This window comes from Camelus ferus, chromosome 2, assembly GCF_009834535.1.
Source record: "Camelus ferus isolate YT-003-E chromosome 2, BCGSAC_Cfer_1.0, whole genome shotgun sequence".
NCBI classification, from domain to species: Eukaryota; Metazoa; Chordata; class Mammalia; order Artiodactyla; family Camelidae; genus Camelus; species Camelus ferus.
In genome coordinates this window covers 27,507,882-27,652,060 of record NC_045697.1, presented here as the reverse complement: position 1 = coordinate 27,652,060, position 144,179 = coordinate 27,507,882, and the positions used below count along the sequence as shown (strand labels likewise).

Genomic DNA, 144,179 nt, shown 5'->3' with positions numbered 1-144,179 from the left:
TGCAGAGGTTTTAAAGGCTGAGTTCTCTGTAACTGCTTCATTAATCAAGTTATTCCTTCAAAGGGAACCAAAGTTAAATGTGGTGTGTGCACAGTGAAGATGGTGCTGGGGGGATAAAAATGCTTAATGTGTGGTGTTCAGAGCTTATCCTCTCTCCCTGGCCTTGTTGAGTTTCCTGCCCTGCCCCCTTCTCTAAGGAAAGGGAAAGCTTTGCAGGCGGACTCACCAAAGAAACCTGACTGGGAAGTAGAGGCAGGTTCCCCAGAAGGTGAGGGTGGTGGGAGTGGATCTCGCCTGGGACTGTGTTTGGGGAATTGAGCTCCACATTGACCGGCAAGAAGAAAGAGAAAGTGAAGAAAACAGAAGGCAGGTAGATAAAAGTCTGCAGGGGGTGGCTAGGAACTGGGCGGGGGAAGCTAGGGTAAGGCAGGGGATTTTAGTAACAGTTGCTCTAAACTGTGTATTTGGATGCTCATAAATGTTAGAGGGAATTGTTCATGAAGACTAGAGTTCCTACTCAGGCTGGGCTTATTGACGTGTTTTATCACTGACCCCCTGAAAGCATGTGTTATGACATGTAAGCGTGTATTAGTATGACCTCCCCAACCCCCAGCGTGGGTTTCCCACAGCGGCCATAACAAAACACCAAACTAGGTGGCTTAAAACCACAGTAATGTGTTAATTCACAGTTCTTGAGGCTAGAAGTCCAAAAGTGAGGTGTCAGCAGGGCCATGCTCCCTCTGAAACCTATAAAAGAATCTTCCCTTGCCTCTTCCTAGCTTCCGGTGGCTGCTGGAAATCTTTGGCATCTCTTGGCTTGCAGATACATCATCCCATGCTCTGCCTCTGTCACCACACATATTCTGTGTGTGTGTGTGTGTGTGTGTCCTCTGTGCATTATCTCCTCTTATTATAAGGACACCAGTCATCTTGATTTAGGCAGCATTAGCCCAGTATGAGCTCATCTTAGCTAATTACACCTGCAAAGACCCTATTTCCAAATAAGAGCACTTTCTGAGGTTTTGGGTGAACACGAGTTTTGGCAGGGGAACGCTATTCAACCCAAGACAAAACAGAACATAGAGAAACACACACACACACATACACACACATACAGCTGCTAGCCAATTAAATTTAGTCTTTATGCTCTAATGAATTAGTCCGGAAACAAAGCCAGTAATACTCTGCTTGGGGAAGGAATTGATCTGAAAATGTCAAATTCCTTAATCTTTTTCTAGCCAGCAGATCTCTTTTTGCTGACCCTGTTCTCCAAACCATCTCTTTCTTAAACATCCTATACACACCACCACCACTAGCAGAAGGGAGACCTTGGTGGTTCCCTACACCTGCCACCTCCAGTACCTGCAGATAAAGCACTTTGCTTTCCCTTTTTTGGAGAAGCCCCATTGGTGTCCAGCATCACACAGAGGTGGGGTCTCTGCAATGCACATATCTCAGAATCGACGAGAAGGAGCGCTGGGAGGACTGGAAAACCAGGGGCCACACGGATATCTTGTTATGTGGGCACAGGAATATGGGAAGGGTATGGTGACGTTGGGCTGCTGCTCCAGTAGATGACTCCCCACATCCTAGCTAAGCAAGTCATACAAGAATCTCATTCCCCAAGTGCTGAAAAATGTCTGGGGCCATATTTTGCCCAAGCAAGTGGTCTGTATGATTCAGGACAGATAAAGCCCAGTCTCAGACTTAGTCATACCAGGCTCAGGTGTGCAAAGAGAATATAGATTCTTAACTTTCTAGAACTGTCCCAATTATCCTTAAGTGTCCCCTGACCTCCATGCCACTGACTGGTGAGTGGTACGAGTGGGACTGGATTGCAGTCCAGTGTGGTAGACTCAGGCTGTTCCAGTAAGCAGTCTCTTTTGAGTGAGTCAGTGTTTCCCAGTCATGTCACCCTCCCTGTTCCTCTCCAGGATGGTATCTGGGCATGTGGGAAGCTCAGAGACTTTGGGCGAGAGGGTTGGGGAGAGGGAGGCCTACACTGTAGCTATGAGCTCGTGGATGCCTGCAGGGCTGATGGGTCACTGTTTGCCCAGGCTGTTCAGAAGCAGTTCACTGCTGAAGGGTGTGGCCGGGCCCTCGTGGTCTGGTCCCTCCCTGCTTGGACAAGGCTCAAGGTCCTCTCTGCTGATTCAGCCCTGCCACAGCCCTCATGGCACTCTAACTGGGACCCCCTCTAGAGCCCCAGCATGGCAGAGGGCCCCACCACGTGTCCCAGTATGGCTACTGTCCCCTCTAGGGCCAGAGCACAGCTACTGAGGGGCCCTCAAGAAGACAGAGCTTCATGGCCCTGGTTGTCCCATTCTGGGCAACTGCACTTGTCCTTAATCATCCTCAGCTACCTTCTCTGCCCAGAAACAGGGCAGGAGCCTGAGAATGACGTAAAGGAGATTCTGCATAGTCATACTGCCCTGGCTAGCTCAAGTCTCTGAACCATGGCGAGGCGGGGCCAGGGCAGGGGTGGGGCGGCAAAGACTGGTGATGGAGTAAAAGCTTAAATGTAAAAAGAAGACAGCGAGAGTCTTGAGAGAAAGCCACCATGCTCCTAACCCAACCCCAGCATTTCTGCTGGAAGAGGTAGTCCACAAGATCCAGAGTGAGTGCAAAGGGTAACGCTGAAAAGACAAACCAGAAATCAAGCATTAGCTCTAGGCCAGTGCTACCCAAGAGGACTTTCTGTAAGGATGGACATATTCTGCTTCAGTACCATCCACTATGGTAGCCACTAGCCACATGTGGCTCCGGAGCATTTGGAATGTGGGTGATGCCACTAAGAACCTTCATTTTTAATTTAATTTTATGTTTCACTAATTTAAAGTTAAATTTAAATTACTTATACTTTAACCTATATGTGTCCCAAACCCCTTTGTTATTCTGGTGAAATCCTCCTCAGACTAAAGTATAAAATAAATGGGATTATAATGTAAACCAATTATATTTATATTTATATTGTTATTTAATTTTAAATAATAATTTTTAATTATTTTATTTTTGAAAAGTTTGGTAATATAGTACTCCATATACTTCTTTATTAATGGATTAAATATCAATCTAGCTGTGATCCAATTACCATAATTTTGAAGTAGTGATGGGCACAAGTAATATTCTGAGATACCTAATGCAACGTCATGTGATATGCAAATATCTGTGGTTTATATAGGTGATTAAGTCACATACATTACTAACACTACTATGGTTTGGGTTCAGTTAGGAGTTAGTGGGAAAAAAAAAACATGTAAAACTTTTTCCCATCCAAGTTTACATAACTCTCTGAGTTCTCGTCACAGATCTGTTGAGGATACAGGGACCCAGGATAAAAATCCCTGCTCTGGACTTACATAAACAAGATGGATTGATGAGTAAGGTTAATAAATTCAAGAAATACTTATGCAATGCCTCCGATATGCCAGGTACTGTTCTAGATGCCTGGGTTGTAGTTGTGAGCAAGACAGACAAAGTTAGAATTTTTCTGCAAGTTTTTAACAAGTTTGTATGTCAGTGGAGGGGAAAGATAATGCATCAATGATGAGATTGTTTCAGGGGACAGTAAATGCTATGAAGAAAATGAAACAGAGTAATCTAATAGAAAGCAACTCGGAGGGAGAGTGGCTATTTCAGATTGGGTGATCAGCAAGTTCTCTAGAAAAAGTGACATTGGAGCTGAGGTTTGAATGAAAGGACCCAGCCATGCAACATCTACAGCCAGCACCTTCCAAGCTTGGGGACAGTACATAGAAAGGCCCTAGAGCTAAAAAGGATTAGGGTGATTGGAGCAGCATCAGGTGATGGTGGCTGGTGACCACGAAAGTCATCATGCCAACAGAGAGAAGTGGATGAATTTAGGACATATTTCCAGGTCGAGCTGACAAACGACAGTTGGAGCATGAAGGAAAGAAAACAGTCCCAGAGTGACTCAGGGCAGCGTGATTTATGGAGCTGGAAGAGTTGGGGGGGAGGTGGATTTGGCACAGAATCAAGACATATTTTAGTTGTATTAATGCCTTTTAGGTGTTGAAGTAGAGGTGTTTGCATACATGAATCTGAAGCTCAGCGAAGAAGTCGAGGTTAGTGCCATAAAGACTCGATGCATCATCACAGGGATGGTATTTAAGTGAGATCAAACAAGAACAGGGTTTGTACAGAAAGGAAAGGACTGGGTCTGAACCTTGGGGAAAGCAAGTATTTAGGATTCATTTTTTGATTATTTCCTGTGCACCCTGTCTTCGGTCTATGTTTTCAGGTTAGTGTGTGCTTCCTAAGGTAATAAAGTTAGTGTGTACCTCCAACCCAACATAGCACCTCTGCTCCTCTGATAAACTGTGTGTTAAGATGTGACCTCATAAGACTTCTGAGAGAAATACAATTATCCAATTTGTAAGGACCCATTCCCATGCACTCCCATAACTAACATCACTATGATGCTTCCATGGGGCATTTACCATTCTTTTTTGGTGAGTCTAGCATCTTTGAATCTCCTTCCTACCTTGGAAGAAGTCCCCACTTTGTGAGTTCTTCCTTCCTCTGCAGATTTCCCAGGGTGCAGGCAGGTGATCTGGGTTCACCAACCAGATATGCCCCTCTGAGACTCTGAGTAGGAAGCTAGAGAGACAAAGTAGCAGACGCTGACCCCCACCCATTCAGGAGAAGGTGGCTGCAGTCACGTTCAGTCCAGGGTCGGGAGTGGCAGGGGTCCTAGCAGCGTCAGTGATGACTGTTGTGTCTTTGCACAGTGAGGAGTGGGAGCCTTTCCACTGGAGCTGTCTGTGGAGTCATCTGGAACTTTCTTTTTTAGAACACATTCTCCACGCTTGGCTTGTTGGCCTTCCTGGAGATTCTTTGAGCCACCTTTAATAAATTCCTTTTCTGAGAAACCAGTGTTGATGTTTGGGTTTCCCAGGAAACAAACGGACGGATGGAGATTTGTGGGTAGAAGGGTTTTGGGTGGAGCAGCCTCGGATCAACATCTGTGAAGGGCGAAGGGTGCTGATGGGGCAGCGGGAGAAACTGAATCCTCATCTGATCCCCTCTAGATCTGGGGGCCCTTCAGAGTTGCCCTGAATTGAGCCAAGAGGCTGAGATTTTTTACCCCTACTCCCCCCATTGCCTGGTCACTGGACACAGGCTGCCCATGGAGGAGGCATGTCCTTGGGCAAGGCGACTCTTAGACTGAGAGCCAGGGATGCAGTAGAAACTGTCAGCCAGCATGCCCAGTCTCCAGAACAAGCTTTACAGTGTGGAAATCCATTGCTCCCCTGAAATCTAGTAAGCGCTTATTTTTTTTTTTTCATAGTTCGAATAAGAAACTGAAACTCAGAAATATTCAATGAACTGCTAGAAGGTGTTGGACATGAAACTCAAACCTTACTCTTAAGATTCCAAATCTTATTTCTTTGTTTGTATTATGGAAAATTGCAGAGAACAGACAAAGCCTAAGGGACAAACTATCCAAGAACTAGAGTAAGATCAAGCAGTTTTAAGATTTTGAGACACATTGCTTTGGAAGCTTTTCTCAGGAATTCTCAGTTTAGCTCAAATTTGGGACACTGGAATCCACTTGGAACCACCATTTGTGAAGGAGTCTTACCCTACACTTCTGTGCAAAAAAAAAAAATACGGAGGGACACTAAACAGCAAACCAGCATCCAAAGTCCCAGGCTGGGTATTGTTTATCGGCATGAAGCATCTATTCCTCCTTCACTTTTGTTCCCTCCTGGAGTCTGCAAGGCAGCTGGGGTACTGGGGAAGACTTACGGTCTGCCAGTGAAGTGCACTTGCATGATCTTTGGAAGGCAGAAGAGAGATGGAGACTTTTTTCCTACAACTGGGATAGTGGACAAAAGTTAATAGCAGCAGCCAGATACCGCATCTCCTGTCTGGTCTCCGGTGACAGGAGCAGAGCTGGCAGGAGCAACAGCCATTTCCTGACCTCCGGTTTGTAGTGACAGTGGCTGGTTTTGAAACCAAAAGGCCGGTATCTGCCCCCTGATTTTTATCTCTCCAGCTCTTCCACACATCTTGTTAGCATGGTTTCCTATATTAAACCAATGGCTTTTTCTGCTTGAAATACTTACCATGGTTTTCTTTTTCCCGTGCAGAACCTCACATAGCACCCCAAGATGGAGGCCAGAGTCGCTGACTTTGCTTCCCACACCCAAACACATGGCACAACTGGAGAAAGAAGTTCTTTATTGGGAGAGTAAAACAGAACAAACCAAATCCCTAAGTGCGAGATGACTCTGCCAGGGAAACAGATGACAGTGGGCCATTTGGGGATTGCTTCTTGGAGCAGAAGGACTGAGTCTTATCTTGCTGTCTGGATAGTAATACGCAACCTTTCTGACCATGACACTCGGTGCCAGCGTAGACCCATCCTCCACCGTTTTGACCCAGCATCCACGGAGAGGCAGGGTGTAAAATCCTACCAAGTGGTCGGGGCACTTCCTGGTGCGCTATGTTGACAAGGTGCGTCTCTGATAAAGCAGATGTGCAGAAGCCCAAGACCGTTGGCAGTTGGCCAAGTGTCAGCTAAAGCTGGAGGAACCAAAGGCAGAGTGAACAAGAAGAATACTTTATAGGCCCCATGAATCCCATCCCCAAGAAATGGAGAAAAGCAATGGACTTCGGGAAATCAAGAGTCACTTGGAGTTGTAGCCGTTAAAAGTAAGAAGGCTTTTCATACAAACATGTCATTTTTAGAGGTGGACAGAGCCAAAGCCGCAAAGAGCCTTTACAAATTCAAGCCTGAAATGAATATTCAAGGACAGGCTGCCCACAAGTGCAGAGACTGGAAGACAGAAGATGCTATGAAACTATTGGTTGAATGATATGCAGTGTAAGAAGGATTAAGGGAACGTGCGGGCACCCTTCCTTTTTTTTTTTTTTAACAAAAATCACGAAAATATCCAGTTTCCACTTCATGAGTCTGTTTCTATGTTTCAGGCAACAGCTGGTCCCACTTTATTGCTGTGGGTACAATGAATTCTAGTAAATCCTGTGTGATAGATGTATTCATATGCTCTGTCCTTTTAACAGTCTTCTTAATTAGGGTACTGTCCTTTAAGCAAAGCATTTATATAGTTACTTTATTGCATTTGAATACAGTGTTAGCTTCAATAGACTTAATATAATTTTATGGTTTTTTTTTAAATGGCTTTACAATGAAGGGAATTTATTTTATCATCAGTATGGAGTTACCCTCATAGCTATTTAAGAGCCATCGGTGCAGAGGTTTATGGATCTCTGCTGAGAAGGAAAGGTCCTAAAGATGCAGCAGATGCTGGTAGTTTGGCCACTTACTGGCTTCACTTCTACGAACCTCAACTTTCTTAGTAATGAGATGGGGTCCATAGCTTCTTCGCCTACCTCACGGAGTAATTGTGAACACCAAATAAAATACTACACATAAAACGGCTTTTTAAAGCTTCAAGAGTTGTGTGCATTTCAAGAGCTATTACCCTCCCCATATAAGTGTCTGACCTCACACTCCACGTGGAGATGGTGCTGGTGCTTGAGATTGGCAAGCATTAGAGTAAACTCAGACTTTCGGGATGTATGGAGAGCAGAGAGGGCTTAGATGGCCTAGGAGAGATGAGACAGATAAGCAGAACTGAGATCCTGGTGTTTTGGGGAATGAGAGACAAACGACAGATGTGTGGTTAACTAGGTATTAGCAATGGATACCTGCTGACACTCTGATACCTACGTCTGTGCCTCGTCTCCATGAGACCAAACTGTTTTCCAGGCCTCCACCCACCCGGCCTCGCCCAAAACCTCATTCTTACTTGCATCAGAGTTCAAACAAACAATTCTTCATTTAAGCAAATGAATGTTCTGGAAAATTCTCTCCATTCCCTAGAGCATTAGGATTCCACTGATGGGGGTCAGATGCTCTAATCCCCCTCACAGGTAGATAAAATGGACTTGGCTGGCATCAGGCTTCAGCTACTCAGGCACATACAGTTAGAGAGATCCTCAGCAGTGTAATTTTCAAACTGGGATGAGGATTTGTGGGGTAAGCCCTATGTCTTCTGAGTAGCTCCGCATCACCAGTACTCCAGTGTGAATCTGGAACATCTTCTTTATCTTTATGCACCATAGAACCACAGGAATATTAGTCACTTTTCAAATCACGGAGTGAAATCCACTATGTTGTCCACAATACAGCCAATAAGAAAATTCAATTATTTTAAGCCCAGCTGTTTTATCTACTTCTTTGATGTATATCAAAGTTTTGTGTATTCTGAAGTATATAGGCATGGAAGCGGTTGCAGTAGAGTAAGAAGATCGCTGTGTCTGAGAGGTTTGAATCTAACACTTAACAGCTGAGAAAGTTTGAGCAAGTTCCTCTCTCCCCTAGACCTCAGTTTGCCAAGCTCTTAAAATGGGGTGACAGCATCTTAAAATGGGGTGACTTCACAGGGTAAGATCGGATGGGGTAAAGTGGATGAAAGACTTTATGAATGTTAGGACCTTATCAGTTACATGTTGTGGTCACAGACACACGTCCTTATTTATGGGTATTCACATTGATATTGGAAAATTGCAAGTATATTCTTACCTTAAATGCTGATTTCAAAATTTTTAGCTGAAGATCAAGGTTGGGAGGTATCCTTTCCTTCTTGGCTTTCTTCCCCACCTCTCCAGTTTGAGTATTTAATTTAACTGTGGCCTTGCCCATCTTGGCTGACCTCTCAATGAAAGATCAAAGCGCAGAGTGTCATTGTCAATTTCAAGTCCATCTGACTGCTGTCCAGATCGAGAGGATTTTATATCCCCCAAAATGATCCTAAGAGTCTAGGTCGCAGGAAGAGTAAAGGGCAATGTGGGGCAGTCTTCGAACTCTGAGTGAATAGAAGAGGAACGCACGTGGTTATAGCAAACTGTAAAGTCAAGTGGTTCTCCATATCACAGTCTTACTGATTCTGAGAGTCTGTTTGCCCACTTAAGCCCGAAGCTGAATAGCAAGCTGTTTCTTTTAATCCAGTGGAGAGTAAAGGAAATATTAGTCTACTGATCAATCTGGAAGGTAAGTCAAAAACAATGTGAAAACTATTCTCTATCAGATGAAACCTACCACTGGCTAATCATCTGTTGAGGTTTGGCAGGAACCAATAATGAGCATGACTTTTTCTTGCCCATGTTCTGGACCACTGAGAAGTAAAACAAGGGGTTAAGGAAGGTAGAGAACCAAAACATCACCTTAATTATTGGCAGTGCTAAATTTTAAAATGGGCTAATCAGTATAAGTAAGTGGGCTTCCTAATACTTTCTTACAGTCAACATGCCTTATAACTAAAAGCAACATGCCTCATATCTGTGGGCTTCCTCCCCTGCAGGCTTATTCCAGAGTGATGATAACTTATGCTCTTTGCATGTAGGCTCCTTCCCAAGACAAAGGGAAAAGGAAAGAGTTCAAGAATGCATGCCCAGCCCTTCTTTTCAAACTCACCCTGAGGGTGAATAAAGGATGGAGAGTGGAGAAAACCCAAGAATGTTATGCCAGTGGCAGTCCTTCCACATGGACAGAAATATCAACTCTGGGAAAGAAGCATTCCTCTGTAATAGGTCAACCAGCTTTTGCAGCCTGCAAGTAAATTCCTGTAAGAGGAGTTAACTCCGAAATCCACAATATCGCGCAATTGTGCTTCTTAAAGATGATGACTTGGATGAAACATCCATATTTTAAGAATACTTGTACATTGCAAAATGCTTGGCTGCCACATGTTTCAAGTCCCTTCTTACACTGCTTTCTCCTCTAGGCTATCTACCCTGCTAATTATAAAGTCATCCATCAACCCGAGTCTAGTAAGACAAGAGTTGAAGAGCAGTTGGAAATAGAGGGATTGGAGCGATGGCTGGTTTCCAGATCACAGAGGCAACACTATGAAACACTTTGCAAGATGGCATACTTCTTTCTCCCTCAGCCTGGATTACTTTGTAGTGTTCTTGATTCTCCTGGCAGGAGTCCTGTTGAATTCAGGAAAACCATATGAAACCCATCCCGGGTGTTGCCAAAATAAATTGTTAATCATATCAGATGTAGCACCAAAGAGTGTTCCATCATAGTCAACTTTCTGTTTTGTAACTGTTCCCCTTGGCTTCATTCAGGATCTGCCAAAAGAAAGGAAGCCCATATTGTACATGCCACATCTGTATCTGCCAGAGGAGACAGGACAGTGGGGAGTGCTCGTGGGGTCAGGGCGAGGGTACTCCTAACACGAGCAGGAGATGTTCTTTAAGCCCAAATTCAAATGTCCCTCTGGGAATATAAAGAGTTTGGAATCCTCTACTCTATCCATTATAGCTTGGGACTATGAGAATCTCATGAAGATTCAGTTTTCACAGAGTGGGAATGACCCACAGCATTTGTGCCTGCATGTTTCAAAAATGGCTTCTTTAAATGCAAAAGTTACAGAAAATGACTGCAATTGCTTCTGCTACCTGTTTCGATTAAACTGGTAGTGGGCTTACCTGAGTTCTTCGTTATCTGGACTGGTGTCTGTTTCTCCATTATGAAATTAAGAAAGGAGTCAATAATAACAAGATTTTTTTTTTTTTTTTTAGCAGAACTGGTCAGCAGCAACCAAAATCTGTCTTAGGGTGGATCACATTGACACACCTAATCTCATCGTAATAGGCCCTTGGAAATCAGATTGAATCTCTTTGAACTGAATCTACACCCCTCCACATGTATATTATGCTACAGTTGTTACAATGAACATGCGGTTCTTGAACTTGAATAACTTTAATCATGGCATAGGACCTATAGACTGATAGAGTTCAAACAAGGAGGGAGTTTTGTCCAGCCCTCAGATCCTCAAAGAAACATATTTAGCATCCCTCTTTAGGCTTCGTTTAACTGCAGTCCAACTGCATTGCAAAATAAAACACAAAGATTGTTACCATGTCCTCCTAAAAGCATGCCAGTTCTGGTGGCTCCCATCATACCTACTTCTAGATATAAATTTTGATTTCAGCCTTAATAAAGCAGGTTTTATGCACCAAGCTTCATTTTCCATAACTCATTTAAACAGTTATTTATGCATGCTGATTTGTTCCAATTTACCCATCTCGCTGCTCTTCTGAATTTGGAGATGCTTCTTACCTGAGCTGGGATCGTGAGTCCAAGACTAAAGTCGAGCTGTCATACTAGAAAATTGCTGACACTCCATGAAGTCAATCTAAGCTTACTGGCGGACCCAAGGGTTGGATTTACGACACGTGGAGATGGTTAGGCATTGCAGGAGGAGGAATTGATTTAACCAAGCCCAAAGGAAAATGCATCCCAGCAAAGCAATGCAGACACCACTTTGCTGTATTTTCAACATGAAACTTCCAAATCTGAAGTTTCGATCCACCAGCTCAGAGTCTAACAATGATGTTGGCGTGCGTGTGTGTGTGTGTGTGTGTGTGGTCAGAGGAGAAGGTGGACATTTTCTATGAAAAAATTAAAGACAATAATAAAGGTAACTAAGAGATGGGGTGGTTTTTATTATCACTATGTGCTGGACCATTCTCAACAATATTAGAGATAAAACTCCTTTCCTCAAAAAAATCTTTTGTTTATCGAAGTTCTACACAAGGGCTGCTACTACTGTTGAGTTTAATAATTTATAGGTAAGCCTCAAACTAGCACATTTCATTATTTATCCTTTAACAAACATTGTATTCTATGCAGAAATTAAATTGTAGGACTCCCAGCACCATTGCCCCTGACTCATTGGCCGCAGCCTTGGACACTGTTCATTTTGAAGTGAGTTTATGGTTCAGAGTTGCCGCCATTCACTTTGGATGTAGTTCTTTCTCCAGTCCCTGTGGTACAAAGTTTATTAAAAGAAAATTTTCACTGTGTTTCCCTCCAACAATTATTATTATTCATTTCATTTCATGATTATTCCTGAAAATAATTTTGTCATTTGGGGAAGAGCCTTAAAAAGATGACCCACTCTAGGCATCAAATACACCAAGTACACTGCTGGATGCTAAGCCAAAATACACAGCGCATTTCCACTCTGAAAAAGTACAAAAAGTAATCAAGGGGAAATAGTGATTTATTTGTGGATGAATATATAAATGAACAAATCCTGGTTCATTATATAAAGATTTGAGGAGCTTTTTTTAATGCCTACAATAAAAGAGCAAAATGCAAACAAAACATCAAAAACAGAGGAAATACAAGTTAGAACGAGGAGACAGACTGGGGCCAAGGAGAGGAGCACTTGTATACACGCTGTGAGTCTTCTATGCTTGTTCAGTTTAAGCATTTCTTCGGTTCTGAGCTTTCAAGTGGTCAAAAGGAATACGCCAGAGAAACGCACACTACACGAGGCTGTGACTAGCAATATCAAGTCACCGCGGCAGAAACAGCACCAGCTGGAAGTATTCGGCATGTTCCTTGAGGTCCTCAGAGCCAGACCTGTGATCACAGGTGTGGGTAACTGTAGGCTTATTAATGAATAATGACAATACAATGGATAAATGTTGCTAGTGGCTCATACAGAATGGTTTGCATTCATAGGAGTTTGCTAACCTGACCAGGCAGTGAGAAGGGGAGAGGCGATGTGAACAAAGGGGAGAGTCTATGCAAAGGTGCAGAGGAATGAAAGAGCATGTGAGTCTGAAAAGGCGAACACTTCAGTGTGTCTAGAAGGGAGTATACAATTCAGGTGCGGCACAACCTGACACTGAGAGGCAGAGCCAGCTTTCGAAGGACAGCAGCATGGGCAAACTATGGCCCTCAGGCCAAATCTGGCTCCTTGCCTTTTGTCTTTTTAAATAAAGCTTTATTGGAATACAGCTCTGCCCATTCATTTACACACGGTCTACAACTGCTTTCTCATTCGTAACTACTGCAAGCCTAAAACGTTTACCATCTGGACATTGACAGCAAAAGTTTGCCAACCTCTCATGTAGCACATACTAAGGAGTTTGAATTTTACCCTATAGTTTAAAGGGAAATGGTGACAGATTATTTAAAGTTAGCAAAACTAGCAGGGTGTCCTTAGTAAAATTACTTCACAAATACTAGCCTGAGTTCTTTAAAGATAAAAATAACTTGAGGTGTCACAGAATCCACACACCTCAGGAAAGACAATTTCACATTTGAAAGAAGAGTTAACTGTATACCAGATCTGCCTTAGGTAATAAAGTTAGCCATTGACTTCCTGAGCAGGGTGGATCTTAGACCATCAGACGCTGTAAGATTCTAATCTGGAGCAAATCGTCCACCACACTCAGCGGAGACAGATTCCAGGCAATTGGGTAAGGATGGATCAGGAGTGAGGAGAGTCACTGAGACATTTTTATTTGCTTAAAAGAATCATTTCATGTGGCATCACTGTGTTCACGAGGCACATAGCAAATTCATTAGGAAAAACGGCTCTGAAGTCACAGCTGCCCTGACAAAGCCTGGCTTTGGTCACGAGGCTCAGTTTCCTTACCTGCCAAATGCAGTTGCCAATAATATTACCAGCCCTATGACAGTGTTGCTGCGAAGATGAGTGCGTTAGGCAGCTCCTGCCACTCAGTAAGCACTCAGTCAGTGTTCCTCATTCCCATTACTAGAACCATTGAGACGGGCTTTAATCCTGACCCTGGACATGACATTACACTGTTACATTACTCCACATCGTATCCTACCACAGGCCGTAGACATATGAGAGATTCTCTTCTGTTTCAGCTACTTGGCAACTTTAGAAACAAAGAGGTGGCTGTAACCTTCCCCCTCCTCCCTTGAGAATGGGGCAGAAAACTGATATTTGAAAATAAATGATTAATATGTTTTGATCCAAGACCCAGCTCCAAGTATTTGGTAGTTATTACATTAGTTTCTTAGAGATGCCATAAAAATTACCAAAAACTGGGTGGCTTAAAACAATAAAGATATATATTTTCAGTATCTTGCAGTTCAGGAGGCGAGAAGTCTGAATCCAAGGTTTTGGTTGAGTTCTAGACCCTCCAGGGGAAAAGGCTCTGGGGGGAGTCCTCCCTTAACTTCCTCCAGTTTCTGGTGGCTCCCAGCAATCCTTGGCGCTCCTTGGCTTGTAGCTACCTCACTTCTGTCTCTGCCTCTGCTGTCACATGACCTTCCTCCCTCTGTGTGTGTGTCTGGGTCTCCACGTGGCCTTCTTATAAGAATACAAGTCCCTGGATTTAGGGCCCATCTTAATCCAATATGACCTCATCTTAACTTAATGAATTGCAGATGCAAAGACCTTGCTTCCAGATAAGCTCATGCTCTAAGGTTCACCTCCAATTCTGTGGACATGAATTTGGGGAGACATTATCTAACCCAGTATAGTTATTGATAGTCACATTTTCCCAACTGCAGCATCAGGTCATCACTCTCTTTTATTTACTAGTCCTCTGACATGGGCACCCTCTCTGTCCCTCTTGGTCTTAACTGCACCTTGAGGGAGAGCCACTTCTGCAAGGGAAAACTTGAGAAGCCCACATCTCCATTGTTTTACCTCTTCTTTGGCAAAGAAAAACAGGAGTGAATAAATCTTTGCCTTGGAACTGTGCTTTGCCATTTGGAATACTTCCTTTTTGAAAAGGCAATATTTTCTCTTAGAAAATACATTTCAAGTTGCAAACAGTCAGTTTAGAAACTATATTTAGAAATGCTGTCAGCTCCACGTTGGGGGAAGTCTGCATTGTTAATGAGATATCACGCAGTGTTTTGGACTGTCATCAGAGCCACAGCGGGAATCCAGCTTCAGTGTAATCCCTCCAGATAATGCTGTCTTTGATTTTTAAGAAATGAGCATTGTTATCAAAAATAAAATTTTTATTTTGGATAGGCTCCTATAAAAATCAGTCCATTTATTTGACAAGATTCTAACTTACATACAAAGAATTTCAGTATTAGATTTCTTAGTATGGATTTTTCAAATATCAGAACCTGGGACAAGATCTGGGGTCCAGGTGGTTAATTTGGGAGGCTGTCCCCAGAAGTAGGAGGGAGGGAACAAGGAGAGTGAGAGGCAGGCAGAAGGAAAGCCAAAATGAAGTTCGTGGTCAAGGTCACTGCTGTGTGCAATGGAAGCTTGGTTCCACAGTACTTTAGAGGATTGTAAAGAACCCCCCCCCCAAATTATCCTCTCAGAAGACCTAGGTTGGAGCATTTCCTAGCTCCTTCTCATTATCGAATGAGGTATGCCTCTGGGGCATCCTTCACACTTCTGATCAGTACCTGCCTGGGAGACGATGTTGGGGTAGAATGCACTTATGATGAAGGGCTGGCATCACATGGTAAGACTTAAGTCACATGTAAGTGTCTACGACAGCTGTGCTTCAATCAGAGGGGGGCCAAGGTAAGAGGACACAGGGACCAGAAGCATCTGCTATATTGGAATTCCTTCTTTCCATCGAGGATAAGATCTTCAGCATGATCATACCTGAAAGTCAGGATGGTGTAGAGAAGCACGGAGCTGGTGTAGCATCCTGTGCTGGGAGGTACCAATCCTTTTAGCCTCTGGCAGCCAGCTGGGATCTTTCTGCAGGTGGGCTTCTGCCACAAGAAGCCTCACCACGGGCTCTTCACAGGCTAGCCTGAGTGGGATGAGTACCACAGCGCCATCATGACATGTTGAGTTTAGCCAAGGAGGTGCTCTGCCACTGGACATGGATGTCTCCAGTGAAGCTGTAGGAATGTTCATGTTCCAGGTGCCCAAAGAGTACAGCATGAAGGCTAAGCTTTGAGGAGGGGTGTAGAGGTAAGGCAGGGGCAGCACAACTCCAAATGGTGGCCGAAACGTTTGTCTTGATACATACTAAGTACTTCTCTCCCTTTGTAGCTAATATTGCCATATAATGGCATCTGAGCTGGCTGTAGGTTCTCTGCTTTACCAGTGTACCCATAATTTAGAACTTTGCATTATTTTGAAATACTTTGCATGAAATTTTTTAAGTAGATGAGAAGTCCATTGCATTAATTCAAGACATTTCAGCACTAAATTTTCAATGACAGAAAAATGAGCTGTTGAACTTGTCAAATACAATTTCGACTATTGTATTTTTAAATAGTTTTTTAATGGTTTAAATTTTTTAAACTACTTTTGCAGTTTCTTGTTGATGGCCACATTCAAGTATTTGAAGATATCATTATTACAGATTTTTATCAGTAATTTCATGTCACCATTCCAAGCATTAACCTCTGATTAAAATAGACGTTGTGTTCACAAAAGAAAGCTCAAGTGCCTCATAAAATTTTTGAAATATTGTTATTTGGAAATTCTATATAAATTCTGTGTCCAATATATTCCCCACTCACTGTATTTTATTTTTTGTAGCCATATTTTCCATATAATACAAGCCCTCAAAGAGTTCCTGTTCCAGAGTGCTATACAAACATAATCATTTTCTACGTGTGTCATGTCATAAAAACAAGCAAGAAATTTTGAAATAGGGCAATTTATTATCTCATGTAAGAAGTTTGGAAGAAGTACAGTTCCTGGTTTAAATATGATAGATGCTTAATGACATCACTAAGTGCCTACAGTTCTTTCTATCCTGTCTCTGCCATCCTCTGTGGTTTGGCTTTTGTCCTCAGATTGTCCCTTCATGGCTGCATAATGGCTCTGGCAACCTCAAACATCATGTCCTCATACAATAATTTCCAAACGTTGAAAGAAAGAATGTCCTTTCTTTGGGCCCACCCTCAGACCAAAGATGCTTACTCATAAGAGTTTCCTTGCAAACCTTCCATCACATCTCAGTGGGCCTCTTCCCAGGAAAAAAATTACCACATAAATCAGTTAGAATGTTCCATTGTGGACCTTAGAAGTTGATTCTAGATGATACAGAAGGAAAGGAATTTTTTAAAAAGATATTGGCTGTAGGTCAGCAATAATCTTAGCATCATTGAACGGAGGACCAGCCAGTGTGCATCTCCTGATAAGATGTGATACAAGGACCCAGCACAGCTTGAGAAGTATCCTTGCAAAACCATGAAATGGCAAGTGAATCTTATCAAGTCTCCAGATTCAACTACCAGTTTAAAGGAAATACTGGGGATAGAGGAACTAGCTAAACAGCACCACAAGGAGAAAAACAACTAAATCCAGGATATAGGACATCATATGGGGCAAATGATCCAGTTTTTCCAGCAAACCAATGGCATGAAAAAACACGGAGGGAGGGAGACTGTTAGAATAAAAGAGATTTAAGAGACATGACAGTCAAATGCAATGATGTGAACACTTTTGGATCCTGATTTAAGCAAGCCAACCATAAAATACATATTTGAGACAACTAGGGAAATTCAGCTATGAACTGGATGTCAGAGGATATTAAGGACATCAGATGCTACTAATTCTGGTGGGTAATAATGACATGGAGAAGTATTTATGAGTAAAATGATATGACTGATGCCTGGCATTTGCTTTAAAATACTCCAGGGGAAAGAAGTGGTGGAAGGGGACAGGTAAGACAAGACTGACAAAGCTGTTGATAATTTTCAGTGATGGGAATGCATACACAGGATTTCATATGACGCCCTCTACTTTCAGCTGGCTTTCAACACTTCTATAATACATTATAAAAAGTTAAACAATTGCTCGCAGTATTTTGGGGAGAGCCTGAGAACTAGGCTTGAAGGTAAGCTCCCAACAAACAATCTTCCTGACTACACCCCAGAACTGGCAGGATAGGAGACAGCCCCAGTGGCTCCACCCCACTGAGCATCAGAGGAAACTACTGCCCGACTCCTGCCTCCTCTGCACCAGAAACTTACCTTTGAACCTTGTACTTATGACACTACTGCCACTGAAAGCCAGACACTTCAATTACTCCTCTGAGCCAACAAAAAAATTAAAACTCCCCACATTGCTTGCTTTTGAATTGACATCTTACACAGGTGCATCTGATGGGTGGAGTCTATATTGTGTCTTAGCTGCCAGGGAGTCAGAATATGAGCAAGGCAGAATGGATAATGCCAACACTCTTGCCCCAGTTTTCAATACCAATACCAACATAGCTTATCTCAACTTTCCTTAAATGTAGAAAGAATATCCAAAAGATGATGGGCACCCATGCCTAGAACAGATACCCACTATCTTCTATACCATAATTACCATAGATTGACTAAGACTCACCTTTTAGGCTAGAGAGGGACTCGGCCATTCCTGAAATATATGGACTTCCCATACCTGACGAATACAGGGTTCTAGTGGCAAGGAAGAAAAGACCAGGGGTGGGGAGGGTCGTGCAGGGGATGGCTATTGGGACGGTAACTCATAGTGGGTGCCACAGATGTTAAAGCGTCAGTATGACAGTGCGTATGAAAGTGGTCCAGTCTGGAAATCAGATTTCTGTGCTAGCTGTATGGCCTTGGGTCAGTTACTTAACCTCTCTACCCTCAGGTCAAATAGATCTAACTTACATCGGTGGTCTTCCTCCCTGCCTCCCACTCCCCACTCCCCAACTCCCTTCCCTCCCCACCTCCCTTCCCTCCCCTCCACCTCTGAGGAACCTAGGCTCCATAGACTTAAAAAAGAATTACTGGACTAGGTGATGTTTTAGTGTTTTTCCCCGGTTCGAGTATTTTATTTTTCAGTGACTCCCCCTTTGGACCAATTTATACTTCACACTCTGTTTTACATGAATAGAGCAAAGTTTTCTATGAGAAGAGTGAAATAGACTAGGGGTCAGAGCAGCTCAGTTTTGCTCTGTCCTAGCACTACTGCGATGAGTCATTTGTCTGTACCTTGGTTTTTCAGTCAGTCAGATGTTCAGGTCCCCAGATTGCCAGGGTGCAGATCACACATATGCTCTGTTCAAGCTCTCAGATCATAAAACGCCCGGGAAGAGGCTCTATTTCCTCTTCATGTCTGTCATTCCCCCACAATGCCCTGCACAAAGAAGTTGCCTAGGAACTGTTGGCTGATTATTTGATGATACACAAATCCAATTTTAATGTTCTGAGCAGTTTCTGTCCTCATAAATCACTAGTATAATGGAGACTGACTAGGGTTCCTCTGGGCTGCGGGAGCAGAGGGAGGGGCCCCCTATAAGGCCACTGACACAGGAGCATTTTCAGCACTCCAGAGGCGGCGGGGAAAGCTGCATCTCTGACCATCTTCTCCACCTTCTTACCCTCTCCCTTGGAACACTGAGTTTTAAATTCTTCCATCTACTTTCCCAGATCTTTTTCTTTTATCCCACCCATCTTCCATGAGCAGCCTGGCTTGTGTCCTAGTTCGAATCAGAGCAAAATTATATGTATGAAATTCAGGATGAGGCTCCTCACGACCAGCATTGCTACAGCCAGCAATTTTTCTTACAAGAATCGGACCTGTCGAGAGTCATTATGATGCCATGATGTCTCTTTGATGGTCTTGCTCATCATGAAGAAGAGAGAAAAGGGAGCAAAGGTTAAAAAAAAAAAACTACTTAACATTCTGCAACGGGTGGTCCTTTCAAATACAATTAGTTTCACACAGTATTCATCTGTTCCTGCATTTGCTAAAAGGCAAAGTGGCCCATGAGTTCATCGTGTCTCTGCCTCTGCCTTTCGAATCACATTGAGTGTTTCAGCAAGGAGAGAGCTGAACCTCACTCCCTCCAATAAATTGCGTAATTGGAAAGCAATAAATTTAAAGATCTCAAAGAAATCAGAATAAAGAAAGTGTCCAACAATGGCTTACTCTAAGTAATAACCATTTATGTCTCCCATTTGGTAAAGTGCTTTGCAAATGTAATCACCTTTTAGTCTAAAGCGTATTTGTTCTGTGAGTAGAAAATGATTTCATTTGTGAGAATAAGTGTTACCTATGGTTTTAATCACCCTGGAGCTGTTCAGTGCCAAAGGAGCTTTAAAAATACTAGCAGCACTGTGAAGAGTTAATTTGCTACAGTAGCTTAAAAATCTTATCTTTCTATAGAAGCTACCTTTTTACTTATTTCTAAACAGTAGAAAGTTAAAGGATAAAAGCATACACACACACACACACACACACGAATATACAGTATTAAAACTACTAGCGTTTAAAATTTTCAAATGTTAGCACTGTTTTTGAAAGTTGTATCTTTAGTTGTGACTTGACTTTTTTATGATTTACCATTTTAGGTAACAAGTTGCTTTATTTTGAACCAGCCATCCAATTATTCAGTTCCACCTATAGAAAATTTCTACAGATATTGCTAACACTAATAATAATTTCACATTAATGGCACTAAGTGTTTAGTATCTGTCCTACCAGGAACAAATGTCATTTTCTGAAAAGCTGTGTGATTTTTTTTCCCCTAACTTTAGACTACCTTGTAGAAATCTTTTGTTTGATGTTTGTTTTTAATAGATGTGTGCTGCAGAGGAGTTGGGGAGACACGGCAGTCTGCACCCTGCAGCAGTTACATGTGGAAAGGTCTTTGTAGCCCTTGATTAGATTCGCATTTTGAGTGTGGTCCAACCACAGAGAATGGTAACCTTTTCCCCTCCAATATTTTATTATGAATATTTTCAAATATACAGAGAAAGTTGAAAATAGTTTTACAGTAAATACCTGTCTACCCCTCTCTAGAGTCTATAATTAGTGTTTTGCTGTATTTGCTTTAGCTCATAACTATCCATCTACTCATCCTTCTATCCATCCATCAATCCAGTTAATTTTTTTAATGAAAATGAAAGTAAGTTGCAAATGGTAGTATACCCTCTTATAAATACTTTACCATGCATATCATAGCTGGAGTTCTATATTTATTTTCAGTTCCTTACAGGATTTTTTGTAAAGTTTATGGACATTGAAATATGTATTTAAGTATTTCATTTGGTTAGTTTGGCAAGTGCTTGTACCTGTCTGTCTGAATAGTTATCAAAATATAGAACATTACCTTCACTGCAGAAAATTCCCTCCTGTCCTGTCCTAGTCAATCCCTGTTGCTACTTCCTTACTCCCATTTAATCACTATTTGGCTTTTTTTCATCATAGAATCATTTTGTCTGTTTTAGAACTTCATGGTCATACTAGATATAGAGAGCTTTTTTACTCAGCATAGTGCTTTCCAGATTCATCCATACTGTTGCCTGTTTAGTAGTTGGTTTCCTTTCTGTTATGCTGAAGTGTTTCTTTGTAAGAATGTATCGACTTTATTTATCTGTTTTTCCATTGGTGGACATTTAGGTTGTTTCTGGTTTGGGTCTATTTTCAATAAAGCTACTTGTACAAGTTGTTGTTGTTCTTGTGGACATTTCTTTTAGTCCCCTGGGGCCACCAGAAAGGAATGTAGCCTTGATTATCAACACCTCAATTTTAGCTCATGAAACCTACAGAGCAGTAATATGATGCATTTGGGTTAAGCCACTAAATTTGAGGTCATTTGTTACAGCAGCCATGGAAAATGAACACAGAGTTTGGTTCTGGGAAGTGAGGCTGCTGCTATAACAAATACCTCAAAATATGGAGGTTGCTTTGGAAGTGGGCATTGCACGGAGGCTGGAAGGATTTTGAGACGCATGGAAGGAAGCCTAGATTACTTTGAACAGATTGTTAGTAGAAATCTGGATGTTAAAGGCTCTGCCAGAGAGGGCTCAGAGGAAGTGAGGACCATGGCAGAGAAAACACAAATTGCCTTGGAAATACCTAAGTTGTTGTAAACAGATTATTAGCAGAAAGACGGACTTTAGAGGCACTGCTGATGATGGCTCTGGAGGAATACGTTATTGGAAACTAGAGGAAAGGGGATGTTAGTTATATATGGCAGAAATTCTGTTGACGTTTATATGGAAAACAGAAATTGTAAATGATGAAACTGTATTTTACCTGAGGAGTTTTCCAAGCAGAGTGTTAAATATGAAACTGGGTTTCTTCCTGATGCTATTAGTAAACCATGAGAGGAAGGAGATAAATTGAGGGAAAAACTATTAATAAGTAAACTAAAAAGAATTAGAACTTGGTGATTTGGTAAATTCCCAGACGATCCAGATCACAAAAGATGCTAAAAATAAAAAATCCACTATCAAGAAAGTATGTTCTAGAGATAAAATGAAGGGGGTGGAAAACAAATTTTGCTAACACTACATAACCACGGGAGCTATTTCCTACAGTAAATCTCCTGTGATGTATCTCTGTAATATATCCTATTGCTTCCGTTTCTCCAAAGACCCCAGAATTACACATGGTCATAATGCATTACTATTTTTTATATACAGCTGAATTAACTTTGTCAACATTCTGTTAAGAATGCTCATGAAGAACATTGGTCAGTAATTTTATTTTATTTCTAATGTCTTTATCAGGTCTTGGTATCAAGGTATGCTAGTCCCATAAAACAAGTTTTTGGAAAACATTTATCTAAGATTGATGTTATTTATCCCTTAATATTTGATTGAATTCACCGGCAAAATTATCTGGCCCTGCGGTTTTCTTTATGAAAAGACTTTAGGTAAATTTCAGCTCCTCTGATAGACAGAACACTATTCAGATTTTCTATTTTCTATTGTGTCAGTATGGGAAAGTTGTCTGTCAAGAAATGTTTTTATTCTAAATTGTCAAATGTACTGCAAATTTTGTCTAAAATATCCTTTTTGTTCTTTTCATGTCTATAGGCTGTCTACTGCTATTTGCTCTTTACTTCCTGATAGTCATAATTTATATTATTTCTCTTTTATTCTTGATCAATTTATTAATGGTTTTACCAATTGTAGAAGGCTGAGAAAATAGAAGTGATGCATAATTCATAGAGCTTAGCTTTACTTGTGGGTTAAGAACTGACAAAGATTGCTGCCCCAAATATTTCTAAATATTTCTACTGGGGGCATATAATACAACATTTATTGTATGTAAAATCATACAACTATTTCATCATTTCACAGCACTTTTCTATTTACTAATCTATGGATAATAATGCATGAGTACATGAGTTCTGCAGCAAAAAAACAATTGAGTTTGACCAAAACCTATTATTATAGCATCAAGGTCAGGCAACATATCCTAGTGGTTAAGAGCTAAGCTCCTGGAAATCAGACAGACTTGTGTTTATATCTTGGCTCCAGTGCCTGCTAGCTGGGGACTAACAATTTACCTTCTTTTCCCAAGCATATAATGCTGACAGGATTAAATAAAATAATGCATGTAAAACATTAAGTACAATTATTGACCCAATGTGTTCAAAATATTTTTGGCTCTGATTTCTACCACTACTACCACTATTACTAGCCCGGTCAGATTTAATCTTAGATAGCAGAGTTTGGCTTATTTGTGTGTATGTTTTTTTTTTCTTTTCCTCCTGTTGCATTGTCTTAAGAATTTTTACTTCCTGTCCTAAACGTTGTAAAATGCTGCTCAGCATTTTTTTTTCTTTTTACCAGTACACGGCTGTAAATTATCTCCAGAGATAGTTTTGATATCAAATGGAGTGTGGTCCTTGATTGATCGAAGTGAATTCTGTACCATTTTCATTTGCATAGTTCTTTGGGGATGAAGAAGGTATTGCCAAAATTTTTTCCATGTGTTCTTGAAAATTATCTAAGACCAAAAAAGACATTAAAATATAATTCTAAGCAAACAGGAAACTGACTTTTTCTTTCGGGAACTTAGTCGAAAGCCAACTTTTTGTGGGCTTATGTGAAGGTTCCTCCCACAAAGGTCAGAAATTTATCTTGCATTTTCAGTCTCTTATTTTCCCCGTCTTTCAGGCTACCTGCAAAGATCCCACCCCTTCTTTCTTTCATCGTACAGAAGCTGACTCCAAAAACACCTGCACAGATTTTCTTTTTAATGCTTTTTCCTTCTTACAAAACAAAGCTGCTTCTTCTTCTTCTTCTTCTTCTTCTTCTTCTTCTTCTTCTTCTTCTTCTTCTTCTTCTTCTTCTTCTTCTTCTTCTTCTTCTTCTTCTTCTTCTTCTTCGGGGCTTCTGGCGGAGGAGGCGTAGGCTGATTCCGTGAGGAGTCGCGTAGTCCTTCTTTCCGTTCGACTTTCCTCATCCGATCCTATTCATTCTCTTATTGCTCGTTTATTCCTGCCTTCCTCTTCTCTCTTCATCCTCCTCCTCCTCTCCTCCTCCTCCCCTCCTCCTCTTCTTCTTCTCTTAGATGAAGACAATCTCACAGAAATACCAGCCAGCCACACGGGCTTCAGGCAACTATAAATAATTTCCCCATCCACAACCAAATACAAGTACCTGGCATGCTGTTTATACAGTCTATTAATCATTATTTAGTCAATGGAAATGTCAAGCTATGGACAAGCCTGGACAGACGATGTGTCTTTCATGGAGAGACTCCTTTGTCTTGTTATATAACTGCCGATATTTTATAGCCATCATGATTTAGGATAAGACTGTTGAGCTATCCTGCAAATTCATGGCAAACTTTTGACTTTAAAAAAGTGACACAATTGGCCAATTTTATTTGGAGAGAAAAAAAAAAAACTTGATGCGCACGTACTATTTGCTTTCTTCATTGCAAATTCTTTTCTCTTTTAAAAATATGCATTCAACACATTTGCATGTAACAGTAACCTGAATGTGTATATTGTTTTGTGTTCTATTTTTCACTGGCTATTACTTCCTATACGCATTTCCACATAATGACACAGTTTATATTTGTCATCAGTGACTAAGGAGAAGTCTATCATGTTAAGATAATTTAGTGTACTTAGCTATTCTCCTACTGTTGAAAATTTGAATTGTTTCTAATTTGCTAGCTACTCTAACCAACTTTGGGCAAATAAGGACTATCTGAATTATCTTCCCTCCTTTGGAGTTATTTCCTTTGTACATATTATCAACATTTCTATATATCATATTAAAGCTTTCTTTTGGGGGTAATGAGCAGAAGGAAAACTTTATTCTGAGTTAATTCTTTGCAATCAGATTTTACTGCAAATATTCGAGCAATGGCTTACTTTTCATAACCACATTCCTCACTTTTTTTTCAACCTGTGGGGCATTTCTTAATCATAGAGTCAAAATGAGAAATTTGGAAATAATTTATTCAACTAATATTTATTGTACATTTATTATAACTTAGGTATTATGCTAATCCCAGCACTTTGCCCTTTTTATAAATGAGGAAAGTGAGACCTGGAACAGGTTTTGTATTTGAATATGATATTTTGCATTTCAAAAGTTTTACTTTTAATTATTACCTGTAATTATCTCACTATATTTTCTCAGTGGTCCCATGTGATTAAAAAAAAAAAGACACATTTGTTGACTTTTATTTTATTTTGCTTTAATTTACAAAGGAAGCGTTAAAAACTTAACAGAACTTATTCAAAATCACACAGTTAACTGTTGGTCAAACCAGGATACAAATTCATTTCAGTGACTTCTTTGCCATGAGTCTGTCCTCAAGACTATGCAAATATTCCAAAATCAGAAACATAAGCCATTACACTTATGTGGGAATGTAACTTGTAGGCTACTTTTTAGAATTGGGTTACAAAATCTAAGTCTTCCCAACACAGAATTTTATCATTTTTAAATATCTGATTATTAAAAACATTATTTCTGAATGGATAAGTGGGCAAAGATTATAATTTAGAAACTGATTTTAAAAAGTATTCATTGGGTGCCTTCTCTACGTCAGGCACTCTTCTCCACACTAGGAATTCAGCAAAAAGCAAAGTAGACATGGTCCCTGCCTTTATAACCAATATATATTGAATTAAAATGTTTGACCTTATTAATAATCAAATGTATACATAAAGAAAAGCAGTGATCCTGTACTTTTTAATTATGATTGTATCAGATCAGTTCTTTAAAACAAAAAGAGAAAATGCTCAAGGCCTCCAAGTGTGTCTAAAACTGATACTTTCAAACACTACAAGAGGAACCGTGAGATTGAATCCCCTGCTGGGAAAGAAATTTTGCAATAGACAGAGAACCTAAGAAATGTTTATACGTTTTGATTCAAAAGTCTCACTTCTGGAAATCCTTCCTAACAGAAACAAACTTGATGCACAAAGATGTTCATTTCAGAGTTCTTTATAGTAGTTTTTAAAAATTTTAAAAAAAGGAAGGATGACAATGAGAACAAATAAGAAAAACACACAAGGCATCCACACAACAGAATTAAACATAGGCTTTCAAATATGTATAATAGTTCATGTGGGAAAAAAAAGACTGTATAAAATGGTATAGTCAGTATAAGAAGGAGAAATACCAAAATGATAAAATGATGGGTGGTTTGTTTTTCTCCCCCTATTATTTTATTTTATTTTGTTTTATTGGTACTTTCTAGATTTATACAGCAAGATTTTATTACTGTTACAATCAGGAGAAAATTTTAGCTTTCTCCCCCTGCCCCATGCTCCCATTACCACGAAATAATGTGTGAGCTACAGATATATTTGTCTTTGTGGATACACAACATTCAAAATGCTAATGGGAAGGGAAGAGTACCAGAGGATGTGTGAGAAATGTGTTTCTTTTTCTCAGTTGTCATCTAGTCTTATATTTAACTTTGAATAATTCCTTTTCTCTCTTTTATCGTATTCCTGCTGGACTTACATACAGCAGAGTTCCCAAAAGAAAATTTAAAAATGAATGTTGGGTTAAAATTTTATCCTCTTGCCTTACAGACCAGATGAGCGCCTGCGTATGTTACATATGTACTTGGGGTTCAAATTCAAACACCTCGGGCAACCAGAACTATTCTCTTACTGGGTAAGCGTACTGTGTCATTATCTCACATTACCCCACGACCATACCCATCCAGGAATGGTGGAAAGGAATTCTGGCAAAAAACTCAAGAAAACTTTCCAGAAGCATGGGAAGAGATTTCTTAATTCAGCCTTGTCTTTTCAAAGCTTTTCCATGAACTACTGTGGTTTATCTGGATAGAATGTTCCATGCTGACAGTAGCAAGGTCCACTCAAGAGTTAAGTTTGGCCAGGTCAGAAGAGTGCTGGGGAGCAATCTGAGAGACTGAGGGGGGGTGGGCAGGCAGTGAGGGGGAACTGGGATCCTGCCCAGCTGTTCTCAGGGCCTTGAGAGACTTCCGATGACCTGACCTCCTCTCCTCCGGTCGCCTCTGCTTGTCCTGATGCCAGATGCCATGGGGCTGTTAGGATCACTGCTCTAAATGGAATGAAACAGTGGAACAAATCTTGGCTACTGATAGAACTTCCACCAAGTATCAATTCATTGTTGATGTGTGTTGAATCCTTAAAGAAAAAACCTTAATAAGCTTATGTTTAATATTGCCATCTGTTTGGAAATATTAGCTAGGAAAGCCTAGCTCTGAAGGATTTAGATTACACATGTTTATTTCTTTTATTACTAACACATGTTTATATGTGTATATGTGTGCATTATTTAATAATTATATTTAGAACAAAATATTATTATGTTATACTACCCTATATTATGCTCTGTTATGTGATGTTTTACTAAATAAAACCTTTAAGATGAAACTAATCGAGAATGCCCAAATAGTTTCCAAAAGAAAACATTTAAAATAACTCAACTCGGGACCCTGACAATGTACAAAAGCTCTGTGCCTTGCATCAAGCAAGTTCTACTGAAATATTTGTATTGAACTGAAAAGGGTGCTGGAAAAAGGAGCAGGGAGCCATGGCACTGTGCAGAAACTCGGGACTGGCCATCCAGCTATAGAGTTGGGGGAAGACGGTTACTTTCCACCTTAGAGCCTCTGTAAAATGAGACCATTGTAAAAAGAGGGCCTCAAAGTCCTCATCCAGCACTTTGACACAGAGCTGCTGGGCTGAGCTCCTGGGCATCCATGCATCACCCACAGTGGTTACTAAAGAAAGGAACTCCAGGACCAACACTCTTGACTCTGCCTCCATTCCACATCTCTAAGCACATGCTGTGATGACGCAAGAGTGTGTGCCCATGACTTTAGGCAAACACACATTCCAAGGGCTAATAATAGTGAGACACAAGGGAGGGACAGGAACCAGAGAGAAAAAGATGGTTCTGGGGTTGTGGGCAGGGTCAAACATCTCAGAATACAAACACAGCACTGAGAGAGGCTGTCCTGGTCCTCCCTCCCCGTAGCCAGGTCAGAAAGAGCATCGCCCAGGACAGACCCTAACTCTGTCATCCCTTAGCAAGGACAACTATAATCTGCTCTCACTAACAGTAACCAATTCCTTTTATCTTCCACAATTTGGGGTTGGGTCAGGATAAGAACAGCCACCAGAGTTCAGAACTGGCCCTAAAAACTCCAACAGCAAAATGCATCTAGGCTTATAATGGCTTATCACAGTAGAATTATTCCTCTGATGAACGTGTATCTTTTTATTGCCAGGAAGGTGATGGGACTAGAGGACATAGTGGAGGATATGAAGAGGATATAGCCCCTGCCCCTAAGGATATCCACACTCAGTGCACAGGGTCTTGTGCATAACCATTAACTGGCTCCTCAGTTCTATGGGATTTACCACGTGTAGAGTCATCAGAGACACGATGTAGTACTATAGTGATGTTTTTTCATATCCATATCTTAGCTCCTGGGCCAGTTATTAAGTAATTACCTTTCCATTGGAAGCCCACCCTTCCCTACTCTGTCTTGTTTTGCTGCAGCCGAGTTCCCGCAAACTGCAGTTCTGCACTGTCAGCTGGCCCCATGTTAATTTCTGCCACCGTAGCTGCGAGGCAGAGGGGAAGACACTTGCTTCTTCCTGTCTGCTTCCTGGTCCTCCAGGTGTCCCCCCAGCCACGCTTCTTCATTCCAGCATTGATAGTTCCTTCCCTTGGCAGTAGCTGAAGCCAGTTTGCAGTTTCCCATACGCTTAGAACCTGCTTTGCAGAGTCACCCTCCAAGATACCGGCTGGCACCAGGCTTCTTAGAGTCTGGGTCCTACATGCCTTTGAGCTCAGAGATACCAGCGCCAAGCAAGTAGCATCCACTCCTCAGGGGCCTGAGTTGCAGTTCCACAGGGCCTGTCCTTTCAATTTCTAAGTTTTAATAATGCAACCCCTTCCCTTGTTTCCTCAGCCCGGGGGTGGTAGCTACGTCTTGCAGCTGCTACCTGCACGATACCGTAAGACTTCCCTTTTCATCTTTCAGTTACCTGTGAACAGCTTCAAAGAAGGGATCTGGTTTCTTCTCCTGATAGGACTCTGAAGGATAAGCCTCCCTGGATAAATTGGGAGGCAGGAGAGAGTGGTGGGAACACTGGTGGGTCCCCACCACTGGGGACTGAGGGTAGAGATCCTTGGGAGTTCTGGAGTCACCCAGACATGGATTTGAATTCTAGATCTTGTAAACTTTGAACAGCTACCTCACTCCTTCCAGCCTTGATTTGCTGGTAACAAAGATGGGGTTTCCACCTGTCATGAGGTAGCTGGAGCACTTGGCACAAATGACCTGCTCAGTGACAGCAGCCATTATGATTACTGGATTGTTCGCTTCTAAGGCCAAAGCCAGGGTCCTGTATATCTTATCATTCCCAGCAGGATGTGTCATAAATCCATGTATATGATATATGCTTAATAAGGAACTGCTGAATGAAAAAAGTACTTAAAATATCTGTGGCTCAGTAAAGTAATTGACTTTCACAGATCTAACACGAAACCCTTTCTGGTGGTCAGGTTTTGTCTTGAAGTTATGGTTTAAAATATCTTTTTAAATTGCTGTTTTGAAATGAGGAATAATGAGTTGACTTGGATGATAGGAAAAGAAAATCCATGTCATTCATCCTTGCACCAGCCTGGCAAAGCTTCTTAGAGACTGGATAAGAGGATGTTGGCATGTACCGTATCTTCCAAAAAGAAGCCAGATTTGGCTGCCCAGTGACACATTTGCGGCTCTTTCCAGCTACACAGCAGACACGGGTTTTGTTTTTTGTTTCATGTCACACTTCATGAAGAGAAGAGATTTTGACAGCTCTTAGACAATCGATGATATCTCCCCTGAGTGTTGAATTCAAGACTCTCATGTAAACCCTGAAAACGAACAAGGTCCCAAAGGAGTGTTTGGGGCCTTCACAAGTCAGGGTGGATAAAAGTCCTTCCAACACGGAGGAGAGAACAAAGCATCCATTCTTTTCAGCACAACAGATAGATAGACACCCAATCTGGGTAACGGCTGTGTACACAGGAGAAGGAGGAAGTCAGCAGTGCTTTCTTGTTGCACATTTAGGGTTACGTGGGGCTGGGTCTGATAAAGGTATTTGCCTCTAAATCTGGAAAGTGTATGGTCCCGGCCAAGACTTCCCTGGTCCCAAAGGCCTGAATAAGGATGTGGAAGACCTCAGTTCATTCCAGAACGTTGCCTAAAATTTCTACAAAGAGAAAAACAGCTGCACAAGATCTTAAATCATTTCTCAAACAAATCATAAATCTTAGCTAGCTGGGGTGGCAGCGGAGGGCAGGTTGGAGAGAACTGGAGCCCACCATCATCCCGGATGGCTTTCCTAGCCTCCAAGTAGCTGTTGATCTCTTTGTAGAAGAGTGTGACACCTAAACACAGGAAAAGAGACTGCAGTGCCCAGGAGGAACTAGGGAACTAATCATTCTGTTTCCAGAAGATTTTTCTTGTCTCCATACCTACTTATTTTGGGGACCCAGGGCCATGTCCTCCAAGGAGCCTTTTTGGCACATGCTTGCTTCTCCTAGAGCAGGTGCAGAGGGCCTGCTGGGCATCACAGCGAACACAGAGTCCATCTGGACTGTGTGCAGGCACTGTGTCTGCTTTCCTAGAGCAACACACACACACACACACACACACACACACACACAGGGTGTGAGTGAGAGATTGACAGGGAGGAGGGAGGGAGGCAGGAAAGGAAGGAACAGAAAGGAAGGAAGGAAGGAAGGAAGGAAGGAAGGAAGGAAGGAAGGAAGGAAGAAAGAAAGAAAGGAAGAAAAAAAGAGGAAGGAAGGAGAGAGGGAGGGAGGGAGGAGGGGAGGACAGGAGAAGGAGAAAGAGAAAGACGGCAGATGGGAGAAAGGAAGAAAGGAAGAGAGAAAGAGAGAATCTGAGACAGAGAGAGAGAATTCAGGAAAAAAAAAAGTGCTCTCAGGCTGTGTGAGAACCAGCTTTTTGCAGAGATCATTGCCACTACATGGACAAAGATTATCTTTTCTCTGGTTAATCATTGCCCAGGTTGGAGGCAGAGTGCCTGAACCAATTGCAGAGAGCACCTGGGGAAATAAGTCTGGGCACCTGAGAGGGAAAAGGCTCTGACTGCGTCTTGGACACTCATTAAGCTGAGGTGCGGTGGCCATCTTTGCTTTGCTAATCTGCTGCAAGCTAGAGGGTTCCCCTTGACCTGGACACAGGGCTGGTGGTGGTCCACTACGACCCTCAGTTTATAAAAGGTAGAGACAGCAGCTTTCTGTGAACCGGGGCCAGGACAGAGAGGCGGTGGGGGAAGGCCCAGATACCAGCCCAGATCAAAGCCAAATATCTCGTCAAGCTAGAGGAAACATCTAGCTAATGGATATGCCTCAGGCAAATTCAAGGACAACTGGTTGAAGGCCAGGCAAGGCGCAGAGGCCCGTGTGCCCTTTCAGCTGAGCCTGCCGTCCCCTGTGCTGGCCCGGCCCCGCCAGTCCTCCGGTGGCCATTAGTTATCTCAGGACACTCAATCTGTGTCAGCCACACTCAGCCAGGCCCAGCCATTTCGTTACCTTGTGGTTTCTTTTTCTCCTTGGTTTCCTAGCCACACTTATTTTGAAAACTATTAACTCTTTCTCAACTGAATTAAGGTGTAAAGGGTGTGCTTACATCTCAGCTGGGAAAAAATTAAGAGAGGGAAAAAAAAAGCACTCCCAGCCTGGGCAGGAGTGAAATGTACGATCAATTTCTCCATTTTCTGTCGGGGTCAGACAGGCTTGGGTGTTCACTGAATGCTGTTCAGTCCCAACTTCTCCCTTAATGGCTGTGTGGCCGTAAACAAGTTAACCTCTGGGAGCCTTGATTTTTCTCATCTGTAAGATGAGGATAAGACTCATATCCACCTCACAAGACTGTGTGATAATAAAGATCAAATAAGTTAACAGGACTGTGGCAGAGGCCTGCTACATGTCTGCCAATATATCTATTCCCTCTATTTTTTTCTAGTAATGGATTTTCACCAAGGCACACATCTGTCTGAAGTAAGGACTACATCTCTGAGTGTCCCTGAAGTTAGTTGTTCCATTTGACTGAATCCTGGCCAATGAGTTACACATCGAGATGTAGTGGTCAACTTCTAGGTCCTTCAACTGAAAAAGAAATGCCTCCTTATCCTCTTCTTTTTCTTGCTGGTTAGAATGTGGAAGTGATGGCTAGAGCTCAAGCAGCCCTTGTGGTCCAGGAGGCAGTGCCCTAACAGTGGTAGAGGAACAAGAAGAAAGAAGCCTGGATTCCTGGGAAGTATGAGGGAGCTGCCCTTAAATGCCTGTCTTGGGATTCATCAGGAGAGGAATGACCTAACTTTTGGAAAAAATCCATTTTGAGGGAGTCTTCAGTCACTAACTATTAAACAAAAATCTAACTAGGACTATGGTGTTTAGTATGGTGTAGGTAAAATTTTATGGTCATTTTTCTGCTTTTTAAGAAATACATATCAAAAATCTAAAAAATACAGACATAAAGCAGATGGACCAAGAGGGCCAAAGAGGGAGTATTGGACCACCGTTTCCTGGCCTTGACAGCACTCCCAAGGCCATGTGAATGGGACAAGAAATACAGCTTTGCCAGGCAGAAACTGTGGGCCACTAGCATGGGAGGGAGCACCCAGCCTCCTGGCCTGACTTTATTCTCCCTGCTAAGCCTCTCCTGCAAGCAGCGACATGGTCTAGACAAGGGAGAAAAGGATGAAAAAGCCCCCGTGAACCACACAAGCTTTGGACATCAGGAGACTTGGGTTTTCCCCCTGGCTCCTCTATTCACTCGCTGTGTGACTTTGGGCTGGTTACAATCCTCTCTGAGCCCCTGTCTCCTCATATTAAAATGGGACATGGGATAACACCAACTCCTCGGTGTTATTGCAAGACTTAAACAAGATGTCAATCAAGGTCTGAACACAGTGCCTGAAGCATTAAAAGTATTTGGTAAATGTTTAGAAATGAAACCTGACCTTCATCTCTTACTATTCCCAATCCTGGCCCCAGGCTTCATCCAGAGCCATTTACTAACTGTCCCCAGCAGGGACCTTCTCTTCCCAGCGCTGCATCTTTTGCTCACTCCGTCTCTACCTTGAACTCCATTGCTTCTTTCTGTTTCTCCTTATCTTTCACAGATCTTCAGGGCAGCTTTAAACCTTCCTGGGCTTCCAGCCCTGGGCGATGTCTCTCCCTCTCCTCTGACAGGTGCCAGCATCTGATGCCCAACCCACTCATTAACATTTACTGCCTTGTATTGACATTTAATTTTGAAGTGCGTGTTTCTTCTGGCCAGCTGCACTGTACTGTTCGCTCTGCAAGGGTGTGGCTCACGCCTTTCCCACCTTGTATCCTCTCAACCCTTAACTCAATGAATACTTGCTGAACAAGGAAACCAAACCCAATTATCCAGAGCTCTCCAGCTGATTTCTTTTTTGGAATCCTTTTTGAATCCATGTGCCTATTGCTCATCTATGTTCCTCAGAGTTCAAAGCTCTTGGATGGTGGTGCCTTCCTGTGGTGTCATCAGGGGCTCAGCTACCTTTGCACTGAAGCATCCAACTTAGGTCCAGATTACTTGGCTGACTGTGGTCAGTCTCGGGGAATAAGGGGAAAAGGAAAGAGAGGACTCCCTTTAGGAAAAATCCATTACTCCAACCAGGAAAAACAATTAAAAAATGTTTTAGCGGTGATAAGTCGACACTACTCTTTGGAATTTGGGACCATATCAAGTGTGTCCAATTTTGAAAGAGGAGTATTGCAACGTAAGCCAACACTATTATTTTGAATATGATGATGCGTTTGTCTTCTTAAACAGATACGTTGGACTTGTTTTATGTGCTTGGGCATAATTTGCATGCTGTCCCCAGTGCCTCAAGGACATGAACAGAACAGCAACCACAACAGCACTGATCTGGTAGCTTTAGGATGGATGTGCTCCACGAGGACAGGAGGCCCTGCCTTCCTCCAAGCAAGCTAGAAAGGCCCACGAGACCGTGAGGTCATTCCAGCTGCACAGTGGGTCAGAAATATTACCATAGGAATTCTGGTGCCACGACTATCACTTTTTAGGTAATTAAAGACTCATTAGGGTTGCTTACTAACAATGTAAATTAACCCAGCCCCCTACCCCTACCTCTCAGTGACTCAGCAGGTCTGTGGTAGGACTCAGGAATCTGCATTTCTACCAAAACTTCAAGTGCTTGTGATGCAGTGGGTGGTACGTGAACCACACTTTGAGAAACTGGCTTTAAAGGAAAGGCGTGTCCCTGTTAGCAGGAGCCACTACTGCCTTCCCTTTTTCCTCCTTAGCTGTGGCAATAATAAAGCAATAATAAGTTGGTAATCTGAGTTAAAATGTAGACAGAGCAGTAATTTGAGTGTAATTTTGGACTAGAGAGTCTCCAATCTGGAGATGTGGGTGGCAGGCTCTGCCAAGAGACCCTGCACGGAAGGGTAGGTCAAAGTGTTTTTGGGGGGCTTAGGGGCAGGTCCTGGAAGTGCTCCCCAGCTGTGGACGAGAGAAGTACATTGGCCACCGGCTGTTCTGAGAGAGTGACTCATCGGCCTATGTGGCAGTAACCACTGGCTGGTGGAATGACTCCCTTGGCCGTGGGGGGCGGTGGGGGAGGCAATGGCTGTGGTTGGAGAGAGCAGTGCATTCCAGAAGAGAACCAGACCTCCTGCAAGGATGCCGATCTGTGCTGTCAGTCACCTTGGCAGTGATGAAGGAGGGAGAGGGAGGGGCAGATGAGTGGTGTCAGCAAGACGGCAGAGGCACCATTTAGCCATTGGTATTAAAAGCCCTGTGTTCACCATTCCCAGACTCATCCTGCCTCCTACTCTTCCCCACCCCTAAATCCAATGATTAAATCTGGTTGATTCTATGCTTTAATGTCTTCTAGGTACCCCTCTACCACTACCTTTGTTTCACCACTGTTGCATACCGTACATCTTTCTGCTTATTTCCAACACCGTGACCCGAGCTCAAGTCTCCATCATCTCTCACGTGAATTCAGTAGACTCTTAACCAGTTGTCTTTGCTTCATGTCTCTTACCTCTAATCCATCCTTCCTACAGCCACCAATGTGTTCTCTCCAAATATGAATATCCAAGCATGCCATTCCCTTACTTAAAATCCACAGCTAACCACGGCTCACTGGTTCTTGAACTTCATTTTGCCTTAGAATCACCTGGGGGCGTGTTAAAACACAGCATGGGACCCTAGCTGGAATGTTCTTCACTCTTCCACATTTTCCTCCTTTATTCACTGAATCCCTGACCCTCGCATCTCCACCTCCCCACCAGCATCTTATCATCAACACACATTGAATGCATCCTGTTGAATCCTCACAGAAAAATGATGTGGGTCCCACTATTCTTCCCATCTTATATAGATGTTGAAACTGGGCTCAGATAGGTTCAGAAACTTGCCCTAGCCACACAGCTAAAAATAATAAAGCCACGATTCAGTCCTAGTGGCCTGTACCCAGTGCCTGGGCTCTTGACCCCTGTAAGTACAAACTCATTCAGATGGAATGAAGCCTTTCTTCCTCAATGCTGTCAGTATTAACACTCTTCCTGTCACTTCCTGATGTAAACCCACATACAACGGAACATAAGTTCTTGCTTACCAGACTGAGTTCTTTGAGGCTGGGTCTTCACCTCTGCTTCCTATGCCTAGCACAGAGAGGGAACCCCATCCCGGGGGGATAAATAAATGAATTACTTGCACCAGAGTATTGGCCAACGTAAAGTAAAACTTTTGATGGGTCATGAGAAATAAATACTCCAGAAGATTACTTAATTCCTTATAATATACCAACTCAACACACAGGGATCATTTTATGTTGGGAATACATAGGTATTACTCTATATTAGAGGAAACCCTGAGAAAAATGAAAATCCAAAAAACATGACAGGCATCAACTCACCATTTTGACTATTTTCATCTTGGTTCTCCTGATTACATCTTTTAGACTTATTCACAGTGAATGGAGGGCTCCCCCGGAACAGCATGGAGGCAGAGATATCTGCACAGTAGTTTTACAACAAATTTGGTTAAGTCTTTTCTACTGGTCTAGAAAAGTACCAATTTTTTTTTAAGTCAACATTTTAAACCAAAAAAAAAAAAAAAAAAAAATTTCAGGGGCATGTGTATGAGAGTAAAATTTCATGTGTATTTGGAACCAAGGCCAAAACAATGTTTTCTGTAAATAAGCACCATTAACAAGAGAATATCAATTATCTTCTGCATATAAATCCAAAGTATAAGCAAACATCAACTTTCTGCTTCTCTCTTTTACTAGGAAGGGGATTGTTGCCAGCTAACCCTCAAGGTATCTCTTCCCTTCTATCACTTTTTCCCCCCCAGGTTAAGAGATTAGTTATGATGGAGAAGGGAAAAAAATGAGTGAACACTTTACCCTGGAGTAAAAGTGACCTGTCAGGGCTCAGTTCCTCCAGAACCACCCAGGCCTCAGAACTCCTCCCCAGTCTCACTCTGGGCACAGGGCCACATGGTGCCAGAGATACTGCTTCTTTTCCATCTGATTCCAAGGCCTTTGTCAAAATGCACCATAAGGTAACAGACTATGTCAATGGGAATGACTCCTCAAAAGCGCGGGAAGGCCAAGCATCCACCTGCTGTGTTCTGGAAGGTGGAGATACAGTAAAAAAAAAAAAGCCACATCTCTCCCCTCCTGCCGTGTACCTTCTAATTCTTTGCTACCAACTGCACACATTCCTGTCCTCTCAGGCAGGTTTTGGACCCAGGATAGCTCATTTTCTGGGCCTCTGTGTCTTCGCCCCCCACATAGAGGCAAAGCTTCCAGGGCCTTCTCTGACCTGCAGAGGCCCAGAGCCTGGGGCCCCTCCTCAGTGGCAATGTGGAAGCTTTTCTTTCTTTTGACCCAGCGGGCAGAGAGGTGACCTAGTCCTACAACTCCCTGAGGCTGGTTGTTCCCACCCGATGAGTCTGTAAGCACAGATCTTTGCAGAGAAGGCTGCAGTTGCAAGCATTCAGTCAGCAGAAAGAAAAAAACTTTTCCAACCCAGGCCTGTTAAGGACATGGTCTCAGACATTTCCTGCCTGAGCGGAGCCGCTTCCCTCTTCTTGCGCACATGCTCCCCCTACTGCCTGATGCTGACAAGGCGCCCCTGGCTAGGGAGACCTTGGGCCGCCCCAGCCTGGGCCTGGAAGAGCCTTGTCGTAAGACTGCAGAGAAATTGCCAAAAAATGAAACGGTAGATCCTTCCACTGCTCCAGTGAAGGGCCCTCGCTAAGTCTTGTCTTTACATTTCAGGAATAAACTCTGTAATAAAGACTGAATAAATAAATCCTCCCTGAATAGAATTTTGCCAAATAAATTAAATTTAGGCTTCCCCCTCTACGAGCTAAGTAAATGGAAAGAGCTTCGGATTTGGACTCAGAATCGGAGACTGATTCAGGTTTCACTTTCTTGTCTGATGAGTGATCTTGGACACTGTAACCGTTTTAAGCCTCAGTTTCTTTACCTGTAATTTGGGCGTGATAATATGGCCCACCTCCAGTGTTGTTGTGGAGAGTAAATGAAGGCATGTGCATGTGTGAAAAAGAGCCTTTTAACACAAAAATTTAATATGAGTCGTTTTTATTTTTTTCCCTTCCAATCCAACACACACACACACACACACACACACCCCTCCCTCGTCCATACAACTGAGTAGAAAGGGTGATGGAGTCAACTCAAACCCCTAAAAAGGAAGTAGTGTAAGGAAGCTCAGTCACAAACAGGAAGTAACAAAAATGCCACCAGAAAAACTGGCTCAGGCAAAAGAAACACACACACACACACACACACACACACACACACACACACACACACACACACACCCCTAGGTTCCATTTCTAAAGATCAAGTTAGATTTAGTTCATGATTTGGGGTGCTGCCAGCCTGGCTCGACCCCCTAAATTAGGGGGTTTTCAGAGATGATTAGGTAATTCTTCTGACCTAGATTTGACCTCACAGATGGGAATTCTCCCCGGGCATTTGCGGCTCTCTGCAGTTGGTCGGTTCCTGCCTTTTGAAATGTAGGTCTCGCCTCCTTTCCCCCTGCGGCCATGGGCGGGGCCACGGGGGCGGGGCGCCGAGGAGCCGGGGCCCCGCCCCCCGCGCGCGGGGCGCCGCCCTGCGCGGTTCTCAGGTTACGCCTCCCTTCCTGGCTTCACAGGCTTGCCACATTGTAGGTTGGCTTCTGCAGGGAATGTAAGAAAGCACGCGGTGCCGGCCGCACAAAGAAGTTTTACAGCGCTGGGGTTTCTGTCCAACTTTCCTTCCCAGTTTCTGTGAAGAGGAGACAAAATCCTGCATGTTTTTCTAGGAGGAGAAAAAAAAAAAAACCTGAAGGGAAACTTAATAACATGTCAGGACACATTGTGCTATTCATTTTCTTGTTTTTCCTGTCTCATTCTTGAAACCTCTTTTCAAAAATCTTGCCACCTTTCTTGCCTCTTCCTTAATTTTGTGTGTTTTTAGGGTAGGAGAGGGAGAGGATTAGAAGCCTACGGATTTTAAGCCAGCCCCAAGCTTTCCTAAAACTTGTCGTTTGTTTGCAGAACGAGAGTTCGTTTCCCGGCCCAGATGAAAAGAGTAGTTTCTGCCTCCTTTTCTTATATTTGAAAAAAAAAAAAAATTAACAACCCCTTAGCAAAATGCTCGGTGCAAGTGAGATTCATTCGGAAAGTGGTGGAATTAGCTGGTGTTACAGGTGAAGAGGTGAGTTGCAGAGAAGAAAGATAACTTGTCCCAGGCCACTCACCTGGCTCCCTATGAAGCCCAAACGAAGAGGTCAAGGTCTCCCAAATCCTACCCCAGCGTTTAATGCCCATTCTGCCATGATTACCAACAGGTTCTGCAGGCTCGCATTGATGCCAAAACAAATGAACTGTCACAATTAAAACATAGGGTAAAATAAGTGTTTAAAGTAAGGTAACTATTTACAAATTATATAGGGTATGTACCATTATCAAAGGGACTTGGAGGTCCTTTTCAATAGATTTAATTAAATTTTTATTTTAATAAATTTTGAAGGTAATTCATTTACATGATTGAAAAGTCACAATTCTACAGCCTAGTACACCTGAGAAGTCTTGCTGCCACCTCCTTCCCCTTCATCTTCTTTTTTCCAACTTTTTTTCTCCTTCACTGGTAATCATTTTTATTTTTCAATCCTACCTCTGATTTTTAGGAAAATACCAAGCAGCACAAATACATAATCTTATTTATTTGCAGTCTTACCAAAAAAAAAAAAAAAAAGAGAGAGAGAGAGAGAGACAGAGAGCATATAGTGCATTTTGAATTGGTTTTCTGGAGACGGTGGTGGGCTGTGCTAAACCATTTACATCTAGCCCTGGTGTGACTGAGAATCCAGAGGTTTCAACTGGATAGATTTGGCCTATAAACCTAGGCCCCTCCCTAAACCAGAACCAGCTGCGGCTGCTGCAAGCTGGGATTCTGTGCCCATCCCTGATGGGGCACTAGTTGTTTCACAAGGAGAAACCTGTCTAGATGCCCAAGTAAAACCCAAATGATATGGTAGGGGCAAGGTTTTAAGCAGTAATTGCCTGTTACTGTTGCTTAGAGGATGGTGAGTGATGATTCCCAGAAAGTAGCATAGTGTCTGACAGACAGAGAGGTCATGGTCAATGCGATTTCCACATAGGATTCTTCCACCAAAGGAGGTTCACATCCTTCCCATCGCCACTGGGCATTGAAAGAACGCAGAAGATCAAGGTTACTGCAGGCAGGAAGGCCAGGGGCCGCCGCTGTCCTAGACGCGGGAAAGGACGGACACAGATCAGACCGACAAAAGCAGAGGCTGTCTTCCCGGCCCCACAGGCTGTGGGTTTACGATGGTTCCTCACAGGAGGGACTGGAGATGAGTGGGGACCCTCCAGATTCTCTACACTGTTGACAAGACAGCCTGACGGATATGTCACAGCACCACCCATTGGCCCTTGTGTTAGATTACTAGGACTGCCATAACAAAGCACCACAAAATGGGTGACTTCAACGGTAGAAATTTATTGTCCCACAATAATGGAGGCTACAAATCCAAGATCAAGGCGTCTGCAGGGTTGGTTCCATCTGAAGCTGTGAGGGAAAGGGCTGTTCCAGGCCTCTCTCCATGGCTTGTGGATGGTCATCTTTCCCCTTGTGTCTTCATATCATCCATCCTTTATGTCTGTCTGTCTGTGTCCAAATGTCCCCTTTTTATAAGGCCACCAGTCACACTAGATTAGAGTCCACCCTAAGAAACACATTTTAACTTGATTACCTTTGTAAAGACCCTGTCTGCAAATAAGGTCACATTCTGAGGTTCTAGGGGTTAGGACCCAAACTTATATTTTTTTAGATATTTAACAAATGTATTTAAATTAAAACTTGTAACCTACTGTTGGCATTAGTAGTAACATACTCTTTGTTACTTTTTACCCTTTTAACTGAAAGTACCAAAAAGCAAGATTTTCCAGGGTTGTGATGATGATGATGATGATGATCATTATCATTACTATGATTATTATTTTGCATGGTAAAATTTACTATTAATAAAGTTTTCTGATGTTGAATATGAGCAATTTGAAAATACATATTCTACATTTTTCATTCTCATGATATTTAGCTGGAACCATAAATTTTAGAGAAGAATTTTTTTTCCAATTTATTGTATTGTGGTAAAATACATTTAACATAAAATTTACCATCTTCACCATTTATAAGTGTGCAATTAAATGGTATTAAATATACCCTTATTTTTGTGCACAATCACTACCTTTCATTTCCAGAATTCCTTGTTTTATAAAACTTGGACTCTGTATCCTTGAAGTAATAATTCCTCATTCACTCTTTCCCCCAGCCCCTGGCAATCACCATACTACTTTCTGTCACTATGATTCTGATGACTCTAAGTACCTCATATAAGTGGAATCATACAGTATTTGTCTTATTTGACTGGCTTATTTCACTTAGTATAATGTCCTCAAGATTCATCCATTTTGTAGCATATTGCAGATTTTCTTTCCTTTTAAAGGCTGAATAATATTCCATCGTGTATGTACATATCACATTTTGGTTATCCATGTACCCATCGGTGGACACTTGGGTTGCATTCACATTTCAACTCTTGTGAATAATGCTGAAATGGACACAAGTGGACAAATATCTCTTCGAGACCTTGCTTTCAATTTGTTTGTATATATAACCAGAAGAGGAATTGCTGGATTACATGATAATTCTATTATTAATTTTTTTGAAGATCACCATGCTGTTTTCACAGCAGCTGTAACATTTTACATTCCCACCACCTGTACACAAGGGTTCCAGTTTCTCCACGTCCTTACCAACATTTGTATTCTGTGTTTTTGATAGTAGGCATCCTGATGGGTGTGCAAATCAGTGAGTTCTGATTTGCATCTCCCTGATGATGAGTGATGAGTATCTTTTCATGTGCTTATTGCCCAACTGTATATCTTCTTTAGCAAAATGACTATTCGCATTTTTTGCCCTCTTTTGAATCTGGCTGTTTGTGCTTTTGTTGTTGAGCTTTAGGAGTTCTCCATATAGTCTGGATATTAATCCCTTATCAGATTCCAGCATACCTCTTTTGAAGGAAGGCAATTCAACCCATAACATCCCTTTTCAGATCCACAAGCATCCTCTCCATTTCCAGAAGTGCTGGCCTCACACCTCCATTCCACTATTGAGGACAAAGCCATACGCAAAGAGTCTTTGGAAGTGTCATATTAATTGGGCGTATTATGGAAAGTAGGAGGCAGTTTGAAACCCCTTGCTTTATAATTGGTTGCATACATAATATCCATATACTGAATCTAACATGCTTCTCCTTATGGAGACTGGGTCCTGTCATTTTCAACAAATCCTTTCTTTGTCTATAAGTTCAAAGCAGAAAAACAAAAATCCCTCCAACTACTGTGATGCAAACCAAGCTTTCCCCACTCTCTCCCTCCACCGCACACACCTGACCATTGGAGGTGAGATCCTGGTGCCCAGATTGTACAAAATCAAGTGCTCCTTCTACTCAAATGTAAAATTTTTCTTTAGCTACAGTGTGGAAGCTATACTGAACTAAAAGGTATATCAGGCTCTTGGACTGGGCTTTGGGGGTTGTGGTTATTAATCATTTTACTTTTGCTTCTGTTAAATCTGGCTTGACATCTTGCTGAGATGCTGTGACAAACACTTTGGACCCATGACTTGGCAGGACCAGGTCTGGCTCTTGTCAGGCAGGTGAAAGCAGCCAAGCTTGGTTCGAACATGCTTGAGGGATTTGACACCTGGAAACCCCCACAAAGCTAATTCCATTCCAGACCTTTCTCAACACCCAGAGGAGGGAACACAAGAGCTGATTGTCCTTACCAGTTTCCCTGCTTGCAATTCTATGGTCTCAGGGTTTGTGGAGGGAGGAGGTGGGTAGACATGTACATTTACTAGTGTAGGGTCTCAAGTCAGGAAGCAGATCTGATGCCTTACAGCCCAGTGACCAAATGCTGCCCCCTGCAATTCTGAGGGATGATATTTAGAACTAAGCAACCCCTAGCCCAGGGGTGCCAATGTCAAACCCCTCCACCAGGCTCAGGCCAATGACCTGTTTTCCTCAGGGCTTTGCCTTTGTGATTCTGGTTACTTGTTGCTTCCCATCATTCTTGTTTTCCACATTTCTTGGGCTCCATCCAATGCTGAGTAATGATTCTGAGCCAGAAGCCCTGAGGCTTTAAGCTGCTGCTCCAAAGAGGGGTGTAACTAACAGCTCCAGGCACCAAATTGTGGGCCCCTCATCTGCCCACAGGCTCTATAGGAGGAGTCGGGTGTAGCCAGGTTCAGGTGATTTGTATCCTTTGGCAGAGCTGGGGAGAAGCGAGGGCATTCCAACTGAACCTCCGTCTCTGGTCTTTGGGGGTGCAGGGGGGCTCTTACTTATCACACAGAGTGATACCCCATTAGCTATTGCTTCCCTTCCTTTCTTCTCCCTTGTCCTGACCCACCCCACGATCATCACTGGAAGTATTTTACTCCAGCATCGTCTTGAGGTGAAGGAAAGATCTGAAATAGATCTTGCATGACCTGGGTCTGTGACATCTACTGGACTCTGTGCTGCTGAAACTCCTGGGGGGTGGACCCCAGGACTGGCGCAGAAGTTCAGTGAGGCCGACAAAAGGCTTGAAGTGAGGTGCCAGCCCCCAGAGTGAGCTCTCAGCGTGCACTGTAAAGGAGATGATGGCAACGCTGAAGGCGGTACTCACAGCCAACTGTGTGCCTTCTGTGTGCCAGGTGTCATTCAATTTAGTTGTCACAACAGTTCTATGAGGTAGGTACTATTACTGTTCCCATTTTACCAATGAGGAAACCGAGCCACAGAGAGGTCCTTCATCACACAGTTAACCCAAGGAAGAGCTGGCGTTTTAGCCCTGGCAGTTCAGCTCTGGAGTCAGCACTCTCAATCATGGACCCATATTAACAAAAACATGGTATTATTGTCCCCACGTCACAACTGAGAAGACCGAGGTACAGAGAAGCCCTGTGCCTTGCCCCACCGCACGTGGCCGAGGAGACACTGGGAGACAGGTACCTCCCATCTGACCCCCGACCACACCCCTAGGGGGAGGGGGAGGTTGAGGAGGGGTGGAGTCAGGATGTGACTGCTTCTGACTGTCCCTTCTCCACCCTGAGTTTCCACCTTCCTCCTGAAGCTTCAGCTCTCGGTTGAGGTGACAGGAAGCTACCAGAAAAAGAGCCAGATAGTGAGTGAGCAGGTGAGGAAATCAGAAACCTGCACCTGCCAATCCAGGAATCAGTCCAATCCGCCTTATGGAAATGACACCTGGTCGCCCAGGTGTCCAGATGCCCCTAGGCAAAGGGAGGTGAACATTAGAGGACGTTAGAGCCCCCAAAAATATGAATGTGGAGTAGCAGAGAAAATAAAGAGGGCTAAGATGGGATGGAAGCAGGCTGGAAACAGATACCCTTTCAGGTGGAAAGAACCATAGAGACTGACGAGTCCAACCTCTTAGATATTATTAATAATGAGAGCTAACACTGACTGGGCACTGATTTTGTGCCAGATATTGTTCTAAGTGCTTTCCTTGTGCCTACAGCAATCCTACGATGCAGGTGCTATTTTTGTCTTCATTGGGAAAGTGAATCAAAGGTTAATTAGCCCAATAAAAGGTAGATCAAGGCAGTCTCCCTCTCTCCAAAGCCCACATTGCTTTTACTGTTTAACATTTTATGATGGACCATTCCAAATATACACAAAGTTAGAGAGAATATTGTAATGAACCCTCATAAGTCCATTAACCAGTTGTAATAATCATCAACACGAGACAGATCTTATTTCATCATTCATCCCCCATCTATTCTTCCACTACTAGATTTTTTTGAATTTCATACATATTATTTCTGTATCATAGTGTCCTGTTATCAGTGCATATCTTAATAGGTATCTCCAAGAAAAAAGGACTTTCTTAATGTAGCCATAATACCAGTGTTCTGTCTAAAGAAATAACAATTATTGCTTAATACCATCAAATATCCAAACATTGTTCAGATATCTCAGACTGTCTCATACGAGTATTTTTACAGTGGTTTATTTGAATTAGGATAAAATATAGTCCCCACATTAAAAATAGAACTACTATATGACCCAGCAATTCCACTATTGGGTATATATCAGAAGAAAACAAAATCCAAAGTTGAAAAGATACATACACCCAATGTTCATAGCAGCATTATTACAATCACTGAGGTATGGAGGCAACCTAAATATCCATCAACAGATGAGTAAAGAATATGTGGTGCATATACACAATGGAATACTACTCAGCCATCAAAAAAGAATGAAATGTCATTTGCAACAACATGGATGGATTTGGAGGGTATTATATTTAGTGAAATAAGTCAGACAAAGACATACTGTATGATACACTTATATGTAGAATCTAAAAAATAAACTAGTGAATATAACAAAAAAGAAACAGACTCACAGATATAGAGAACAACTTAGTGGTTACCAGTGGGGATACGGAAGTGGGGAGGGGCAAGATAGGGATAGGGGATTAAGGGGTACAAACTATTATGTATAAAATAAATAAGCTACATGGATATTTTGCACAACACAGGGAGTATAGCCAATATTTTATATTAACTATAAATGACCTTTAAAAATTGTGAATAGGGGAAGGGTAGAGCTCAGTGGTAGAGTGCACACTTAGCATGCACGAGGTCCTGGGTTCAATCCGCAGTTCCTCTGTTAAAAATAAATAAACCTAACTTATTTTTTTTAAAAATTGTGGATCGCTATGTTGTACACGTGAAACATATAATACTGTAAATCAACTATACCTCAATTTTTAAAAAGTTCCCACATTATATTTGGGTGATATCCACCGTCCCCTCCCCATTGCCATTCATTTGTTGAAGATACAGAGTCTTTCTCACATTTTGGATTTTGCTGATTATAGCTTTGTGGTGTCATTTAAAATGTTTCTCCATCCTCTGTATTTCCTGTAAACTGATAGTTAGATCTAGTGTTTTAATTAGATTTACATTTAATTGTTTGGCAAAGCTACTTCATAGGTAGTACATAGTCACAGCCTCTATGCTTACATCTACTTTTTTCCAGAAGACGAAAGGTCGAGCCCAAGTTCAAAAAGCTTATGAAGGACAGACCAGGACTGAAACTCTAGTCTTCTGACTCCAGCCCCCTGCCCTTCCATCCCATCACAGTACTCCAATCTAGAATTTTCTCTTGGAATGGAAGGACAGTTGAGCTGTCATTTAATCTACTCCTTCCTTTCATGAGAGAAGCCAAGAGAGGAGCGGTGGGAAAATTCCAACCTTTCTTTGGCATATGGCAATATTTTAATTTTAAACAGATGATAGGAGAGAGGGATCTCCCCAAGCCTGGGTGGGGCCATGTACCTTCTGCTTTTGCCAGAGGACTGGAAGTATTCAAGCCAGAGCTCTGGCACGGAATAGCATTCCTGTTCCCTCTTTCCTTTCAGATATGGAGAACCAATTTACCTGAGTGAGTGCTGACAGGAACATTTCATCCTTTTGACTTATTCATTTCACTTGATGGGAAAGAGGTGGGTGCACACTCGCAGCACTGGGTGCCTAAGGAGGTGCTCGGAATTCCACATGGGGGAACAGGGAAGGAGGAGCTAGTGAGGGCAGCAGCCATGCTGCGCGTTTCAGAGGTGAGCACTTTTTCTTTTTCCTACTCTGTATTTTTCTGTATTTTTCTTCCTGCTAAACTGAGTCAGCAAACACCAGAGCCAAGACTGTATGACACAGATAAACAGATCTCTTCGCATCGCCAGAGGAAGAAATCACCCCATACGAAAACTTGGACAGTCTTGGGGCGGGGGTGGGGGGGAAATGTGGCCCAGATGCACAGTAACAGTAGGAGTTCACAGTTATTGGACATTTAACACATGGCAGGCATGTTATATGCAGTATTTCATTTAATCCTCACAACAACCCTGCAAAGTAGAAGGCAGGTGCTTTTGTCTGAATCGGGAGGTGAGGAGGAATGTGAAATCACAGACAGCAGTGAAGGCAGAATTCAGATCTCTGTTCTTCTCATTTAATGTCTGTGGCTTAACCATTAGGCTTCAAGCTCAGCTAGGTGAAGATAGCTATTTGAGAGAGGACAGCAGCTTAGAAAGGAGCTTCGGATGGGGTGATGGGACACTTTCCGAAGGAGATGGCTGTGGAGAAGCAACAGTTATGCACTCTCCTGCTCCCTCTCTGTCAAGTTTAAGGCTCCTAACTGGGAAGGATTATCAGGGTCACATCTGGCACACACAAAGCCTTAGTGTGAATTCGAAAGTGACGCCTCTTGTGGGTGGATAAATCATAAAAGCTGCCCCTCTGGGAGGCCCCTTCTCAAGGGTGATATCTGCACAGGGTTCACTGCGTGGGGCAGGACTGGGTCAGATTCCAGCCCACTTCACGCCCTGAGCCAAGCCAGAGAGCAGGCGGCAGGCCCTGTGAGAGTCAGGCTGGTTTCCCACCCAGCACACAGCATCCTTGTCAAGCCCGTCATTCTTGCTGAGCTGTTACCATCTTTTGGTGGTTGTTTCACGTGACTGTGGTCTCAAGTCAGCTCAGAAGAGAGCAGAACCCAATTACTAGATTACTCACAATGCTGGTTTTCTTTTTTCTTTTCTTTTCTTTTCTTTTTTTTTTTTTTTCCACCACATTCAAAGCTGTGGCAGCCAAATTTCCCCCAGCCTTACTGGTTCAACTCAAGAGGCTGGGATGATGTCTATATACGGGCAGCCCAGAGATGTGACCATATCATTCCTTCTTTTCAGTCAAGCTGATCAAGTTAAATGGCTGATTTTCGTCATGGGATTTTGTAAAAGAACATGAAAAATCATTTGAATTTTATAAACATCTTTTAAACCTTTTTAAAAACTCAAGGTAAATATGAATCAGTACAAACCATCAGGAAATAAATTTGGTCATAACTTAGATACGGTCATTTCATTTTGGGGAATTTATAGTCGAGAAATGCTAAACATGAGAGAAAAACAAAAGCTTCTATTTACAAAGATATTCCTCGCTATATTCTTTATAACAAGAAACAAATGGAAATCAGCTGTTCTTTATGGGCACACGTGTAAGTTGGTAAAATATGGTCTCTATCATGTAATAGTTTTACATTGTTTTTAGAACTTGTGTTTGTTAGATGACATAAATGCCCATGTTGTTATATTATGGGGAAAACATCAGGAAACATACGAATAATATGTATGATCACAACTATGTCAGGCTTGCTTAAAAGAATTCAGAAAGATAATATACTGAAATCAGTCTTAGTGATAATAACCTATGATAATAACCACTATTTACTGAGTTTTGACTATGTGCTAGGTACCATTCTAAGTGATCTCTGTGTATTAACTCAGTTTATCCTTACAGCAACACCTTGAGGTTAGCACAACTATTATGATTCTCATTTTACAGATAAGGGAGCTGAGGCAGAGCAAAGTGAAGTAACCTGCCCAAGCCACATAGCAAGCAAGGTCAAAGCTGGAAGAGGAATCCAGGAAGCCTTCACAATCATGCCTCCTAGCCATTGATCAGTTCAACGAAAAACAGAAAAAGGGTAATATGGAGAGATAGTATTAAAAATGTTATATACAACAGAGAGCCTGGAATATTTTGTGATAAGGAAGTTGTCAAAGACTGGGCGGGTCCTGTCGAGAGACTCATGAGCTAAACGAAAGAGGTTCTCCTCGCCTAAAGAAAATAAATCTGAGCATCATTAACTGTGGTGGACTGAAACACATCAATATTTTTAAACCTATAGGTTTAAAATTACTCAGAGGAAAAAAAAAAACTCATCGGCCCCTTTAGAGATACTAGGAAATAACTCATTCTGAAAACTGGTAAGCAGAGGAAAAGAATCAAGCATTTATCCTGCTGATACTTGCTGTAGAACTTACGGTAAGTAAATTGTTGATGAGAGCAAATTTCTCCGAATAGAAATATTCCATATAATAAATGAGACAGGAATAATAGATCAGCACCATTTTTAACCCCATATAAAATAATGGATTAGGCAATGAATGCTAACATGACAGAAGACAAAGCCAGACAGTATGTGCTTCCTGGTGGAATTATCACATCACCATCTATGAAACATTCAGGCAAAAAAAAAAAAAAAAAAAAAAATCAAAACCTGAATCAGATTGTACCTCTAGATTTAACTCCTGATTTATAAGAAATGCAGGAGACAGAGAAGTGTTTTAAATGACACCATGGGGAATAAGATTAGCAAAATCTAGACTGGGACACTTTATAAGACATAGAACTTGATTTCTTCAATACACAAATTGCAGGGGAAAGAGGAGAATAGGGATTTAAGAGATTAAAAAAGACTAATTGCAATGATTTCATTTACATTCTATTTAGAGGAAAACTCCTGCAAAACATTTTGAGACAATCAGAGAAATTAAAATACTACTTGGATATTTAATATTTTTTTTGAGCTATCTTATTGATTTGGGGCTTCTTTTCTTTTTTCTTTCTGTTTTGTTTGTTTGGTTGGTTCTCTTTTTTTGAGGGGGAGGTAATCAGGTTTGTTTATTTATTTATTTATTTATTTTTTTTTTTTTATTTTTTTTTATTTTTTTATTTTTTTTAGTGAAGGTACTGAGGATTGAACCCAGGACCTCATGCATGGTAAGCATGAGCTCTACTACTGAGCCATACCTTCCCCTGGATATTTGATTAAACTAATGGATTTTGTTCAATTTTTAAGTGTAAAGATGACATCGTAGTTATACTTTTAGAAAGAAATCTTGTCTTTTAGTGATGCATGCTGAAATATTTGTGGATGAAAATATATGATTTCTAAGATTACCTTTAGTATATTTCAAGAGCCAGGGGGAAGTGAATGAGGGAGAGATACAAAAAGATTGGCCATGAATTGATCATTGTTGAAGCTGAGTGATGGGTACATGGAGGCTCATCAGACTCTTCTCTCTACTTTTATACAGGATTTAATATTTCCATTAACAAAACATTGTGAATGGTACAAACATATCTTAATTTTATTCTTATTTAAAATATTTAACTCTTCTGCTGTAGAACTGAGGGCTAGTATACGGCCATGGGTGAAGGCATGGACTAAGGACCAGACTGCCTGAGTTTGAATGTCAGCTCTACCACTTACCAGTTGGATAATCTAGAGTAGGGAGCTTCAAGTCATTCTATCTCAGTTTTCTCATTGTAAAATGGGGTTAACAATGCCATGCACTTAATGTATCATTGAGTTTTTATGACAATAAAATGAGCAGAAGTTCTCCAGTGACTAGAGCAGTCCTTGGCACATATGAAGCACTATATGTATTTATGATTTTTATTGTTTCTTTTTTTGTCTTTGGACATGACTCCTGATAAACATCTTCACTCATTTTGCATTTTATAAGTATGATTCTGATTCTGATCCCACTTCTGATCACCAACTCCAATTCTGAAACCAACTAACAATTCTGGTACCAATTCCAACATGTGGTGCTCTTCCCCACATAACCAAGCAATTCATTCTCAGACACCAGCTGCATGTCCTACAATTTGACTCAATTCTGACACTACCTGGAGAGAGCATCAGATCCCACAGGTTAAGGGCTCAGTCCTACAAGGCTGCCTCCCACACACCCCCCACTTCAGATGCCAATCTCAAGTTTAGGCTATTATCTGTGTTTCTGACCTCCCCCACAAATAGATTGGAGGTTCCAACAACCCCTTCCTTGGGTTTAATTAATTTGTTAGAGTGTCTCACAGAACTCAGAGAAACATTTTACTTACTAGCTCACCTTTTATTGTAAAAGGATGTAACTCAGGAACAGCCAGATGGAAGAGATGCACAGGACAAGTTATGGAGCAAACACACAGAGCTTCCATACACTCCTCACCTGTACCACTCTCCCCCAGTATCTATGTGTTCACCAACAGGAAGATCTCCAAACCCTTTTGGGTTTTATGGAAGCTTCATTGCATAGGCAATGGTGCTTGAACTCAACCTCCAACGCCTCTTCTTTCCCCCAAGGTCTGGGTATGGGTCTGAAAGTTTCAACCCCCTAATCACTTGGTTGGTTCTCCCAGCCAGCCCCCATCCTTAGGTTACACAGGTGCTTTCCAAAAGTTGCCTCATTAACATGACAAAAGGCACGTTTATCACTCACATCACTTAGGAAATTCCAAGGGGTTTAGGAGCTCTGTGCCAGAAATGGAAGACCAAATGTATACTTATTATTATTAATCACAATATAACAATATTCACCTATTCAATCATTCACCCTTAACGCATCAGCTACAATTTTCCAGTTTCTTTAAAGTGGAGAAGAATTTAAAAACGCTAAGGGCAAATCCTGCTAGATTTTACGGATTTACTTTCATCCTTTCATAGTTACTTAATCTGACAGTATTTTTTTTTTTTTTGGCATGCCTCACCTTTATCATGTCTTTACAAAAAGTATCTTGACTTCCTTAAGACTGTTCTTTCTACATTATATTTTTCATTATTTACAGAATTTCTAATTGCATTACAAATTTTCAATTGTAATCTTTTTAAAAGTGTCTGGGAACAAAGAAACTGACTCCTGGTAAGCAAACAATACAACTGGCAGAAGAAGGGCCCAGGTGCATTCTGAGGCCTGTGTTAAGCTGACTGAGGGCAACAGATGTGTGCTTTACAGAGAGACTGGAGGCTGCGTTAGTTAATCTGGTGGGTTTGTCAAGTGGAAATCAGTTGGGAACCTGGTGTGTACAAGTGAACAGTGGTTTTGTTTGGGTAGCAGAGTCTGCCTTCTTTTTCAATTTGTTTTAATAATGATGTATGATAACTCCACTGTAGAAAAAAAATCAACACTTCAAATCTTTGAAAATACTTTTTTTTTTTTAGTAAATGCAATCAATCACAGAAGACTAGAATGCAAACACAAAGAAAATGTGCAATGAATATTGTTCATTCATACACCCTTGTATGCAAATAATGGGTTGCTAGATTCTACAGGACACTAGGCTCTGAGCATTGGTGGTCATTGCTGTCACTTGTTGCAAGGACAATGTAAATATTGAGTGCTGCTCTTATACGGTGTGATTTCCTAAATGCCACAGCAGTCCAACTTCATACTAAGAAGTTCCACACACTCTCATATTCACATTCTAGTTTCATTTTGACTCTAAAGTTACACAGAAACCAAATGATCAAATCTGCATTTCCTTCTAAATCTACATGCAAATAGTGAGGCAGGGATTTCCCTTGCCATTGGCATTCCTTAGCAGAAAGGACTCTAGACAACCTCGGACTCTGAAGATGTGACCTGCCTGAACATTAATCTGGTCCAACTGAATTAGACCCCATCTGGTGTTTTGCCAGATTTCACGGATCTCACTCAGGTCGGCTCCTCTGTGACACACCGTTGTTACTTTGCTTTCCGATTAGCTGTTAATTCTCACAGTTCTCCTTGAAGAGGAGAGAGGAAGTGAGAGAAGTGTGTAGCTAGTGCTGTATTCAGTTCTCATCACTTGCCAGGTGGGGAAGCCAAAGTTACAAGTCAGATCTGTTTTTATCACACTGGGGCATTCCACGTCTCTCCTGACTCTGAGATTTGATCACAGGGGCACTTTGTGGGGTGTACCTGCCAGAGAAGTATTGGAACTAAGCTCATCTCCTTGCAGTGACAACTTGGGAAAGTTTAAAAGTATGGGTTTAAAGTTGTGGCTGGGACCTACCTGTTCCTGCTCCTTAGAACTTCACTCCATGCTTCTAGAAGCCTGAGCCTGGAGTCCTTTCAGAAGAGCCCCACCACTTATGAACTGTGAAGATGAAGCTGAACAAATTGTGTCCCCAGAAGCTTTAAATATAATGATGTCACTCACAGATAGTACATTCAGATTTACATTTAATTGGGGGAGGTATTTCCTAGTTATCGCAACATTCCACATGCTGGCAAGTCAAACACATAAAATGCACCGCAGCTCCCTCTGAAGAAACCTCTTCAATCTAACATTTCCCACAACTTGCTCCACCTTATTCTATTTTCCTTCTAATCTCCAGCAGATCACTCTTTCATAAACTGAAAACCTGCTGATATTATTCAAAATAACTCCAAACCACAAACATTTATTGGATTCATTCATTCACTTAACAACTGTTGAAGGATCTCCAGGAATTTATGCAAGATTCATGACAACTAGGCTTGGAAAAGAAAGATGACCATGGCAGTGCCATTTCTGAAGTCAAGGGAAAATGGTGTCTGAATATGAAATCAGATACTTTTGAAATTATTTTTATTTTTATAGGACTCCATGCATATAATCATAGTGACAGTGTGTGAATTTCTACAATACAGAAACCCACCTAAAGGCAGTCTAAAGTTATAAGAATGTAGAGTATCACTGTGGTTTCTTTGGAATCCAGAGGCAAGAACGAATCCAACAGAATCCCCAAAATATAAATTGCTTTAAGCCAAACTCTAGATAAAGGGGTACATGTAACCTAAATGTATTCCTCAAATGCTATCTAAATTAAATCCAGATATTTGGTTTTCAGTCTATCATTTGTCTTAGTCCAAAAAATAAAAATCTAATAAAATATACTTTTGAAAATGGGCATGAGATCGCGGCTGCTGGTGGAAGATTGTTCTCAGCAATTTCTGCAACAATTTCTCTTTACATGGCATCTGGGCCTGGTGATTTTGCCACTCTTTTAATTAAGAACTGATATATATTTTCCCCTCCTTTAATCTGGGCTGACCTTGCAAATTGCTTAGACTAATAGAATGTGATGGATGTAATACTGTGTATGTTCCAAGCCAAAGCCTCACAAAGCCTTGTAGCTTCCCTAGGCTGCTGTGTAAAAAACCAGTCTAGACGATGGATGTTTGAGGGGCCACGTGGGGAAGCACCACCAGGCATGCGAGTGAGGTTAGCTGGACCTTCCCATCTAACTTCTGAGCCTCTGGTTGAATGCAGACACATGGCTAAGCCCAGTGAAATCAACAGAAGAAAAGCCCAGAATGATTCATATATTATTGCTGTTTCAAGTCACTCAAATTTTTTATTGTTTTTACATAACATAAAATTTACCATTTTAACCATTTTCAAGTGTACAATTCAGTGGTATTTAGTATATTCACAGTGTTTTGCAACCACCACTACTATCTAGCTCAACAGTATTTTCATCATCCCATAGGAAACCTTCTACCCATTAAGCAGTCATTCTCCATCACCTGCCTTCCCCTCAGCCCCTAAAAACAACTAAGTTTTCTGTGTCTATGGATTTCCCTATTCTAGATATTTCATGTAAAGGGAATCATTTGGTATATGGCTTTTTGTGTCTGGCTTTCCTCATTTAGCACAATGTTTTCAAGGTTCATCCGTGTTGTAGCATATATCAGTAGTTCACCACTTTTTATGGTCAAATAATACTTCACTGTATGGATATACTACATTCTGTTGTCTGTTAATCAGTTAATGGACATTTGGGTTATTTCTACCTTTTGGCTATTATAACTAATGCTGCTAGGAATATTTGTGTGTAAGTTTTTGTTTGAATAACTGTTTTTCAGTAGTTTTCAATCCTTTTGGGTTTATACCTAGGACTGGAATTGCTGGATCATATAGCAATTTTATTTTTAATTTATTGAGGAATCACCAAATGGGTGATTTGGTGCACCATTTTGCATTTCCACTGGTAATGCATGAGGGTTCCAATTTCTCCATATCCTTAGCAACACTTGTTACTCTCTCTCTCCTTTTCTCTCACTCGCTCATCATCTAAATTAGGTTCATGTGTACATGAGGCTCTTCAAGTACAATTCCTTGAGAAGACTTTCTCTTGATTTGAAGACATGTGAAGTTATCTGCTCCCCTACCTCTAACAAATCCAATATATAATGATAGCATAGGCAGAGGAAAACCACCTCAGGAGGAGAAACACACTAGAGTCACTAGTCCATGGATATTCTTAAATTCAGCAGGGCATTTGTTGGTAATTCCTTGACTGGGAGTTGAGTTTTGGTAGTAATTCTCTATAGCTGCTGACTTCACCCTCTGGCTCATGGTTTTGCCCTCTGAGGCATACTTCACTTCCCATAAGATGTTTACTGCTCAATAGCTTTCTCAGACTTCTTCTTGCCTATAAAGTTCGGGGTCCAAAGGTCCATTTTGTATTATCTTTGTCTCTCTCTGTCCAGGCTGAGATGGTTTTGCTAATACTGTTCTCTTAAAACATTGTGGATCACCTATAAATATTATTAATAGTCACTACATTAGTCAAAAACCATACCCACAAAACTCTTTGAGATAAGCTCTTTTATATCCTGAACTTCTGCTGAGACTACTCAGAGACATCACCCTTAAGCTCATTAATAACCGTGTTGTTTGACCCAGCAGTTCTCTAAGGCACTGCCTTAGATCTTTCTAGGCCTTACCAAGGATTTTACAGTCACACACATGGCCTGGTGATCTTTATTTTATGCTTTCCTGAGAGGTCTTGGATTTGATCTTTGCCCAAAAGCCATTTCTAAATTTTGGCATCATTTGAAATGTAGACAGGATGGAAATGTTCAAATCCCAAATTTCCTGGCTGCCTTTTAATTTATAGTTCTCCTTTTAGCTTATTTGTCATCTCTTGTATTTTACAGCAAGACGAGATCAGGAAGCACTTTTAATAATCTTCCTGGAAATCTCCTTACTTAGATCCCTCAGTTCATTAGGTACATTTTCTTCTTCCATGTTATCACATAACACTGCTAAACTTTCTGCCACTACATAGTAAGGACTCCCTGTTCTCTGGTGTCCATTAACATTTTCCTCACTTTCCCTTAAGCTCTCACCAGGCACCTCCCCAAAGACCATCTGGCTTCTGCTAACAGTCTGTTCAAAATGCTTTAGACCTTCACTTAACACTTGCCTCAAAATCTTCCTGGGTTCTACCCACTGTTTAATTAAAAGCTTCTCCCACATTTTAAATTTTTGTTATAGCAGTGTCCTACTTCTAGGTAGAAAAATCTGTATTAGTTACTATTCCTGCATAACAGATTACCCTAAGATTAGTGGCTTAAAGCAACAATAAATGTTCATTTAAAAAAATCTTACACAGTCTTTGCAGGAATTCAGGAATCGCTTAGCTGAGTAGTTCTGGCTTGGGATCTCCCATGAGATTGTGGTCAAAATGTTGGCCAGGGCTGCAGCCATTTAAAGGCTTGACTGGGATTGGAGAATCCACTTCCAAGATGACTCACTCACATGGCTGGCAAAATAGTGTTGGCTGTTGGATGGAGGTCTTAGTTATTTGCCATGTGACCCACTTCGTAGGGCAGCTGAGTGTTCTCATGATATTGGCACAGGTTAACCCCAGGGTCAGTGATCCAAGATAGCAAGGTGGAAACTATTTTGTATAATCTAGTCTCAGAAGGTACACACTATCACATATTCTATTGGTCACACAGACTAACTCTGATAGAGTGTGGGAGGGAGACTACACAAGGGCACGAGGTAGGAATCATTGGGGCACATCTTGAGACTGGCTGCCACAGTATGTATCTTTAAGTCACGTGCTTATATATTTTAATTGTGATATATACCATTACTTTTTTCGACAAAGAGTTATTGAGTATCTACCATGTACATTGTTCTTGAGGGTAAAAAAATAAATACTACTTTCCAAAGCCTACCAAAAACTCTACTCTTATGAATCTTAATTCCAAATGTGGGGAGACAGACAACCATCAAATAAATAAACAAACTGTATTCAGTTGGTGATAAGGAAATCAAAGCAGGGTAGGGGGACTGAGATCACAAGGGGTGGGGTGGAGGACTGTACTTTGAATAGGATGGTCAGGGAGAATTTCATTGAGACTGTGACATTTGGTCAAAGATCTGAAGGCAGAGAGGGAGTGATATATGGAAGAAGAGCTTTCCAGGACAAAGAGACAGAACACCCAAAGACATTGGGGTGGCAGCATCTTTGGGATGTTGGGAGAATGGCAGAGGAGGCTGTGGGTCTGGAGCAGAGTGAACAAACTTGAGTATTGGTAATGAGGTTAGAGATGGTGGAGGAACGATAGAGCTTTATAAGCAATTGAAGGGACTTTGGCTTTTGTGCCAAGAGATTTGGGAAATCGTTGGAGGATCTTGAGCAAAAACTGACATGATTGGAATTAAGTATTAACAGGATCACTCTGGTTCTTGTGCTGAGAAAAGACTAAGGGGAAACAAGAGACAGGGAGTCTGGCAATAACAAAGTAGATTATGGAGGCCTGGACCAGGAAGATGATGGATATTGTGAGGTTGGCAGATTACACTTCAAAGGAAGAGCCAATGGGATTTGCTGATAAATTCAAAGTGGAGTATAAAAGAAGAAGAGTAATCAGTTAGGAGTTTGAGGTTTTGGCCTGAGCATAGAGAATAATGGAGTTGCCTTTTACTAAGATGAGAAAAACAGTAGATTGGGAGGGGGAGTGTAAATTAAGAGTTCTGTCTTGGACAAATTTAGTTTGAGATGTCTGTTAGCCATGCAAGTGGAAACGCTGACTGGGTAATGGGATATACATGTCTGGAATGTGGGGGAGCGACTATAGCTAGCAATGAGGTCCGAGAGGAAATCCTAATCGCCCCAATGCTAAGAGGTCGGGCAGAAGAGGAGGAATAAGCAAAGGTGACTAACAGATGGTGCAGTCAGGGAGCTGCAGGAAAACCCGTCCAATGTGACATTCCAGAAGCAAAATGAAGGAAGGAGGCAGTTTTGTCAGCTGTTCCACTGATATGTCAGGTGAGACGAGGACTGAGAATTGACCACTCTGCCTGCTGCCCAAGTTGGAGTTTAAACAATTTTTAAATGGTGCAGTGACTTTTGCATTACCATGTGTATAATTATTTGTATATTTCATTTAAATTCTGTATATGGTTAAAAACGAATGTAGCTATGTACAAACACACACACACAGACATAATTACAGTCTCCCCTTTGTATCCGTGGGGGATTGCTTCCAGGACTTTCACAAATACCAAAATCACAAATGCTCAAGTCCCTATATAAAATGGTGTAGTGTTTGCATATAACCTACTCATATTCTCCTGTATATTTTAAATCTTACCTAGATTACTTACAATACCTAATAAAATGTAAATGTTATGTAAATAGTTGCAGGTGCATGGCAAAGTCAAGTTTTGCTTTTTGGAACTTTCTGTACTTTTTTTTCAAATATTTCTGATACTCGTTGAATCTGAGAATGCGGAACCCATGGATACAGGGGTCTGACAGTATTTATAAATACTATCTCAGCCTAGTCAGTGAACCTAAGTCTCACGTGTCTTATTGTAAGTTAAAGTGATCTTTCTCAACTGTAAACCCCAGCCCACCCACTCATCACCCAACCCTAAGCCAACTGTGCAATTTGTAACATTCTTCGAAAGAATAAAACAATCGATTTGAGTGTCCCATCAGGAAATGAATCAGCAGAGTACCATCTGTAGGAAAACAAGCCAAGGATGTGGCCAAGCAAGTTAAAGGCATCTTTTTGCTGGAGTGTTTGGGGGGCTAATCATTGGCCTTATGCACTGTTTGGAAGGCAACGTCTGTAACAGTGGGCACAGCAGCATGGAGCTTCTCAGGCACTTAGCTCATAATGACTTAATGCCTGGAATAAATATTATAGGACAAATAATAACCTGGCTTAGTGCAGCCCTTCACTTAGAATGTGAGCCATATGATCATTATGATTTACAAAGTGTGACTGCTAATTCACAAGATTGGATTTTTTTAAAAAAACATTCAGAATTGAGACAGCTGCGAGAGTTTTGTCTTTCAAGAGAAAAATCATATACTGGTTCCAGTAGTGCAAATAGTTATCTTCTGGCATAGCAAAGTACCAACTAGTTAAAAGAGAGATTCAGCCAATAAAATTGGCTGCCCAGCCAATCAAAACAAGCGGAGGCTGTAAGCAGCTGTGTGTCCATTTTGGGGCAGCCTGGCTGTGACAGTCACCATCATTGCAGAGAATGTTTTTGAAACTCTCCATCTGGTGCCTTAGATGCATTTATAACTCAAGCCAGAATGTCAGTCCTGATATGTATTATAGTTAGACATAGCTTTCAATTCTAAATAGTAATCCTCCGCTTGATCATAAACTCAGTTCACCGGAACTGGCCCTAAATGGTAGCCTAGGCTTTTTCCAAATCCATTCAAAATAATGTTCACAGGCAATGCAAGTGATTCTAGCACAGAGGTTCCCCTGGTGGACAGATTCTGATGTGGGCCTTCTCTTCCCCAGGCTCTCTCCAGCCTCCCTGACAGAGACAAGGTGAGGGCAGGTGAATCCTGGGAGTCAGGTTGGGTGAGAAGTGGTGTCAATCAAGATATTACACAAGTGAAGCACCCAGATGGAGAGAGAAAGCCCACAATTCAGAGAGATGAAGACATGCACCCCTCCAAGGGACCTAGTGAGAAAATGAGGGCTGATCAAGCATGTAACAAAAATTACTACAGTGTTTCTTTAAAATGCAGATTCCTGGGGCCCAGGCCAGACCTAGTGAATCAGAATCTTTGGGAGCAAGGCTGGGTTCTGCATTCTACCCCAGTCCTCCAGGTGATCTCTGTATAGGTTGAAGTTTGAGAAGCACTGAGTTCACACAGTAAAACCTGGAAGAGGAATGAGACAAGGACACAAGTACTGGCTGAGTCAGGTGGGGCTGGACCCTTGGCATCACATAACAGCGTAAGTGTAGGGGACTTAAGGGTTTCCTCAAGAGTAGGATGCATCTTTCCTTTCAATGCCCATAGGCTGCATTAGAGCCTCCATAGAGTTTCATTATAAATTTGACATAGTCCAGCAATACTTTCCAAACAGCATCTGAAAGCAAAAGGCAAAGATGAAAAGACAACATTTTACAGCAACTTTCCAAAGGTGGATAAAAGTGTATTTAACAACATATTTACTTTACTCCTACTTTAATTTTTACCTGGAATGTAAAGTTGAAAGATGCTTATACATGGGAATAAGCTTGAAAATATATTGAAGACAGAGCTGCCCCCAAAAGATCGCAGTGGCCAATATAGAGAATGAAACTTCTCTTTCCTAAGAGTTTACCAAGAGTAGCATCCAGGTAGTCTATACTTACTGGGAGACGGATAGCAATGCTCTGGCTTCCAAATGATAACCCGGTACACAGAATGCCCTGTGCTAGAGACTAAATGCTCCAAATTTGTTAAGTCCTAACACCCAATGTGATGGTATTTGGAAGTGGGGCCTTTGGGATGATTAGGTCGTGAGGGTGGGGCCCTCATGAATGGGATTAGTGCCCTTATAAGAGAGCCCCAGAGAGCCCTCTTGCCCCTTCCACCATGTGAGGACACAGGGAGACGATGACTATGAACCAGAAAGTGAGCCCTCCCTAGACAGCAAGTCTTCAGTACCTTGATCTTACACTTCCCTGCCTTCAGAACTATGAGAAATCAATGTTTGTGGCTGAAAAGTCCCCAGTCTGTGGTGTTCAGTTACAGCAGTCCACCCTGCATTTAAGAAAACTACAATCTGGCTCTGCGTAAACTTAAATCACTTAATGAAAGTTCTGTTTCACAAAGAATGAGTGTGGAGCAGTGGACAAGACCTCAAGAGGTTTTCAGAGGCCTGGGCCACTTCCGTTTTTGGAGATTTCAGAACACTTGAAAAATAAACAATGGTGGGGGGTGGGCAAAATGAGTGCAGGGGACAAAAGGTACAAACTTTCAGTTATAAAATAAATAAATCACGGTGCTGAAATGTACAGCATGGTGACTATAGTGAGTAGTATGGCATATTTGAAAGTGGCTAAGAGCATAGATATTAGACATTTTCATCACACAAAAAAATTCATAACTATGTGTGGTCACAGATATTAACTAGACTTATTGTGGTGATCCTTTTGCAATATACACAAATATCGAATCATTATGTTGTACACCTGAAACTAATATAATTATCATGCATCAATTATACCTCAATAAAAATATATAAAAATAAATTATATTTGCAGTGATAAATTTTTTAATTTAAATGCCAAAACAAGTTCACAAAAACTATGATTTATTTTAAATATATGCATGTAACAAATTAATTTTTAACAACAGCAAAAAATAATAAGTAAATGACCCAACATGACTTTCCCACAGAATTTACTTTTTAAGTACTTTATAATTTATTTATCATGCATCAGAAGTAGCAGAGTCTGGTTCTACCATAACAGAGCAGGTTTAAGTGATATGAAGGGCAATTCTAAATCTGTCAATGTGTTGCTTTCACAGTATAGGTTATAACCTCTTTAGAGAGTAAAGAAAGAACCCAAGGATAGATGCCCATTGTGAAGGGGAGGTCCAACCAAATGCACCAACACTCATCTCTCCACCAGGCCTGGTAGTGATGCATTCTCTGGGCTGAACCGATTCTTGGGACACCAAATAGAAGCCTGACCTTGGACAGTTCATTTATGTTCTCTTACATGGGTTTCCCAACCTGCAATATGAGGGAAGATGATTACTGAGGTTCCTCCCAGCTCTGCACATCTATTATATTTTCGTCTATTGTGGTCTACTTAGTATGCATTTCTAGAGCACATCTCATCGCTTACCAGAGGGGTAAGTTTCTAGAATTTCCTTGGAGACAGTCAACTGTGTAAAAGCTTACTCATTCCTTTTTATAACACTTCAATTCAGTCTCCTGTTCTGAGTTCTTTTCTTTTGTCGATGGGACAGCTCTTTAATAAACATTTCAGGTGCTGTCTCAATAATTAACAACTAATTAACAAGAAAGCCTTGCTGCTAGAGGTGGGTGCGTTCAAAAAGAAAGGAGCAGGAAAGTTGCTTTGCTTTCTGTCTTCACAAGGTCCTGCCATTGTCATTGTAATATGCTGGAGATGGCGGTTCCTTAATAGTGTGAACAATTTCATTAAAGATCTCTGCTGGAACAATCAATTTGCTGTCAGAGGACCGTATCGATCCTGGAGAACTGTCATTGAGGTCCAGGGTGCTTGTGAAAAAATCAACAACAGGAAGTATGCATCAGTTTCAGGGTTATTTATTTCTCTGAGAAACACATTATAATCAGATGGGATCTAAGCAGCTTCCTCTGTTGCTCCTGCAGGCCGAAAATACTGAAAAGAAATTTTCAAATGAAAGTTTTTAGCAGGATACCCTTTCCAGATACACCAGTTACTTGGCCCCCTTTTGAGATGCCCCTGGATGTCTATCATGGCCCCCTCTTTGAAATGCCTTAATTTGCAAACTTGATAACACGCAGTCATGCTTCCCTGGCCACAACGGAGGGGACCCAAAGGGGCTCATCTCTCCATAGACCAATCAGAGAGCTAGGCAGAAAGGCTTTGCCCAGTGGAAGCATTCAATCTGCGCTCTGTTGGAAAGTGGTTTGGATGAGAGAGAGAATATGATGGAGCTGCTAGAGATGGAAGTGATGGAAGCAGAGAAGGGAGTATGGGGGCGCCCCAGTGGTGAACCACTAGACTGGGTAGCAACAAACATGTGATAAGAGAACTGGGCACTGTGCTCTGAACAACAGCCAGTGGTCCATCAAGGCCAAGTGTGCAGTGAAGAGGAGGGAGCGTTTCAAATCTCCATCACTATGACACCACCACCACTGAGAAAGCCAAGTGCCAGGACTCTGCCAAGTCAAACAGTGCCCTCCTGCAGCTATGAAGGTGAAGCATGGTGAGCCTCAACTTTATTCTCTGAAATAATAACATTAAAAATATGCCCACATTTATATATGTTGATCAACACATTGAATTTGCCTTTTTCAATGGATACTGTGGTACTTTTTTGATAGAGAGAAAAAGAAGCAGAAGACTGTACCATTTCAGTAGAACTGGCTGAGTGGTAAAAATGAAGGCTAGTGACCCAAATTAAAGCAGAGTCTTAGCATCTGGAAATGGGGGCTCCCAAAAGTGGTATTTTTTTTTTAATAGACTTTATTCTTTTAGAGCAGTTTCAGGTTCACAACAGAATTGAGCAGAAAATACAGAGAGTTCACATATAGCCCTCCCCACCCACACATATATACTCCCCTACCCTCAACATCCCTCATCAGTGTGGCATATTTAGTGCAATCGATGAAACAACATGGGCACATTATTATCAACAAAAGTCCATAGTTTACATTAGGGTTCTTGATGTTGTACAGTTTACAGGTTTTGACAAATGCATAATGACATGTAGCCACCACCATAGTATCATACAGAAAAATTTCATTTCCCTCAAGATCCCTTGTGCTCCATTTATTCATTCCTCCCTCCCTTCTCCCCAAACCCCTGGAAACCATGATCTTTTTATTGTTTTTTCTGTAGCTGTGCCTTTTCCAGAATGTCATCTGGTTGGAATCGTACAGTTTGTAGCCTTTTCAGACTGGCTTCTTTCATTTAGTAATATGTCTTTTAGGTTTCTTCCATGTCTTTCATGGCTTGATAGATCTTTTTTTCTCACTGCACATATATTTTTAAATTTACATATATGTATTCTTCATTGTTTCCTAGAACATTTAAAGCTTTAGCTTTTTAAACTTGCATAGTTATTAAAGGAATAAAGTCAACCACAAAATAAGAATTAATTCAAAAAGATCCATACACCCTGCTATTAACAGCAACATTATTCATAATTGCCAAGATATGGAAGCATCCTAGGTGCACATCAATAGTTGAATAGATAATGAAGAAGCAGCATACATATACATAATGGAATACAACTCACTCATAAAAAAGAAGGATATTTTGCCATTTGTGGCCCTTCATTCACTTTTTTTTTTTCACTTCAAAAAAACAGAATTTTATAGCTGGCAGAGAATTTCCATTACATCAAAAACAACAAAATACCTAGAAATAAACCTAACCAAGGAGGTTACCTATACTCTAAAAACTGAAATGACATGAAGAAATGGAAAGATTTCTCGTGCTCTTGGATTGGAAGAATCAGCACTATCAAAATGGCCACGCTACCCAGAGCAATCCACAGAGCCAATGCAACCCCCATCAAAATACTCATGACATTCCTCACAGAACTGGAACAAACAATTCCAAAATTTATAAGGAATCACAAAGACCCCGAACAGCCAAAGCAATCTTTTGTTAAGTCTTTTTTTTTTTTTTTTTCTCCCTTTTTTTATGGTTCAATGACAAGGGAAGGCCCTTTAACATTTGTTGTAAAGCTGGTTTGGTGGTGCTGAAATCTTTTAGGTTTTGCTTATCTGTGAAGATTTTGATTTCTCCGTCAAGTCTGAATGAGAGCCTTGCTGGATAGAGTATTCTTGGTTGTAAGTTTCCCCCTTTCATCACTTTAACTACATCATGCCCCTCCCTTCTGGCCTGGAGAGTTTCTGCTGAAAAGTCAGCTGATAACCTTATGGGAGTTCCTTTGTATGTTATTTGTTGCTTTTCTCTTGCCAATTTTAATATTTTCTTCTTACCCTTAATTGTTGTCAATTTGATGACTATGTGCCTTGCTGAGTTCCTCTTTGGGCTGATTCTGTGTAGAACTCTCTGCGCTTCCTAGACTTGGGTGACTATATCCTTTCCCAAGTTGGGGAAGTTTTCAGTGAGTATCTCTCCAAAATTTTTCTCAGGTCCTTTTTCTCTCTCTTCTCTTTCTGGGACCCCTATAATGTGAATATTGGGGTGCTTCATGTTGTCCCAGTTCTCTTAACCTATCCGCATTTCTTTGCATTCTTTTTTCCTTTTTCTGTTCTGAAGTAGTGATTTCCACTAATCTGTTTTCTAGCTCACTGATCCATTCTTCTGCCTCATTTAGTCTATTCTTGGTTCCTTCCAGTGTATTGTTCATTTCAGTGATTTTATTCTTCAACTCTGTTTGGGTATTCTTTATATTTTCCAACTCTTTGCTAAAAACTTCGCCCTGTACTTCTATACTCCTCTTGAGTTCTCTGAACATCTTGGCCGTCATTACTTTAAATTCTTTTTCGGATAAATTACCTGTCTCCTCGTCACTTATTTTTGATTCTGGGATTTTATCTTCTGTCTTGGCCTGGAAGATATTCCTTTGCCGCCTCATATCATCTATCTTTCTATGTGTTTGTGGATTCCTTCCACAGGCTTTGGGATTATTTTCTTATTTCCAGTATCTGCCCCTGGTGGATGAGGCTGGACTAGAGGCTTATGCAGGTTTCCTGGCAAGAGGAGCTGGTGCCTGCCCACTGCTGGGTGAAGCTTGTTCCTGGACCTCTGGTGTGGATGGGGCTGTGTCTAGAGGCCTTTGTGGCTTAGGAAGTCTGATGATGGGTGTGTCTGTGTTCCCACCCTGTATGTTGTTTGGCCTGAGGCTTCCTTACAGGCTGCTGGGTGGGGCTAGGTCTTGATGCTAACGATCCAATCTAGATGTCAGCCTCCAGGAAAGCTCATGTAGATGAACACTCCCAGAATGTCCACCACCAGCTTTTATGTCCCCTGAGAGAGCAGCAGCCATCCCCCATGTCCTCAGGAGACCTTCCAAATCCAGCAGGCAGGTCTGGCCCAGGTTCCTATGAAATCACTGCCTCTGCCCTTGGACCCGGTGGACATGAGTTTCCCTGTATGCTTCCCCAAAGGTGGTACTTTTTATGTTTACAGGTAGCCAAAGGGCAGGTATGGAATGTCATCACTCTCTGTATTAGATTCTTGTAAGGCGTACGTGTTTGCTGCGCTGGAAGCTGCACAAGGAGATGCAAAGAAAGATATTTTCTGGGGCACTGTTTATAAGAGCAAGGAGTTCTAAAATAATCTAAATGTACACCATGAAATTGGTAGAATAAGTAGTGGTTCATCCATACTGAGGATTTCCACACATTAGTTTTTAAAAGTGAGGTTGACCTATAGGCACTGATATGGAATAATTTGTAAACTATATTGTTAAATAAAAGAATACTATACCGTGAAGTCACTTTCAATAAAAGTAAAAGCAAAACTGACACATTTGTACACATGTATATAAATATCTAGAAAATGGTCTAGAAGGATATACTCCAAGCTGCTAAAGATGGGTAGATATGGAGAGGAAAGTGAGATGATAATAATATGGGGTGTAAGGCAAGACTGAGTTTTTCTTTTCCTGTATATTTTGTATTGTTTATGTGTTGTTATTTGTTTATGTTTATTTATACCAATGTATTCCTATATTTTTTATTTAACATAGGTTTTTTTTAACATTTTTTATTGATTTATAATCATTTTACAATGTTGTGTCAAATTCCAGTGTTCAGCACAATTTTTCAGTTATTCATGGACATATACACACTCATTGTCACATTTTTTTCTCTGTGAGTTATCATAACATTTTGTGTATATTTCCCTGTGCTATACAGTGTAGTCTGTTCTACAATTTTGAAATCCCAGTCTATCCCTTCCCACCCTCCACCCCCCAGGTAACCACAAGTCTGTATTCTCTGTCTGTGAGTCTATTTCTGTCCTTTATTTACACTTTGTTTTTGTTTGTTTGTTTTTGTTTTTGTTTTTTAGATTCCACATATGAGCGATCTCATATGGTATTTTTCTTTCTCTTTCTGGCTTACTTCACTTAGAATGACATTCTCCAGGAGCATCCATGTTGCTGCAAATGGCATTATGTTGTCGGTTTTATGGCTGAGTAGTATTCCATTGTATAAATGTACCACCTCTTCTTTATCCAGTCACCTGTTGATGGACATTTAGGCTGTTTCCATGTTTTGGCTATTGTAAATAGTGCTGCTATGAACATTGGGGTGCAGGTGTCATCCTGAAGTAGATTTCCTTCTGGATACAAGCCCAGGAGTGGGATTCCTGGGTCATATGGTAAGTCTATTCCTAGTCTTTTGAGGAATCTCCACACTGTTTTCCATAGTGGCTGCACCAAACTGCATTCCCACCAGCAGTGTAGGAGGGTTCCCCTTTCTCCACAGCTTCTCCAGCATTTGTCATTTGTGGATTTTTGAATGACGGCCATTCTGACTGGTGTGAGGTGATACCTCATTGTAGTTTTGATTTGCATTTCTCAGATAATTAGTGATATTGAGCATTTTTTCATGTGCTTTTTGATCATTTGTATGTCTTCCTTGGAGAATTGCTTGTTTAGGTCTTCTGCCCATTTTTGGATTGGGTTGTTTATTTTTTTCTTATTGAGTCGTATGAGCTGCTTATATATTCTGGAGATCAAGCCTTTGTCGGTTTCACTTGCAAAAATTTTCTCCCATTCCGTAGGTTTTCTTCTTATTTTATTTCTGGTTTCCTTTGCTGTGCAGAAGCTTGTAAGTTTCATTAGGTCCCATTTGTTTATTCTTGCTTTTATTTCTTCTAGGAGAAAATTTTTGAAATGTATGTCAGATAATGTTTTGCCTATGTTTTCCTCTAGGAGGTTTATTGTATCTTGTCTTATGTTTAAGTCTTTAATCCATTTTGAGTTGATTTTTGTATATGGTGTAAGGGAGTGTTCTAGCTTCATTGTTTTACATGCTGCTGTCCAGTTTTCCCAACACCATTTGCTGAAGAGACTGTCTTTATTCCAATGTCTATTCTTGCCTCCTTTGTCAAAGATGAGTTGACCAAAAGTTTGTGGGTTCATTTCTGGGCTCTCTATTCTGTTCCATTGGTCTATATGTCTGTTTTGGTACCAATACCATGCTGTCTTGATGACTGTAGCTCTATAGTATTGTCTGAAGTCTGGGAGAGTTATTCCTCCAGCCTCTTTCTTTCTCTTCAGTAATGCTTTGGCAATTCTAGGTCTTTGATGGTTCCATATGAATTTTATTATGATTTTTTCTAGTTCTGTGAAATATGTCCTGGGTAATTGGATAGGGATTGCATTAAATCTGTAGATTGCCTTGGGCAGTGTGACCATTTTAACAATATTGATTCTTCCAATCCAAGAGCATGGAATATCTTTCGATTTTTTGAAGTCTTCTTTAATTTCCTTCATCAATGGTTTATAGTTTTCTGTGTATAATTCTTTCACCGGTTTTTATAACAGCTTTTAATGAAATTTTACTAATGCACCGATCTCTCTCCCACTTCTGCACAGGCATCTGTCTCAAGGTTTGGGATCATTGCAACATGAATTCAAGAAAGAACATGCAGTTTTTGACATTTAGAAGAAATGTAATGGCCAAGGCAATGCTCTTTAAAGCCAGTCTGAATTCCTTTAACTCCCAGTACATATCAGGTTCAACCCTGAAAGACTCTTACCTACCATTTCTTCCCCAATGCCAAGAAAAGACTCCTTCCGTTCACGAGCCAAGATGGGGAGAAAAAAGGGGAGATGGTGGAAAAAAGAGATCAGAGTCAACAGTTGAAAAAAGGAAACTGAGGACCATCTCCGGGATATGCAGGAGAGGGTGGACGACCACCTCTTCAGGCCTAATGCAAGGAGGTCGTAGGCTTTTAGGCTGGGGATATGTTTAACAGGATCCAGAGACAATGATGAGGAGGTGATGGGAGACAGTCCATCACCTTGAGGCCAAGACCATGTTTCTGATTCCTGGAAAGCAGAGGAGCCCTTGTGCCCCTGAGAGAGGACAGTGAATTTCTGAGTAGATGAGGGGCCCAGAAAAGGCCTGGGGTTGGCAGGAGGGGCCACAGTGTGCAGGGACAAATGATCAGGCTGGGGGCAGGACTGAGAACCCAGACAGACCCCACTCAACTGTCACCAGTCCAGGAAGCCGGTCTGTCCAGACATACATATATATACACCAAGAGGACAGAAAGAGTCCCCCACTGGCCCCCATGATGACACCGTCCTGGGGAGAAGAAAGGAAAGGACACACTCTGAAAGGCTACTTATCCCAAAGGATGGGTTTATCCTGAAGACAGTTTTTTGATCACTCCAGATGACACCCAACTGAACTCGGAATAGACTGCTTAAATGCAGAGGAGATTTTTCACCCAGAAGAGCCTGAAACATTGCTTATTGTCAAGTCTGAACTTTCCCAGATACCCTGAGGGCTGAGACGTATGAGGAGCTAGGGGCAGTTTTGAAGGAAAAAAGAAGCTACTGTTTCTTTGCCCATCTCAGTTTTGGTGAGAGAATTTTGTGACTCATTGTATTTTTTGACTTAAAGTTAGAGCCACTCGTTGAAGGCTATTCTAATAGGTAACCTTTTAGTGATTTATTATTCAGCATTTTTATTTATTATTTTATGAATCTCTATCCCAACATTTTTAAACGAGCCAACCTGCTTATAACTCTTCTTTTTTTAATGGTCTGTTCGTTTGCTTCCTCTTCTGTTTCTGTTGTTCTGGAAGTGGTTGTTTACCTCTACCGGAAAGTTGTTTCTCATCCAGGAAGTAGTGTGCATCTCAAATAGCACAGAAATTAAATTCCATCACAACAAACTCAAAAACAATTGTCCAAGCTTATTTGGGATTTTAAATTGAATATATTTCTTTTTCTTTTTAACTGAGCTATTGGTTAGCTTCCGAAGGAAAAAAAAATACATACACACACGTACAGACTCTCCAGGTCAAGAGTCATGAGATGTATTCACATCTTTTTTTCCACCCACCAATTAGAAGTGTGCATTTGGGCTAGTCATCTGACCCCCTTGAATTTCAATTTCCTTACCAGAAAAATGGAAATGACAACATGTAAGCCACCATCCCAGGAGTTGTTCTGACTGAAAGGAAATGAGGCGATGCGAATGTGGGAACGTTGTAAAATGAGGATGTGATGACGGCGCTGACCAGCGTCATTTGAGACACTGACTCCAGACAGTGCAAGTTGAGTGTGTTGGGGGCAGAGAGTGGAGCCAGCTCTTGATGACTTTGAGCAGTTTCCCCACTTTTTTTTCCTGCAGAATTCTCTGATTACTCTGTAACACTGAAGCTGTTTCTAAACAATTTTGAAACACTGGTGAAATGGTGACAATATAGTCGGTGAATAAATTACTCCACGAAGTAGAGCCAAGTCACCACCGTCTACTCTCATTTTTCAGCAAATTGGCTCATCCCATAGTTTTCACAGATCACCTAGGAAGAGTCAGGAGAAAGAAGCTAAGTTTTGAGTGCTTGTGGCTACCAAGTGTTTTACATACATCATTTCATTTCATGTTCACAGTGAGATGGGCATTGTTTCCATTCTACAGATGAGAAAACCGAGGCTGAGAGAGACTGAGTCAAGATCGCAGAGACGGTGAGTAGAGGCGCCACCATTCAGACCTGGAGCTGATGGAAACACCCAGGCTTTTCTTCTTCTACAGCATCATCTGCCCCAAAGCCCAGCAGCTGACATGTGGGGAAATCTCAATTTTCCACAGCAACAGAGACTGGGACAATGTAGATTATTAAAATCTTAAATGCTTTTTTCTCCGTAGCTTCACCCTCACCTTTCAACCTTAATTAATAGGAAGTAACAAATTTAGCTGATTGAGTCTCTTTTTCTATTCTCTGCTGTTCAAAATCCCTCTTGAATTTTGGTGAAAAGAGCCAAGAAGACATGAATGGACTGATAAAGCAAGCAGGAGGCCCATGGTCTTTCCTCCAATTGGACTGCAGTCCCCAAGTAATCAAGAGTTGACTATGTAATTGGGATAAATAGGCAATGAGGGCAGAATTTGTAAATGCCCCAAACCCTCCATGGCTAAAACTTAGGCTAGTTGATCCCCCAGGTAGGGACACCTGGATTCCTTACCTGGGGTCCAGATACCTGGATTTTCACAAAGGACTATGGCAAGGGATACTCAGAAATTGTTTTCAATATTTAACAAGTCTAGCATAATTCACATATCTTAAGGTGAACAGGCCAAAAGAAATGTCCAAGGATCTTGGCTCAGGCTAGAGTTCAAGACAAACTCATATGAAATATAACCATAATTGCCTTCAACTCAATAATAAGAACAACAACAAAAACCCCCAAATATTTACTGAGCACTTTCTCTGTGCTAGGAAGTTTATACTTGTCTCATTTGATGCTCAAAACAACCCAGTAAGGTAGATAACCTTATCCCCCTCTCATAAATGGAGAAACAGAGGCACAGAGAGTTCCTTGGCAAGGTGGGCACAGCTAATAAGTGTAAAAACTGAGCATCACTGGTTGTAAGTTGTCTCCTGGTGATGAGAAGCAATGCTTGACAGATATATGTCCTTGAAAAATACAACATGGGAGGAAAGGGGGACATTTATTTTTACTTAGTCAAGGCAGAGGAATAGGGAAAAGCCATCCTTCATGGCAAAAAGTGGGGGAAGATCTGAGTTATGCCAGTCTGGTACTGAGAATAACTCTGGGGCCAGTAGAACCCAAAGTGGCTGGGGCACTGGGAAATTTGGCCCCATCTGTATTAGAAGAGATCACCAAAGGTGATGTTTGCTAGTCAGCTGAACTTTGAGATGAGTATGATGTCCAGAAAGGAAACACACGCATACGCACGCACACACACACACACACACCTAAATTAGTTTCACTGCAAAGACAGAAGCAGGGCTGGGTTTTCTCAGTCCTGAGGCTGTAATATTGCTGCTATGATATTCAAATTTCATATACATCTGTGAGGGGGACTTTACATGTATCAGAACTTTTCAGTGCAACTTCCAGATTCCATGTAGTGAGAAGCAGTATGTTGGTAGGAGTGCAGTCTCGGGAGCCAGACTCTATGGGTTCAAATCCAGACTCTTTACTGTGTGACCCTGGACAAATGCCTCGATTTCCTCATCTGTACAACCAACGTAACAACCATAACACCTATCTGATAAGGGTGTCGTAGGGATGGAGAGAGTTGGTATTTGTCAAGCACTCTAAATCTCGCCTGGCCCTCGGGAAGCACTGCCCAGGTGTTAGCTGTTATTGTTGTTGAATAAAGACGTCTGTGGAGTCAGTAAAGAAATCTGTGCCTGGCCTTGGAACAAAGCAGAAATGATAAAATTCAGGGTCACGGTTCCAGCTGGAGGATGCTCGACCTGGGTGGCAACTACACAGGTGTTCATTTTACAAAAATCTATTAAGCTGTTCTCGGGTTTCGAGTACTTCTCTATGTGTGTGTGTCTTTTCTAATATCACGTTAGAAAAAGATAAAGTAGAGGAAGAAAGAGGAAGAAGTGGAGGAAGAGTGGAGGTGGGGGGGAGGAGGAAGGAGAAGAAAAAGGAGAAAGAGAAGCTCCATCCGGTGTGACTTCCTGAGACCAAGCGTCTTCCCCCGACGTAGCATCTTGTCCAAAGTAAATGAATGGCTGAGTTGACGTGCAATTCCTGAAGAGTGTAATCTGTACTGTCAGTGTGCTGACAGGCTCACAGGGTGCTGCAAGGCCTGGGGCGGTGACTAGGAGGTGGATGTCACGAGCCCAGCTCTAAAACTAGACAGCAAGTGTGTGTGGTCCATGAATCACTGTTCCCCCTCCAGAAGGGGTCCAGAACAGGTCTAGAAGAGATCTGGACACACAGCACCTGAAAGGAGGATCTAGGGAGTCTGACTGTAGAGCATCAAAGAGGAGTCGTGAGTGGCCAACTTGTAGGTGAGGAAGACAAAGTCTCAGCAGGCCTAAAATATCACCTTGACAACCTGCCCATCTACAGAATCGGCAGGTGCACGGCTTCCACAGTGGGTGGCACTTCCCCCAACACCACTGTGGAGGCCAGGTTGGACGATCAGGTAGGAAGAAGGAACACTATGACTGTTTATCATCCCCAGCTCCAAAAAAGCAACTCTTGGAGAAGCCCCGCAGCCCATCACATCTGCAGAGACCCTATAAAAGTTCTAGGTCTGGCTGAGTAGGGTAAGCATTTTAGAGCTGGGGGGACATCACACAATAAGTGCTTCTTCAAGGAGGATGCTCAGAGGCCAGTGAGGCAAGAACACTTACTCAGGATTACTTAACCAATTAGCAGCAGAGCCAGGGGCAGAATGCAAATTTCCTGCTCTGTTGGAAACTCCTGAAAAAGGCAGCGATTCCTCCTTTGTTACCAGATTTACTCCACAACCTGAAAGAAGAGTGTTAAAAATACAGGTAAGGGCTACCTTAGGCCATGAATCTCAAAAATAAAACTCACCTGCCCTGAAATAAAAACATCCAATGCACAAGCATGGCAGGTCTAAGAAAGAATCTCAGGATCTATGCCCCCACCTCCACCCCCAGCCCAGTTTTCAGAATGCCATCGGCCGTCAGGCAAGAAATGAACTTTTAGGGATAAGCAGTGGGCAAGACAGAGGAAGCCTTGCCTTGGTGAGCTCACAGATCAGGGAGGGAGAGAAGGAGAGAGAGGAAGGTGGGGAAAGGTTAAACTCATAACCATGTGAAAATGACGCGATTTGAAGAGAAAGCACCAGCTTCCAGGAGAGCGAGTGACAAGTGGGTTGCACAGAGGAGGAAGACTATTTGCTCTTGGCTTCATTTCTTATCCCTTAGATGAACTTCTCAAGTGTAGAACAAGCAAGTTGTAACCCAACAGTGAATACCACACCTTAGATGCTGGAGATCCACTGACTCCTAGGGGTCACTATTACAGTGCCTAGGAGCCTAGGATGGACTCCTCCAGTCCTTAGGGAAAATTTAAACAACGTTTCAGAGACACAGGCCACACCTCCCAGTCAACCCTAAGCTCACAACTCACCCTCGTAGAAAACACAATTTCTCACGTCCGGCAAAATGTTGCTTACTGGGAGCACTCTGCTCTGTTAACACAATTCAAAGACACTCATTGGAATGTGGCCTCTTGAAGTGGGAGGTTTTTGCTGTCTCGCTCCCCACTCTGTCTTCAGCATCTGTGAGACGCCTGGCTCTCAGGAGGCGCTACTCAGGCACTGCTTTGCAGAATGAATCAGCGCACTCTCAGGAAGAATTCCCCTGTTCTGATCAGACAATGCCAGGAACTGTAAAGTCAGGAACGAAAGCACTCACTCTCTGCCAGGGAACCAAAAAAAAAAAAAAAACCGAGGCAAGTCAAATGGAAATCAGGCAGCGGATATGAACTCATCGAATTCATCGAAAAGCTACTTGAAAACTCTCCAGCAGCCCTTTCCTCATTCTGCACACAGGCCCGTGGTGAACAAGCTCGAAAAAGTCAAGTCGGTCCTCCTGGGACTCCCCGCACTGGGGGAAGGGAATCCTGAGCAGGACCTGGAAACGTGCAAGCTCTGGGGTGCAGACACCGGATCCAAGGATGCTGGGCCCAGGGGGAAGTGACCCTCCTGGGCTGCAGGCATGAGTGGCACCAGAATGCAGAAATACGCACATGGTCCTGACACTTGTGGAACTCACAGTCTACAGGCGAGACAGATACGACCCAAAGAATCAGACAGTGACAGCTGTGATGAGTGCCACAGGGGAAAAGCATATGATGTTATGGGGTGAAGGGGTCTCACAGGGGTCCTGACCTTGCGTGTTTGTGGGGGAAGATTTTATTTTAAACATTTTTTTTATTGAGTTATAGTCATTTTACAATGTTGTGTCAAATTCCAGTGTAGAGCACAACTTTTCAGTTATACATGAACATACATACATTCCCTGTCACATTCTCTTTCACTGTGAGCCACCACAAGATCCTGTATATATTTCCCTGTGCTACACAGTACAATCTTGTTTATCTATTTTACATTTTGAAATCCCAGTCTATCCCTTCCCACCCCTCATCCCCCTGGCAACCACAAGTTTGTAATTCTATGTCTATGAGCCTGTTTCTGTTTTGTATTTATGATTTTTTTTTTTTAGATTCCGCATATGAGCGATCTCATATGGTATTTTTCTTTCTCTTTCTGGCTTACTTCACTTAGAATGACATTCTCCAGGAGCATCCATGTTGCTGCAAATGGCATTATGTTGTCGGTTTTTATGGCTGAGTAGTATTCCATTGTATAAATATACCACCTCTTCTTTATCCAGTCACCTGTTGATGGACATTTAGGCTGTTTCCATGTCTTGGCTATTGTAAATAGTGCTGCTGTGAACATTGGGGTGCAGGTGTTCCTTCTGGATATAAGCCCAGGAGCGGGATTCCTGGGTCATAAGGTAAGTCTATCCCTAGTCTTTTGAGGAATCGCCACACTGTTTTCCACAGTGGCTACACCAAACTGCATTCCCACCAGCAGTGTAGGAGGGTTCCCTTTTCTCATGGGGGAAGATTTGAGGAGGTTTGGACATGGAAGTTATAGTTAAGCTGAGAACTGAAGGAGAGTAGAAGTTAGTAGGTTAATAGGCAGGCAAAGTGATGGGAGCAGCTTGGCCTTGGCCCCTAACCAGAGAGGCACTGGGCACATTTGAGGGACAGAGAAAAGCGGGGATGCCCAGAGCACAATGAGATGGGGAAGTAGGGAGCCAGAAGCCAGACACACAGGGACATTCGGGTCATGGGAAGGGGCAACGGGAAACCGCTGAAGGTTTCAAGGAGAGAGTTCATTGATCAGAACCATCAGTTTGCCTAAGGGACTAAGGATTAGAGAAGCAAAGATGAGCATGAGACCACATCAGGACCTCAAGAGATCACAGATGACCGTGCAATACAGATGCAAACACTTAGAATGTAACACGGTGCATGAACTAATCCAATCTTTCTCGGACTTCAGTGTGCATCAGGCTCCCCTGGAGGGCTTATTCAGACATGGGCTGTGGGGCCCCACCCTTCGAGTCCTTATCTCATACTTTGGGAATGAGGCCTGAGAATTTGTCTTTCTGTAACAAGTTTCCAGTTGACTTTCACGCTTCCGGTCTGGGGACCACACTTTGAAAGCCCTGGAATGAATCAAATCGTGTGCATGGAATTAATTCTGACCGGTCGGGCAGAAGGAGTTTTGGAAGAATCAGAGCCTGCGTGGAGTTTTGAGGGATGAATAGGTGTTCACTAGACAGACAAAGCAAAAGAAAGGCTACTCTAGGTTTGGGAAAAGTCATGAATGAAGAGGCTGGAGGAGCTTGGGTTGGGTGGGAGAAACTGCAGGTGGGAAAGGTGAGGCTGGCAAATTCCTGAGTGGGCGCAGCAAACAGGGTGACAGAGCAGAAGCTACCAGTGCCCCCAAGGGAAAAATCACTCACTCCACCAATTCTGCTTAACAAGCATCCATCCTTGCAGAGGGCAGAGCATTTCTGGGACCCCAGCCCCAAGGAGAGAGAAAGGCTGGCTGTGGGAAAGGCTGGCTCTCTCCTCCTCCATCTCTCTGGGAGTCTGAGCAGTATCATCCGGGGCTAACTCAGCTGCACACTATTTCTTCCCTCTCAGAACAAATCACAGGTCTTTTTTTCTCCAGTGGCTTCGCTGAGGCCCACAGAATAGATTTCTGTATTGACTGGGTCTCTTGACTCTGCCAGCCTGGGAGAAATTAGGTCAGTTAATCACCACTGATGTCATAAAAGCAGCTTTCTGAATGGAAGCCCTGATGGAGGATGGGGTGGGGAAGGCACTGAGGTCACCGTGGAGAACTCTGCAGGCTGCTGACCAGACTCTGGAGAAAGGTGGATCCCTGGGCGGCGCCTGCCCAAGGCCTTTGAGGTTTCCTTTGCAGTGTTTTACGACCACATGCTGGGAGTGAGTTGCACCCGCAGGCTCCTGCCCTTTTTCCCCCTGGCACGGGGTGGTGGAATTCACACTAATCAGGAGATAAGTGCACGGGACTGGACAGGAAGGAAATGGAGTTGTCCTGTCCCTGACCTTGTAGTGGGGAGCTCTGTGGCCCTCTGCTAAGTTTCTCGGGGCTCTCTGCTGTCTTAGCACCTGTCCCACTGTCCTGATGCCACCTTCTCAGGGCAGTTGGGTCTGGTCTTTGGAGCAATGAGGAGGAAAGCATTTTATGTTTCCAACCATAGTACTGAATCTGTGCAAAATCAGAATTGAGGTGGAGGTGATTTGTTGAGGAGTTGTTTGCTTTTGTGGCTTCATGTAGGTGTTTCATGTTTCCAAACACCTGTGCACAGACCAGCTGCCTCTGAATTGAGGCACCTGATAAACTTACGGATTCCTGGCTCCCCAGGCCTGGGGTGGAGTCCACACTTTGTTGAAAGGCATCCAAGTGAGGCAGATGATCCCCCAGATTTTGGAAGCCTTTGCCTGCAGGTCTAAATGAGGCAGTGGTCTCTGGGGAGTGGCGGCCTGCAGCTGGCTGCCTAAGTGTCCCTGCCAACCGACAGCATCTCCTGCTGGGAGCTCATTAGAAATGCAGAACTCTGGGCCTGCTAACACAGAACCTGCATTTCAACACACTTCTCAGATGACGCGTGTGCACTCACCACTTGAGAATCACCGGTCAGTACTGCACATTATTCAGTCTCTACCTTCTATGGGCTTACCTGCTGGAGAAGACCATGCTGGCCTCAGCAGTGGGGGAATTTTTGAACTAGCTTGCTGATTCAGCAGATTTACCTTTATTCAGCAAATCTGCCCTGGCCATCAGCGTTTGCAGCTTGAGTTGGATGTTTGCATAGATCAAAATGTATTAACCAATCTCCTGAAGAGGATTTTCCCAACAAAGATCCTGACCCCTGGCAGTGCTTTAGTCACTTTGAACAAGCATATGTTTTTCAAAAGGGCGAAATTTCTGAAGCAGGAAACACCGTAAGATGAAGTGTGCCGTGGTATAGTCTTCCCAAACTTTTTTGTGCCCACGAGTTAGTGCAGATTCTGCTTCAGTAGGTCTAGGATGGAAATTTAGATGCCACTTCTCTGTCAAGTTCCAGGTAATGCTGCTGCTGTGGTCCACAGACCACCCTGGGAGTATCAAGGCTCTGGTTGTCTTGGAGACACAGACTTGGGTTTAAGCCCTCAGTTAGCTGTGTAACCTCGGAGTTGCTTAACCTCTCTGACCTTAAGTTTCCTCTCATCAAAAGAGATGCAGTACTGAGCGAGTAGGATTATTAGAGAGAGCATTCTTTCAGTCTCCTGTTGCTGGTGTCACAAACTACCAAAAACAGATGTCTAAAACAACACATGTTTATTATCTTATGGTTCTGGGGTTGTAAGTCAGGAACGCGTCTCAGGGGATAAAATCGAAGCTCAGCAGGACTGTGCTCCTTCCGGAGGCTCTAGGGGAGAACTTGTTTCCTTGCCTTTTCAGCTCCTATGGGCTACCTGCATTCTTTGGCGTGTGGCCCCCTCCTCCATCTTCAAACTACACTACTACCTCCAGTAGCATAAGGTTGCACAGCTCCTTCACCACCTCAGCTTCCATTGTCACATCTCCTACTCTGACCCCCCTGCCTCCCTCTTATAAAGAAACTTGTGATTACATTGAGCCCACATGGATAACCCAAGATAATCTGTCCATCTCAAGATCCTTAATCACATCTGGAAAGTCCTTTTCACCACATAAGGTGACACAGGCACAGTTTCTGGGGGTTAGGACACGGACGTCTTTGGGGGGCTTTATTCTGCTTACTGCAATCACATAAAACAATTTAAATGGAGGCAGTCAGCCATGTGCCTGGCATGTAAGTACTTAACAAGTGTCAACCTGCCTGCTTTCCGGCTCCACCCAGGGCAGAGATTCTAGAACTTTGGCAGTTATCACAGTCCCTCAGTAGCAGAGTTTCTGATTCAGTGGGTCTAGGGTGGGGCCTGCAACTTGCATTTCAAACAAGTTACCAGGTACCAGTGATGCTGCTAATTCCAGGATAATCGTTGCAAGCTACTGGCCTAGTGGAAACGGGGTGGGCTTCAAAATCAGGCTAACCGGGGTTCAAAACCTGCTCCACCATTTGAGATATTACTTAAGCAAATGGGACTCGGTTTTCTCATTTGCAAAGGGTTCTTGGTTTGAATGGAGCTGTTTAATAAATTATTGAGCTATATGTCATCAATTTTTTTCTGTTCATTGCAGTCAACAGACTTTCGTGTTATGGTATGGCATAGGCCTGCAGTGAACAGACAGGGCCCCAGTCATGGGTTGAATCATATCCCCCCAAAATGCATATGTTGAAGTCCTAACTCTTATGACCTCAGAATGTGACTTTCTTTGGAAATAGGATTATTACAAATGTCATTAATGAAGGTGAGGTCATTGGGGTGGACACAGATAACTGTGTCCACATAAAAAGGGGAAATTTGGACACAGGGTCACATACAGAGAAAAGATGATGCCAAGATACAGGGAGAACCCCATCTACAAGCCTAGGAACTCCCAGAAGCGTGAAGAAGGCCTGGAGCAGATCCTTGAGTGCCTTTAAAGGGAGCGTGGCCCTGCCGACACCCTGATTTCGGACTTCTGGCAGCCTGGACTATGAGATAATAAATTTGTTTTTTAAGCCACTCGGGTTGTATTATTTTGTCACAGAGCCCTAGGAGATTGAAAAAGCCCACCAAATTAGTTGCTTTGTTTCTTCTTTACTTACTGCAATACCTGGAGGACTGAATCCTAGGAGGGCGGAAAGCAGAGCCGAGCTGTCCTGTGAAACCTGAGAAGGCCGGTGCGCGCCCGCCGGCAAGGCTTCCCCCTCCTCCCGGGGCCGTGGGAGTGCCAGCGCCCTCCGTGCGCCGCGGCAGCCGGGCGCTCAGGTGCCATCAACTCTGCGGCTGCGCTCAAGGCGCACGCTGCCTCAAGGGAGCCCCACTCAGAGAGACGAGGTGCCCCACGGAGCTAGACAGTGGGGAATGGGGTTGCGTTTCTGGAAGGATGTATCTAACCCAGCGGCTAGCGACTATAAAGGGCCAGATAGTAAATATTTTAGGCTTTGCCAGGCACATTGTCTGTGTCACAACCACACAACTCCGCTGTTTTAGCACAAAAGTAGCCATAGATAATACATAAACGAATGAGTGTGTCTGGGCTCCAATAAAACTTTATTTACAAAAATAGGCAGCAACACCACAAGCAGGATCCAGGGAAGAAATTGTTGATAAGCTGGACTTCATTAAACTGGAAACTTCTGCTCATGAAAGACACCATCAAGAGAATAAACAGGATGCAGACTGGGAGAAAGTATTTGCAAAAGGCTTCTGCTAAAGGACTGTTATCCAAAATAACCAAAGAACTCTTAAAACAATAAGAAAACAACCTGATTTTAAAATGGGCAAAAGGTCTAAAGGGACAGATCACCAATGATGTTACACAGATGACAAGTAAGCATCTGAAAAGGTGTTCCACACCATATGTCATTAGAGAATTGCAAATCAAAATAATGAGATACCACTATACACCTATTAGAATGGCCAAAATCCAAAACACTGATAAAACCAAATGCAGATGAGGATGTGAAGAAACAGGAACTCTCATTTACTACTGGTGGGAATACAAGATAGTACAGCTAGTTTGGAAGACAGTTTGGTGGTTTTCTTATAACATTCAACATATTCTTACCATGCAATCCAGCAATCACACTCTTAGGTAGTTACCCAAATGAATTGAAAACTTATGTGGACACAAAAACCTGCATGTAAGTATTTATAGCAATTTTATTCATAATTGACAAAGCTTGGAAGCAATCATGATGTCCTTCATTAGGTGAATGGATAAACTGTGATACATCCAGACAAGGGAATATTATTCAGCACTAAAAAGATATGAGCTCTCGAGCCATGAAAAGGCATGGAGGAAACCTGAATGCACATTACTAAGTGCAAAAAGTTAATCTGAAAACCCCACATACTGTATGATGTCAACTATATGACACTCTGGAAAAGGCTAAGTTATGGAGACAGTGAAAATTAGTGGTTGCCAAGGGGTGAAGGGAGGGAGGTATGAACTGGCAGAGCTCAGAGGATTTTTAGGGCAGTGAAATTATTCTGTATGAGACTACAATGGTGGATAATATCATTATTCATTTGTCAAAAGCCATGTAATCAACACCACGAAGAGTGAACCCTGTTGTAAACTATGGACTTTGGATAATAATTGGGTGTCGATATGGGTTCATTGATTCTGGTTCAGAATGTAGGTGGTAGGGGATGTTGTGCTTGTGTGGGGACAGGGTATATGGGATATCTCTGTACCTTCTGCTCAATTTTGCTGTGAACCTAAAACTAGTACTATAAAAACAAAGCTTATTAAGTAAAAAAAAACAAAATATACAAAACCAGGCAACAAGCTGGATATGGCCCGTGGGCCATAATTTGCCAACTTTTGCCCACTGTTGGGGCCTGCATTTTTTGCTTTTATTGGCACTCCGTGTAGCCACCATGTACCCCACGCAAACGCCTATCAATGTTGGGTCAAACTCACTTCCAGAAAAAACCCATTACCAGACCATGGCCAGACATAGGGATGTTGTATGGTATCCAGCAGCTTTTTTCTACCTATAAGCAAGGATTCCTGGTCTTAAAGGGCAAATGATAAAAGTGGGCCTTCAGTCTGCAGAGAAATGTCAGGGTCCTTGGCTCCCAACAGGCAGCCCTCTTCAGCATTTCAGCCCTTAGATAAGCCCCAGGTGGCCATCACGGAGCCAGTCAGTAATGGGTTAATAGCCAAACCCAAACCGAAATTTTACCTCTACTGCACTTTTAGAACAACAACTTGGATCTGGATTAACATTCGAGAAAATAACCCCTCAGGAAAATGTTCTCTAATAAAAGGATCCTATTTCTACTCCACCCTTCACCTTTTTTTTTTTTTTTTTTTTTTTAAGTCAAGTCTGAAACAAGCTCAGAAGGCTGTCAGGCTGTGAGTGAGTGATGAGTCAGATGTTTAACCAAACAGGTCTGCTCTCCTTGAGCTGGTGGACACCTGCGTCAGCGGCGAGGGCGGGGCTTGTGAACAGGCAGCAGCCTCACCCACGGGGCCCTGCAGACACAGGCAGACCAAGTTCATCTTATTCAAGGAGGTAGCACAGCCACCCAGTTTTGGCACTGGCCTGGCCCCATGTTCTCTGGAACTCTGACCTGAACTGTGTCATTGCTGACCCTCCTTAAAGTAACTACTTAGATCTGTAAACTATTCATTGCCCATAACAGATGCTTAGACAATGGGATGCCCTGGCAGCTGTGCCTTGAGAGGTCTGAGGTATTTGTGGGCTGACAGAGGATTCTCCCTACCGTCCCCCCACCTGCTAGGAGCAGTCCAGTCCTCAAATAGTAAAGCTGGGAGTAAAGGAAAGAGGTTACATTTACCATGTTAGATTAAAACATATCACATTGAATTCTCACCATGACTCTGTTTATTCTTCCCATTTTACAGATGATAAAACTGAGGCTCACAGAGATGATGATTGTCCAATGACCCAAAGCTAATGAGCAGTAGACACAGGGCTAGAACCCATCTCTCCTGTCTTCCAGGGCACTGCTCCCTCCACTGTACCAGCTGGGGAGTATCTCCACCCTGATCTGGAGCAGCCCTTGAGAATCTGGACGTTTCTTGGGAAGTTGGAGGGGGTATAAATTTTGGAGTAGCCTCAGAGTAATTGTGGGGCTCTAAATCAAATCCAAGTACTGATATCACCCTCCAGGAAATCTAATCTGTTGGAGTGGCCTTGAAGCAAAATGGAATTCTTAGACCCACGTCAGGTAAGCAGGTTGAATTCACTGAGATAGGGACTGAGTAGACTCATCTCACAGGCACTGTGGTCAGTGACACCTCAAACACACGTTACCTGTAACTTTATTCATGATTACTCCTAGGGATTTCTGCCCAGACAGAAACGGAGGACAGCCTGTTTACACTGAATGAACTGCAGTCACTTGGAACAAAATAAAAATAAAGGACGAGGCCCTCCAGTATGCACTAGGAGCTTTTAAAGGTCCATATCCTTTGGCCCAAAGCTGTAGATTGCTTGCAAAAATGGCCTCAGTTCTCTGCCCCTTCCTGTATCCATGTCCTTTGCAATGTGACTTTTCAGCTGTTGCCATCCAAGGGTGGAGTTTCTTTCCCCACTCCTTGAATCTGGGCTGGCCTTGTGATTTACTTTGGCCAATAGAATGTACCAGAAGTAATGGTGTGCTGATTTCAAGTCTTGTACACTCTGCTTGCTCTGTGCATCCGTCATGTGGCAAGCTGGGGGCAGCCTCCTAGAGAATGAGACCACATGAAGCAAAGACAAGCTATCGGAGCTGATGCCATCGTAGACAAGCTGGCCCCTAGCCCATCTGACAGATAATTACAGATGCATGATTCAGACCAGTCAAGGTGATAAATTGGGAATTTGAGATTTGCAAATAATAACAACTATATATAAAACAGATAAAAAAACAAATTTCTTCTGTATAGCACAGGGAACTATATTCAGGAGCTTGTAGTAACCTATATGAAAAAGAATATGAAAACAATTATATGTATGTGTATGTATGACTGAAACATTATGCTGTGCACCAGAAACTGACACATTGTAACTGACTAAACTTCAATAAATAAATAAATAAACCAACTATACTTCAATAAAAAATAAAATAAAATATTTAAAAAGATAAGAACCACCTAGATAAAAGCCAAGCCAAATTGCTGACCAGAATTGTGAGTGAAACACATTTGTGGCTGTTTTAAGTCACAAAGTTTTGAGCTAGTTTATTTTACAATAGCTATATAACATAGTCATGTCATTTAATAATTTCTAATAGGAATCCATCCTAGTAATGCAGTCAGAGATTCCAACAAAATATGTATATATGGAAAAGCTTATCTTAGTGCTAATTATAATAGTGAAACAATTTTTGTAAAAATTTAAATAATCATTAACAGGGGATTGGTAAAATAAACGTTGATATATCCATACAATGCAATTTTTTAAACTGAAGTCCAAAATAAGTTTCACTGGGCTAAAATCAAGGTATCGGCAGACCTGTGTTCCTCCCGAAAGCTCTAGGGGAATGTTTGTTTTCTTGCCTTTTCCAGCTTCTAGTGACTGCCCATATTCCTTGGCTCAGGGCCTCTCCCTCCATCTTCAGAGCCATTAGCGTAATGTTGTCACCTGTCCTTTGCCACCTCTGCTTCCATCATCACATCTTGTCTGACTCTGGTTCTCCTGCATCCCTCTCATAAGGAGCCTTGTGATTACACTGAACCCACCTGGATAAACCAAGCTACTCTCCCCATCTCAAGATCTTAAACTTAATCACATCTGCAAAGTCCCTTTTACTACATAAGGTAACGTCATCACAGGATCCATGGATTAGAACACAGACATCTTTGGGGGCCCGTTTTCCCTGATCATCTCACCACCCGCTCTGTGCTCATGTCTTGCTGGGTACTCTGTGATCCCGTGTGATGCTGGCAAGGTCTTAACCAAATGGGAGAAATGAAGAGTGGGAAAGGTAGGCACTGTAACAGGGCAGAGGACAGGTAAGTAGCCAGGGAGCATCCCCAGAGCAAGGTGGAACCCTGAGGCCACATCCAGGGTGCAGAGCCAGTGCTTCCCCGGAAGCAGCAGGGGTGCGGCTGCTGCTCCGTCAGTGTTTGGGAGCCCTGCCTGGGGCAGCTGAGGCTGAGCAGTAATAAACAAACAAACAAATAAATAAATAACAAAAAACAGCTTCCTGTAACTGCAAGTACGGTAACATAAAGAGCTTTTGGAGTCAGGAAAGTGAAGCAGGAACTGGGGGTTTCTTGCAGTTACTCAGTGACTGACAGGAGTATAAAGGGAGGCCTTGAGAGCCTGAGGCTTGGAAGGTAGGCACCTGGGAGGCAGAAGTTCCTCTGGGACAATCACACCAAGGTGATGGGTCAACTGGGACAGATGTAGCAATAACCCAAATGTCCAAGTATTTGGCTGTCTGGGGAGCCAATTAAATTGTTCAACTCCATCCCACGTGTAGCGGTAGCACTTGTGCCTCCAAATCCTCTGGGAATTCCTGGGCTTAGGAAAAGGTTCTCTGCATCTTCTTTTTTCCTCCATCATTAAAATCCATAGATTTTAAACTAAAGCAAGTCCTTCCACCTATAAGCTCCTTTTCCCTGGATTAGACCAGGGAATGAGTTCCCTTGCCATTGTCCGTGGGCTGCCCATGCAAGAACACACAGCTTCTCTCCCCTGACTTCTCCAAAGGCACCATCCACACAAGACTCATGCTTGAGATTCAAAAAAGAATTATGGCACCAAACTCTAAACATCTTCAAGTTAAACCGTGGACTTTCCATTCTGATAAATCCTCCCGTCTCATTACCAGTAAATCGTCTGCTGTGTGTCTTTGTCCCCTTAATCTTGCTTTAGAATTCCTCATCGTCTGTTCATCCACTACCACCCTTTGGTTTCTTCTCACCCTCAGACTCAGTTGTCCTCACTTTTTAATGCAGATGAATTGATCTCCGCACCCTGACCCTACCCCCACAACTCAACTGCAAAACTGGAGCCTTATTTCTGTGCCCTGCCAAGCTCTGGACAATTCACTCCCGGTCCTAGCGACAAAGAGTAGAAGTAAGTTCTGAAATACGACCTTTCTTTTCTATCTCCCTCTAGTCTCTGTGAGAGAAAGGGGGCGCTATGGAGCTGGATTCTCCGAATGTATGCAGCATCCCTTTCTGTTTTAAATAGCAATTCTCCTTCTCACATTATAGAGACAAGGAGGGGAAGGCATCAATTTCAGGACCCAAGGCCCCAGTTTCCAGTCCCAACATTGCCAAGTGACCTGGAGTAAATCACTCCACCTCCTTGAGACTTGGTTTCCCTACTGGTAAAGAGCTGCAAACATATCCCAGCACAGTCGTGATGCTTATAGAAGAAAACAGGGGTAATCTTCGAGAGTGGTGAAAGACTATAGATGACGAGAGGGTTGTTAGTAACATTAGTAAGGAAACTAATGTTTATGCAGTTGGTGATCAATCGAGACAAGCAGTTGGTCGGTTGGTTGATTTTCCCACAGTATATCTCAGAGGGCTGAGTAATAAGGAAAACTGAAATGAGGCGACTGGATGGCCAGCTCAGCCCAGGCTGGCTTGAGAATCAGGCTGTCCTGTTGCCAAGTACGGACAGGCCACCCACATGCAGAGGGTGATGGGGCAACCATGGGTGGTCTTGAGAGACCACTGGCATTTTCCATAGTTTTAGGAAAAAAGAAGAGAATGACAAGTCACCAGCTAGATCCACGTGGGGGCTGACGTCATGGGACACTTGGCCCGGCCTTCTTTACATGAGGCCTCTCACTCCTGCACATCAAAGCCGAATGCAGAATAGCAAAATACCAGGTGAAATGTTTGGTTTGGGGTTACTTTTCATTGACTGCTAAAATTGTATCGTTGCCTATAACTTAGCAACATCAACTTCCAAGACTCTGTGATTTATTACCCTTTCCGTCTTTTTGTTTGCTTTTGATTTTTAATAAATAGATTTTAAACTAAAGCAAGTCCCTGATGATGCAAGAGCTGTGAGATGCTTCTTAAAATAAGGGATGATGATCATGGCCGAGTAAGTTTGAGAAATAGCGTGGCCCATCAGACTAATGGACCAATTAAGTATGGTCCATTAAAGAACCACGATGCACGTTTCAGAGCTCCTAAGAAGTCTTGAAGTAAAGAGATCTGTTTAATTTCACTTAACCCGGTGTTCTCCAATCTTACCCTCTCGCTCAACCTTCTCTATTATTCCTAAAGAACACTTTTTAACATCCAATAGAGATCGTTTCCAAACAAGATTATTTGAGGAATGCTGCTCCATTGGGCATTTCCGTGTGTCCTCCTGTGGGTCTGCTCTAGCCCCTCTTCCTGCTGCTCGTGCTTAGAAAGGCTGACTTGCCTCAATTGCCTCAAGAGTCTCTTGCCTTCTGGGTTGGGTCCAACCAGAAGAGAGAAAAGGGTGGGGAAAGAATGAGGTCAAAGTATTAACTTCCCCAGCTCATTCCTTTCAAGGTTCTGCCTGTTGCTACCTGAAGGTCACAGTGGCCCTCTGTTCACACTGATTTCCTCCAGGTTCTATAACCAATCTTTCTTTTGCCCCTTCAGGCAAGGATGGTACCCGCTCCCCAGTGTTGCTAATCCATCCTGGTTCCTGCTCCATCCCTTCTTGGTTTCCCTTAACTCTGCCCACACCTTGGTAAATTGTCCCTCTAAAACACTCGTCTTAGTTACCCTATTTGCATATACCCCCTTTTTCCTGCTAGAACCCTGACCAATGCACTTCTTTAAATCCATGAGGGGCTAACAAAAAAGTCTAACATGATAACATAAGAGAAATATTTTAAAATCTTATTGATAGCCAATTGCAGTTAGAATCCTGCTATCCTGCAAGATATGCCAGAGCTCAGGCTGCCAGTGTCGCATTCAGATCCCTGAAATGGCTCAGCCTGACGTCACTGACACAACTTCCTGTCCTGACTGCTTGTGCATTACAATATCACAGCCTTGGACGGACTCTGACAAGGCCAGGTCACAGTGTCCAGCCACATCCTGAGCTGTTGACAAAGACCGCCAGTCCCTTTTAGGATATTCAGATTGCTAAATTGGAACACCAGTTAGGAAACAATTTCTAAAAAAGCAGTTCTGATGCCAGACTAATGAAAGGCATCTGTAGTGGGTTCTCCTTTATAAATGGGACACTCTTTCATGTGCTTCCTTGCCAGGATTTTTGAAGATGAATGAAAAAACAAATTCAATAGGATAGGTCCCTTATCCACAGTTGGTTATCAAATATGGACTAACGTCTACTGAGTGCAAGCACTGTATGTGCTAGAGCCAGGGGGCCTGTGGGAGGAGGAATAGAAATGAATGAAAATGTTGGCCCTTCCCTTGAGGAATTTACAGTGTCATTAAAAAAAATATATATATATATATATATATATAAAAATATTTATATATATAAATAGATATAATCTCAACATTTGAGCCAAATCATAGAAAGCTTAAAAACGGTTGTTACAAATAGTTCAGATACCTAACGTAGGTACAAAAATCTTTATATTCTGTCCAATGTTAAGGCTGGGTTTTGTGTGTCTGTCTGTCTGTCTGCTTATGTGCATGCAAAGAAAGGGCAAGTTTAGAAGCAGTATGAGATAAGGAAAAGGGTATGAATTTCAATTATGTGAGTTTTAGAGTTAATTATTTGTGTTAATTTGCATAGCCATATGTAAATGATTTAATCTTTCTAAAATTTCCTCATCTGAAAAATACATAAAATAAATGAAATGTACTGAATATGTAGGTAGACACAGCTGTCATGAAGATTCAATGAAATAAGACCAACCAAGGGGCCGAGACTGAGCTGGCCCTTTGGAGGCCCACAGGGAATATCAGTTCCCCTACCTTCCTTCAGAAAAAAAACAGACTTTTAAATCTATTTGTAGTTTGTTTCCAAAGGCTTTGTGGAGAAGGTGAAACTTTTAAAGGACTAATAAAAGGGAGGGAGCCTACAGAAATCATGATTTTTCAGATACTACCAGAAAGGGAAATCAGAGAATTGAAAAAAAGTTAAAGTGTCCCCAGAAAGGTTATGCCACCCATTCTGTTTCCTTCAGAGAGAATTAAACTAGCCCCAAGAATACTCTTTTCCAAAGGAATTTCTAGAAATGTAGTCCCATAACCCACCTGGGTAGGATCTTCTAGAGCCCCTCAGATTTAATCTTCAAGCCCTTACATTCAAGCTCCTCTCTCTACTATTCAGCACAGGTTTCTTACCTGCAATTTCAGCGGTACTGCCCTGCCCCGCCCCGTCCTGTGTCCCCTACGATGGTGTAAATTTACTCACACTTCATACCATGGCTGTCTCTGTTTCCTTTTACATCATCATTTGTACCCTCTGTTTTCCAATCTTCAAGAAAGTTTTATGTAGGTACCAGACTAACATGGGAAGGAGACTTTGGAAATAAATTCAGCTTAGATCCTGAGGTGCCTTCATTCCAGGGAAACTTTTAAAACCAGCTGGAGAAGAAATGACCACTTTGTTTAGAAGAGCTGGAAAGCCTTCAAAGTTGTGTGTGTGTGTGTGCAGGACATTTGCAAACTGCTTGCTTCCTCAACAACTGTACCCCCTGCAAGAACCCATGAATTAGCCAACTGGTAAGGTGACCTCTGATGACTGCAAATACTATCCTACCCAGAACTTCAAACATCATTTAAAGACAGGCAATAATTCACTTCCAAACTACAACACAGTTTATTTAGCAGGAAGGGACAGGGCCACTCTATACATTGGCAAGAGACTGAGGAAAAGCTGGTAAAGGACTTCCTTGTTTGTTTCCTGGGGCTGTGGCCTGTGGACCATGGTAATTAGGGGACAGGGTGGAACCCTCTGGACTGAAAATGATAGGAAGGGTGCTGCCCTAATTACTGGACTTTATTGGGATGATACTTGAGGTGTGGTTATTACCATCTGCTGAAATTAACTAGACCTCATAAATGGCGGGTTAGTGTTCTAAAAGGAATTGGCATTATAGGTTGCCCTGATGCCCTTAAGTGGAGACCATTCAAAGACCAGATCAATGGTCATCTTAAATACAGAGATGTGCTTGGTGTTTTTGCAATGAAACCATTTTTGGAAAGAAGATACCCCTTAATGCATGACTTTCTTTGGCATATCCTGGGAGCATTTGAGCACCTGGGGACACGCATATCTGATCCTGGCCCTCACTGAGTTGATCGTAATTGCCCATTGAATTACTTGTCTGTCTTGCTTGGCTGTAAAATGTGACAATTTCAATGACTAGAGGAGTGTAGCATGCTCTGAAGTCACCTGGCAAGGGTAACTAAGGGAATTAAGAAAGTTATGGGAAGTTTCCCTGAGGAGGTGACATCTCAGCCAAGACCCAAGATGGAGGAGTCTAATCAAGCCAAAAGATAAGAATGGCAACCCCACCTGCAGCACGGTTCACCAGGCTGGTGCTTCTCAAACTTGACTGAATATCCAAATCGCTGAGGGGGAGGGCGGGAGTTGGTCTTATCTAAATGTAGATTATGATTCAGGAGGTCTTGAGAGCCCTGAGATTCTGCATTTCTAAGAAGCTCCCAGGTAATGCTACTGGTCCAAGGATTACTCTAGTAGCTAGGTGCTAGGTGACCTGAAGTTCTCAGCATCCCTATGTCTTAGTTTTTCTAATCTGTAAAATGGGATTCCAAGGGCTGGAGAAACATGGATATGAATTCATCTGTAGCACATTCTGACCTGATCACACTACTGATACTTGCTGATTGAATGAGGATCCCAGGAGATGCCAAACTGCTATTCCTTATATCCAATTAGTATTTTCTTCACCTGGTTAAAGAATTTTGTAAAAACCCTTTTCTTACTTCAGGTTTTGTACAATTATTAGCCAGACGACACTTCTTAAAGTAGGATATATGATGCAAAGGAACAGAATTAATTAAAATACTGAAGTTCTTCAGCTGAAAATTCAAAAGCTGTTGGTAGCTTGTGATTTTGGAGGTTAAGTGACCTACAGATACGTGTCATAATCCATGAGCCAAGGCAGGGCCTGGGTTTGCTGATTTCCTAACTCAGTGACAAGCATTGGCTCTCATACAGCTTTCTTGCTATAATTAGCTTTCAGGTTAAACAGCATATCATTCATCTCAAAATTGCAAAATGTATACTTGCAATCAGACAGATGTTAAATTAAGAGGCTTCATGACTAACCATGAAATTCACCCCTGTACTTTGACATCTCGGTTTCCCACAGCATCTCACCCAGAGCCTGAGTCAGGGTGTGAAGGAAATTTTTGAAAAAGCACCCAGGTTCAGGCAAACTGAGATGTGGGTGGGGTTCTTCTCAGATCTGAAAGCAATGGCAAAACAGAAGCAAATTCAGGCCAAGCAGATTTAGTCACTTTTATGAAGGGAAATTATATATTTCAATGATTGATTCATCAGAACTATTCTCTTTGAGAATTCCTTGTTAATATCATTCTTTTCTTACCTTTAGGACATCTTGGATCTTTTTGTTTGTTTTTACTTTAAAATTTTTTATGTATAATTTTTAAATTTATTTTTTATTGAGGGATAGTTAATATAGAATATTATATAAGTTGCAGGTGGACAATATAGTGATTCATAATTTTTTAAAGTTATACTCCATCTATAGTTATTATAACATGTTGGCTGTATTCCCTGTGTTGTACAATATAGCCTTGCAGCTTATTTTATACACAATAGTTCGTACGTCTTAATCCCCTATTTGAGATGTTTTTAAAAACTCCCGTTTTTTTTTTCTTTTTTCTTTTTCTTTTTTTTCAATTGAAGCACAGTCAGTTATAATGTGTCAATTTCTGGTATAGAGCACAATGTCCCAGTTATGCATATACATATATATATATTCGTGAAAACTCCCATTTCTTAATTTCTGCCTGATCACTCCTTCATCCAATTTATACTCAGAATTAATTCTTTTTTTTTTTCTTCAATGGGAGTACTAGGGATTGATCCCAGGACTTCTGCATGCTAAGCACATCCTCTACCACTGAGTTGTACCCACTCTTCCTACCAAATCAATTCTTGACAATTGTGTGGTATGAGAGTGAGGACAAATTTTATGTACTTTGGGGAGAAGGCATCATCCTTCCTCATGTATTGAGTTCCTACTATGTGCTAGGTGCCTTGATGGGCCCTGAACGAACAAGGGTGAGTACAGCAGATGTATGTTCTGCCTTCTTGGACTATGCAAGTAAACAAACCAATAAGAACATGACTTGAACAGTGTGCTCTGAAGCAAATGGACAGGTTCAGTGCTCAAGACAACAGGGTAGGGGAGGGGTTCTGCTTTATTAGACGAGCCTGAAGGATCTCACTCAGATCTGGTTTAGCACTGAAACCAGAACTGAGGAATGAGCAGAGGCCACTGTGCAAAGTGCAGGGAAAGTGTTCTTGGCAAGGGAACAGCATGTACAAAGGCCTGGAGTGTTCAAGAAACTGGAGCGGGTGAGTTTGTGCTTCTTAATATCCCAAACTAACTTCCTGAGAACCTTAATGTTCCTCTGTAGGAAAACAATCAAAACATAGTACATAGAGATATTATCTAGAGGAGTTATGTGATGTGATGGTTAGGGGCACAAACCCTAAAGACAACTGATTCCTGGCTCTGCTGCTCACTCTGTGTATCCTTATACAGATCATTAAATCTCCCCAGGCCTCAGTTTCCTCGTCTGTAAGGCCGAGAACAGTAATAGTCCTCACATCACAGGGTTGTCATGAGAACAAAATGATGAATAAGTTAATACTTTTCTGGCGCATAGTAAGTGCTTTATAAGCGCTAGCTTTTCTTCCGGGAAATCTATTGGAATATAAGAGAAGTGAGAGAGGAGCTGACATGGTGCCAAGACAAAGTGCTACAAAAGCACAGAGGCAGGAAAGAGCATCTCCACTGGGGAACATCAGCAGAAACAATCATGGTGGAGGTAGCTGTTGAACTGGATTTTGAAGGATGGAGAGAAGTGCATGCCCTAGAGGCGGGGAAGGCAAAAATCAGCCAGCTGGGGCTCTTTCTCAGCCCCTCTTTTCCTTCATCTTTCACATCCAATTGATCATCAAGTCCTTTCTCCGATCACCCACCACTGCCTTTGTTCAAGCTCTTCAAGGGTCTTGTCTGGACCACTGCAATGACAATCGCCTCATCCAGTGGGCCTCCCTTCAAACTCATGCACACCCCTGTGGTGCACTTCATACATCAGTACGTGGAAATTGTCTTCCCAGGAGATGGGGCCTGCTCCCTAGGTTTTTAATCAGTGCCTGTTGAGCTGAACTGCTGTTCACTCCTGTTCCCCTCTGCATCCGCCTGGGTTCAGCCAGGGTTAAAGAAGCCATTGTAGGTGTTCCCAAAAAATGGGAATCGAACACAGGGGATTGATTTGCAAAAGAAGAGCTGAGAGGCCAACAGGAGGTTTTAGGAAACTCAAAGATTGGCATCTGCAGGAAGCTGCCTGCACTCCTGGTTGGGGGAGGAGGTGGGGTGGCCAGAGCCCAGAGGTGGCACTGTGTGACCAGGGCTGGCATAAGGCAGGCGCTGAAAGGTCTTCAGGGGCTTTCCTCCCACGGAGGAAGTGGAGAAATGCAGCCTCTAAAGGAGGTGCTGTCAGAGGCTGAAGGAGTGGAAATACCCTGGCTTCGCCCCTTCTCGCTCCCTGCCAGGCTTCTGCCAGTGCCTTCCAAGGGCCCCAACTGTCTGGAAGCCAAACACAGGAGCCTGGGAAACGCAGCTGCCTGGGACCCAGTGCAGCACCCAGGGGGTGGGGAGTAGCACTGGGAGCCAGTAGGCAGTCTGCAGGCATCCCTGCGATTCTTCCCTGGCGCCTGCTCTTTCTAAAATGCAGATCTGACCTTGCCGTCCCTCCAGCTCCCTGAGAGGTCATCCGAGCAGCTCCTTGACATGTGCAGGGTAAAGAGCAAACTCTACAGGGATAACGCATAACCCTGCGAATGGCTGATCAGAGAGGACCTCGTGAGAACACCGCCCCGCAGCACCCTAGGTAAGACCCAAGGCCCGGCCAGGGACAGAGGGCCCTGCTCACCTCTCCCGGGAGTTGAACAGGCCTGACACCTGAGGCTTGTCCTGTCGGGAGTGTTCTCCAGTGTTATCACCATGAAAAACAGGAAGTATTCAAAGCATGTTCGAAGTGCTTTTGATACTTTTTAAGGTGCTTTCAGAAGCATCGTCTAACTCTATCCTCACAACGACAGGTAGGAGGGACATCATTATATCTTACTGACTTAACGCGTGAGCACAGGAGGCCCAGGAATGTGAGCTGATGTCAGTCCAGGCCAGCGATGGAATGACCCCCAAACCCGGGTCCCCTTTCTCCTGGTCAGAGGGTCTTTCCAGACCCGTGAGACCAAGCCTGGAGTCTCAAGCCTCTAAATGTCCTTAAAATCAGGACAGGACCTCTACCAAAGGTTTTCAGTGCACAAAATGTTGATCAGAATTCTCACATTTGTTAAATTAAATGTGAGGTTGATTTTTTTTTCCCCATTGAACTTCAGGCTCCTTAGTTGGGTAACTAAAGTTATCTGTGAGAAAAATGAATTATTAACTAACAAACTAAGTTTATTTGTTTAAAAAAAAAAAAAGATAAGGTCCAACACATGAGACATGAGGCAGGTGAGTTGGGGGCCTGGAAACTAGGATGTTACTGTTCTACACGATCCCCTTTCTCTGTGTGCAGCCGCTCATGAGTCCTCTTATGCTTTGTGTCTCAGCTAGAAATTTTCTGTTAAGAGGGAGCAAGGTGAGGAAGGTTGTGAAATGGGGATGAGATAAAGAGAATTTTAAAATAAACTTACAGAAATCGGTGCAAAGTCTCTGCAGGGAGATTTGATGACAACTCTATCATAAACCCTAAAAATATTTCTTTCCTTTGAGCCAGCACTGCCATGCCTAGATATTTATCCTAAAGAAATAAATCACGGTTATCCACAAATATACATATAAGAATGCTTATTGTAGCTCTAGTTACAAAAGTAACAAATTACATATACCCTAAGTGTCTAATAATAGAGAATTCATTAAATAATCTGTAGAACTTTCATACGATAGAATGCTCTGTGCCTGTGGGAAGTGGTAGTGTGGAAGATACATGTAAAGATGTTAAGAAATCAAATGAGCTACAAAACTTTATATAAAAAAAGTATGTCCATCAAGTTGTTAACACTGACAATCTGTAGGTGCTGTAATTACAGTTGATTAATTTTGTCTTATTTATTAATGTATTTTCTAAAATTTCTATACTAAATTTGATTTATCTCTTTAAAAATGTTAAATACATCTATTGATGTTATGGGAAAGTTGGATAATTTTAATCAGATTTATTAAGGTATATTCTGTATATACCAAAAAAATTAAGTTCAATATATAGTCCTATAAGTTTTGACAAACATGCAACACAATCAAGACAAAGTTTTCCATCACCCCAAACAAGTTCCCTTGAGTCTCTCTGTAATCAGTCCTTTCTCCACTCTCAATCACTGATCTGTTCTATCATATAAAATGAATCATATCACGTGAAACCTTTTGAATCTAACTCCTTTTAACTTAGCATCAAATTTTAAAATTAGTTCATACCCTTGCATGAATGAGTAGTTCATGGTATGGATGGAGCACAATTTGTATATCCATTCATGAGCTGATAGACACTGGTTGGTTTTTAATTTTGAGCTATTATGAAGAAGGTTGCTATAGATATTCTCAGACAGGGTTTGGTGTGGACATATGTTTTCATTTCATACACATTTCATAAATACTTAGAAGTGGGATCTCTGGGTTACACAGTAAGTGTATGTTTAGCTTTATAAAAATAGCCAAACTGTTTCCCAAAGTGGCTGCACCATTCCAAGCCTCACCAACACTTGTATTGCTAAGTTCTTTTGTTTGTCTGTTCATTTTTAAAAAAAATTTTTAAAGCCATTCTGATAGGTATGTAGTGGTATCTTACGGTTTTAATTTGCATTTCTTTAATGATTAATGACATTGGGTGTCTTTTCATATACTTATTTGCATCTGTATCTCTTCTTTAGTGAGAAGTTTGAATCTTTCACTTGTTTTTGGAGGGGTTGATTTCTTATTACTCAGTTACAGGAGCTTTTTATTTGTTCTAGATACAGCTCCCTTATCAATATGCAATTAGTAAATAGTTTTCCCAGTTTGTGGCTCATCTTTTAACAATATTTTAAAACAAATTATTTTAGTGAAGCTCAACTTACGAATTTTTATGAATTGTGCTTTTCTATAGTATCTAAGAAGTTGTGCCCTAATCAAAGGTCAAAGATTTTCTCCCATGTTCTCTTTTAGAGTTTTGCAGCTTTAGGCTTGACATTTAGGGCTTTAGTCAGATAGGCGTTTGCAAATATTTTCTCCCAATTTGTGCCCTGTTTTTCCATATCTTTTAGAGAGAAAATTTTTTACTTTTGATGAAGTAAAATTAACCAGTTTTTATTGTTCATGTGAATGTTTCCACTTTTATATTTTTTAAAAAACCTTTATTCTGTCTTTCCCTCCCACTCTACCTCCTTTCTTTCCTTTCTCATCCCTCCTTCCTTTCTTCCCTCTCAGAGAAAGGCCTCAGAGATGTGCAGAGGGCAGTAAAAGATAATGGTCCATGAAAACCACTTCCTCTTCAGGGCTTCTGCACACTGTGGTTCTCAGGCATAGGGAGGGAGAGGAGCAAACCGAGTGGATAAAATCATAGAACAATACAGATGGCAGCCTTGTGCTTAAGGGGATTATGAAACCCACACACTTCACGGCCACTCTGCAAAGGTGAGGTGGGCACACATGTTTTCTCTTGTGTCTCAAAATTTAAAGGAAGTAGGGATTGCTCTGTGGAAAAACATGAATGCAAATAAACTCATTATTAATTGGTTTTCAAGGGCATATTTTAACATTTTCAATTCAAAAATTTGACTCTGGAGGTTAGTTGAAACCTTGGTGTGTGTAGCCCACTTTCCAGGGTATGAGAGGTGTTCGGACAAGTATCTTATTTCATAGATTAAAAAGGCCAGGACCACTTCACAAGTGTTTTATGACTTGCAAGAATTTGAGGTCTTAAACTGACCTCCATTTTACATAGTGTTTCATATGAGTTAAGGGCCAATAAAAAAATGAAAAGTATAGTGTGTCTGAACAAAAATATTTAAAATCAATCAGGAACTGACTGAGAGAAAAATCAAAATCGGGGGGAAAAAAAACCCTTATCCCTATGCTATTCAAAGAGGAAAAACTTGAAATCAAGCATAAATTTTCATAGCACTCACGTTTCGGGAATCACAGTATTCCTCTCTGTCCCCACATTTGTCTCAGACTTGGGATTGGCAAAATGAAAGTCGGGCTTTGAAAGGAAATTAACTTTCAAATTCTCTTTCCACTCCCCATGTGTGAACAGAGACTACCTCAGGACCCCTGGGCAAACAAAGAAATCAAGACACTGAAGTATAAGGTGGAAAATGGTTTTGTGAGCATTGGTGTCGATGGTTAGAACAAATGTCTTCTCCTTTTTGTTGGACTGTACTCTTTTTTGACACCTAGAAATAAAGAGTGGAGGGTAGAGGAAGGGAAGGATCAGTGACATCCAACATGGTCTCCAAACCAGTGAAGTGTAACACAGTTTGCTGCCTGTTTCTCTAGGAAGCTTTTGGAGTCTTAGGAAGGGATGCAATGTATGACAATTCACATTTCTTTCTGAATGCCCAGAACAAAGAAACCTTGAGACAGGACATGAGCCAAATCCACAGGTGTGGGAGGCATCCAGGCCTTGATGATGACACCTCCTTCTGGACCTTTTAATGACAGGACTCTAAGAATTTTTATAGAAGGACAAAGGCACAGACCAGGCTTTCCTTGGAATTCTGTTGTCCGCACAGCTGCTGCTTGGCACTTACTGCCTTGAGTTATGGTTAGCTGTCCTCATGGAAATGCCTTTTTCCTCCTGGCTAAATCTTAAGTTCCCTGAGGGCAAGAACCCCCACAGTAAGCACAGTAAAGTCTTGTATACAATAGGAATGCAATAAATATTTACTAATCGACATTTATTGATACATATACAAGGGCATATACAGCTACTAGAAATATTCTGGAAATATCCTCAGACAACTCCTAGAATAACAAAATATTTGGACTCCTTCCATGATGGATTTTTTTTTTACATAGAATTTAAAAATTTAAGTACTTGTTGCAATGTTATCACAAGTGTAATTTTCAGTTTCCTTTACAACTCATTAAGTCTAACCAAAAACCAATTTAAACTTTTACATTTATATCCATCCTTCAAGCCATCAAATAAAAGGTGTTGTTAACCTGATGTGTTCATACATGTAAGGTGATTAGAACAGTGCCTGTGTGTTATGTGTGTTAGCAGTTGTACTGAAGGTACCTATAGCTGATTAGATTATTGTTCATAGCCCTTTACTCTCTCCCTGTAATGGAATTAAATGTCCACACTCTGCCATGTGGCTTTGCTGTGCCTTCCAGAGTAGCTGTGAACACAATGTAAAAGTATGTGTGTGTGTACCTAACCATGTCTGAAACATAATATGTGCTCATCAAGAGTTTGTTGGATGAATAAATGCCTAAACCTAAGAGAAAAAGAACCCTCCCTCTACATCGTATATATATATCAGTACTATGACCATATCCTTTTCTTTGAAGGATATGTATTAGTTAACTATTGTTGTGATAATAGTATATAACAAACACTACATATAATAGTGTATATATATATACACTATATATATATATCTCCCCTGCCTAACTTTGGGCTTTATGACTTACTTTGGCCAAAAAATGTTATCAGATATGATGCAAGCAGAGGCTTTAAATATGCTTCTATAGCTTGGTTTGGCCTCTTAATTTTCTAGATCTATCATGAACAGTATATGCCTCTGACTGAGCGATCTCATGCAACAGATTCAGGGAGCAGACTTGAACCCAGACTAAAGTAGAGCCACCCAGTCAACCCACAGACCCATGACTCAAAGATCCTGATGCTATAGATCACTAAGGGTTTTAGAGTTGTTTGTTATACACTATTATCATAACAACAGCTGACTAATACATAACCATCAAAGAAAAGGACATGGTCATGGTATTGAGATACTATAAGACATAGGTATAGATGAGATAGACTTTTATTCTCAAGTTTAGGCATTTATTCATTCAACAAATTCTTAATGAGCACTTACGTTCCAGACATGGTGATAGGGATTTAAAACTAACACTATTAAGAGAAAGGGGCCTAAATAATGCAGAAGATTGATTCAGCTTGTTCTTCCTTCCCTAGTGACTGGATGTTCAAATCCTCCCCTGCCATCTCACTCTCCAAACACCTAAATCCCCATATCCACTAAATCCACAGCCCTCTCAAATCCCTAAGGGCTGCCTGCCACTTTCCCTAGGCTAAGAATGGAAACTCCACAGTCTCCTGCCTCTTCTCAAGCATCTGAGGCTGACTGTGATATTAGCCTCATTTGGGGAACTGCAGGGCACATGGGTGCTGCATGTCCAACTGCTGCTTTCTGTCCTGCCTGCCTGGCAGGACTCAGTATCCACGTTGCCATCTCTCACTCAAAGTGTCCCAGGGCTATAGCCAGAGCATTACTCAAATATCTCCGCATTTAGCTCTTAAGAGGCAAAAAATCAACATTCAGCCTGCTGCTTTTTATTTCATCTTCCTCAGGGGGCTTAGCGTGCTCAGACAATGCTTAGGAAGGCCACATCATGAAAACAGGAGCCTAGAGAAAGAGTTTTAAGGGTTGCTGTTGGTACCAACTACACCTGGATCTCAGTGCCTTTCTGGTTGTAAAAACTGTGTGAAAAACAGACTTTAGAACAAGGAATGTTATCAAGGGTAAAGAGAGGCATTACAGAATCATAAAGGGGATTAGTTTACCAGGGAGACATAACAACCCTAAATGTGTATGCATCTGACAACAGAGCTTCAAAAGACGTGGAACAAATAATAGAACAGAAAGGACAAAAAGACAGACCTTCAATTATAGTTGAAGATTCCAACACTCATCTCCCAGTAATCAACAGAATAAGCAGACAGAAAATCAGTAAGGCTAGAGAGGACCTGAATAACACTATCAACCAACTTGACCCAACTGACATCTGTAGAAGACTCCAAAATGTCAGAATACACATTCCTTTGAAGTACACATGGAGCCTTCATCAAGGTAAAGGTAAACAATGTACTTGGCCATAAAACACATTTCAACAAAGTTTTTCAATTGAAATCATGCAAAGGGTTTCTAAGACCACAATGGAATTAAATTAGAAATCAACATTAGAAATATGTCAGGAAAATTCCCAAATATTTGGAAATTTTAAAACATACTTCTAAATAACTCAGATCAGATAGGAATTCACAAGGGACATTAAAAACTATTTTGAGTTGAATGAAAATAAAAATAAAGCTGATAAAAATTTGTAGGATGCAACCAAAGCAGAGAGTAGAGGGAAATTTATAAGATTAAGTGCTTATATTAGAAATTAAAAGATAGAAATCAATTATCTAAGTGTTCACCTAAGTAAACTATAAAAAGAATAACAAATTAAACCCAAAGCAAGCAGAAGGAAGGAAATGATAAAGATAAGATCAGAAACCAAAAAAAAAAAAAAAAAAAAAGATCAGAAACCAATGAAACCAAAAACTGATTCTTTGTAAAAATCAATGAAATTAATAAGCATCTAGCTGGATAGATCAGGAAAAAGAGACAAGACACAAATGACCAACATCAGGAACAGCAGAAGTTGTATCACTAGAGCTACTACAGACAGTAAATGTAGTATAAGAGAAATTATGAAAAGCTCTGTGGCAATAAATTTGACAGCTTAGATAAAACGGACAAGTTCCTTTAAAAGCACAAACTACCAACACTCACCAAATATAACCTCAAAAGCCCTATCCCTATTAATGAAATTGAATTTTTAGTTTAAGAGCCTTCCCACAAAGGAAACTCCAAGTCAGTATGGCTTCACTGGAATTCTACCAAACATTTAAGGAAGAAAAATGCCAATTCTACACAGGCTCTTGCAGAAAATTGAAGAAAAGGAAATACATCCGAACTCATTCTATAAGGGCCAGCATTACCCTGACACCAAAACCAGACAAATATATTTTAAGAAGAGAAAACTACAGACTAAGATCCCTCACAAAGAGAGATACAAAAATTCTACACAGACTTTAGTAAGTCAATTCCAACAATATAAAAACCTCATAACTGAGCGGAGGTTAGCCTAGGAAGACATGATGGGTTTAACATTTGAAACTTACCATACTAAAAAAAAAAGAAAGGAAAACCATGCAAGCATCTCAATAGACTCAGGAAAAACACTTTATCAACTCTGACACCCATTCCTGGCAAAAATTCCCAGAAACCAGAAACCTCCTCAACTTGACAAAGAGCAGCTATGAAAAACCTACAGCTGACACCATACATAATGATGAAATATCAAACGTGTTCTCCTTAAGATTAGGAAAAAAACAAGGATGTCCACTCTCACTACTTCTATTCAACATGCTACATGAGCATTCTAGCCAGTGAAGTTAGGCAAGAAAAAGAAATAAAGGATTTATACCCAGAACACATAAAAAAATTCTCAAAACTCCGTAATAAGAAAACAAAAACCCAATTTTAAAAAGTGGACAAATGATTTGAACCAACACTATCAAAAGGACCTACGAATGGCAAATGAGCACATGAAAAGATGTTCAACATCGTTAGTAGTGAGGGAAATAAAAATTAAAACCATAATGAGATACACACATCTTAGAATGGGAAAAATAAAATAACTGTCAATATCTAGTGCTGGTGAGGACGCAGAGCAAGCAGAGCTCTCATGCGTCACTGGCAGGCATGCAAAATGTACAGCACTTCAAAAAAGAGTTTGGCAGTTTCTAATCAATTTACTTACTGTATACTTGCCATGTGACTCAAGAATTTCACTCTTAGATCTTTATCCCAGAGAAAAGAAAGCGTAAGTATGTGAATAGTCACAGCAGCTTTATTTTTCATAGTCAAAAACTTGAAATGGCCCAAATGGCTATTACCTGGTTAAACAAATTACAGCTGTACAATGGAGAACCACTCACCAGTAAAAAGAGACCAACTCCTGATACATGCAACAACATGGATAAATATCAAATGTATTATGAAACGTGACTCAAGCCAGATTCAAAAAGCCACACCCTGCACTTTCCATTATATGATGCCATGGACTGAATGTTTGTGTCCCCTAAATTCGTATGTTAAACCCAACCTCCAGTGTGATGGTATTTGGAGCTGGGCCTTTTGAGAAGTGATTAGACCATGAGGGTGGAGTGCTCATGAATGAGATTAGTGCCCCTATAAAAGAGATCTCAGAGAGCTCCCTATCCCTTCCACTGAGTGAGGACACAGCAAGGTGCCGGCCATCTATGAACCAAGAAATGGTCTCTTGCCAGACACTGAATCTGCTGGTGCCTTAATCTTGGACTTTCCAGCCTTTTGAACTGTGAGGAAACAAATTTATGTTCTTTTTAAGCTACCTGATTTATTTGTTAAAACAACACTGAATGAACTAAGACTTGTGATGATCTGAAAAAGGCAAAATGACATAAGGACAAAAAACAGACCAAGGGTTGCTGGATGGGGTAAGGAGAGGGGATGATTACAAATGGGAATGAAGGAATATTTTGTGGAGTGATGGAAATGTTCTGTGTCTCAACTGTGGTGGTTACCTGCCTGTATGCACTTGTCAATACTAATAGAAGGGAGGAAGGAAGGAAGGAAGGAAGGAAAGAAAGAAGGAAGGAAGGAAGGAAGGAAGGAAGGAAGGAAGGAAAGAAAGAAAAAGAAAGAAAGAAAGAAAGAAAGAAAGAAAGAAAGAAAGAAAGAAAGAAAGAAAGAAAGAAAGGAAGGAAGAAAGAAAGAGAGAGAGAAAGAGAGAAAGGGAAAGAAAGAAAGAAAGAAAGAAAGAAAGAAAGAAAGAAAGAAAGAAAGAAAGAAAGAAAGAAAGAAAGAAAGAGAGAGAGAAAGGGAAAGAAAGAAATGAACACAGGTGGACAGGGCCAAAATTCAAATCTGGCTTCCCATACTCAAAGAATCTGAATGGTTTCCCTGAGAGCAGCCCATAGGAAGTCTATCAGTGGGACTGCACTGGGATCTGTGCTCCCTTTGTGTCCTTCAGTGTGGTTTAGTGAAGGAGCACACCCTGGGACCCCGTTGTCAGCTCTGTCATTAAACAGCTGTGTGGCCATGGCCTCATCACCTCCTCTTTCAGTCCTGTTTTCTCGTCTGTGAAATGCCCCGTGAGGACTATACGCATCAAGCTTAGTCCAGCTCTAAAGTTCTATGATTCTCCCCAAGATTCTTTCCTTGGCTTAGAAAGAATGGTCTCAGCAGCTCAACTCCAGTCTGTCTAGCTCTAGAGTTTTAAGTGCTTCCACAGACATCAGCTCACTAACCCTCACAAAATCCTGTAAAGTAACTAACTATCCCTATTTCATTAAGAAATGGAAACCCAGAAAGATGCATTAATCTACTCAGTCACAAAGTTGTCACAAAAGGCAGGACCAATATGCTCATCTTTCGAGTGGCCCTGTCCCAGCTGTAGGTAGGACCAGCAGTGATTCCAGCTCTGTCTGGTCTCTCCGTCCTCCTTTAGGTTTAGGGATCCTGTGAAAACCTTTTAAGTAGTCGAGCACTTTTCTAGTCAGATAAGCAAAAAATGGGCCAAACAGGAAAGGTATTCCCATACTGCGATAAAGCCTGGTCTCCAGAGGTCACCACAGATCCAGGAGCCAAACCAGAATGCACTGCTGCTGGCCCTGGTGCCTCGTCTATGGGAACTCCTTCAGTGATGCTAACATTCAGCGATATCCAGTCCTTCCTGTGTGCCAGGCACTGTTCTCTGTGTTCTCCGTTGTGTTCTCCCATGTAATCTTCCCAACCAGCAGCGGGGTTCCCATAGTTAACCCTGTGGTATACATGGGGACCCGAGCTCTGAGAGATGTAAACCCATGATCCATGGCCAGTGCTGCTCCTCCTAGCCATCATCTAAATGTGCACCTTTTAGGATCACAGAGAGTCCTACTTTACTGAAAAGAGAAACAAAAGAAGGGAAGGGGTGGGAAAGGGAAGGAAGGAGGAAGAAAGAGCAGCATGACTGGCAGGCAGATACAGATGAAAACAAAATAAGATAAGGTGAGAACATTGGCTCATCTATCAAGGCAGATGGTGGTTGCTTAAAAGATTCATGAAAGAAGCAAAGAAAAAGAACAAAGGAGAAGGAGGCAAAGGGATGTGGGGGCCCCACCCTATGTCAGCACACACACACACACACACACACACACACTGCCCAAGCCCACTGGACACCCCGACCTTACCGGCTTCACATCTGATGGCCCTGGCTTGTTTCGCTTGCATGTTTATTTAGTTTAAGGTCTGCTTTAAAGGGCTCTCCAAGAGAGGCGGAAAAGGGAGGAGGAGTGCGGGAAACAACTCTTTAAAAGAGAACGTAGTGATTAAAAAGGAGCCAAGAGTAACAGCTCTGAGGGCTCCAGCAGCCTGGGAAGCCAGCAGAGCCCTGGAGGGGGTCTCCCTTTATCCCACCACCACCACCGCCACTGCTGTCACGCCCTCCTCACTCTCCTTCCTGTCCCTTCTCCGCAGCAAGCATATCACCCCTAATACTCCAGGCTTTTTCTGTCATTGCTGCCTTTGAACTGAGTGAGAAAGTCTTTTTAAGATAGTATCTGCTGCAACCTCAGACCCAAGTCATTACAAACAAGTGTCTGACGGCCAAGAGCATGGCATCTGTACCTGTCCTCCACCTCCTGGGTGCTTAGCCAGCATCTGGCACCTAGAGACGCAACCTGGGTGTAGAGAAAAGAGTAGGTGATGATCAGGAAACCCAGATCCCAGCCCCAGCTCCGTCACTGTCTAGCCATGTGATCTCATGCCGCCCAGCCTCTGGGGACTTAGACTCCTCGTCTGGATGAGAGTGATGTCTGTCCTGCCTGCCTCTCAAGGGGCTTGAGGGGGGAAGTGAGATAAGGCGTTTGAAAGTACTTTCCACAACGAGGGAATGAAAGGTATCCAAGGAAGCTTTGCTGATTGACTGATGGCCTGAGTAATTGATAATGCCTGGAGGACAAGGCCTCCCTACCTTTTTATTAAACACTTTTTACCAGAAGTTAAGGGATGATGGATACAGTCCTCAGGGGCAAAGACATTATTACAAATGTCAGACTGGTTGAACATTGTGTTCTGGCCAAGGAGTTTCCTACTTGCTCCCTCCTCTAGAGGAATTCCTGTCCCACTTAACATGATGTGTCTGTAATGGAGTCTCTAATTAAAGACTTGCAAGAGACATAGAAGGTCATTATGTCTCACCTTAGGAAGCACTCATATTCCTTAGGGTTTCCAGTGAGAGGCCCCAGGGAAAGTCTGTCTCCTGAGACTTGGCAAACCCACCAGCCTTCCTGGACTTCTCTACACTTGGTCACCAAGATGCAGACATCCTGGGGTTCAAAGGGCCTGGTAACTCTAACTCAGGCTTTAGAAGGATTTAAGAGAGAAAAATCAAGGCCCATCAATCTTCTAGAACTTGTGGAAAGAGCAAGTTTGGCACTCCTGGGGAAGAAGAGTCAGTAAATAGGGATGCAGAGAAGGCAGGGGTGACAGGGAGAAAGAGAACAAGCCCCTGTGGCAAGGTTTGCCTTGCGTCCTAAAAGGATAATGTGGCTGCTATGTGGAGAGTAAAACTGGGAGTGGGGCTGGGGTAGGGAGGTGGAGTCTGCGTAGGGAGACAGTCAGGAAGCTATTGGGAGGATTCACCTGAGAGATGATTGTGTGAACCAAAGTCAGCAGTGAAAAAGTGAGAAGTGGTTGGGTTTTGTGAACATCTCAAAGATCCCTTGGAGCCCTGGGGTACTCTCTGGCAGCTTCCATGTATCAGGCTGTTTGCTAAATGTTTTCCCTTTAAGATCAGGAATAAAGCAAGTATACCCACTTTAACCACTTATTCAACATTATATTGGAGATCTTAGCAGTGTAATAAATCAAAGAAAAAAAGGGGAAAGAGGGAAGGAGGGAGGGAGGGAAGGAAGGAAGGAACGAACGAAGGAAGGAAGAAAACGCATTAAGAATAGAAAGGAAGAAGTAAAATTACCTTTTTTTTTGCAGCTAAGATGACCCTGTATGGAAAAATTCCTAAGAAATCTATTTTTTAATTACTAAAATGAAATAATAGATTAGTTTAACAACGTCACAGGATAGACGGTAAATATAAGAATGATATTTCTACGCACTAGCAAAAAAAAAAAAAAGTTGGCAATTGAAGTAAAACAACCAACTTAGAATAGTATCAAAATAAAATACAAGGAGATAATTTTAACAAAATATGTGCAAGCTGGTACAATGAGACCTAAAAACTTTCACTGAGAAAAAGCAAAGACAAGACATACAGCACAAAGGTAGACATATAGCACATTCATGAATTGAATGATTCCATAGTGTTGTTATCAATTCCCTCCACACTGATCTATGGATTCGACATATGCCAATCAGTATTCTAGCTGCTGTTTTTGGTAGGAATTAACAAGCTAATTCTAAAATGTATATGGAAATACAAAATATCTAGAATAGCCAAGGCAATTTTTAAAAAGAAGAACTTGGAGACTTGCAGTACGAGATTTTAAGACTTACTGTAAAGCTACAGTAATCAAAAGAGCCTGGTATTGGCCTAAGAATAAACCTATGGATCAATGCACCAGAATAGGGGGTGCATAAATCAGCTCACACAGATTTGGTCAATTGATTTACAACAATTGATTTCCTATGGTGGAAAGAACAGTGTTTTAAATACATAATGCTGGGGCAGCTGAATAGCCATATGAAAAAAAAAAATGAACCTTAACTTACAATCACACCATATCCCCAAATTAACTAGCAATGCTATTAGACACTAAAAGTATAAAACTTCTAGAAGAAAATGTGGGAGAAGATCCTTGCATTTCTAATGTAGGCAAAGATTTCTTAGTACACAAAAGCATGAGTCATAGAAGAAAAAATAACAAAATTGTACTTCATCAAAATTTAAAACTTTTGCTCCTCAAAATATACCATTAATGGAAAGGCAACCCAGAGACAGGGAGAAAATATTTGCAATACAGATTTCTGACAAAGGACTTGACTCCAAAATATATAAAGAACTCTCAAACCAAGTATTAACAAAATAACCCAATAAAAAGTGGATAAAAGATTTGACACTTTACCACAGAAGATATACAAAAAAAATGCCATCACCTTTTCATTCCTGCCAATGAGTGCATTGTCCTCCAGGATCACACACACACACACACACACACACTCCTTTTTTTGACTGCTAAATTTTTACTTGTCTTTCAAGGCATGGTTTAAGTATCTCTTTTCTTAAGTCATACTGAAGGTCCTTATCTTCCTTGGAGAGTTATAGTTAGGGAATACATAACCATTACTCTCCATGAGATTTTATCACTTGATAAAGAACTTGCCTCACTTTATTATGATTGTCTGCTTCAGGATCTGTTTCCTCCACTCGAATGCGAATCCCTTAAAGGAGAAGAAAGTATCTTCTTCATCTTATTATATCTACTACCTAGCACAAGCCCTGGAATAGAGTAGATGCTCAATAAATTTTTGTTAATGGAGGGAAAAAACATCTCTTCCTTACTTCCTAGAATGCAAATTACATCCTGATCCTATCATTTCTCTTAAATTAGGCCCTTTCGGGTAATAAGGAATCCTAGATCTATGAAATCATCAAATTTTCAATCTCAGAAGACCTCCAGACCTAGGGAGGTTCCACAGAAGTGACCTGCAAGGACTGAAGGATATGCCTCTGTAACCTCACTTTAAGGGCTGCACAGTATCCCAATTGTTGGAGTTTACTAAAATTTACTTTGAAAAAGCCCTCCTGCTAGAAATTTAGATGTTTGCCAAGTTTTTACTTTCACATTTAATACTAGAATAAGCCTCTGGCATATGACTGATGATTTCTACAATTGTTTTCAGTCTAACAATCTATTATTAGATCCGCCCCAATTCCATCCCCCACCTACAATCAACTTTGATATAATTTTTTTCAAAGCCAACTAATAAATAATGCATAAGCCAAATGCTATTTCTCTTTGAGATTCTGTAATCCCTGATCTTCCATTGGTTCTCAGATATGTTCTTCAGTGTCACCACAAAATACACAATGACCTCCTTTGTGCATCCTCAATTCTTTATCCAAACTTCTCTAAGCACCTCCGCACACGTGTCTCTACCCCACCTTACTGGTCTGGGTGTAACACCAGAGCTAACGGGCACTGGAGAGGCAAAAAAAAACTTCTCTGTGGGTTTTAAAAATGAAATGAAATGAAATGAAATGAAATGAAATGAAATGAAATGAAATGAAATGAAATGAAATGAAATAATATAAAATAAGATAAAACCCCATCTCAAGGAGAAAATAAAACATGTGAGATCCTCCCAAATTCTGGAAACATGTTGAGAGGCTTAGATAGAATAGGTAGGGTTTAATTATTCTAATAAAATTTATTTGACTATGAAAAATGTTCTGAAAGAGGACACGGACAATTTGTTGGGATGGGTTACCGAACAGATTTTCATCACTGCAAAAGAGACATAGGAAGGACAGGAGGTGGAAACGTTATTTTAATTATACATATTTCAATATGTTCTTAGGAGGAAAACCATATTTCACTAGATGAGCCAAAAAAAAGTTGCTTTCCTACCATAAAGTCATGCATGTCTATGATAGAATTGAGGTAGTTTAGATAAGAAAAAAGAAAAATGGAATTATTCTTAAATATCTTATATATATTCATATATCTTTTTCAGAGTTAACCATTTTCAGTCATTTCAGGCATCTTTCCAGTCTTCTCTCCATGTGTATATGTGTGTGTGTAACTAAAATGTGATCAAAGTGTTGTAGAGTCTATTTTTCCCTCTCTAAGCCACATATTAAACATATTCCAATGTCATTCCAATTCTCCTGTAACATGTATTCATATTTAGCAAAATTTGTTTCAACAATCCCCTACTATTGAATATATAGGTTGTTTCTCATTTGGAGCCATTATAACAAACCCTACAGTGAACATCTTATACCTACTGCTCTAAGAATTGTCCTGATTATCTCCTTAAGATAAGTTCCCTGAAGTAGAATTCTGGGTCAAAGGGTAGGTAAAAAAAAATTGAAACAATTCTTTTAATCTTATTCCACAAAAGATAATCTTTTAAGTTTTATGAAAGGCTTCCATCAGCACATACGACTCTTCTGGACTTAGCTCTGTGTGGGTTCCTGGTTAATTAAATGATTTTGGTTATTGAACTTGCCAAGCTACAAGTACATATATGCAGCAAATGAATCACCCAACACAGATTTTTCCTTCCACCAAAAGTCCCCAGGAGACATAGGAAGGACAGGAGGAGGCTGGCATTTCCTGCAGCCTGTTTCACCCTAACTTAGTTGTGGTTGCTAAGTCTTGACTTCCTGTTTTCTGCCTCCTAGTGGATGTGTGTGCTTTGAATCATGCTAACTCCAGATCCCTAAATCTCATTTGGCAAAATCCTGTCCCTTAAGTCCAGGGGCATTTTTCACTGTTAAGTCTCTCATTAGTTTCTCTCCGCCAGAGTTTGTAACACCTTGTAATTTGGCCACCTTGGCTAATTTCATCAAGCTGTTTATATCTTTTGGATCATTACTAAAGATTAAATGGGCAACACCTAAGCTGACCTCTCTGGCCCCACCCAGTGCTCCACCCTGTGTCAGTTTCATCCCTGTATTTCATGACACTTCCGTGCTTTCTAATTGTTACCCACCACATGACCACATTTTGGCTGAAGAGGCTGGACTCCATGGTCAGACCACACATTGCCTTAAGCAGTGACCACACCCAGGAACTTGAAGACTCCACCTTACATTTTATTCTCCCCAGGCCCTTAAATGACCCCCTGTGCTGCAGGAAACCCTCCACGTACCTTTCCATCTCCAAGCCCCACCTTCTCCAGCTTGCTCTGTATACCCCAGGAGGCTGATCTGTAGGGGTCGCCTCAACAGACTCCACAGCCCTCTGGCATCTGGTTGGATTCAGCCAGTAGGGAGCACTGCAGGGGATGGAGGGAGGTTGGGAGGGGGTAGTTCAAGGCCGCGGTATCCATTCACTCAGCTCTCTCCACTAGTGAGTGTGCCCAGTCCTTCCACCAGTAGTCATTGCCTTCTCAGGGAGACCTCTTCACAGAGCTGTCTCTCCAGGGACCCACACCCATACCTTCTCCTTATCCTTTCAGTCCTAGCAGTGGTAACAACCCTGTTGCACCAACCTCAGACTCCCAACTCATTCCCTGTGGTTTCCCTAAACCTTGCCCATCCTTTGTAAATAGTTGCTTTATTAAATTCTCCTTGATTTACCCAATATGGGAGTATCATCCATTCTTTACTGGGCCCCTGGCTGATATGCCATGTAACACGGCCAGCCCTAGGATAAGGCTACCATGGGGCTAGGCTGGACATGGCCCAGGTCCATCACCTCTGCTTCCAGACAGATTGCAATGAACTCAAATCCCTTCTGGATCTGAACCTCTCATCCTTCTCTCAGATCCAGAAACATTTAGGTCTTTTGAAGTTCTCACATTTTTTTAAATACAAAAGAACTTTGAAATTCTCTTAATAAGAGCTATTTCAGATACTCCAGCATTTTCCATTTATTCATTTAACAAATATTTATGGAGCACCTCCCATGCACCCAACACTGAGCTGGACAGTCAGCACAGGGACCGAGCAGACACGCTCAGGGCCGTGAGAGTTAGCTGGGCCGTGAGAGTTAGCCTGACCGTGAGACCAGTGACCCTGGCTGTTCTGCTGAGAAATTGCTTCCTGCAAAAAGAAGTGTCTTTTGTTCTACATTCCAACTAGTGGAAGGCCAGTGCCCCTTCCTGCTGAGGGTTCATAGTCAACATTTCACAATATCCTAAAAGAACTTCAGTCCCAGGAGTACAAGAAGACAGAGGGAATTCGACTCAATAAAAGGAAAATTTTAGAAGTGGGGAGAGCTTCGGGTTCCTTGTAATCAAAGGTTCACCCTGAGCACACACGAGGCTGATCAGTCTTGTCACCAGTATGGTCACCATCACGCCATCCTCCCTGCCTGTCACCTTCTCACACCTGCCCCGCCCTAGACTGTTAGGCAAGGTGTGCGTGTCCCAAGATGCCACAGCCAGCACTCCAGACCCTTTTCTTCTCCCTGGCCTGCTCTGGCTCCCCACCCATTTATTCTGGAGATAGACCCCGGACTCGGTTGCCTTTACCTCCCCCCTCAGCCTGTGACATTGGTGCTTCTCCTCCACCTTCCTGACTCTTGTCTCCTTCTGCTGAGTCTGATTCAGCTTGTCCTCCTGGCTTTCCTTATCCCAAGCTGCCTTAAGGAGGACCCCTTTCTTGTTTCTGGTCCCTTGAAGCCCAACTCCTGGCATGAGCTCTAACCTCTTCCTCTCCAGCCACTCCCAAACGCCAGGAGTTCCTCCTGCACATTTTTGTCTCTCAATCTTCCTCAAAAGAGCTACAGGAATGCCTTGCTTTGAAAAATAGATATTTCCCTGAGGATCTATAGGTAATTAAAGTTTATAACATTTGAAATTCAGTCAGCATGCTCAAAATAATGATAGTGATGTTGATGGTAGTAGTAACATTAGCTTCCAAAGACTATGTTTTCTACATACGAGGCACTGTACTGAGAACTCTGTACACATCAGCTAATTTAACCCTTACAGGAGCCCTTGAAGTGAGTATCAGCATTCTGCCTGGATTGCAGTCAACGAAACTGAGGCTGAGAGAGGAGCCGTGACTTGCCCAAGGTCACACAGCAAGCAACTTTCTTGCTCTCATCACTGCACTAGCTAAAGCAATCCTGTTCTAGCTTCTCTTAAAAGGAGCAAGCTTCTGTAACAGAAATAGCCCCTCCGCAACTACCCACTTTGTAAGTTATAACTCTTATATAATGAGCTTCCCTCAGCGAGGCACACCCATCCTCCTTCTCGGGTGGGGGAAGCCTCAGCAGGTGAAACCTCCTATTTACTCTCCATCCACTGCTGGTCCTGTGCTGGGTGTGGCCATGGGTGGGGAGCCGCCCAAACCACCTCTTTACATATGCTCACTCACAAGTCCTCCCCAGGGTGACTCTGTCTGCAGATTCTGTCCTCCTGGCAGCGCCATCAAACGGACAGCAGCAAACACTTGGCTTCGAATAGGATTAGCACTTTCTAATGACATACAACCTCTGTCTGGTCTGTGTTTTCAAAAGGGGTGAGTTTCTCCATGAAAAACAGATGCAAATGGGGAAAGACTATGCACCTAGTTAAACTGAACCATGACAAGTCAATCATTCTTTCAACAAACACGTACCAAGTGTCAATAACGTACCTGGCCAAGAGCAAGCTATTGGGCTTTTTCTCCCAGGATTTGTACCTCCTTCAGTAGAAGGTGTAAAATATTCTAAGTGTCCCTGTGGTCAACTGGATTATAACTTAGCAAACATTTGTTTTGCTCTCTTCTCTCACTCCCCCAATCTCTGCCCCATTAATTGGGGACTTGGCCATGTAAAATATTTTGGCCAATGGAATGTGGAACAAAGTGGTAATCCAGTTTCAAGAAACAACATTGCAAAAATCTGCCAACTGTCTTGAACGCCTGCCCTCCAACATGGGAACATTGCTGTTCCTTCGGCCTGGGTCCCAAAATAAGAAGATGTAAGGGGGCAGCCCTAAACTGCAGCACAACTCACAGCCACTGACACACTACATATACAAATAATATACATTTGTTACTGAAGGCCACTGACAGCCTGAGGTTGTTTGTTACCCAGCATTATCACAATAAAAACTGACTAATCCAGCTCATATACACAGCCATTTTACAAACCTACCCTCTGGTATTTTTCTTGTTCTTTGAATTTTAATCTATAGCACCCTAGAGGTGATGAGTTTCACTCATCATCCAAGGTATTTCCCAGTCGGGTGGAGAAAGCAGTCTGAGCAAAACTTACTGATCTACATGTCATACACAGTACCTGCAGAAAGCCCAGAAACCCAACACCAGCCCTTCTACAAAGAATATTATTCCTCACTGCTACCCACAGACACCTTATTTTCTATTGCTCATTATCAATTTCTAAAGTTAACATTAGCCACATCAAGGGCAAGTACTTTTGTTTAAATACTCTGAAGGCTCCAAATGAGTTTAATGTTTACAACTCAAGACCAACACAAATCAGGAAACCTATGAAAACTGGGACTGAGGCTTAGAGGCCTCTCCAGTCACCCTCTGGTGCACTGTAGGTATTTAATCATGTTCTTTTAATTTCCTTTAGCTCAACAAATATTTATTGAGAATACATCCTATGTACAAAGGGGATGTTCCTACCTTCAACTCACTAGCTTACCATCTCGTGGAAAGGATGAGTATTTACGTAACTATAATTAAAGACAACACATGGAAAACATTTTGAGAAAAGTCCCAAATTTAGCTAGAGGTGGTAGAGAAACATTGTATCCAACCTGAGGGGGCCAAGAAAAGAGAGCATTTCAAAGAGAAGGAATGAAGGTGTGGAGGCTGAATGGAACAGAATATGAACTATGGAGAGACAGAATGCAAAGATCAGGAAAGGCTACACCGTGCACAGCTGCCTAAGCCAGGCTGGTGAGTTTCTGGCCAAACCCAAAAATGACTGAGCGTTTAATTAAATCCATCACCTCCATTTTGACCACACCCTTCACTGGGCCCCATGTTTGAATTTTTCTGAGAACTTCAAGTCATTAACAGTTTGAGCCTCCACAAAAACAGCTAGGGGTAAAAGATGCCGGAGAAGTGAACATGTCTCTAAGATGGTTTCCATGACAACAACCACAAAGGAGGGCAACAAGCAGGCTGCGTATCTTGGGAAAGACGAGGAAGAACATCATAGCCGCAGGTGCAATGGCAGGTGTTTTCACATCCTAGACACCATCAGTCCTGGCTGAGGGAAGAGGGGCTCAAGCAGTGCAGCGGACTGGCTTCACCCTCACTGCCCACCCTGACAGCGCGGCCTTGCCTCTCCAGGAAGTAGCATCCCTGTAGGCTGCTCACAGGAGGGCAGGGCCCTGCACACCCACACCCTGCCCCACCCCTACACCTCCTCCCCAGGCTGCACCTGGCCTCTGGCCTCACCTGCTCCACCTAGTTACACCCAGGACTCCACCTGGCCAGAAAACACATCACTGTCAGGCAATTACGAAACCAAGTGAAGACACTCAAGCAGTACCGGGTTCCCAGCTGGACTCAGCTGAGCAACCCTGGCGCCATCTGTGTGCCTCTAACTTTCTGCTTCTATCCTATTAAAGCCGTCCCTTCATGGGTCCCACTTCCCCCCTGGCCATAATCTGCACAGAATTTCACCTCTGTGCCAGGTGCCTAGTCCATAGACGGCACACGTTAAATAACAGAGACAGTCTTTGCACGTATTAAATGCTTTCTCTTGACATATTTCTCTGAATCCTTCCAACAACCCAACCCTACAGGGTAGGCATTATCATCCCCATTTTACAAACCAGGAACTTGAAACTCAGGAAGATGAAGTAGGCCCTCCAAGATCACGCATCGAGGAAGTGGAGGAGCTGAGATCTGAGTGTCAGGTCCCCCTTATAGAAGTGGGTTTATGTGCATTGGACTGAATAGATAACCAGGTTTCCAGAATAGAAAGACTTCGAGCGTCCTCATTAGATCAGTCTTTTGGACTAAGACTAAAGTTTCCTTTGAGAGTTGCTGCTTGGAAAATTCACCCTCGGCTGGCGTTTGGCGGAGACATACAGGGCCTATCTTTACTGTCTTTATACCTCTGTTTGAAACTGAATTGCACTCTCTGGGTCAGGGGTAGAAGAAATTTACAGGAATAGCTCTGTAACTCTTTCACCAAGGTGACACATGCCAGGCCAGATGAGAACTTCCCCAAGAAAGCCAAGAGCAGGGCCCCGTGCAAGTGACAGGGACCTGCAGGCCAGTGGCTGCCGTCACACACCTGTTGGATGCCCAGCAGTGGCCTCAGCCACGTGCACCAGTTCAGAGTATAGCACTGTTGGGGGGAGGGTAGAGGATGGTTTCTGAACAGAAACCTAGATCACTGGCTGGAGTTTACCGGGAATCCAAGCTAAGAAGACTGGCCTGCAAAACTAACGTGAGTATTCAAGAGGTCATTTTTCTCAAGTATTCAAGAAATCTTTTTTAATACAATGGGGAATGAATCTGAAACCCTTCCAAATTTTTCCAAAAAAGAAAATTAGCACTCTAACACTGCCAGATCATGACCAACATTTTTTTTTTTCAGAACCACGACCCACAGTCCAGTGTTCAGACACATCCCGAGTGATGTGTGAAACAGCCAGGTTAACTGGCTTACTAACCCTTGGTCAGGAGCCAGAGGTAAATAGTGTGACTCGGGGCTCTTACCTCGGGCTTGGGCAAACGCAAGCAGGGATCCGCCCAGCTGACACCAGTCCTGACCATCTGGTCCAGCAGGATGAAATTATTTTTATTTGCAGCCGCACCCACTGCTCCACCTCAAGAAACAGCAGGTAGTAGCATCAAACCTGGTTTGAACCCTCTCGAAAGGCAGACGCTCAGAGAGTAGGTCTGTAGCCAGACCTAAGAATGCAAAACCTCTCTAGAAATCCAAGTGGTCCCTGGGAAAGCCTGGGCGGGACAGAGGGGCTTTGAGCCTAAAAGCATTTCCTTCTCCCCCTACCTGAAGAGCAGTTAGGGAACTGGTCAATGATTTACAACTTGATTATTTAAGAAAACGAGCACATTAACTTTCTGGATCACTCATCCACAATAAATTACGAAAACTCAGTTGAAATGCAAGATTCCAGAAGGCTTAAAAGATAGATCAGGCAGTAGGTTAGTAACAGTGATTTTTTTTTTTTTAACCTTGGCTTAAATTCAGACTTAAAGAAATTGGCCAAATGGCCCTGTTAAATGAAAGGCTGGCATTTTCTTAGACAAACATGAAGTTCATTTTAACATCAGATGAGCAGTTCAAAGTTAAGTACTCAGATACGGAAGGGGAGAGCTAGGTGTCTCATATGTAAGAATCCTAGGTCTGCCGCGCTCTCCTCTTCCTCCCCCATCCCATAAAGCAACTGAAAGTTGCAGTCAGGGCACTCATTTGTAAATGATCCTGCTTTAAGAACGCAGGGTAAAATAATTTAGCAAACACATTGGAAATAACTTTGTGAGTTTTGCTGAGTTAAGCTGTTTTCAATTAACATCATTTTTCAACCACACTGATTTGGAGACAGGCTTGGAATATTTATCTTTCTTTCCCCAACAGGAATTGCTTCTTGTGTTTGTTTCATTAACAATTATGAGTCTAAAATCAAGTGGCTAATATGAAATGTCAGGGGGAAAAATTGAGACCAGCAGGATGACCCTGCCCTGTAGAATGTGTTCCCAGTCTTAGAATAACCAATCACAAAAGACATAACTCTGGGGATCTTCTAGGCCTTACCTGTAAGGCATACAAGTTACATTGGAAGTGAGGACTGATCACCCAAGACTAGGTAGGACTCATATTCAGCTTGTGTGCTCAGATATGGCCAGGCTACTGCCGGTAGTTGTACAGTGCACAGCCTTCACAACCATACACTGTGGCCTCACCGGTTGTTTATATTTGGTATCTTTTTGATGGGCTGGTGCCCTTGCTGTTTGTTAATCTGCTAAGTCAGCTAGTATGTGTCTCTCTCTTGTCCAACTTCCAAGATTGTATTGCTGTTGTCTCTTCTCCTGTCCTCTCTGTCCTGTCCTTGTGAGTTTATTCCTAAAAAAAAAAAAAAAAAAAAAAGTCTTGCTGTCATTTCAGTTGGGTTTGGGGAGAAAACTAACTTAGATTAAAATGTTGAATCCACAGTCTGAACCTGAAGCCAGAATACATTCAGTTTTTAGGTCTAGCCATACAGCCCAGATTTCCTAATATTTAGTCTTAGGAAATATTACTATATTTGATATTTAGTCATTAGTTCTCTGAAATAATCTTTAAGGGTTTTTAAAATTATTACTGTTATTGCTGTTGCTGTTGCAGTTTTTAAAAAATAAAGAAATCCAAAAAACTTGAAATATAAATCAGAGTTCCTAAAGCATTGGCAAAATCTTTTTGGAACTTCATGAAAACATTGGATCTTCTGAGCAGCGTGCAGGATAGAGTGTCAGCCTCTTGCCTGGAGAAAATGGGTATGTTATGATTGAAGCCAGCAGTGTGGATGAGTGTGTATCTGACCAAGCTCAAATATGGAACAGTTATTTATTCTGACATAGTTGGAAGTTGGGAAAGATCATTAGGATGTTACACACAGAGATATGTCAATGGCGTAAGTTATTGACCTATTCCAAGAAAAGACCAACTTGATTAACCTCTGATGGTTATCTCATTTTCTTGAGAAAATAAAACAAAACAGCTGGACCATTCATTGTAGGAAAGAGAGGAGGACTAAACTCACAGCAGGGTTTGCCCTCCCCTACACCCCTTGGCCTTTTGACTCATTTCTTAGACCCCAACAGCTGCCACAGGAGATAACATCTGCGAACACCCATACAGTGTTCCTATCTAGACCTCATGGGGTTCATTCGGCCAGGAGTTAATGAGCTCCTACTATGTGCTAGGAACAGTCCCAGGCAGAGCAAACAAAAGAAAGTCTCTGCTTTTATAGTTTTTTTGGGGGGGGGGTAATTAGGTTTATTTATTTACTTATTTATTTTAATGGAGGTACTAGGGATCGAACCCAGGACCTCATGCATGCTCAACACTCACTCTATCACTGAGCTATACCCTCGCCCATCACAGAGCTTTTATGCAAGTGGGTGGTAAAATGATACTGCAGACAAATATATAAGTAGTAACATGTATATGTGAAGGACTAAGAAGACATTTAAGACTAAGTAGTCTTGGAGAAAGTGTACAGGGATGTCCTCTCTGACAAGGGGACTTTGAACAGCTGGAGAAAGAACATTCTAAGTAGAAAGGAGACAGGGGGACCTGAGGCAAGATCCGAAACAGCCGGCATGTTGAAGTAACAGCAAAGAGGTGAGAATAATACAAGATGAAATCTAGAGGGTGGGTAGGTAAATCACATAAGCTTTTGAAGGCATTTGAAAGGGCTTCTGGATTTCTCGGGGAGGATGGAGAAGATGGCGGAGTAGAAGGACGCTCGCAGGTCACCCTCTCCCACAAATACACCAAGACCCACATCTACAGACCCACTCAGCCAACCAGAGCACCTGCGGAACTCCGACAGAACATCGCCCTCTTCAAAAGATAAAGACACCAAAAATCTGGTACGAGAAAAGGAAAAAAGAAAGAACAAAAGGCAAAGCAGCGCGGGACAGGTCCCGCGGGGAGGGAGCGGCAAAGGAGGACTGGCGCTCGCTCGCTGGGTCTCCCCTCTCCAACTGAGAGGCCAGCGGGACGGAGGGGGAGCCTCTGAAGCTCGGATCTGTACAGAGCAGCCCTTGACTAACAGAACTAAGTTAAACGGGCACAGAGTGTCCCCCCGACACCCAGCCTGAGACGCGGGCCGGCAGCCGCGGGCAGGGCCAGGCTGCACAAGCCGGGCGGAGGACGGAAGTGGCTGCACGGAGGCAGCCCTGGGGGAACGCAAGGGGCTGCGCGCCGTGGCTGTGGGTGCACAGGGCAGAACAACCTGGGCCCTCCATAAAACAGCAAGGTTGATGTGCTCTCGGGGGAAGGGTGCACACCCCCATCTCTGAAAACCCGCGGAAAGTTTTCGGGGGAAGAGAGGCGGGGCTCAGGCACAGCCGCCATATCCTCCACGCTTAGCACTCAGGTGGGGGCGGGGGCGAAACCTGCATCAGCACCGAAGGGCTTAGCAGCCTCAAAGGCCAGACTGAGACTAGCCTGCAGCCTTGGGCAGATAGGATCCTTCCATCCTGGTCCCTCAGAGAACTTGCTCCACAAAGACATACAAGGAGCTGGGTTTTGGCTCCGAGCAGGGACAGGGCTATCCCTCGGTCTTCCCCGAGCCCACCCGCGGAGCGCCGACCAGGGCGGAGCGCGCAGCCGCACAGAGCAGCGGAGCTACCGGTGGCGGCGCAGGTAGAGCGAGAGCGGCCCCCCGCCTTTCGGGCAGGAACACAGCCCCTGACCCAGCTGCTGGGAGGGGGCACGACCCAGCCTCCTACCTGGCCAGTCTGCAACATCTGACTGCGGCATCCGGAGGGGCAGCGACCCGCCCGCCCACAGCAGAGAGCTGCACCTGACCCAGTGTTAGGAGGAGGCGCGATCTGCTTGCCGACAGGTGCTGGGAGCAGCACAGAAGAGGGCGCCAACGGAGGGCCTCTGAAAACAGCAAGCTGAGCTTCCAAAACAGGACGAAGACAGAAAGACTTCACATTAAAAGCACACAGACTCCAGGGGAACACCGACAAATCCCCCCCCTTTTTTTTAAATCTGTTTTTACCTGTTCTATTTTCTATTACTCTCTTAATCTTTACTTCTTAATTCATTTGTATTTCTCTTGGGTTTTGATGTCCTGCTATTGATTAGACACAGGTTTCAAATACATCTATTCATCTCCCCCCCCCTTTTTTTGTAAAGGTTTCAAACGGACGTCTCAACCCGATTAATACTCTGCTTCAACTCACTCTTCTATTATTCATTATACACTGTTTTCAAACCCTCTTTCTCCCTTCTTTTAAAATTCTTTCTCTCTCTCTCTTATTTTTTTTTTCTTTTTTTCCTAAGTTCTCTTCCTAAATAGGCATCAGATAGATAAAATCCTTAAGGACCAAAATAAACAACTGATACTCCATAAACCACAGTGCCAAAGAGGTATGAGCAAGATGAAGAAGCAGAAAAACCTTTCACAATTAAAAGAACAAGAGAAATCCCCTGAAAGAAAGATCAACGAAATAGACATCGATAGCCTACTAGATCAAGATTTCAAAAAAGGAGTGATCGAATTGCTGAAGGAATTAAAAGAGATAGTGTTTAGAGATATAAAATATGTCAAAAATGAAATTGAAGCTATAAAGAAGAGCCAAGTAGAATGGGTAAACTCATTGACAGAGATGAGGAATGATCTAATAGCTGTGCAAAGCCGACTAGATAATGCAGAGGAGCGAATTAGTGATCTAGAAGACAGGGCAATAGAAAGCACCCATTCAGAAGAACTACAAGAGAAGCAAATAAAAAATAATGAAAATAGCATAAGGGACCTATGGGATAATATAAAGCGTCCCAATCTTCGCATAATAGGGGTCCCAGAAGGAGAAGAAAGATCAAAGGGGATTGAAAAGGTTTTTGAAGAAATCATGACTGAAAACTTCCCAAACTTAAAGAAGGAATCAGATATCCAAGTACAGGAAGCTCAGAGGGTCCCAAACAGGAAGAACCCAAATAGACCCACACCAAGACATATCATAATCAAGATGGCCAGAGTCAAGGATAAAGAAATGATTCTAAAGGCAGCAAGAGAAAAGCAAAGAGTAAGTTATAAGGGAACCCCCATAAGGCTGTCAGCTGATTTCTCTACACAAACACTACAGGCCAGAAGGAGGTGGCAAGATATATTCAAAGCCCTGAATGAAGAAAAGATGCAGCCTAGGATCCTTTATCCAGCAAGGCTATCCTTGAGGATAGAAGGAGAAATAAAGAGTTTCACAGACAAAAAAAAAAGCTGCAGGAGTTTAGCAACACTAAACCCATGCTAAAAGAAATATTGAAAGGGCTATTCTAAATAGAAAAGCAGCAGGATGCTACAGAAATGAGAAACGCACAACTGGAAAGGTGATAACTCATGAATTACAAATAAAGTAAACATGAAATTATAAAAGAAGACATACAAGTCACTGAGAGTGGGAGAGGGAGGCAGGGAAATATAGAATATTTTTTTCTTTCTTTTTTAAATTTTTTTTAACAGTAGGATGGGTTTGAGATCATGTTACTATCAGTTTAATAAAAACATTTATAGTAATGGGTTGATAGATTTACAAAAAAGGGTAACCACAAGCCAAAAATTTACAAAGGAGTCACAAAAATTAAATAAAATCCATGATAATACAAAGGAAAATTACGAAACCACAAAAGGAAGAAGAAAGGAACAAAGAGGATATACCAATTCAACTGCAAAGATAAGTTCAAAATGGCAATAAACACACATCTATCATTAATTACTGTAAATGTTAATGGACTAAATGCTCCAGTCAAAAGACACAGAGTGGCAGACGGGATAATAAAGCAAGAACCTTCAATATGCTGCATACAAGAGACCCACTTTAGGGAGAAGGACACATATAGATTAAGAGTGAAAGGGTGGAAAAGGATATTCCATGCAAATGGAAAAGCCAAAAAAGCAGGTGTTGCAGTACTGATTTCAGACAAAATAGACTTTAAAACAAAGGCCATAAAGAAAGATAAAGAAGGACATTTTATAATGATTAAAGGAGTGATACAAGATGAGGATATTACACTCGTTAATATATATGCACCCAATATAGGAGCACCTAAGTACATACAAGAATTACTAACAGAGATAAAGGGGGATATTGATGGGAATACAATCATAGTTGGAGATTTTAACACTGCATTAACATCACTAGACAGATCTTCCAGACAGAAAATAAACAAGGCAACAGAGAAATTAAATACTACAATAGAAAAACTAGATTTGGTGGATATTTTCAGAGCATTACACCCCTCAAAAATAGGATATACATTCTTTTCAAGTGCACATGGAACATTTTCCAGGATGGATCATGTACTTGGGCACAAAAGAAACCTCAACAATTTTAAGAAGATAGAAATTATCTCAAGCATCTTTACTGACCACAATGCCATGAAACTGGAAATCAACAACAGAGAAACAAAGGAGAAAAAAAGGAAAGCATGGAGATTAAACAATATGTTATTGAAAAAACAATGGATCAATGAGGAAATCAAAGCTGAAATTAAAAAATACCTTGAGACAAATGATAATGAAAGCACAGCCACTCAAAACCTATGGGACACAGCAAAGGCAGGGCTAAGAGGGAAGTTTATAGCGATACAGGCCTTCCTCAAAAAAGAAGAACAATCTCAAATAAACAATTTAACCCACCACCTGAATGAATTAGAAAAAGAAGAACAAAAAGCCCCAAAAAGCAGCAGAAGGAAGGAAATAATAAAGATCAGAGGGGAATTAAATACAATAGAGATTAACAAGAGCATAGAAAAAAATCAACCAAACCAAAAGCTGGTTTTTTGAAAAAGTAAATAAAATCGACAAACCTCTGGCCAAACTCACAAAGAAGAAAAAAGAGCACAAATTAGCAAAATAAGAAAGGAAAATGGAGAAATTACAACAAACAAAATAGAAATACAGAATATCATACGAGATTATGAAAAACTATATGGAACCAAACTGGATAACCTAGAGGAGATGGACAAGTTTCTGGAAACATACTGTCCACCAAAACTGAATCAAGAAGAATCTGAACACTTGAACAATCCGATCACTAGAAAGGAAATAGAAATAGCAATTAAAAACCTCCCTACAAATAAAAGTCCAGGACCGGACAGCTTCACCGGGGAATTCTACCAAACTTACAAAGAACTCATACCAGTCCTTCTCAAACTCTTCCAGACAATTGAAAAGGAGGGAATACTCCCAAACTCATTCTATGAAGCCACCATCACCTTGATACCAAAACCAGGCAAAGACACTACAAAAAAAGAGAATTATAGGCCAATATCACTGATGAACATAGACGCCAAAATCCTCATCAAAATTTTAGCAAATAGAATCCAACAACACATAAAAAAGATTATACATCATGACCAAGTGGGGTTCATCCCAGAGACACAAGGCTGGTTCAACATACACAAATCAATCAGTGTAATACATCACATCAACAAGAGAAAGGACAAAAACCACATGATCATCTCAATCGATGCAGAAAAAGCATTTGATAAAATTCAACACCCATTTATGATAAAAACGCTCGCCAAAGTGGGTATAGAGGGAACATATCTCAACATAATAAAAGCTATATATGACAAACCTACAGCCAGCATAGTACTCAACAGTGAAAAACTCAAAAGCTTCCCACTAAAATCTGGGACAAGACAAGGATGCCCACTATCACCACTCCTATTCAACATAGTCCTGGAAGTCCTAGCCACAGCAGTCAGGCAAGAGAAAGAAATAAAAGGGATCCAAATTGGAAAAGAAGAGGTAAAAGTGTCATTATATGCTGATGACATGTTACTATATATAGAAAACCCTAAAAGGTCCACATAAAAGCTACTAGAGCTGATTGAAGAATTCAGCAAGGTAGCAGGTTACAAAATTAACGTTCAAAAATCAGTTGCATTTCTTTACACTAACGATAAATCAACAGAAGAAGAAAGTAAAGAAACAATCCCCTTTAAAATAGCACCCAAAGTAATAAAATATCTGGGAATAAATCTAACCAAGGAGATGAAAGAATTATACACAGAAAACTATAAACCATTGATGAAGGAAATTAAAGAAGACTTTAAAAAGTGGAAAGATATTCCATGCTCTTGGATTGGAAGAATCAATATTGTTAAAATGGTCACACTGCCCAAGGCAATCTACAGATTTAATGCAATCCCTATCCAATTACCCAGGACATATTTCACAGAACTAGAAAAAATCATAATAAAATTCATATGGAACCATCAAAGACCTAGAATTGCCAAAGCATTACTGAAGAGAAAGAAAGAGGCTGGAGGAATAACTCTCCCAGACTTCAGACAATACTATAGAGCTACAGTCATCAAGACAGCATGGTATTGGTACCAAAACAGACATATAGACCAATGGAACAGAATAGAGAGCCCAGAAATGAACCCACAAACTTTTGGTCAACTCATCTTTGACAAAGGAGGCAAGAATAGACATTGGAATAAAGACAGTCTCTTCAGCAAATGGTGTTGGGAAAACTGGACAGCAGCATGTAAAACAATGAAGCTAGAACACTCCCTTACACCATATACAAAAATCAACTCAAAATGGATTAAAGACTTAAACATAAGACAAGATACAATAAACCTCCTAGAGGAAAACATAGGCAAAACATTATCTGACATACATTTCAAAAATTTTCTCCTAGAAGAAATAAAAGCAAGAATAAACAAATGGGACCTAATGAAACTTACAAGCTTCTGCACAGCAAAGGAAACCAGAAATAAAATAAGAAGAAAACCTACGGAATGGGAGAAAATTTTTGCAAGTGAAACCGAAAAAGGCTTGATCTCCAGAATATATAAGCAGCTCATACGACTCAATAAGAAAAAAATAAACAACCCAATCCAAAAATGGGCAGAAGACCTAAACAAGCAATTCTCCAAGGAAGACATACAAATGATCAAAAAGCACATGAAAAAAATGCTCAATATCACTAATTATCTGAGAAATGCAAATCAAAACTACAATGAGGTATCACCTCACACCAGTCAGAATGGCCGTCATTCAAAAATCCACAAATGACAAATGCTGGAGAGGCTGTGGAGAAAGGGGAACCCTCCTACACTGCTGGTGGGAATGCAGTTTGGTGCAGCCACTATGGAAAACAGTGTGGAGATTCCTCAAAAGACTAGGAATAGACTTACCATATGACCCAGGAATCCCACTCCTGGGCTTGTATCCAGAAGGAAATCTACTTCAGGATGACACCTGCACCCCAATGTTCATAGCAGCACTGTTTACAATAGCCAAAACATGGAAACAGCCTAAATGTCCATCAACAGGTGACTGGATAAAGAAGAAGTGGTATATTTATACAATGGAATACTACTCAGCCATAAAAACCGACAACATAATGCCATTTGCAGCAACATGGATGCTCCTGGAGAATGTCATTCTAAGTGAAGTAAGCCAGAAAGAGAAAGAAAAATACCATATGAGATCGCTCATATGTGGAATCTAAAAAACAAAAACAAAAACAAACAAACAAACAAAAACAAAGCGTAAATAAAGGACAGAAATAGACTCACAGACAGAGAACACAGACTTGTGGTTACCAGGGGGGTGGAGGGTGGGAAGGGATAGACTGGGATCTCAAAATTGTAGAATAGACTACACTGTATAGCACAGGGAAATATACACAAAATGTTATGATAACTCACAGAGAAAAAAATGTGACAATGAGTGTGTATATGTCCATGAATAACTGAAAAATTGTGCTGAACACTGGAATTTGACACAACATTGTAAAATGATTATAAATCAATAAAAAATGTTAAAAAAAAAAGGGTGGGGGGCTTCTGATTTTATTCTGGGAGATTTAGGAAACCACTGGGAGGTGTTGAGCAGGGAATGGCACAATCTGACCAGTACTCTGGCTGCTGAGAGGAGATCATGGAAGGCAGGGCAAGGACAAAGCAGGGAAACTGGGTAGATGACACTGCAGTCATCCAGGCAAAAGACGGTGCTGTCTCCAAGCCGGATGGGAGCAGTACAGGTGCTGAGACGAGACCAGTTGGGTTAAGAATATATTCTGAAGGTACAGCTGGTGTACTGGATTTGGAGTTTGGAAGAAAGAAGGGCATCAAGATGACTGGAAGATAACTGACCTGAACAGCTGGGGCAGGATCTGACATTTATTGAAATAGGACAACTAGGAGAGAAGAAGGTTGGCACAGGGCAAGGTCAAGGGTTATGTTTTTCATTCTTCTCTTCCTTTGGGAGAGTAAAGGGGAGAGAACGCAGTCTGAGTGGTTCCAGTCTTAAAAAATAAAAAGAGAGAGAGAAAGTTTGGTTTTGAACACATGAAGAGTAAGCGGCCTAGCAGACATCCACAGGAAGATGTTAAATAGGCAACTGGATGTGAGAATCTGGTGATGGATACAAAACAAACATATAAATTGTCCCCTTTGCCCCCTGCCCCGACATACGGTGGTCTGAGCTTAAAAAGGAGGGATGCACTTAGGAAACAGCAGGCACTTAGCCCACAATAAGGTCCAGAAGCTTCTTGGTAGGTTTTCAGAAGAAATTGTGGACAAATTGGAATTTCAGATTCAGGATCAACACACTTAGAAAATGTGACTTTGAAGAGCCCAGAGCATATAGGATAGGAAGAGCAAGAGGACACTGGCCATTGAGAACGGACCTTGCAGAACTGAGAGCCCCAGGGGCAGAGGACACCCCAACTCCGGCTCCGCCCTACCCCCCGGCTCCCATGGGACCTTGCTGTTTGCACCTCTCCCTTCCCCCGGCCTGGGTAAGAGCATTCCTATGTTCTCTGCAGCCACAGGGTGTGACTCTGTGGCCAGAAGATACCTGCGATGTCTTCTAAGATTTGTCTTTTTCCTGTATCTTCATCTAACCACTCTATCTTATTCTTTTCTTTTCTTTTTTTTCCTCAGAATTTTGGGATCATCCTTTTGTTTACACCATAAATATTTTTTGAATACATACCTCCAGGTACATATGCACCTTTGTGCAAAACCCACGTCGGATACTGCAGAAATACAAAAACATAAAAACTTCAGAGATGGGTATGAATAACAGCAACAGAAAAACACTGTTTAAAAGAAGCTTCAAATGAAGTGTGGCAGGAATTTTAGAAGAGGATAGATTCCTGGCTGGAAGGGTTGGGACAAACAGAGCGGGTGCCATGTGAGCTGGGCTTTGAGAAACAAGTGGACTTCCCTTCAGAGAAGATATAGGTGAGGGAACCCTTTACATTAGGAGACTTTACACTACCATTCTCCAGCCTTCTCAATTCCTGCTTTCTTGGCTGGAGGATGGGGCTATGGGGGAAATGTGTAGGATGCACACTTGCAACCAGTAGATAAATAAGTCCTGGAGATGTAACGTATAGTGAATATAGACAACAATATTGTGTTATAATCATCAAGCTGGCTGAGACTAGATTTTAATTACTTCCCACCACAAAAAAGAAATGGTAATGGTGTAATAGAGGTGCTAACTATGTCTATGATGGCAATCATATTACAATATATAAATGTATCAAAACAACACGTTATACATCTTAAATGTACACAGCATCACATGTCAAATACATTTCAGTTTTAATTAACTAATTAATGCTTTCAATAAACATAAAAAGCCATATCTTTATTTAATGTAATTTGAATCTCAAAAAAATAAATTAAATCTCAACCCTTAAATTGAAGCAATTAAATAAAAGAAAATCCCCTTAAACTAAATCCTAACTCCCCAGCTCTCTCTCTCTTTGCTCCCCTCCGCCACTCAGTTCTTATTAAGGGGACAAATAATATGAAGGTGAACCTTTCCAAAGTCAGAGGACTATGAGTTAAACATGCCCATCCCTCCTCCCCAACTGCTCACACCGTTTCCGGCAGGAAAAAGAGTTCCAGAGAAACTGATCATCAGAGTTTGTACTTTCTTGCTCAAATTCAGGCTGACTTTACCTAAAACTAATAACTTGGCAAGATAACCTCTTTCCCCATTAATTATGGAAAGAGTTTGAAGAGGAAAAAATACTAACATTTGAGCAGACACGTTTAAAGAACGATGCCTGATTTTCTCAGAAGCACGAGACGGCCTCTGCTGGGTCTAGACTTGGTCCACGATGTCCAGCAGGCTGCCCCATCAAAGGGACTTTTATATGAAGCACTGAAAGGAGGCCCCGCTGTGACAAGCCCCAGTCAGGGAGCAACCAGAAGCCAACAGAACTTCCTCCTCAAGCCAGAGGACAGAAGGCAGCCCCCAAGCCCTGCTCTCCTGGTAAAGGCCCACTGATCACGGGGTTCTCTCCTGCAAAGTGCAGTGATGGCCCTGAGCAATCCACTGCCCAAATACATACAGGGCTGACTTATGTGTCTAATGGTTAACACAAGGTGCAAATGCCACGGGTCACCTGGGTTAATTCAGAGAGAAAACACACGCCATTGTGCCATTAATCATTGACTCAAAATCTTAACTCCCATGATAGGCTCAATTCTTAGACTTTCTTCTGAAAAACAGCAATAGAGTGGTGCCAGATTGAGGTCTTCAAAGATTTTTGATCAGAAGAGATTGCTGGTGTCATTGATTTAACGTTGGCAATTAAGCTCCAAAGGCCAAATAAATGCGCTGGCCTGGTATATTTCCCTAGAACCCTGGATTCAGTATTGCCCTAAGTTGGAACTGCATTGCACAAAGGCAGCGGCTTCAGACAAACTGTTACCAAAAAAGTTCACACAAGTTCACCTTGAACTTGGCAGGCCAGGGCAGGACACTTTGTCAACTCTGCAGATTTGGACTTCAATTCCCTAAACCTGCCCTCAGGAGTCCATCTTCTAAGGAATGGGTTGGCAGCAAGAAGGCTCCTCTGGGATTGACTCAGTAGCTCCTATACCTTCTTTACAATTTTACAGGGCATTGTACCAGGGAAGAAAAGATGGTTCCATGGAAGTGAATCAAGTTTCGTGTAGCTTGACGTCTTCTGCTAACCTTATAAAGCCCTCCCCCAAACCCCATTATTTTTTCGAGCACGTGTGAGGAAATGAAGGAAGAGCTGGTTTGGAGGATGTAACTGGGTGAAATATACATTTTTAAATTTTTTTTCAAAAGCTCAAATCACCTTTGTCCTCCAGGCCTCAAAACACAGGGGAAAGAAAGACTTTAAAGGAGGGGGGAGCGTGGTTTGGGGGACAACTTCAGGGTACAACCTGCCACATGGAAGAGAGACTGGGTAAATATGTGAGTCTACAAGCACAGGCGCTGGTCATTTCTTCCAGGACCTGCCAGCACTTTCTATCATCTGATGAAAAACACTGTTGGTTCCGTTTCCAGCAGAGTCAAATCTAAAATTTTCACTCCTTGATTCTTACTTAACTTTCTAGTCTCACCTCCCACTACATCTTCCTCCCCCAACTTTTTCAACCCTACACACACACCCACACCCACAGTCACTCATAGCCCTCCCAGCACTCTGCTCCCCGCCCTCCTGGCCACCAGCAAGCACTCTCCCAGGCCACACACGCACATGTGCTCAAACACACGCTCACACATGCAAGCACACATGTGCACACACACACTTTCAGTGTTTACTGAGAACCTCCAATGTGCCAGATACTGAGCAAAAATCCTCCCAAAAAACCTGAGGTAGGTACTTTTTCTCCCCAGTTTTATTGAGCTATAATTGACATAAAACATTAAGATGATAATGACTTGATATATGTATATATTGTAAAATGATCACCACAATAATTTTCATTAACATCCATCACCTCACATAGTTACGAATGTTTTTTTTATGATGAGAACTTTTAAGACTTATTCTCTTAGCAACTTACAAATATACAATACAGTATTATTAACTGTCGCCACCATCCTGTACATTACATCCCCAGGATTTATTTATTGTAAAACTGGAAGTTTGTATATTTTGGATAGCTACTTTTTAATTTCCCCACATTGCAGGTGAAAAACCAGAGTCTCAGATTGACTTCCTAAGTTCACACAGCTGATAAGGATTATAGAGATGGGGCTAGAACCCAGGTTTCCTGACTCCTGAGTAAAATTATTACCCCCTATTCTCTTCCCTCAACTCTCATGAATCTGCCTGTTCAAATGTGATGTTTTATTTTTATTAATCCATCTCACCAAGATGGCTTTCTCATAACTCCCATTGAAAATTCACCTCTCCTACATTCCCTTTGTATTTTGATCTTCCCTCTAGTGGGACACTTAACAAAATTAATTTGTGTCAAAGTTAATATGTATCTGCTTCCCCTAGGATATTGATCACAGACGAAGACTAATGCACTTACGGATCCTTAACAAGGCCTGCCATCATGCTCTGTGCACAGTAAATGCTTAAAAAATCTTTGTTGACTGTCCTAGAAGAAAAGAATTCCCAAATCTCTTCAACAATGTGAGCATGCCAACAGAGAATGGGAAAGCCTCAGTCTACATTGGTTTTTATTTTAGATTTTTCTCCTTATTCTTGACCAAGAGCCAGCACAGCTCATGATCAGTACCCCGACTGACTCTGCTTAATCCAGGATCAACCAGAAGGGTCTGGGAGAACTTCCGGGAGCCCAGCAAGCCCAGTGTGGAGATGGACAGCAAACTCCAGGAAGCCTTCCTGTCTTTACTTTGTGCCCCCTCGGCAACTCTCCCTCTGCATTTGGTCTGTTTTTGTAATCCAGAACATCAGCAAACACATTTCATAAGGTCAATCATTCCATCAATAACTGAGGCCTGGCCATGGGACAATTCCCTCCCCAAATGAACTTTATTCAGCCAAACTCGCTGTAGTGGCAGAAAAACAAACTTAAAAATAACACAGTGGAGAAAAGGCAAGCAAATATAATAAATATATTAACCAATAAATGTATCTTACAAAGGATAGAAAGCAAAATAAGAGAGGCAGAGAACTTACATCAGAAGGCCGTGAAGCATAAGGGTAGTAGTATAGGTTTTTAGAGCTTAAATCAAAGCTCTACTACTTTGACCTTGTAACCTTGGATGAGATATTTAATTTCTCTATGCCTCAGTTCCCTCCTTTAAAAAATAGAGAAAATACCAGCTCCAATCTACTAGACTTTTGTGACGGTGAAATATGCTATGACATGCAAAGTGCTTAGAACAGTGCCTATAGCACGTAGTAAGCTTTCAAGGATACTGTCATGATTACGACCAAAATTCCACAAGAGTTGTGTCTGTGAAATCTGGGGAAAGCACAGGTCTTCGGGTTAAAAGATATGATTTAAATTCCATCTCTGCCGTTGAACAAGCTGTGTGACCGTGGAGCAGTCTTATCATCTCTCTGAGCTTTAATTTCCTCATCTGCACTTGAACTCGGTGCTCTCAACTCCTACCCTATTTCTAGGGAAGGGAAAAGCACTTCCTTGTCATTCTTCTTCAAGTCTCCTGCTGCGCTCCAGGTCATTTGGTAGTGACATCCGTTGTCCTCCAGGATGTAGTACAGGTCTCATGTGTAATGTCATCACTCTTTGGTCAGTTCTCACTGGAGGGTCCATTTGCCTGAAGCAGATTCATTCACCATTGTCAGAACTGATTCTACCCAATTATAGAGCAAAGCTCCTTCACCGCATTTTCCGGTCTCCCGGTTGGGATCTCAGTGTAAGTATCTCTCACTCACTGGCTCTGGGGCCTGTTTGCTATGACTTGTAATCCCAAGGCTTCCAAATACCTTTCAGACTGAGATTGGAAACCAGAAGAAGCTTGAAAATGAAAGATAAATACATTTAACTATGTAAACATTTTTATACATTTGTAAGCCAAAAAGCACCATAAATAAAATTAGTAAGGAAATAATAATTTGGGATAAAATATAATATACATGACAGACCAAAATTAGCATTTATAACACAAAAAGAGCATTTACAAATTGGCACCCAAAAAAGGGACAACTCAGAAAAGTACACAAAAGATAGTAAATAGACAATTAAGAAAAAAAGCCAATCCAAATAGCAAAATTATGTAGATTAATTATGGTTAGGGAAATGCAAATGTATGCAACAATGAGATATCACTTTACTCCCATTATATAAAGATTTTTAACTTGAAAACATCAAGTGACTACGGGCTGGAATAAAAACTACAGGATGCTGTGAAGAGGGTACTCCCATACACCACTGATAGAAATGTAAATTGTGACAGCCTTTTGGGGAATAATCTGACAAGGCTTATTAAAATTTAATAAATATCACACACCCTTCTACCTTTCAATTCCACTGCTGGGAATCTATCCCACAAACATAAAACCACCAGCACAAAGCACAAGTTTACAAGGATATTTGTCGTAGCCTTGTTTGTAGTGACAAACCTGGAAATAATGCCCCTCAGTAGAGGAATGGTCCAATAAATTATGTATAGCCACACAAAGGGAGATTTTCATAACCACTAAAGGAATGAGTGAGAGCTGGATCAGTTGGCTTAGAAGGATTTCCATGAAGCATTATTGAAAAAACAAAACACAAGAGTGTATAATGTGAATCTATTCTTGTAGAGCAAATAATGTCAAATCTTCATTTGTATGAATCGCACAAATCTTCATTTGTATGATTACATGTTCATGGAGAAAAATCTGGAAGACTACATCCTGGGCTCTAACGTGTTACTTGGTGGAGGCTGAGGTCCATGGTTGATGAACAAGGAGAGATAAGAAAGCTCAGGAGAGGAGAATCAGGCACAAAATGACACAGGGGAAAAAAAGACTGTAGGATATGCTCACATTTATGAAAAATTATATATGTATGTGTATAGAGAAAATATTTTTGTTGTTATTGAACAGATTAATTGGGAAAAAAAGAACAGCCTCTGACTACTTTTGTCTCATCAGGGAAAAGCTTGCCCTATTCGCCTGGTCTAGGACAGGTCGCTCGTGTGTGTTTGTGTATGTGTGTGTGTGTGTGTGTGTGTGTGTGTGTGTGTGTGTGTAGTAGTAGTAGTAGCAGCAGCACCCAAAACTTCTCAGAGCAGAGAGAGAGGAGTTTGCTCACCCTCCCCTCTCCTCTTAATCCTCCCCTCTCGCCAAATTCTACTCCCCTGCCTTTCCAGAATGAAGAAACAGAGACAATGTGCACATAATAACATCTGTTAGGGACCCCTCACTCATTACCTATGAAGGACCATCCATATAGCAATAAACAGGTAATTGACTGTTCAGAGGTACAATCAGAGGTACAATCTGAGGTACATGAAGCCACCGTAGAAGATACACAAGACCAGAGGATAAAATGGAGACCCTGAAATTGGAAGCAGAAACCTGGGGCAAAAGACATAGGAGACCCGGGAAGCAAAGAGGGAGACAGTAAACCAGAATGACTTCTGTTTCTATCAGCAGAGCAGACTAGACACCCAGGGCAACCCTCCTCCTGCAAATGGCTAACATGTGTAATAAAATATTTACAGATTTACCTTTATAAATATATCACTGAGCTGGTAAGAAGAGGACTCCTCAGAGGCCAGAAATAAAGTAAAAAGAAGAATTTAGGTGAGTAATAATCCACTTTGCTCTTGGGGGCTGGTGTCATAGAACTTTTGTTTTGACAGTAAGAAGTCAAAAGCTAGGTCTCATCCAAGAAAGGAAGCACAGGGAGTCCCCTTTGTAGATCTTAGACCTTGCAGACCAACACTGTCAGTGTGGGGGCAGACTAGAAATAAACCCACACCACAAAAGAGGAAATAATATTAAGATAAAGAACAGACATAGAAAACAAATTTATGGTTACCAAAGGGGGAGGAGGGAGATTAATTAGGAGTTTGGGATTAACAGATACAAGCTATTATATATAAAACAGATAAACAACAAGGATTTACTGTACAGCACAGGGAACTATATTCAATATCTTATAATAACCCCCGATGGAATATAATCTGAAAAAATAACTGAATCACTTTTCTGTACACCTAAAACTAACACAGTATTGTAAATCAACTATAGTTCAAAATAAGTAAGTAAATAAATACATACATACATAAATGGAAACTATGATATTAAAAAAAGGAAAAATAAATAAGTATTAACAGTAGCACTGAGGATCAACAAATCAGATACTTTGAAAAGTATAATCAAAGTTGACAATCCTCTGGCAATACAGATCAAAAAAGAAAAAGCAATCATTTAAAAAATCATATTATGAGTGAAAAAGTAAACTGTATTTGTTGCAGATATTAAAAAGATAAGATATTATAAATAGATTCATACTCCAATTGTTAACAAGTAAAAAGGAAACATTTTTAGAAAACATAAAGTACCAAAATGTTATCAAGAAGAGAAAAAAACCCCATGATTTTATGAAAAATTTAAAAATTAAATTCCATGGATAAAAATATTTTCCCACAAAATAAACACAGCAGTCCAGTCTTAAATAAATTCTTCCACAGAACAGCAAAACAGGTAACTCCTTCTGTTTTATGGTTGGCATAATTCATATCAACAACCAAGGACAGTTTGGAAAGGAAAACTACAAGACAAATTTACTCATGAACATGGATACGAAAACCTCAGCAGAACATTAGCAAACTGGATCCACCAATAAATAACAAAAAAGACAATACAATAGCATAAATTGACGACATAGCAGATCAAAAAAAAAAACCTCATGATCATCTTAATAGATGCAGAAAATCATTCAATAAAATTCAACATCTATCATACTAAGAAAAATTAAGTAAACTAGGAAAAGAAAAAAAGCACTATTTTTAAAACCTACCACAAACATAATGGGGAATGATAAATGCACAAAACTCAGTGGCCAGGAGCCATTGCCTTCAACATTAGGGCCATGACAACAATTTTCAGTTACCACCTCGGTTGGGCCTCACCCAGGAGATCCTGGCCAGCAATAGGCAAAGAAAAAAACACAGAAGAGAAATAATCTCCTGAGGACCCACCCAAAGCTGACTTTGTATGAAAACAGGTGCCTAGAGGGAGGATGTTTTAAAATATCTTCTGCATGCTATGTAAATTCAAGTCCTGGCTGATGGTAAGATGTGGCACTCAGCGTGGCAATCTTGGAGGGACATGTATAGAAGGACCCCGTGTCAGGCCAGCATTACAAGAGTAATACTCGGGGGTGCAGAAGGCTATGGGAAATTGATGCAATGTCATACCGTACCCAGCCTTAGTGATCACAGCACACAGAAGGACCAAGTCAGCTCTGTGAGCGCAGCAACCACATGGCTCTTACCCTTCGCTACCCGCCCAGCAGCCGCACCCTGCCCACGTGCAGTTTAGAACTCAGTCAAGACTTGCTGGACTAACCAGTCAAAGTAAAGACTCCTTTCCTGGCCACACACACACACACACAGTTGCTGGAAACAAAAAAAGCAGCAACCTTGTGCAAATAAAACCACTTTTCAAGCAACATGTATGTTCTCCCGGACATCTGGTCTGAGATATTTATAGCACCCTCCTGGAGTTTAAGCATCTCTATCCAAGATCATGGGATTCCATCAGAGGGGCAAGAAGTTGGGAGGAGAGACCCCTTTGGCCATAAAACAATTATAAGCCTTTCATGATACTTAAGATAGTGCAAATAAAATTGCTTTTTAAGTTTCGAAGCAGTATGCCTGTATCAGTCTTATTTTTGTAAGAGTATTTATTCCATCTCAGTGTCCACTTCAAAAACAGAACTTCCCCTTACACCTTCCTAGTTAGTTTTTATCTTTCATCCAAAAACTATACACAATTTCTAAAGTTTCTCAATTTTGACAGTCTTCAGACTGTAAACTAGGCAAGGCTTTCGGTAATAATTAGGTTCTCAACTCTGGGGGATTTTAGTATTTCTGACAGTAAATGCTGGGGCAGCCTGAATTTCTTTCCTCTTTCTCTTCCACAACTTACTTCCTTGATCTTTGTGTTTGGGGAAATTTTTTTCCTCTCCCTGAGTCCTAAGTCATAGTCTCTCACTGTTAAAAAATTTTCAGTTGCACCCTTCCCACCACCACCATCACCCTCACATTCCCTTTCCAGTTCCTGTTTCCCTGAGTCCTTGTGGCAGCCCAAGGACAATGACAGAAAGCACACTGGACTGGAGTCAGGAGACCACGGTTTCATAGCAGTCTCTCGTCCAGATGTGGAGACAAGATGTTGGGCTGGGTTTGAAGGTCCTGGGTTTAAGTCCTAGCTCCAGTATTTACCAATTTACCTCATCTTAGGCAAGACATTTTCCCTCTGGGGACCTCAGTTTCCTTATAGATAAAGGAACTGTTGGTCCGCAGCAAGGATTCTAGAACCGAGCAGCAAGTGTAAATGAAGGAAATGAGTGTAAGGAAAGTGTCCAGAAGGCAATAGGGAGTGGTGGGGACTGTAGAGATTTGTGGGCACAGGTACCTCCTGAAGTGAGGAACTCCTCTTCAATGACAGGAACTCAACTCAACTACTAGAGGAATGTGACATTTGTGTCACCAGTCATCTGATTTTTTAAGAGGGCCCTGAAATACGGACTTTTATTTGAACGCTGTTGATTTTTTTCTTCTGGTTTTATTGAGATATAACTGACACACAGCTCTGTATAAGTTTAGGTGTACAGCATAATGATTTGACTTATAAACTTCACGGAATAGTTACTACAGCAAGTTTAGTGAACATCCATCATTTCCTATAGAAACAAAATTAAAGAAAGAAAAACATTTTTCTTGTGATGAGAACTCTTAGGATTTACTCTCTTAACAACTTTCATATATAACATACATCAGTGTTAATTATGTTTATTGTATTGTACATTACATCCATAGTATTTATTTATCTTGTAATTGGAAGTTTCTACTTTTGACTGCCTTCATCCAATTCCCCCTACCGTGCCCTCACCTCTAGTAACCACAAACCTGACCTCTTTTTCTCTGTTTTTTGGTTTTTGAAGTATAACTGACCTACACCACTATGTTATACTACATAGTGATTTGATATTTCTGTATATTGCAAACTGATCATGATAAGTCTAGTTACAATATGTCACCATACAAAGATATTACATACTTTTTTAAATTTTCTTAATTTTATTTTTTGGGGAGGGGAGGTAATTAGGTTTACTTATTTATAGAGGAGGTACTGGGGACTGAACCCAGGACCTTGTACCTGCTAAGCATGTGCTCTACCACTTGAGCTATACCAGTAATTGACTATATTCCCCAAACTAAATTTCACACCCATGACTCATTTATTTTGTACCTCTTAATCTCCCTCACCTATTTCTTTCCTCCCCTACCCCTCTCCCCTGTTTGTTCTTTGTATCTATAACCCTGCTTCTATTTCATTATGTTTAATCATTTGTTTTGTTTTTTAGATTCTGTTTGTCTTTCTCTGTTTGATTTATTTCACTTAGCCTAATACTCTCTAGATCCGTTCATGTTGTCACAGATGGCAAGATTCCATTCCTTTTATGGCTAAATAATATTCCACTATATTTATGTGTCACATCTTCTTCATCTATTCATCCATCAGTGGGTACTTGGGTTGCTTGCATATCTTGACTATTGTAAATAATGCTGCAGTGAGCACAGGAGTGCATATATCTTTCTGAATCACTGTTTTCATTCCTCTTCAGATAAATACCCAGGAGTGGAATTGCTGGATCACATGGTGGTTCAATTTTTAATTTTTTGAGGAACCTCCTTACTGTTTTGCATAGTAGCTATACCAATTCACATTTCCACTTACATTACATTAGGGTTCCCTTTTCTCCACATCCTCACCAACACTTGTTATTTGTGGTCTTTTTGATGATGGCCATTCTGACAGGTGTGAGATGAAATCTCACTGTGGTCTTGATTGGCATCTCACTGATGATTAGTGATGCTGAGCATCTTTTCATGTGCCAAGTGACCACCTGTATGCTTTCTTTGGAAGAATCCTGTTGATTTTTTATTGTTTGCCCCCAATTTTGTAAACCATTGTGAATCTTTTTTGAGTAAACCCTAGAGTCTCCTTTACCTCTAATGTTGTGTGATCCTAAGAACATGCCTGGTTGTCCTGCTACACCTGGAACTTTCAGAGACCCTTCCACAATCCTCCCTCCAGTTCTCCTGAATGTTCCTGGAGCTTTGTATCGGGGCACCTCAGTCTCTGAGGCTTTGCTGCCGATCTGGAAAGTGACTACCTCATATGCAGGGAAGAAATTTTTTGGAGCTGGAATTTCTTCACAGAGACAGGCTTCTCCTACTTCTGATTTCTTGGCTTAGAGTAAGCAGAAGATGGAGTTGGTGATTGAAAGTCCTGCCTCTAGACCAGTCTCCACTGCTTGGAATGGGCTAGGACTTTTAACCAGGTCTCTCGGCAAGTCTCCCACCCATGACGGACCTCTCTTTAGAAGTGGAGGGTGCCTCTTGTTCCCTTGTATGAAATGAAAGGATTTCTGGAGTGTGAGCTTCCTCCCCATTCTATCCACTGCTGTGGATGCTACTGCAATCCTTGATCTTTCCCCACTCCGCTCTCTTACCTGTCACTTGTCCTGCCCAAACTACCCTAAGCCATCCAGCTCACCACCTGGAACCCAACCAGTCAATGGCTGGTAGGCCTGAGCAGCCCCATTTCCCCAGGTCCCTCTCAGACGTGGCTCCTGAGGCCCACAAAGACCCTCCCCTGGTCAACATCTCTTGGCCACTTACGCTCTGTTTATCCTTACAGCAGCTCATTCCACAACACTGACTGACTTCTCTACATACCTACATTTAGTCCCTTCTAAAACCAGGGAAGTCCCAGGTCAGCTCACTCAGAGACCCCCTCCCCACCCCAGGAGTTAGACCAACCTAGAGCGATGCAACAGTAAACCAGAGGTCCCAACTCGAAGCCCTTTCCAGATACTCGGACTCCCTGACCAGGTGACCAGCAGGCCGAAAGCAAAAACTGGTCAGAGTCTGTGCTAAACCAACAGACCGTAAGAGGAAGCAAGGAAGAGAGAAATACATTTCTGAAAGGCGAGCCCTTATACATTTTAACTGTCTTTTATTTACTTAGAGTCCGGAAACCTGGCCCTGCTGGGGCCTCAGCCGGACCACAGCCCCTGCACTGACAGCTCCGCTCTCCGGGCCACAGGCCCTGTCACAGGGGAGGAGTCTCGGGACACCTCCTCCCCTCCTCCTGGCAAGTTGCTTCCTGGGAACGGCAGCTGTAGGTTTCTGCCCATTATTTTTTTTGCTTGAACAACCTATGCTTTTACAAACAGACCCTGGCTGCTCTGAGGTCGTTTCTGTCCTGAGCTCCATCCCAGGCCACTGTATTGTTTTCATTTCCTGTGCTTCTGAACTTCTTGTCCTAACATTATCTTACAGCCCTGGCGCCGCTAGCCGGCAGGCAGGGTGATACACCCTCCCTTGGCACCGGTGGAAATTGTTACATTCAACTCCAATCGCTGTCCCTCTAAGGGGCCCTTGGGTAGCTAGTTAGGAGTGAATGAATGGCCCAGAGATACAAGGCCTGACTTCAGACGTGGTGTATATTTTCCAGAGAGGCTGCCTCATACTGAAACTGGTTTGTGAGGAATCCTGTGGCCGCGTAAGGAATCCGGAGGTGGGAGTGTGCCACACAGTGAGGTGGAAAGAGACTCCTGAACCTCCCTTTCACTTGGTATATTATCAAAACTCCAAGAGCACCCGGCCGTGGGCCTGACCCCATGCTAGACTCCTTCCCTCTCCTGAGGGCAAGCTGCTCACACGGCCTTGCCCATGTGGCTACCGGGCCACCCTCCTCCCCCGTCATTACAGACTTGGAGCCAAACGTGGGTGAAGTCAATAGTCCATGTTTTATCTCAGACATCCCTGGCAGTAGGATTTCAGAGACATTAAAATGGGGGGAAGTGGCTAACAGTGATTAAAATTATTACTTGTCCAAAGACACATCCTTATTTCAGAAATGTCAAAAGATAGGGTGGGTTATTTGTCTAAAATGGATAACATGCAATACTCTGGACCTGGTAGTGTTTTAGCAGGTAAATGATTTGTTTGTGGTACAGGCATAGCTATTCTGCCACCTTATACTATTGATGATGTTGACGACTACGACGATCACAATAATACGGGACATTTTCATTGTGTGTTATACTTCATAACACACGTGAAAAGACTTCATACTCAGATTCCTCCTTCATCCATCCAGGAAAAGCCCTGACGTTGCCAACCTGATTCCCTTCCTCTATCCAGGGAGAATTCCCTCTTCCTGGGAGAGAAGCTAAGTTAATTTACATAATGAAAGAAGGGAGGGTGTGAAAAAGAGGAGAAAATTAGCAGAAAAGGGATTTCCTGTGTGTGGGGTGCTTAGATTTGCTTTACTTTCCATCAGGAGACATAAGAAAAGAACAGAATTCCTTTGTAACTACCTTTGGCTATTGAACTATGCTTCTTCCGTATGATACCATTTTGAGACTGAACCACTTGGCTCCAGATTTTTACGGGTTACGTGAACAATGCTGCTGTGTGGTGGCAGGGTAAACACCATCATCCCTTATTGTCAAGGAGGAAACTTAATCCCAGAGATATTGAATAGTTTTGTCCAAAGACTTCAGTAAGTGACAGAGACAGGAATCAAATCCAAGTTTTTCTGATTCCAAATTCAGTGGTCTTTCCCTGTGTTCCTGCAATGAACTATTTAGAGCATAATTTTTAAGGTTAATATTAATCAATTTCAACTGAGTAAATACATAATTCTTCACATATTCAAGATGGTAGAAGGGGCAATGCCAGTTCAGAGATGTAATAAAACACCATACTTTGATGAAAATTTTACAACTAAATTAGATACATGTTCATACGTTTGAACCAAAGGTTCAACTGAATCTGTAAATTGTTCCCAAAACTTAGTATATCTGTATATTGCCAATCATGATGCTATTAAAAATGCTATTAAAAAGCGTTGTGCCCATCAATTCCACACCTAAGTATTTACCCCAAAGAAACAAAAGCATATGTCCACACAGACTTGTATGCCAATCAATGTTCACAGCAACATTATTCACAGCAGTCAAAAAGTGGAAACAATCCGAATGTCCATCAACTGGTTGTGGATAAACAAAAGGTGGTATATATCCACACAATGGAATACTATACAGCAACAAAAAGGAACAAAGTACTCATATATGCTACAACACAAAGGACTCTCAGATGCTAAGTGAAACAAGACAGACAAGACCACTTGTTATATGATTCAATTTCTATGAAATATTCAGAAAGGGCAAATCTGAGAAACAGAAAGTAGATTAGTGGTTGCCTGAGGGTGGGGCTAGGAACAATGGGCTGAGAGATCTTATTGGGGTGACCGAATTGCTCTTATATTGGATTATGGTGATGGTTGCATAACTCTGTTCGTTCACTAAAAATCATTGAATTTGTACACTTAAAATGGGCAAATTTGATGGTATGTAAGTTATACCTCAATGAAGTTTTTAAAAGAAGGAAAAGAAATTTAATATTATGGTGAAACTCAGAGAGATGAATTAGAAAGTGGAGAGAAATAGGTGGAACTAGCTAGCATGTGCAGAAGGGATTGTTGATTGTAGGAACAGTGAAGGAAATTAGTGGATGCTAATGTATGTGAGACATGTGCTCTGGTTTTGTGATGGTTGGTAATCAGAGAGGTGACCAAGTGATTAACAGAAAGGTAAAGTCTGAGTGCTAAGCTAGAGGACTGACCCCAAGGTTTAATGCCCATTAATATAAATTCAGGAGATGAGGAGTTTGTATAGTGCCCATTGTTAGAAATCAACATGAGATAACTAAGATGAGGGTATGTAGGTTCTGACCACTACGTTTCGCTAGCCTCACCACCACATTCTGGATAGAATCCTTACCATGGGAAGCATTTGGTAAATTAATATCTACTGTTGTACAAAATAAATTACTCAGCTTTACAATCTATTAATCCAGAAGAATTTAGTTCTTGTCTGGGGTAAGTGCTTGGTATTTGAATATAGCTTAAAATATATTTCTTTGAAAATGCTTAATTTGTTTTTTCTTTTATGATCTCTAAAATCATGTGTCTTGTTTAACTAGGGTTTTATGGTGCTAAATGAGTAAACTTCTATTGACAGAAACTTCAAAATCCAAAAGAAACACCTGGTCCTGGTGAGGATTAAAGCAAATAGAGGAAAGTATTAAATTCTAGGCAAATGGCAGCTTCCTTGTATCACCCAGAAGACAAAGGGACTCAGAAAAGACAAAATGCAACACTGAGAAAGAGCTTCACAAAGGCACTGGCTCCCCACGCTTTCTGCACCTTCCCCCCGTCTCGTCTACCACACCTCCCAGAAAGGAAAGGAAAGGAGACAAAAAGACAGGTTATTCATTGCATTTGCCTGCCTGGCTGGATGACTCTAAAAAGTCTAAGTTCACACTTCTTGTAATATGAGAAAGTCCCCATGAGGCATGGCAAAGCAAACGTGGCTGATCACACGCGGGCATTCTCCAGAAGAATCAGCATCCACCCACATCTTCTGGATTACTGAAGCTAGCACTTCGATCCAGAAAGGATGAGAGCGCAGTGACCATCCTCAGACAATCATGGTCATAATTGTGCAGCAGCCCGAGATTTCCTAACTCTGAAGATGAGCTGGGATGTATTAGGACCCTCTAGGAGGCAGGTGCTGCCTCAAGTGTTTTACAGGCATCATCTCATGTAATCCTCTAAGATTCGCACCATCAGTCTCTCCTTTTACAGAAAAAGAAACTGAGGCTGGGAGAGGTTTAGTTTACTTTCCCAAGGGCACACAACTAATTAGCAAAACGCCTAAGCTCACATCTTTTCCATCATGCCATGGGTATCCCTGAATCAGATCAGGAGTTGGAAGCTTTATGAGAGTCAGGGGCCAAGTTCACATTCCCGGTCTTCTGTTCCAGCAGGATGAGCTTACCATGGCCAGGAGAAGGCCAGGCTGGGAGGAGAATACCAGCTCTGTCAGAGAGCCAGGCGGCCATCACAGAGCCCAGGACCAGGGAGTAACACTGTGAGACATCCCGAGGCAGTTGGTGCCTCCGGTCTCTCTCCCAACCTGTGTTTGTGTATTTTTGAAAATATGCCTCTATTAATTTTTTCTTGTTTATTTTGACCCCATTTTAAAGAGTGTTGCATTTGGAATTGGAAAAACCAGGATTTAAACCTGGGATCCCTGCGGTACAATGTTGAGTGATCTTAGGGAATTTATTTAAGCCCTGAGCCTCATCTGAAGTGAGGATAATTGGTCATACCTGCCACACAGAGTTGTCTAGAGACTTAAATAGGATCATTCTCTAGAGAAGGGCTAGATATGTTAGTGCCATTTTTAATTTGACCCTTTGACCCTTTTATTTTTGTATAAGCTACTCTCCCTTGGTTTAGGGTACTCACCAATATCATAAACCAGGCTCCTATATCTTCATCCCAGTTGTTCAGAGAAAGACAAGGGCAAGGAGGCGGGAGCGACAGGATCGGGCTGAGGACAGAGCTCTATTGTTTAACACCAGCAGCCTCCCTCAAGCTGTCATTAATCAGCACATCTAATTAATGACAGCATCATTTTTTAACCAGCGAGGAACTAATCTACTTGTCCTAAATCAACCTGTGTTTCCCAATCTTTCTGAAAAAGATCATGATAGACTTTGTCCAGCCCCTGGAATCTGGATGCTACCCTCATGACCCTCCCTTGATCTGCTGGGCCAGTTTTTTAGCAAAGGAGATCAGATTTACTAGACCATGTTCATCCTTACTGAGCTCACGCTGTCCCCACGGATCACCTTTAGAAATGCCCACAAGCCACTTGTTCTAAATTTATTCTAGGATGTTCCAGGAAAGCATGCCTCCTCGGGGTATAGGACTTAGGAGAATCCTGACAGCGTGCCAGGTTGGTATGGAGAGCAGGGGACAGGTACCTGGCTTTGTCTAGGAGCCAAGTACAAGGTGGTGTGGCTGACCAGCAGGAACCCACATGGGCTTTGTGCACGCAGCCCTCAAGCCATCCCTGAGGGACCCAAATCAAAGGTCCAGGGTATGGGCAAGTTCAGAATTAAGGCAGTCAGCCATTAAGAGCACCAGAGGCCACAAGAGAAGAAAACCAAGACTCAAAACAGAAGGGGTGACTGACCATTACCATTCGGGCTGCTAGTGTCCAATCTGATTTATTAGCCCAGACACAGAATGGTGGTTTTTTCCCTAGAGTTTTTGATTTAGTTGTTTTTTGTTTTTTGTTTTTTAAAATAAGGCATCCATCCTTGACACAAAACGAAACTCAAGCTTGTATACAGTCCCAGGAGCCCCCTTTCTCCCACTTCTTCAAATTGCATCTGTTCGTGTGTGTCTAGTCTTCTGGTCCTTTCCTTATCAACCACAGTTTTTCAAAACTTACTGGCAGCTCCCTTCCCATCACAGCTGCTAGTTCTCTCAGTCGAGCTGAATGAAGGCTAAGACTATGGGCTTTGTTTGCCAAACAGACCTGGGTGGGTGTGCCTGCTAAGTCATTTACTTCTATGAGACTTCGAGCAACTACCCAATTTGAACCTAAATTTTCTCCTTGAAAGATACAGATAACAATAATCTTACCTCATGAGATTGCTGTGAGCCTTCAATGACACAATATAGGTAAAGCACAGGGCACAGTGCCTGCCCATCACCTACATTCCACACGCACATCCCTGTCTATGGTCGATGGCATCGTTACCCCCCATTGTTCACTCCTCTCAGGATCAACAACCTTTGCCATTTGTCTCTGCCATTATCCTCTGATGGTGTGCACTTCCCACCCCATTGGCGCTGGGCTTAGGTGGCATGTGATTGGCTTCAGCTAGTGGAATTGTTCAGAAGGGAACAATGCATCCCTACCAAGCCGCACCTTATGTAGGATGCATTTCCACTCTTCCTCTCTGAGCTTCTGCCATCACCAAGGGAAAGACATGCCCTGGGAGACCCGCTGGTACCAGCATAATGCAAGATGCCTGGAGCAGACCTAACCCAACCCACGGCTTGGAGCCACGCCCAGCAGAGCTCAGCCTGGATCAGCCAAACCTCAGCCAATCCATGAACACAAGAACAAGAATTAGTGCTGAGTGCTGTCCACCAGAGTTTTGAAACAGTTTTGTTAAGGACAATTTTCATGGCAATTATTTATACTTACCTTGTCGAGGGCTTGGGGTTTTAAGCTTATTTAAAGGAGTTAAAGAGCTCACTTATGTCTTTTTTTTTTCGAACATTTTTTTTGAGTTACAACTGGTATATAACATTGTATTAGTTTCAGGTGTACAACATAATTCAGTCTTAGTACACACTACAAAGTGACCACCACAGTGAGTCCAGTTAGCATCCTCCACCATACAACTGACCCCTTTGTCCTTTCCACCCCAACCTCCTACCCCTCCGACAGCCACCAATCTGTTCTCTGTATCTAGGAGTTTAGTTCTGTCTTGTTTATTCATTTGTTTTGTTATTTAGATTCCACATATAAGTGAAATCATAGGGCACTAGTCTTTCTCTAGCTCATTTCTCTTATACAGCAGTTGCCACCAAGTCTTAATATAATGGAAAGAGAGTGGGTTTTAGGACCTTAATTCATATCTAGCTTCCATGTCTTCCTGGCTGAGTAGCTTAGGGCAAGTTCCTTAACTTCTCTGGGCCTTGATTCTTTGTCTGCAAAATGGGGGTGAGAAAATTAGTGGGAGAGTTAAATGGCCTTATTTAGGTCACACTTGTGGACACAGCATGGTTCTCAGGGGGGTGAGCTGCTCTCCCCTTTTCTTTGTCAGTGTGTTGTTCTTAATACTATTTGGACAGCCTCATCTTCAAATCTGAACAGAGCAGACAGAAGAGAATAAAGTCTGGATACCTCCCCAGGAACACAGTGGGTGAGGCGTTTGGCTCGTCTCAGCCTTTGGTTCACTCATTCACATTGATGCGGCACTGAGATGTGCCGGGCACTGTTCTAGGCCCTGGGAATCTA

At 42.0% G+C, this 144,179-nt stretch overlaps 1 long non-coding RNA gene and 1 other non-coding gene across 2 annotated transcripts; one reads left to right on the top strand and one right to left on the bottom strand.

Annotated features, from left to right (window-relative positions):
- Positions 1–49,240: 49,240 nt before the first annotated feature.
- On the bottom strand, positions 49,241–49,312 carry TRNAG-ACC. Its single transcript has one exon. It is a non-coding gene; the product is annotated as a tRNA-Gly (tRNA).
- A 41,522-nt stretch (positions 49,313–90,834) lies between these two features.
- LOC116668334 lies at positions 90,835–130,025 on the top strand. The gene is made up of 3 exons (XR_004325493.1): positions 90,835–91,203; positions 92,615–92,747; positions 128,552–130,025. It is a non-coding gene; the product is annotated as an uncharacterized LOC116668334 (long non-coding RNA).
- The last annotated feature ends 14,154 nt before the right edge of the window (positions 130,026–144,179 follow it).